This window comes from Coregonus lavaretus (assembly GCF_964263955.1).
Source record: "Coregonus lavaretus genome assembly, chromosome: 10".
Classification (NCBI taxonomy): Eukaryota; Metazoa; Chordata; class Actinopteri; order Salmoniformes; family Salmonidae; genus Coregonus; species Coregonus lavaretus.
The window spans coordinates 8,196,948-8,337,069 of NC_139997.1; the positions used below are offsets into that span (position 1 = coordinate 8,196,948).

The 140,122-nt window shown below is 43.7% G+C and overlaps 3 protein-coding genes and 1 pseudogene across 5 annotated transcripts; 2 read left to right on the top strand and 2 right to left on the bottom strand.

Annotated features, from left to right (window-relative positions):
* Window positions 1-16,661: 16,661 nt before the first annotated feature.
* LOC311135677 (programmed cell death 1 ligand 1-like) lies at window positions 16,662-21,293 on the bottom strand. Its single transcript, XM_084169700.1, has 6 exons — window positions 21,220-21,293; window positions 20,121-20,180; window positions 19,529-19,879; window positions 18,959-19,237; window positions 18,200-18,313; window positions 16,662-17,061 (listed from the first exon to the last, which is right to left on the bottom strand). The coding sequence occupies exons 2-6, from the start codon at window positions 20,173-20,175 to the stop codon at window positions 17,027-17,029; spliced, it is 834 nt and encodes a 277-aa protein (XP_084025826.1). The 5' UTR covers window positions 20,176-20,180; window positions 21,220-21,293; the 3' UTR covers window positions 16,662-17,026.
* Window positions 20,653-42,674, top strand: LOC311135813 (plasminogen receptor (KT)-like; annotated as a pseudogene). Its single transcript has 5 exons — window positions 20,653-20,673; window positions 28,706-28,753; window positions 38,674-38,804; window positions 40,538-40,631; window positions 42,547-42,674. The product of its transcript is annotated as a plasminogen receptor (KT)-like (transcript).
* A 2,708-nt stretch (window positions 42,675-45,382) lies between these two features.
* LOC311136096 (relaxin-3-like) lies at window positions 45,383-46,686 on the top strand (the record flags this gene model as incomplete). The annotated part of the gene is made up of 2 exons (XM_084170179.1): window positions 45,383-45,560; window positions 46,319-46,686. The coding sequence occupies 2 exons, from the start codon at window positions 45,383-45,385 to the stop codon at window positions 46,684-46,686; spliced, it is 546 nt and encodes a 181-aa protein (XP_084026305.1).
* Window positions 46,687-48,215: 1,529 nt separating this feature from the next.
* Window positions 48,216-108,220, bottom strand: LOC311136200 (tyrosine-protein kinase JAK2-like). Of its 2 annotated transcripts, none has more exons than XM_084170300.1 (24): window positions 108,015-108,220; window positions 95,280-95,507; window positions 79,656-79,779; window positions 79,315-79,426; window positions 74,588-74,733; window positions 68,432-68,723; window positions 67,975-68,094; window positions 67,554-67,711; window positions 65,826-65,937; window positions 65,538-65,724; window positions 64,713-64,837; window positions 64,111-64,245; window positions 63,781-63,868; window positions 61,391-61,518; window positions 60,398-60,536; window positions 59,731-59,882; window positions 59,359-59,509; window positions 59,009-59,142; window positions 58,368-58,557; window positions 56,758-56,882; window positions 56,247-56,419; window positions 52,445-52,562; window positions 51,816-51,929; window positions 48,216-51,735 (listed from the first exon to the last, which is right to left on the bottom strand). In XM_084170300.1, the coding sequence occupies exons 1-24, from the start codon at window positions 108,073-108,075 to the stop codon at window positions 51,628-51,630; spliced, it is 3,420 nt and encodes a 1,139-aa protein (XP_084026426.1). In that variant the 5' UTR covers window positions 108,076-108,220; the 3' UTR covers window positions 48,216-51,627. The 2 variants fall into 2 exon arrangements, with proteins under 2 accessions (XP_084026426.1, XP_084026427.1); XM_084170301.1 differs by lacking the exon at window positions 108,015-108,220 and adding an exon at window positions 101,016-101,087.
* Window positions 108,221-140,122: the final 31,902 nt, after the last annotated feature.

The following is a 140,122-nucleotide window of genomic DNA, read 5'->3' on the forward strand; positions in this document are numbered from 1 at the left end:
TTTGAGATTCTTCAAACTAGCCACCCTTTGACTTGATGACAGCTTTGCACACTCTTGTCAACGCAAAGGGTGGCTACTTTGAAGAATCTAAAATATATTTTGATTTGTTTAACACTTTTTTGGTTACTACATGATTCCATATGTGTTATTTCATAGTTTTGATGTCTTCACTATTATTCTACAATCTTCCTGTGTATCAAATCTGTAGGCGATTGTGGGCTAAATCAATGACAAACACCTGAAATGTTCAGACTTCATGATCTGTGATCAAAACAGGCTGGGGTGTTTTCGGTTCCATTTAGGCTAATGTTATGCGTAAGAACGCAACTGCACTGAAATGAATAGCCTGATTCAATGTGATTCTCCTGAATAAAAAAGTGTTTACAGTTGAAGTCGGAAGTTTACATACACCTTAGCCAAATACATTTAAACTCAGTTTTTCACAATTCCTGACATTTAATTCTAGTAACAATTCCCTGTCTTAGGTCAGTTAGGATCACCACTTTATTTTAAGAATATGAAATGTCAGAATAATAGTAGAGAGAATGATTTATTTAAGCTTTTATTTCTTTCATCACATTCCCAGTGGGTCAGAAGTTTACATACACCCAACTACTTCATCCCCATATTGTTATTTATTTTTCTCATTTGCACCCCAGTATCTCTATTTGCACATCATCTTCTGCACATCTATCATTCCAGTGTTAATACTAAATTGTAATTATTTTGCACTATGGCCTATTTATTGCCTTACCTCTGTAACTTACTACATTTGCACACACTGTATATATATTTTATATTGTGTTATTGACTGTACGTTTTGTTTATTCCATATGTAACTCTGTGTTGTTGTTTTTAATCGCACTGCTTTGCTTTATCTTGGCCAGGTCGCAGTTGTAAATGAGAACTTGTTCTCAACTGGCTCACCTGGTTAAATAAAGGTGAAATAAAGAAAATACAAATAAATTAGTATTTGGTAGCATTGCCTTTAAATTGTTTAACTTGGGTCAAACGTTTCGGGTAGCCTTCCACAAGCTTCCCACAATAAGTTGGGTGGCCCATTCCTCCTGACAGAGCTGGTGTAACTGAGTCAGGTTTGTAGGCCACCTTGCTCGCACACACTCTTTCAGTTCTGCCCACACATTTTCTATAGGATTGAGGTCAGGGCTTTGTGATGGCCACTCCAATACCTTGATTTTGTTGTCCTTAAGCCATTTTGCAACAATTTTGGAAGTATGCTTGGGGTCATTGTCCATTTGAAAGACCCATTTGCGACCAAGCTTTAACTTCCTGACTGATGTCTTGAGATGTTGCTTTAATATATCCACATAATTTTCCTTCCTCATGATGCCATCTATTTTGTGAAGTGCACCAGTCCCTCCTGCAGCAAAGCACCCCCACAGCATGATGCTGCCACCCCCGTGCTTCACGGTTGGGATGGTGTTCTTCGGCTTGCAAGCGTCCCCTTTTTTTCCTCCAAACATAACGATGGTCATTATGGCCAAACAGTTCTATTTTTGTTTCATCAGACCAGGGGACATTTCTCCAAAAAGTCCCCATGTGCAGTTGCAAACCGTAGTCTGGCTTTTTTATGGCGGTTTTGGAGCAGTGTCTTCTTCCTTGCTGAGCGGCCTTTCAGGTTATGTCGATATAGGACTCGTTTTACTGTGGATATAGATACTTTTGTACCTGTTTCCTCCAGCATCTTCACAAGGTCCTTTGCTGTTGTTCTGGGATTAATTTGCACTTTTCGCACCAAAGTACATTCATCTCCTGAGCGGTATGACAGCTGCGTGGTTCCATGGTGTTTTATACTTGCGTACTATTGTTTGTACAGATGAACGTGGTACCTTCAGGCGTTTGGAAATTGCTCCCAAGGATGAACCAGACTTGCGGAGGTCTTGGCTGATTTCTTTTGATTTTCCCATGATGTCAAGCAAAGAGGGACTGAGTTTGAAGGTAGGCCTTGAAATACATCCACAGGTACACCTCCAATTGACTCAAATGATGTCAATTAGCCTATCAGAAGGTTCTAAAGCCATGACATCATTTTCTGGAATTTTCCAAGCTGTTTAAAGGCACAGTCAACCTAATGTATGTAAACTTCTGACCCACTGGAATTGTGATACAGTGAATTATAAGTGAAATAATCTGTCTGTAAACAGTTGTTGGAAAAATTACTTGTGTCATGCACAAAGTAGATGTCCTAACCGACTTGCCAAAACTATAGTTTGTTAACAAGAAATGTGTGGAGTGGTTGAAAAACAAGTTTTAATGACTCCAACCTAAGTGTATGTAAACTTCCGACTTCAACTGTATCTGTTAAGCTGTTTGGTCTATGGATAGACTTTACCGATTCTATATTTTTGGTGTTTTGTGGTAGGCATAGATCTTTAATAATAAACTAAACAGACACTTAAACTAACACGTGATGCATATGTGTCACGTGTACACGACGTGAAAGCATGATGTACACGTAGATGTCATGTAGACGTTTTTAAGGCGTTCATGGTGAGATCTTTCATAGTAAACTTAGAAGCAAACTGACATGTGACGTGTCAGTGTTACGCGACGTGAACACTACGTCTACATGATGTGTATGTGTCACGTGACATGAACGTGATGTGAACGCATCGGCAGTTTGACCGTTCAAATTTTTTTTGTCTACATTGCAGTGGCGACCCGTCATTCAGGGCAGAGCCCCACCTGTTTTAAGGCCCACATTTTTAGATAAAAATAAACCCATTTTGCATGTTATTTTGGCATTAATACGTGTCACGTATCAGTTTGCAAACAATGAAAAAAAATATGTATATATATCATAGTCAATAAAGCTGCATACAAACATGGGCTCTTTTTTGCTTTCTTAAGGCAGCTCCAAAATGCAGGTGTTTCAGCCTAGCTCAGTGCTTTCTGTGGTGGTGGGGTAGCCAGCAGAAAATATGGAGCAAAGGGGTTGGTAATGTTCTCTAGTTGCGCCGTGATTGGCTCAGTGTTCTGTCACTCATGGGGACACTATGTCACCGCCAAATCTAAGGGTAGAGCTCGAAAATTCAAGCCCCTTGGGTGCTGCCGTAGAGTTACATTAGAAGTGCCCATCCAAGAAAGCTCAAGGTCATTGGCCACAGATAAAATGATGTCAAATCACGTTATATCTACAGTAGCTTTGATTGGACTGATCATGTCAACATCATACTTTCAAATTCTTAACTAGCAGTCATCATCATGAATCAAGTCGAGAATCTATTGGCAAATCCTTTTCAATCCTTGTCTTATGAAGATAAATAAGAAATTATAGATAAAACGTATCGGTGCTCATCGGCCATTGGACATAAACATTACACAACAAACTGGAAATTGCAAATTCAAAATTGAGTGGTTTGGAAGGAATCAGTGACAGTGGCTAACTGAAAGCAATGCAAAGCAATCACTAGCCTGCTATTCAGTGGAGTGGCTGTGTGGTCCCAAGTCTGAGTTTAAGGGTCTCTTTTACAAGCATAAAATGATAAACATTCAACATTGACCATGCTGTCAATCCGGCATGATTTCTGCCGTGGTTAAAACAACTGTTAACTCGGAACTGGGAAATCTGACTTCAACTGGGAACTGGGGGAAAAAACAAGCTCCGACTGGGAAAATACGTTTTGAACGGTCATCCAACTCGGAATTGTAAGTCGGGAACTCAGCCTCTTTCTAGAGCTACGACCTGAAGATCACTGACGTCATCATGATTCGACCTTGTTTTTGTCAGAGTTCCCAGTTGCCTTGAAAGCATCATAAATCCAGAGAATGACAGACTTTGATGACAAAGTTTGATGACAAAATTTGCCCTTGAAGGACCGTCGCGCCACCTTCCTGTTCAAGTGAGCACAGCACAACAAGGTGAGCCCAAAAATGTATTGTATGCTGCTGTATACATGATGTAATATGCTAGGGAAATATGTATACTGTAGCTAAGAAAGTAATACTAAGTGTATGTTGTGTAGTAAGCTGTTAGTAGCCCATGTGCCTCAAGTTAATAATTAATTTTGCCTACTGTTCTGACTTGGTGGTGCACATGTAGCCTATAACCTGTTTTAGAAAAATGTAATCATCGAATATTGTAAGAGCTTTCATTGTCTGCTTATATGCCCCCTTTTATTTATCCAACGGTTCTGACTTGGTGTACAGGGAGAACACTGTAAGAACGGCCCATGTTCTGAATTCTGTCGCTGTACATTTCAAAAGTGCTGAACAAATAGTTACAGTGGGGAAAAAAAGTATTTAGTCAGCCACCAATTGTGCAAGTTCTCCCACTTAGAAAGATGAGAGAGGCCTGTAATTTTCATCATAGGTACACGTCAACTATGACAGACAAATTGAGAGAAAAAAATCCAAAAAATCACATTGTAGGATTTTTAATGAATTTATTTGCAAATTATGGTGGAAAATAAGTATTTGGTCACCTACAAACAAGCAAGATTTCTGGCTCTCACAGACCTGTAACTTCTTCTTTAAGAGGCTCCTCTGTCCTCCACTCGTTACCTGTATTAATGGCACCTGTTTGAACTTGTTATCAGTATAAAAGACACCTGTCCACCACCTCAAACAGTCACACTCCAAACTCCACTATGGCCAAGACCAAAGAGCTGTCAAAGGACACCAGAAACAAAATTGTAGACCTGCACCAGGCTGGGAAGACTGAATCTGCAATAGGTAAGCAGCTTGGTTTGAAGAAATCAACTGTGGGAGCAATTATTAGGAAATGGAAGACATACAAGACCACTGATAATCTCCCTCGATCTGGGGCTCCACGCAAGATCTCACCCCGTGGGGTCAAAATGATCACAAGAACGGTGAGCAAAAATCCCAGAACCACACGGGGGGACCTAGTGAATGACCTGCAGAGAGCTGGGACCAAAGTAACAAAGCCTACCATCAGTAACACACTACGCCGCCAGGGACTCAAATCCTGCAGTGCAAGACGTGTCCCCCTGCTTCAGCCAGTACATGTCCAGGCCCGTCTGAAGTTTGCGAGAGTGCATTTGGATGATCCAGAAGAGGATTGGGAGAATGTCATATGGTCAGATGAAACCAAAATATAACTTTTTGGTAAAAACTCAACTCGTCGTGTTTGGAGGACAAAGAATGCTGAGTTGCATCCAAAGAACACCATACCTACTGTGAAGCATGGGGGTGGAAACATCATGCTTTGGGGCTGTTTTTCTGCAAAGGGACCAGGACGACTGATCCGTGTAAAGGAAAGAATGAATGGGGCCATGTATCGTGAAATTTTGAGTGAAAACCTCCTTCCATCAGCAAGGGCATTGAAGATGAAACGTGGCTGGGTCTTTCAGCATGACAATGATCCCAAACACACCGCCCGGGCAACGAAGGAGTGGCTTCGTAAGAAGCATTTCAAGGTCCTGGAGTGGCCTAGCCAGTCTCCAGATCTCAACCCCATAGAAAATCTTTGGAGGGAGTTGAAAGTCTGTGTTGCCCAGCGACAGCCCCAAAACATCACTGCTCTAGAGGATATCTGCATGGAGGAATGGGCCAAAATACCAGCAACAGTGTGTGAAAACCTTGTGAAGACTTACAGAAAACGTTTGACCTGTGTCATTGCCAACAAAGGGTATATAACAAAGTATTGAGAAACTTTTGTTATTGACCAAATACTTATTTTCCACCATAATTTGCAAATAAATTCATAAAAAATGCTACAATGTGATTTTCCGGATTTTTTTCCCTCATTTTGTCTGTCATAGTTGACGTGTACCTATGATGAAAATTACAGGCCTCTCTCATCTTTTTAAGTGGGGGAACTTGCACAATTGGTGGCTGACTAAATACTTTTTTCCCCCACTGTATATTGACTACGTCCATCCTAGCTCGCTCATTAATGTCTAAATCGTAATTACGGATTGCATCTTATCCGCTTGTCATCCCCTTATGCCATAGTTTGTACATCTCAATTGTCAGTAGAAACCACATTTGTTTAAGCAAGTCCGCCATATCAGCTATGTTTTTTAAAAAGGCAGTAAATGAGGCTGAATGAACTCTTTCGCTGCCAGACAAGGCTCCCCTGATAGCCAGGTGTAGCAGTGGTAAGGTGTTGGCCCAAACAGTTTGTGGGCACCGTTTGCAATTAATGTATTGTTTAGTGTTGTATGCATCCCCCCCAATTATTTTTTTTGCCCAACAAGATTTACATGCTAAAATCGCCACTGCTCCATTGACAGTCCATGTTAATTCATGGCGGTATTTTATGGTGCTAGAAAGACATTAGGTGACCTGGTGAGAGGTATCAGTAGCTTCACGAGGCTTAATTCTGGCACGAATCACCCCCCATAGGTGCGGCTGGCTTCCGGGTTAAGCGGGCGGGTGTTAAGAAGCGCGGTTTGGCGAGCCCGTTGGAGAGTTGTAGCGATGAGACAAGATCGAAATTACAGAGAAAAATTGGGTAAAATACAAAAATATATATTGTTGCCATAACACAGTAACAGGCACTAACCCTCTAGATAACATGGAAACACTCTAACCAGCTCTGCTAGGGCGAGTAAAATGTTGAGTGAGGTGTTCTCTCATTTGTGTCTGGAAGTAGCTAGCAAGCTAGCCAACTTTAGCCAGTTAGTTTGGGTGCTTGACTGCCATTGTGAGGTCATAACGCTCGGATCATCCCTACTCTTCGTCCAAATTAACGAAACGACAATCTGACAACGCTCTGAATTTACGAACGGACAATCTGACGACGTTGAGCGCACTTTGGCACTCCAGAGTGAATTTACGAACGCAACGGAATGGTTTGTTGCTGCGCTCTGGTGGTGATAAGGGAGGTTTGCACGAGAGACTGGATAAACTACTGTGCTGTAATTAAATGCAATCTTTGGTTGCACTTATAATGAGTGTTTCTGGTTATATTTTATCTCACATTTATATACTTTGTATTAAATGAAGTACCACCTGACAAGCTCGCTACACCATCTAACATGGTGCCAAATAAATTCTAACTCTGAAGTGCGTCATTCTACTACACTTTTCAACAGCAATAACAACAACAATAATTTGAGATAGGCCTAATAAGGGTTGTGCATTAAAATTTGTCTCAATGTAAGTTTCTGATATTTGGCTGCACAGCAGTAAAGAGCTGATGTGGCTTTGTGTTGATATGGCAACGAGTTGGTCATGGTAAATGTTTACACACCTTAACAACAAACTTCCTTCTCAACCTAGACACACAATAACTAAACAGAAATGTAGGAATTCAACATCAGGGACAAAGCATCAAAGAGTTCAAACAGATGACTTAGATCTGATGACTTAAGGAACCATGTGTTTTATAAATTGCAGTACGATTGAGTTTAGCATTGTAATAATAACAACTAGTGTGTGCTCTCTACTTCCCAAAATAAAAGTTTAAAGGTTAGTGTTTTGACGCACTGGAAACCCCCAGACTTTTCAGTGGGAGAACCAAAATAGGCATTCTTTGGTTTCCAGTTAATGGTGCTTTCAAGACAACTGAGAACTCGGATAAATACGAGCCAAATTATGACGTCAGTGATCTTCAGGTCGGAAAGTCGGAACTCTACAAAGAGTTGGATGACGATTTTTCCCAGTCTGAGCTCGTCCACATCAGAGATGTCCGTGTTCCCAGTTTTGTACACAACATAAATTGCATTGTGGTGATTCACAGTTTCATTTGTTTGAAATGCAGAGGTGAGTAGTGCTGTGCAATTAACCGAAATGTCAGTTATTTTCGGTTTTTAAACAACTAATTGACCATCATCGTTCAATTATTTGAATTCCATTTCGTTTTTTTTTTTTTTTTTTTTTTGCTCAATGTACACATTGCTGTGCAGTTTCTCTAGAGATAAATCAGATCATGCCCGAACTGTTCGATGTAGTAGGGAGGCCAATGTTCTAAATAGTTTAGGGCAAAAAACGTGATAACTAACTACAATGACCATAATTGTCGGGTCTGTGGTTATTTTATGCCTGCTACACAAGAGACAGAAGAATGCTCGATCCAGAGGGGATACACAGAGACCAGTTTCTTCACAAGTTATCTCTACCTGAAAATACATGATCTAAGTCAACCCTGATCTAAGTGGTTGGTAGTTGGTATTCAGCAGGCATAGAAGTATGCCTTATTTACTTTGAAGAACTACTAAAATAGTGCTTTTGTCAGACAATATAGGCAGCAGCTCTATATAGATGAGATGATGACTTGGAATTAAATAATGAAGTCATAAAATGTAAATATACAACAACTGAAATATGTGATTGCCCCACCCCTGTTTTGGTAAGAAGCTCAAGGCTGTGGAAATGTAACCAGAGCTATAGATGCAAGGACTGACCATCCATGATATAAAAATGATAGTTTTAACCATGTTTTAAACCTATTTAGTGTTTGTTTATATTTACTTTGTTTACAAACGTTGGAGTAAAACAAGCTTATATTTTGATTTCTGATGGGGTACGACAGTTGAACTAAGCTCATGGGGCATTTACAAGTTATATTCTTCAATGGGTTGAAGGCTTGAAATGACTTATATGCTTTCTAAATATAGTATAATCAAATTATAAAACCACTGACTATAAGATTTCACCTTCCTTATAACTGTAAAATCCATATTTGTATGTTTAGTGTTAGAGAAAATATTTGTGTTGCATATTTTCTAAAGGTCTCTCTTGATCAAAACATCTGCCCACACCGCTGTGAACGTTGCACAGAGCTCTAGCTTCGCTTCCTGAACTCGATAGGAACTTGCTTGTTATGTATGGTACGACGTGCTGTACGTCGTACTGTACGTTGTTATGGTTTACGACAGTGTGCTGCGTTACGGATGAATGGGTTGTCAGAATGTGTGGCACATGTCATTAAACGACAGAGTGATGTACAATGTGAAACTGTGCAGATGTCCGTTCTTCTACAGCTAGGCTAGATATAACATTGGCGACGAAGATGGCTGAATTCAGTTTACCACCGCCAGCACCATTCCTCGCCGTGCCTGGCGAACCTCCAGTCCCGTGGAATAACTGGCTTGATAGTTTTAACACTTATCTAGAAGCTATGGACTTTTCTACAATCTCCGACAAGCGGAGGACAGCACTGCTCCGTCACTGCCTTGGTACAGAGGGACAGAGGATTTTCAGAGCGCTTGGATCGGCTCCTACATTCACTGCTGCAGTCAGCCTCTTACGGAACCACTTCGCCGGGAAAGAGCGAGTGCTCCTCCGACGCTACCGGCTACGGAAGAGACACCAACGGCCGGGTGAGTCCATTCAAAGCTACGTGGCTAATCTGAGGGATTTGGCTAGCTCTTGTAACTACGGGACACTTCAGGACGAGATCATCAGGGATCAGTTGATAGAGGGGACGTTATGTGAAAAGACAAGGGAGAAACTGCTTTTGGAATCGGATAATTTACAACTAGATGGAGCTATTAAAATAGCACTCCAGGTTGAAGCGGCGTTGGAATGCTCTTCAATGCTAACAGACAGCTCTGCAGCATACACTTGGCCCCCAGCCATTCTCACATAGCAGCTTCAGCCCGAGCAGGCGCACTACAACGATCACGCGCTGCGCACGCCCTCCCACGTCGATAGCTACATGGACACAGAAACCGGCATGCCCGTGCAGCAGGCACACAGACAAACAAACAGAAGTAGCTGTGGCAACTGTGGGGCTAGCTCTCACAATTCAAGGGCTTCAAACTGCCCAGCCCGTGGGAAAATATGCAAGAACTGTTCAAAATACAATCACTTTGCGAAAGTGTGTCGTTCTGCCCCTGCTACTAGCTCCACCCAGAACAGGCCCTTAGTTTCATCTCACTCTCAACATGAACACACGGAAATCCGAACCGTCTCCACCAACCATGTGTCATTCAGGACATGCACTGTGCAGCTGGGTGAGGTGGGTTTGCCTTTGCTGCTGGATACTGGCGCTGTGGTGTCGTTGCTCAACCTTGCCACTTACTACAAGTTTTTCAGTCACCTACCACTCCAACAGCCCTCCACTGCCCTGTGTGGGTACGGTAGATCCAAGATAGACATTGTAGGCACCCTCCAGGTCCCAGTACACTACGGCACCAAACATCTGCCATCATTCACATTTGATGTTGCAAAGCGGGGTGCCAGCCTCCTGGGCCTCGACCTCTTCACAGGCTTGGGATTCACAAGCTAACTACCAGGTTACCTGCACATGGCAACAGAACTGGCCGACTCTGTTTGATGGACTGGGCTGCCTCACAGCCTTTACTCACAGGCCCCTAGTGAATCCGGAAGTGACCCCAGTCATGCAGCCCCAGCGACGCATTCCCTTTGCACTGCGTGATGATGTCACAAAAGATCTCCAGTCACAGTTGGATGCAGGCATCATTGAGCCAGTCAACGCTGCCCCCTGGATTTCAAACTTGGTCATTGCAACCAAAAAGTCCGGTGGAATCCGGACCTGTGTGGATCTCCGTGCTGTGAACAAGGCCGTTGTCCCGGATAAGTACCCCTTGCCTACAGCTGAGGAGCTGACCGCACAATTCCATGGCTCCACGATCTTCACGAAGCTTGACCTTCGTCAGGGTTATCTTCAGGTACCCCTCCATGCAGCTAGCAGAGACCTCACGGCCTTTGTCACACATGCTGGCGTGTTCAGATATACACGCATGCCTTTTGGACTTAGCTCCGCCCCCAGCTGCTTCCAGAAGGTGATGAGCACCATCCTCGCTGGAATACCTGGGGTGGCGGTCTATCTGGATGACATCGTGGTCCACGGCCCTGACCTCCACATCCATGATTATCGACTCCACAGAGTATTCAGTGCTCTACTGCGGAACAACCTGACCCTTAACGGTGGAAAGTGCACCTTTGCAGCTCCAGCCGTCGAGTTTGTGGGCTTCCGCCTGTCGGCCAAAGGCATTGCCCCACTCATGTCGAACATTGAAGCCGTCCACTGGATCCCGGAACCGACCTCAGCCTCTCAGGTGGCCTCATTCTTGGGCATGACAGCTTACTACCTCCGGTTTCTGCCCCACTACTCTCAGACCACAGCGCCCCTTCGCCAGCTCCTCAAGAAGGATGAGCCATGGGCCTGGACGGCAGCCTGCTCAGACGCGGTCCGCTCACTGAAGAGCCAGCTCACCACAGCCCCAGTCTTGGCTCACTTTGACCCCGTCTGCCACACCATTGTCACATGTGACGCCTCAGCTGGAGCACTAGGAGCTGTCCTCTCACAGCTGCAGAATGGCATTGAGAGGCCCGTCGCCTTCGCCTCAAGGGCCCTGAGCCCCACAGAACAACGGTACTCTGTGGGCGAACGAGAAGCACTGGCCTGTGTCTGGGCGTGCGAAAGGTGGCACCTCTACCTATATGGCCGTCTGTTCACACTCCGAACCGACCACCAGTCCCTCACAACGCTACTGTCAGCATCAGGAACTGGCCACAAGCCACTTCGGCTGCACAGATGGGCCGACCGCCTCAGACAGTATGACTATCAGCTGAAGTTCACTCCGGGGAGGGATAACGTGGTGGCAGACCTCCTCTCACGCTCCTTTGACGCTCCTACTCCGACCGTCTTGCCAGACGACAACGAAACAGAGCTTGTACAAATGCTCTACGCTCCTCTTCAGTCAGTCGTCTCACTGGAGGAGCTGAAGCAAGCATCGGAACAGGATCCCACACTGTCTACCCTGCGCACCTACATACGCACTGGATGGCCAGCACATGTGCCGGAAGAGCTGGCGACTTTCGCCAGAGTGAAGCACGAACTTTCTTGCTGGGAAGAAGTCTGTGTCTCTCGAGGGTTTTGCACTGTGGTCCCGAGTGGCCTGCGTGCGCGTGTTCTATCCATGGCGCACGAGGGTCACTTGGGCATAGTGAAGGTCAAACAGCGATGTCGAGACCTTGTGTGGTGGCCAGGCATCGACCACGACATTGAAGCCCTGGTCAGGGATTGTGCTGCATGCCTCCTCAGTGGGAAAACAGGACAGTCCGCCCCACCCCCCCTGCAGCCTCTCGCATGGCCGTCCCACCCCTGGGAGCACATCCAACTGGACATCTGTGGCGAGATCCATGGACACGCAGTCCCTCACCATCAGCGCTTCCTGGTGGTGGTGTATGACCTCCACTCTAAGTGGCCAGAAGTGGTTCCTGTCGGAACTGTCACAGCACAGGCCATCGTGGACATCCTAGACAGCCTGTTCACAAGGTGGGGCCTACCCCTCACCCTTACCATGGACAATGGGCCCCAGCTAACCTCTGCCGAGTTCTCCTCATATCTCAGCAACAAGGGAATCAAACACATCCGCACGGCCTACTACAACCCACAAGCTAACGGAGGGGTGGAACGCTTCAACCAAACGCTGAAGAACGGCATCAGAGCGCACCTGGTCCAGGGGTGTACGTTCCAAACTGCTTTGAATCAAACGCTAATGCACTACAGAGCAAGCAAACACACAACAACACAGGTCTCCCCGGCATCCCTCATGCTAGGTCGTGAGATGGAACTGCCACTGGACAGACTCAGAACACAGAGAGTAGCAGAACCGGCGACTAGGCGCACCCAAGAACAGCAGGCAGTGACCAGGCACCAAAGAGCAATGAAACAGCGTTTTGACAAGGCACACAGGGTGAAGAAGTCGATCATCCAAGTGTCAGACTGGGTCCGAGCCCGACGGCCTCAGCGGTGCAACAAAATGGCCTCATTCTGGTCGGACCCCTTGCAGGTCAGTCGACAACTGGGGCCCGCCACATTCATGATGAGCAATGGATCACGCTGGCACGCCAGCCGCCTCAGAAAAGTCCCTGCCCCTCAAGGAACACGAAGGCACACAAAACAGACATGCAGGCCAGAGACGCCACCGGATGGACCTCCTCCACCACTACCACCTGAGCCCCAGCCTCTGTGGGTTCCCCAAGGGCCAGAGCCACAAGCGGTGGCGGTTGAAGAAAGGCCTATGCGGGCACGAACTCGCCCTGCTTATCTGGGGGACTACTTAACCTCTTTTCATTCTTAGGCTCCGTTAGGTGTCTTAGTCAACCTCCAGGTTAATGGACTGAACTGGCTAGTTTGGAGAGTCCATCCGTTTAAGGGTTAATGTTTATTTCTTACAGGTATCACTCTAGGTTCTTGCCCTATGGACATTTTATATATGGTACCAGTCCCTGGTTTTGGAAAGGGGGGGGAAATGTTATGTATGGTACGACGTGCTGTACGTCGTACTGTACGTTGTTATGGTTTACGACAGTGTGCTGCGTTACGGATGAATGGGTTGTCAGAATGTGTGGCACATGTCATTAAACGACAGAGTGATGTACAATGTGAAACTGTGCAGATGTCCGTTCTTCTACAGCTAGGCTAGATATAACATTGCTTTCATCTCATAGTAACATAAAGTGTTTTTTGTTAAAAAATCTATGAATTGTTTTAGATTAATGGCTATAAATCGATCTCTGAATGTGCTATATTGATGAAACCACTCTCTCCTGCTGCACTACGATGTAAGGATTGCAGGCATGTGCTTTGTCAGTGGATGTGACACAGGGTTCAACCAGGAGTTGATGGACAGTTGGAAGAGCGAATGAAATGGTAGGAGGGACATCCCAACTTCAAGTGGTTTCAGATTTCACATTCTAAGTTTACACAGGCACAAAATATATATATTACTGAGTCCGTGGGAACCAGGGCTATTGCTCAATGCAAGCCATTTCAATCTACGGTTTCCACAGATCGATTTATGGGCGAAAATGACGGTCGGAACCGGTACCAGAACCACGCAGGTCCTTTACATCTAAGAGGGTTTAAAGTAAAGTAATGTGAATAACTGATGCTTAATTAATAAGTGATAAGCAGTAATGGACAGTCACTACCCTCATTGGTACTTGTATTAATTGTTGTATTCTGTGTTGTTACAGTATTCAACCCACATAATGCATAGTGCGTTTAATGTCGAAAACAATAATCGCAATCAAAATCCAAAATCATTATTATTTTTTAAATAATCGAACTGAAACCGAAACGACCTCAAAAAGGTAAATATGTTTTATTGATTTATTAATTATTATTATATATATGTCAATTTTTTGTAACACTAATCGCACAGCACTATTCAGCACAGACCCAATCTCAGCACTAGAGGTGAGAGAACATTTGAATTGTGATCAACATTATTATGCCCAGAGGAAAAATAGCCTCCTTCCGAACTAATGTCAGATGTTATTTAACACCATGGTTGAACATATACATTAGGGACAACAGAAGGAAGAAACTGATATTGGAGGTAAGACACACCAAGATCCTCGCATGGTGGAGGCACTGGGAAACCCTTGTCTGTTTCCTTGTGTAACAAAGTATAGACCAGGAGTATTCAAATCCTACTGTGGAGGTCCGGAGTACTGCTGTTTTTCTGTTCTACATGATAATGAATTGCACCCACCTGGTGTCCCAGGACTAAAACAGAGAGGAAGAGGAAGAGACCAGCTCAACTCGGAAGAAAATCTGTCTCTCTCCAGCAGGTGGCGTTTGTTCGTTGTTTCGCCCACCAAGCAAGGAGTTTTTGTATGGAGGTCAATGAGAGTGTCGAATTTGGTCCCCCTAAAAAATGATTATTGTTAAAAAAAGTATTATTGTTAGTGTACTGATATAAGTAGGACACGTGACATCATGGCAACTTTGAGAAAAAACACTTTATATCGGAGTTGTCTAGAGATGACTATGCATATCCATGGCATGAGGCTAGTAGCATAGCATCTCTCTCCATTGATTACAGGCGGATGACAACAACCCTCATCGAATATTCAAAAAAGGACGACAATAATGAGATGTATCCACCAATCCAAAGAAAGGATAGGGCAGAGAGACATGTATCTTGTCAGTATATCCATCATCTTTGTCTAAATCAATCCCTGATTAGAGGGGAATAATGAAAAGAAGCTGTGGAATTGGCCAGATTTGATTTTGAGGGGTATAGACTGTCACGAATAGCAAACAATCATCATGGCACATGTTTTACAATGTATTAGTGAGCATATCTTATATTATGTGAATTAGAAAAAAGACCAGAGTTGATGACTGAGTTTCAATTTGATGACTGAGATATTTCTTTAACATCATCAGCATTTCCCATCAGCATCGCTGTTTTTTCTATCTACATACAGTTTTGTTTTCTAGGAAATTGTGCAATGGTCTCACTGTAGAGTTCCATGTGACTGAGACAGAAAGTGAAACTGTGGGGTCACAAGGTCTTAGTCATCAAATGGTTCGACTCATAATGAGTATCAACCAGTATCACATTTCTGAAGTACAGTAAAGAACTGCGTTAATATGAGCGATACTTCAACTGTGGCTGGAATAACTCATTTGCCTTCTGGGGTTTCATGGTAAGCATGGAAGGGAACTGGTTTTTCAATAACAACCCCCAAAGTCGGACAGCTCTGTATAAACATGTTATTATCTCTGTATTACATAATTACATAATATTACATAATATAAGTAAACGCAATGGCGAACCGTGACTACAGTATAGGACTCAGGCCTTCAGAGGGACCAAAAGTCTTCCGATAAGTTGTATGAAACAAAGACATCAAGTAAATAACATAAAACAGAGTATCACTTAAAGCTACAATATGTAGAAATGGGAGTTATAGAGCTTTCATTCCCGTTGAAAGCAAGTCTGAGAAGTGGTAGATCTATTCTAAGTGTGCTATTTCTATGCTTACCGTTCTGAAGTTTTGTTTTTGAGTCTTTTACTTTTGGTTTTGTACACCGGCTTCGTACAGCTGAATATACAATATTTTTGGTTATGGAAAATATATTTCACAGCTGTTTAGATGGTACAATGATTATCTATACAGTGAGTGCTTCTTTTGTCACATAATCTGAAATTAGGCGAACTATTAGAATTTTTGCAACCAGGAATGGCAGAGCGATTTCTGCATAGTGCATCTTTAATGCACCTGACATAATAACTTCTGTAGTTGGACCATTCTAGTTCTAGTGAAGGAGGAGCAATGCTTTTTGGTGACATTATGAGTGGTCTAAGGCACTGCATCGCAGTGCTAGCTGTGCCACTAGAGATCCTGGTTCGAATCCAGGCTCTGTCGTAGCCGGCCGTGACCGGGAGACCCATGGGGCGGCACACAATTTGCCCAGCGTTGTCTAGGGTAGGGGAGGAAATGGCCGGCAGGGATGTAACTCAGTTGGTAGAGCATGGCATTTGCAACGCCAGGGTTGTGGGTTCGATTCCCACGGGGGTATGAAAAATAGTATAAAAAATTTTTTTACAAAAAATGTATGCACTCACTAACTGTAAGTCGCTCTGGATAAGAGCGTCTGCTAAATGACTAAAATGTAAATTTTTAAAAATTATGAGAATGCCTAGACAAAGATGTTTATAACTAACCCAAGATCGACCACAGCCTGTCGTTTCCAATGGGAGCAAATTAATCATAGTGGGCAGAACAAGCAAGGAGGTGGGCAGTGCCAAGAGCGAGCTAGTGAGATCCTATTGGCGCATTCTAGCATGTATTTGCATATTTTCATTAGGGAACGCCTACTCTGTGAAGTGCTCAATTCGCCCTTGCACTCCTAAACAACGCCATTTTTTGAAACTTTGGCAAAGGGTAAAGTCTACTAAACGCAGTCCACTCTGTTTGTTACAGATTATGGTTTTGGAAACAGCAAACTGTCTGGAGATCAAATGTTTTATTAATGAGAAAATTAGCAGAATGTCGGCCAAAATCCATCTCATTCCATCTTCTCCCACTGCCGGCCACTGGGCTCCCTCTCATTACCATATTTGGTAGTGAGTGGAAACGCCAACCGGATGCATCACATTTAGTTAACAGAAAATGTAGCATGATTAAACTTTTTGTTGACAGAGTCAATGTGAGTGTCCTTGTGTGCATGAGCCTTTTGTGTTTTCAGTCCTCTCCTGGCAAGAGTTTACAGTCTCCATCTCAGTGACAGTCACAGACAGTCTATCACCAGGACCAGTTGGCGCTGCCGAAAGGGGTCCAGGTCAGAGGACACGTCTCTGCTGAGCCCAGGAGGGTGTTAGTACTTGGGGGTCCTGGAAACCCTGGGCCTCCCTGTGAACAGAACATAAAAGCAGGTTACAGTTTACAGTCAGAATGTTCCATGAGATGTTCTGCTGAACCTATTAATGTTATTGTTAGAAAATAGTAACATCATTTGAAACTGTCTAACACTTACTGTCAAATGTATTTTGGGACTTTCCTTTTTCTAGCACTTTTGTTTTTAACACAATGACTTCTCAAAATGCTATTGCAGTAATACTGTAAGTATAAACCATAGGAGGCTGCTGAGGGAAAGGATGGCTCATAATAATAGTAACCATGTATTTGATACCATACTATTCCATTCCAGCCATTACAACGAGGATTAGTGTTATCTGGGATCCTAATTTAATCAGGTGTGTCAGTTTAGGGTTAAAACAAAAATGTGAAAAGTCTGGGGGGGCCCAAGGAGAGGGTTGGGTAACCCTGCCTTAACCCTTACCTTAACCATTTAAAATGTAAACTTAAATGTGGTGACGTCAGAGTTGGGACGTCCCAAGGATCCCATTTTGATTGTTCCTTACCACAAGCCCGTCCTCCACAATAAAGGTACCACCAACCTCCTGTGATGGGGGGACTTTTCTAAAAATAAGAAATGACTAGGTCTATAACAGACTGTCGGGACTTTTAAAGCAGGCCTTAAGACTCAACTCTATCGGCTGGCTGCCATTACACCTAGACTTTGATTGTTGCTTTCATGATATGGTTAGATATATTTGTTTAGTTTTATAAACATTTTTTATTTTTTTACTTTATTTTATGCACTTTGAGATTATTCCTGTTTAATGAAAAGTGCTTTACCAATGTAATTTATTATTATGATTTACAACATGTGAAATCCCCCTGACACAAAAACAAACTTGGTGTCTGTGGGGGTGTTTCCACACGTGGCAGTTTAGAAAGCGCACACTCATGCTCACATGCACACTCATGCTCACATGCAGAGTCATTGTCATGAGATTCCCCAAATAAAATCCTGTCTCATACTAACTTTGTATGAGATCATTCTGGCTTCAACATCAGCTACACCTTTAGAGGATAAAGTACATACTTCCTCTCTAGGCTGTCTATCACCGGCAACATGAAACAGTGGAAACTAAACATTTGTGAAAATCAATTAAGAACTGAAGAACAGTTAAGTGTGTGTTACCTTTATGTCTGCGATACACGAAGATGGTAACTGCAATGATCATAGCCACCATCAATGTTGTGCCCAATGCAATTGAAAGGGTGTTAGGTTTACTCTCAATCACAGGTATTTCATCTGTGAGTAAAAAAGATAGGGAGAGTGAAACCATTTTATTTTGCATCATAAACTGTATATAATACTGCCTATGTTCTTAGTTAACATTTCAAAACTTAAAAAACATTTAGGAAAGAAAACAATATTCCACCAGATAAAAGGGTGTGAAGAGAATTTCCTCAAAGTCGTAAAGCTAAAAACACCACCACCACCAAGCAACAGTGATTGGTAGAAGTTCTGACAAACATTTGATCTTCATGTAAAGACTTATGCACTTTCTTGTAGCCATCTTCAAAGGCCATGTTTTTCCCACATTGAATTATGACTCCTACATGTTTTTTCCACATTAAATTATGACTCCTACAATGTGATTCATTGAATGGAAGGGAAAACATCACCCCGGCACCTACGCTTTAGCACCATGCTCATTGAGGAAAGCACCCGTTTTAAAGCACCTTTTATCAACAACACATCTACGCACTCCAACCCACACTTTCCATTCAGAGATTAAATAGACCTTGTGTTATAATGTCACACAGTCTCATTTGTAGGGTATCAGTATTTCTTATAAATGTGTTATGTATGAGTTATGAATGTGTTATGAAGCCCTTATGTAGATGCCCTTCAAATGGTGTAAACAAACAGGGAAATTCATCCACTTCATACCTGGGATGTCAAACCTGGCTGATGGACCCTTTGGAACTTCACCTTTCTCCACAAAGGCACATGTATAGTTGTTTTTCTCAGAGTATTTGACCGTTATCTTGCTGGTGACATGGAAAAGCTGGTCTGGAGTTTCAACAGCAATGTCGTTGGATTTGATCTTCCTGAGACTCCTGTCTCTCCAGTTGATAGTGGCAAGAGGATAGCCCTCAGACTCACAGGCCAGCTCCACCTCATCTCCCCCACGTCTCTTCATGCTTTTAATGATACTCTTATAGGTTGCTAAAGGACACATGAAAGTAAAAACATTAAACTCTATTACATTTACAATTTAGTCATTTAGCAGACGCTCTTATCCAGAGCAACTTACAGTTAGTGAGTGCATTCAATGCAGTAATTATAATGTGGTTAAAGTACATATGTAACAACATGTTAATACAGTGTAATTACAGTGTCGTATAAGAGAAACTTAAAGTAAAATGTTACCACCATTTTTTCTGACAAGTTCATTACCTAATATTGATTGACTGTTTATAACAACTACAGTAATGCAATGACAGAGCTTTAACTCACCTCTGACAGTCAAAGTGGTCTGTTTGTAGTCAGCTCCCCCCATTTCCACAAGACATTGGTAAATCCCAGAGTCGTTGATCCTCAGCCTGGACACATGTAGCTTGGCCCAGCCGTTGGTCAGCTCCTCCGACACCAACCATGCCCTGCCGTGGTACTGGAGATCCTGAGAAGTAAGGTCCTCCCGTCCATTCTCCAGCTTGTACACGTCTACAACTGGAAGAGGCAAGACCCGTTGCCATATCACTGACAGGTTCGGGTCCCGGCCCCCAGGTCGGAACCTGCAGCCCATGGTGACATCACCGTGGAACTCTGCCACATGTGAGAGACTGTCCACCTCCACTGTGAACATGGCTGTGTAGAGAGAGAGAGAGAGAGAGAGAGAGAGGGGAGTAAGAGGAGAGAGATCAGAGATACATTAGCAACATTGGCAATATCATCCATATTAAAATCAGATATCCAAATTGTAATTACAGTCAGTCAGAAGTTTAAATAACCAGGCTAAAGTGTGCTCTAAACAATGGATAAAAAATATGAATGTGGCTTTGAGTCTATTGTATTATCGTGAATGTTCTTTCAAAAATCAATAACATACCTGCAAGAGTTGGCCATAAGACTACGTGTAAAACCAAAATAAAGGCCTGCTCCATTTGACCTAGAGAAGGAATGACATTTTTGAAATTTTGCAACCAATAGCTTTTGTAAGTGGAGTCATGAGTAAATTTTTATTTTTATGAGTCAGTCCATTGAAATAGAACAGAAATTGCCACACTAAAACTACTGTATAAGTCTGGTTTGAGCTGGTTACCGGGTGCTTCCGCAACTGATGCAACGGAGAAAATTAATGAAGGAATATGTATTAATTTGTTGCTGTGTAGTCTAACTTTATCTCGTGATTAGACCATAATGGTAGGAGTCAGCAGCATTGGCACAAATAGAGCATTTTACTTTCCTATAGGGCAGCAGGTAGCCTAGTGGTTAAGAGCGTTGGGCCAGTTGCTGGTTCGAATCCCCGAGCCGACTAAATAAAAAATCTGTGGATGTGCCATTGAGCAAGGCACTTAACCCTAATTGCTCTGGATAATCTGTTAATGACAAAAAATAAAATAAAAATACCAACACTGATCATGGGTACCATTCTGCATCATGTACACACAGGCTCTCTCTTACACACCTGGTCAACAATAGTGGTTGTACATAAATGGAGTAATAACACCAGGTTCAGTGCAGCTCTGATTTCATATCTGATTTCATATCTGATTTCATATCTGATTTCATATCTGATTTCATATCTGATTTCATAGATTCAACTTTAAATCAATAAGAATAATAAATCGAAAGCAGGGAAATCAATCACCCATCTGAGGGTTTTATCACCGCAGCATAGTAAACCATGGTGAATGCATTTGAGTTATTTAACCCAAGTAGTGGATTGGGGAAAGGCTTTCTAAGTAAAAGTCAACTCACAATGTCCTGGCAGAGACAAATCTATTTATTGGATAAAAAAAAGAAGGAATTTCTTAAAGTAAATTCAACATAACGTTATTAGTCTCCACAATATATAATCAAGTTTAAGTTTCTGATAAGCAAATACAAGCTTTAAAATAATAGAAATTGATTAAAACAAATACATAAAACGTTGGCACATAAACTAAACGAAGTTAAAGCACTCAGTAAATGCAGTCTTCTACTACCTTTGCTGAAGTCTTCCTTGTTCTTTCACAGTCCCTCTCACATCGCATCAGTCACATATTCTGTTATGTAGTGTGGTACTTCCTCTCGATCTGTAATTCTCGACATCTTCCCCTCAAAGCCTAGCAGTTTCCTGATAGTGAGATGCGCTCATTTACTTACCTGGGAACAAAGACGGTGAATAACCTAATACAACTAAATGGTCCAATGCAAAATTATCACTATAAACATAAACACTATTATCATTTAGGGACAGGAGAATTCCCGATAAAAAAAAGGGGGATTGAGATTGAGTACGGTTGTAGAATCTGGATAAAGGATCTCTGTCTATACAGATCTCTTAATTTGTTGTTGTTGATTTCTTTGTCAGAAATAGTCCTGGCCATAATGATAACATTAATCAAAGAGTCATTTATGGTTACAATCCCCCTTTCATCTTGCACAATAGTTGTAGGGGTTTAGTAATATCGAATGTAGGCTAAAGGAGGAAATCATCGAATCCTCCCAAAATTACACAATTTTTACTGGCAGGGTAGAAGAAAGTTGTTTAACCCTTAATTTACTCTACCAGAAAGGACTAGGAAGTTACAGTAAAGGGGCAAGCCTAGCAGTCTATTATGATAGTCTCAGGCAATGAGCCAAAAGATCCATTACAGTAAAGGAACACCACAGCTCAGACTACTTCCTTGTTCATTGCCATATGTTACTTATTAAAGGCCCAGTGCAGTCAAAAACGTGATTTTGCTGTGTTTTATATATAGGTTGGAATAATACTGTGAAATTGTGAAAATTATGATAATGCCCTTTTAGTGTAAGAGCCGTTTGAAAAGACTTGACATTTCAGCCTGTTTTGGTGGGATAGAGTTTTGGCCTGCCTTGTGACAACACCAGGCGACAAATTAGTTAACAGACCAATAAGAAAGAAAGTTCCAAACCTCTCTGTCAAACACACCCCCCCACACACACCCACCCCCACCCCCAATTCTTTACCAGTTGTGGGTAGGCTATTTAGATTGTCATTATTGAGACACCCTTTTTCCATAAAACATATTAATGCACTACAACTGATATAACGGCGACAAAGCATTGGAAAACGACTTTAGATAAATTCGCTCAGGGGTGATTTAAAGTCAACTGCATTCTAATGTCGACTGTTCTAATGGATAACCGTATAATTCTCAGTTATAGGGTCTGGAGCGCTACGCGAGTGGACATTTGAAATGGAAGTTATGGAACTCCCTTGCATGCTTCTGTCACTGGAAAAAGTCCACAATGAAAATGACATTAAATATGAGGAATGATAGGCAATGTTCCCTCTAAGCTGCGTGCAGAAATATCAGCCCACATAGAGAAGCTATTTGCAAATCGTATATAGCCATGATATTATATCTGAAATGTATATTCCTTTGGAACTTTTGTGAGTGTAATGTTTACTGTTAATTTTGTATTGTTTATTTCAATTTTGTTTATTATGTATTTCGCTTGCTTTGGCAATGTAAACATGTTTCCCATGCCAATGAAGCCCTTTGAATTGAGAAGCACGAGATTGAACTTTCTAGAGCAGTGGTCACCAACCGGTCGATAGCCAAGGCATTCCTAGTCGATCGCCAAACATTTCTGTAAAAACCCCAATGATAAAGCCTTGTCACAGATAGAACAATGAGACAGATATTTCAACGGAAGTATAAATGTGAAGCATCCGCTTGGCGTTTCCACTCACTGGTAGTGAGAGGAAGCCCAGTGGCCGGCAGTGGGAGAAGATGGAACGAGATGGATTTTGGCCGAGATTCTGATAATTTTCTCATTGATGAAACATTTAATCTCAATACAGTTTTTTCCCCCCAAAACTAAAATTTGTTACGAAGAGAGTGGAATAAGTTTTGTAGACTTTACCCTTTGCCAAAGTTTTAAAAAATTGCTTTGTTTAGAAGGAGTGCAAAGGCGAATTCAAATTAAATCAAATTTTATTCGTCACATACACCTGTTTAGCAGATGTTATTGCGGGTGTAGCTAAATGCTTGTGCTTCTAGCTCCCACAGTGCAGTAATATCTAACAATTTCACAACATATACCCCAATAGACACAAATCTAAGTAAGGAATGAATTAAGAATATTGAAAAATATGGGTTGTTTATGAATTCGAAGTACCAATAAAAAGGGATAAAAAACGTAGGTGCTGGATTTTAGGTCGGTAGCAACCACCACAGGGTCACCGTTAATAACATGAGGAAGCAGTAGTTCCAGTTCAAGGTTTAATGAAGATCCACACACACACACATACAATACCACTCTCTCTGATACTAATTGTGGTTCTGTAAAGAAAAGAGGAGAACTTAGGCTATAGCACAGTATGGGAAAAATATGCCTATTTGCATGTAAACAACTAAACAGGCTATGTGGACCCAAACACATGATAGATGCACAAAGAACAATAGAGCAACTTGTCTGGAACATGTGACGAGCTTCTCACTCTTGTACGGATCCAACTGCCATGGCTGAAGAGCTCTGCAGACGGAGAGACAAGGGATGTATGAAGGCACTGTTGTGGAGCAAGACTTTGCTGCAGGAACTTTGAAGGACCTTGAAGGGTCCATCCGAGCTGAGTCTTGACGGCGGCAGGTCCGCCAGGGGGACCCAAAGGCAATGGCTCCGTCGGGGTGATTAGATGGGGATAGTCTGATCTGATGAGCAGTAACGGCTGCGCCTCATCCAGCGTTTGAAGGGGTAGGCCTTTGAGGTGCCGATATATTTTCTTAAGGGCTTCGGCCGGGTAGGTGTGCGGTGCAAGGCCCAACTCTTCAGCTGTGAAGGCTCTGTGGATTTCAAAGGACCTGTTTGGTTGAGTAACAGGGGCCACAGAGAATGACACAGAAGCTCCATGGACAACTGATTTCTTGACGCACCGTACGAAGTGCCAAGTCCTCAGGATTTCCTTGGAGGCCTAGCTGCTCTGCTGCGTCATGTAGAAGTATAGTGCGCTCCGACCCGTCGTACAACAGGGCGTACGTGTCAAGTGACTTGTTGCCGCTCCGCAAGATGACTCGACTCATCTTCAGCAGCACCTTGCTGCTGCCGGAAGGTCGATCAACATAGAGGGTCTCTGCGGTGGAGCTCACCAGGCAAATGCTCTCTGTTGACGCCTTTGTGCAGGCGGTCTTCAGAGTTCATGCTAGTGTTCTTTGTAGCAGTCGGGCTAGAGAATCTCAAGATGCTTCTTCTCGCACTTCTTGCACTTAGCCTTGAGAGTACACTGAGCTGTTTGGTGTTTCGTGTCCATGGAGGATGGTGATGGTCTTGTGGAAGGATATTTTCTTTACACTGATCTCGGCGTGAGCTAGGGTGGTCCCTACTTTGGTCGCTACTGAACTGCGTGCCATCTACTTGCACTCTCATCTCGTACTCGAGCCACTCTGCCAGGTGAAGGAGGGTTGGAATGGGTGTCTTGTGATGGGGTTCACACATCTCTTGAAGCTGGCTCTTAGGTTGTGTGGTAACTTAGCTAAGAGGCGGGAGACGTGTGGCTCACATGGGAGACGTGTTGAAACATCAAAACGAACTCTGAATCAACTATATTAATTTGGGGACAGGTTGAAACATGAAACATTCATGGACATTTAGCTAGCTAGCAGCGAAAGCTTTAGGGCCTAACTCAGCGTTTCCCAAACTCGGTGCACGTTTTGGTTTTTGCCCGTAACACTACACAGCTGATTCAACTGATCAAATATTGATTATTAGTTGATTACTTGAATCAGCTGTGTAGTTCTTGGGCAAAAACCAAAACGTTTTGGGGTCTCGAAGACCGAGTTTGAGTCTTATCTTGATTATTGTCCAGTCGTGTGGTCGAGTGCTGCAAGGAAAGACCTAGCTGGCCCAGAATAGAGCGGCACGTCTTGCTCTTCGTTGTAATCAGAGGGCTGATATAAATACTATGCATGCCAGTCTCTCTTGGCTAAGAGATGAGGAAAGACGGACTACATCACTTCTTCTTTTTATAAGAAACATTGTGTTGAAAATTCCAAATTGTTTGCGTAGTCAACTTACACACAGCTCTGACACACTTACCCCACCAGACATGCCACCAGGGGTCTTTTCACAGCTCTGACACACACACACTTACCCCACCAGACATGCCACCAGGGGTCTTTTCACAGTCCCCAAATCCAGAACAAATTCAAGAAAGCGTACAGTATTATGTAGAGGGATTATTGCATGGAACTTCGTTCCATCTCATATTGCTCAAATGAACAGTTAACCTGGTTTCAAAAAACTGATAAAGCAACATCTCACGGCACAACACCTCTCCCCTATTTGATCTAGATCAGGGTTCTTCAATTCCGGCCCTGGAGGGCCGAAACACTTCTGTTTTTTATTTATACCTGGTAGTTAATTGCACTCACCTGGTGTCCCAGGTCTGAATTAGCCCCTGATTAGAAGGAGAGGATGAAAACCAGAGGTGTTTATATGATTTATTTATTTCAGCATCTTGAGAGAATAAGAATTTGCAGTTAGTTAGATACCGTCTGTAGAGGCGCTATCTTTATCAGCATCATAAAAGCTGATAGTATTTCAACCACATAAAATATGCATTCAAGACAAACTGAAATCTTATCAGCAACATGCTGGGTCATTTTCACAGTTTTCTATTTCCTTACAACCGGTCAAACTGATGTCATTTGGAAATTTTGCACAGAAAGTATTTTCAGTTTTTTTTATAGTTATAGCATTTTCTCACTGGTCCCTAAATGTCTTTGCTCCGCGAAAGAAGCAGAGACCTTAGAGAACTTTACCGATGTCAACTAGGTCATTTCACAGTCCCCAAGTCTAGAACAGACTATGGAAGGCGCACAGTACTACATAAAGCCATGACCACATGGAACTCTATTCCACATCAAGTAACTGATGCAAGAAGTAAAATGTGATTAAAAAAACAGATACAAATACACCTTATGGAATAGCAGAGACTGTGAAGCAACACAAACATAGGCAAAGACACATGCATACACACACGATAACATACGCACTATACACACACGTACGCATGGATTTTGTACTGTAGATATGTGGTAGTGGTGGAGTAGGGGCCTGAGGGCACACAGTGTGTTGTGAAATCTGTGAATGTATTGTAATGTTTTTAAAATAGTATAAACTGCCTTAATTTTGCTGGAACCCAGCGAGAGTAGCTAATGGGGATCCATAATCCATACAAATACAGATTGAAGCATTCATTCTATCGATTTACAGTATTCACTTTTTCCACATTTTGTTACGTTACAGCCTTATTCTAAAATGGATTAAATAATTACAAAATCCTCAGTAATCTACACACAATACCCCATAACAATAAAGCGAAAACAGGTTTTTAGATTTTTTTTCACATTTATTAAAGTTAACAGAAATACCTTATTTACATAAGTATTCAGACCCCTTGCTATGAGACTCAAAATTGAGCTCAGGTGCATCCTGTTTCCATTGATCATCCTTGGGTTATTTCTACAACTTGATTGGAGTCCACCTGTGGTAATGATTTGGAAATGCACACACCTGTCTATATAAGGTCCCACAGTTGACAGTGCATGTCAGAGTAAAAACCAAGCCATGAGGTCGAAGGAATTGTCCGTAGAGCTCCGAGATAGGATTGTGTCGAGGCACAGATCTGGGGAAGGGTACCAAAACATTTCTGCAGCATTGAAGGTCCCCAAGAACACAGTGGCCTCCATCATTCTTAAATGGAAGAAGTTTGGAAGCACCAAGACTCTTCCTAGAGCTGGCAGCCCGGCCAAACTGAGCAATCGAGGAAGAAGGGCCTTGGTCAGGGAGGTGACCAAGAACCCGATGTTAACTCTGACAGAGCTCTAGAGTTCCTCTGTTGAGATGGGAGAACCTTCCAGAAGGACAACCATCTCTGCAGCATTTCACCAATCAGGCCTTTATGATAGAGTGGCCAGACGGAAGCCACTCCTCAGTAAAAGGCACATGACAGCCCGCTTGGAGTTTGCCAAAAGGCACCTAAAGACTCTCAGACCATGAGAAACAAGATTCTCTGGTCTGATGAAACCAAGATTAAACTATTTGGCCTGAATGCCAAGCGTCACGTCTGGAGGAAACCTGGCACCATCCCTACGGTGAAGCATTGTGGTGGCAGCATCAGGGACTGGGAGACTAGTCAGGATCGAGGCACAGATGAACGGAGCAAAGTACAGAGAGATCCTTGATGAAAACCTGCTCCAGAGCACTCAGGACCTCAGACTGGGGTGAAGGTTCACCTTCCAACAGGACAATGACCATAAGCACACAGGCAAGACAACGCAGGAGTGGCTTCGTGACAAGTCTCTGAATGTCCTTGAGTGGCCCAGCCAGAGCCTGGACTTGAACCCGATCGAACATCTCTGGAGACACCTGAAAATAGCTGTGCAGCAATGCTCCCCATCCAACATGATCGAACTTGAGAGGATCTGCAGAGAAGAATGGGAGAAATTCCCCAAATACAGGCGTGCCAAGCTTGTAGCATCATACCCAAGAAGACTCGAGGCTGTAATCACTGCCAAAGGTGCTTCAACAAAGTACTGAGTAAAGGGTCTGAATACTTACGTAAATGTGATATTTCAGTTTTTTATTTTTAATAAATTAGTAAACATTTCTAAAAACCTGTTTTTGCTTTGTCATTATGGGGTATTGTGTGTAGATTGATGAGGGAAAAAACGGTTTAATCAATTTTAGAATAAGGTTGTAACATAACAAAAGGTGGAAAAGGTCAAGGGGTGTGAATACTTTCCGAATGCACTGTATGACATTATTCTGGTGAGCAAGGGTTTATTTAGTCTTCTAGGACAACATATATAATGACAGAAGAGAAGCTACATGTATCTAATTATATACAAGTTGACTAAGAAATAGTCTACCAAAATGTCGGAGATTATAAGCAGAAACATCTAAATCAGGCAAAAAAAATCCTGCACCCCTTGTAAAAAAATAGTTCTGCCGTCTCTGACTGTAGCCTACAGGCATTTTCTATATTAGCGGGTTAGGGCCGGGTGTAAGCCTCATATTTTCACTTTATCACATATAGTCGGCGGATGGGTTATTAGCAATTGCAGGCGGGTGAACAAACAGCTGACCCGCGCACCACTAGTATACACGTCATACATTGTGGCTTTAATAGGGACCTGAGTTTTTCCTGACCAGGATAAACTCAAGGCCCTAATGGATGCTCCTTGAACTGATTATATCATAATATCTAATCATACTGTATCTAGTCTAACATATAGCTTCTGTCCTTATCTAAACCAGCACTATGGGGTTCATGCTGTCTAAATAATTTATTCTTAACTTTTTTCTTAGGAAGAAACATAGGAAAAAAATTAAGAACATTTCCAATAACTTTGAGGAATAGCAACTTTGCTTACCTTTCATCATAAGTCTATAGTTAAGGAAAAAATGGCAGTTAAGAATATATTTATTCTTAAGAAGGTTTTGTGAATCTGGGCACAGAACTTCAAGAAGCAGCAGGAGTTTATGCTGCACAACGCACAGCTCCAGGTGAGAGGTATCTATTTTACTGGGAGTTACAGGTTAGGTACAGTTTTGTGTAGCACAGAGAATTGGCGATACTGTCTTCGTCCTCGATTTTGTGATGCGTGATTTGAAGGAGTCAGGCGCTGGAGGGTAAATCACGGTATACAGATTTTATTCCGTAATCCAGTGTAACCAGTCCAGTGCGCAAAACAGGCGCACTGGAACAAACATGCACACAGGGAAAATACCCCGGCAATACAAAATACAGAGCTCAACCGAGCTACTACTCCTCACAATGAACAAGGGGGCAGAGGGAACACTTAAACATGTACTAATGAGGGGAATATGAACCAGGTGTGTGTAATTGACAAGACAAATGAAATGATGAGATGAGGAGCGGCAGTGGCTAGAAGGCCGGTGATGACGAACGCCGAAGCCTGCCGGAACCAGGAGGGGAGGCAGCTTCGGAGGAAGTCGTGACAGATTTGTGGAAACAGGAGTCTCATAAAACTTCCGTTGAATTTAGAAAATGCTTCGTTATTGAAATAAGTAAATGTTTTGCTCCATGAAGTAATCCAACGTGTAAATTGCCATCTTGTCTTTTTTAAATCTTCTCATTGATTGAGAGATGATTGAAGTTACCATTATGTAGGCTTATGAATTGAAAAACACTTAGCTTGATATGCAGGCCTATTATAACTGTGGTTCCAGTGTCAGGGTCATAGATAGAACATTGGGTGGGCTTTGGTATAGCCTAGCACAATATTGGACTAAAGGAACCTGACATTACTCCTTAGTCCAAGAACCTTACATGTTCTTGTCACACCCTGATCTGTGTCACCCATCTTCCCCATTATCCCCTGTGCATTTATACCTGTGTTCTCTGTTTGTCTGTTGCCAGTTCGTCTCGTCAAGCCTACCAGCGTGTTTTTCGTACTCCTGTTTTCTTGAGCCCTCTTTTCTAGTTTTCCTGGTTTTGATCATTCTGCCTACCCGACCCTGACTGCCGTTCTGTACCTTACGGACTCTGCCCTGGACTACTGACCTCTGCCTGCCCTTGACCTGTCCTTTGCCTGCCCCCTGTTCATATAATAAAAGTCAGTTATTCGAACTGTCTGCATCTGAGCCGTGATAGTTCTGTTTAAAGGGAGAAGTGGCTCTGGAAGACAAAACAGACAAATACTCCATCTAAACGTCAATAAATTCTCAACTGCAATACGGTTCTAGAAACATTAACCCCTCTACTTTCATATCACCTCAAAATAATTTCACAAATGGAAAATACACAGTTACTGTACGCTGTTTTAACGGGCTTTAACAGGTGCTGCCAAAAGTATTTTTTAGTGACAACACGTTTGTGGTGAATGTCTTCCATTTACACACGGTGTTCGGAGACGCAGATAGCAAATTAGCACAGGTTTAATGGGGGCTCATCCGGGATACCATTAAACCCACTGGACCCTGCTGCACTGAGCTCTCTGAGTTGTGATTGAGGTGTGATGGTAGGTTGTGGTTTGTGTATTTTCATGTAGGTATTTCAGGAAATGGGTTCCTGAAATTCCCCAACAAGCAGCTGATTGATTGGATGAACATTGATGATTGGAGAGCTGACCCCGCGCCCTCGTCAGGATGCAGCTGTCTCCAATTACATTTTTGTCATTTAGCAGACGCTCTTATCCAGAGCGACTTACAGTTAGTGAATACATATTTTTTGTAATTATTTTTTTATACTGCCCCCCCCGTGGGAATCAAACCCACAACCCTGGCGTTGCAAACGCCATGCTCTATCAACTGAGCTACATCCCTGCCGGCCATTCCCTCCCCTACCCTGGACGACGCTGGGCCAATTGTGCGCCGCCCATGAGTCTCCCGGTCGTGGCCGGCTGCGACAGAGCCTGGATTCAAACCAGGATCTCTAGTGGCACAGTTAGCACTGCGATGCAGTGCCTTAGACCACTGCGCCACTCAGGAGTATTACCAACTCCTCCTGAAGCTATATAAGCCCCAGTTGCTCAGAAAAGGGGGGGGGGGGGACCAAAATGGCTGAGAGTTACAGCATGTTGGTTGTATGCTAAGATTTTGGTATGTACTGTGTAGTTGTTGCTGTGATGGTTTGTGTTAATTTGTGGCTCAGAGAGTTTCTTTAATGTCCTGAGTTAATTTTTTTCTCAGGTTTTGTTGTGAACCAGTTTGTGCAATTTTGTTTCATTTGTTCCCAAGGGGGGAAGGGGAAGGCACCTAGGGAGTGCTTAGGCAAGACGCCCGCGGGCATACATTACCCGTAGAAGTTGACTGTCTATGCACACTAGGAAAGACCTGGGCGGACCATCCCTTGTATTTTGGTTAGTGCACCAGGTGGTGCTAGTTAAGTAGTGGGTAGGCAGGTAAGGTAGGAGAGGGGGCTTTGATATTTACTTTCTTTGCTTTGGTTCCGTCCAGCCCCTTTTCTCCAAACTTACCGTGCGAAGGAATAAATTCCCTGTTAACGGTATTCTCTGCCTTTTGTCATCCTTACTCACACCTACAGTCCCGTACCTCTTTCACACCACGGAGAGTTGAGTTGTAGCAGGGTGTTGCGTTCCCTCTTCCACCCCACGGAGAGTTGGGTTGTCGCAGGGTGTTGCGTTCCCTCTTCCACCCCACGGAGAGTTGGGTTTCACCCCACGGAGAGTTGGGTTTCACCCCACGGAGAGTTGGGTTGTCGCAGGGTGTTGCGTTCCCTCTTCCACCCCACGGAGAGTTGGGTTTCACCCCACGGAGAGTTGGGTTTCACCCCACGGAGAGTTGGGTTGTCGCAGGGTGTTGCGTTCCCTCTTCCACCCCACGGAGAGTTGGGTTTCACCCCACGGAGAGTTGGGTTTCACCCCACGGAGAGTTGGGTTGTCGCAGGGTGTTGCGTTCCCTCTTCCACCCCACGGAGAGTTGGGTTGTCGCAGGGTGTTGCGTTCCCTCTTCCACCCCACGGAGAGTTGGGTTTCACCCCACGGAGAGTTGAGTTGTAGCAGGGTGTTGCGTTCCCTCTTTCACCCCACGGAGAGTTGGGTTTCACCCCACGGAGAGTTGGGTTTCACCCCACGGAGAGTTGGGTTTCACCCCACGGAGAGTTGGGTTTCACCCCACGGAGAGTTGGGTTGTAGCAGGGTGTTGCGTTCCCTCTTCCACCCCACGGAGAGTTGGGTTGTCGCGGGGTGTTGCGTTCCCTCTTCCACCCCACGGAGAGTTGGGTTTCACCCCACGGAGAGTTGGGTTTCACCCCACGGAGAGTTGAGTTGTAGCAGGGTGTTGCGTTCCCTCTTCCACCCCACGGAGAGTTGGGTTTCACCCCACGGAGAGTTGGGTTGTAGCAGGGTGTTGCGTTCCCTCTTCCACCCCACGGAGAGTTGGGTTTCACCCCACGGAGAGTTGGGTTGTCGCAGGGTGTTGCGTTCCCTCTTCAGTCTGTTTCCGTAAACAAGCACTGTAACATGGAAATATGGCCGCATGGGAACCCTAACCCTATAAAAGGTGTGTATCAATTTAACCTTTAGTTTTTTTATTTCTTGCCGATATGAAAGATAAGGTCCATATTCTTCCAAAACCGTACCGCAAGCGATGCATGTCAATATTCAGACAGAGCGTTGCGGCTCTTAACAAAACTCCCACCTACAAAATACTCCTTTGTCCAATGACTCTTATGTGTAATGGAACTGAGAGTCATGATCAAGGGCTAGATATAGCCTAACCAGCGTCAGAAGAAGGCAGTTTTATAAAATGACTGATTACATTCCAATCGGCTCAACATGAGTCTTCCCTAAAATAGGAATTATGGCTATTTTATGATCAGTTTTATAAATTGTGTTAATTAGGTAAAGGATTTGACGTACTCAACCAGTTTTACCGCTGATTGTCCCCTCTGGACATTAGAAAAGTGTTTAAGGCCCAAAGCGGTGACACCCCTGGTCTGTTATTATACCTGTCTGCATGAATGCAAAAGCCATAACAAAGATTCCTATATAAACCTATACAATGTTTGGCCATTATCTCTGTTTCTTGGAAGAGGAAGAGGATAGAAGTTTCAGGTATAAAACTGGGCAAAACTTGTTGAAATTACAGCATTATAACATCATTACAACGGTTGAAATGACCAATGACGTCTTCAAAACCAGTTTTGCCCGGTTTCTGGTTGTAAAGACGTCATTTGAACGATTCTTGCCCACTGGGTAACACACATTTTATTGATGCTCAGTAGTTTCCCCTAGATTCTAAAATATCTCAGTAACACAGTAACACCGTCTTGAAGATGGAGTGAGGTGCTTCCGTCCGCTCGGGGCGATTCGAAGCATGGTGTAAAACAGATTTAGTTGGAATCGTTAAAAAGGGGTGGCTTTTTGCAACAAGCTTTATCCAAAAGCTTTTTTTTTTCTCCATTTTGTGGCCCAATACGTTTTTGATTTATTTTTGCCTGTGAGGCAATCAGCATCTGTGTTCTGTGGTTGTGGCAGACCAATGTCATTATCAGACAAGAGCCCATAGGGGGTGACAGACTTATTAACGCACACTGTAAAATATTGTTCTGTTTTCCCCCACTTTCTCCCCACTTTTACCTCCGCAAATGTAATAAATAATGACTAATGATGATTGGTTGATTGATCCCACAGCTTTCCAGATTGAGTTTGGGGCTTTAGCATCATCCTCTGGTTAAGGTCATTTGGATTACTCAGACTGAGCCAAATATGTGTATATATATTTTTCCTGCAGGTTTTTGAGGGAATTCAGGTATTCTATGACGTTGTTTACCACACGAATGGCATCTTTAACCATGTCATTACATATAGCGTCCCATATCCCAAATAGAATCACATGCAGTAATTCTGTATGTCTTTGTGACTTTATGACAGCTGAGACTACATGTTCTGTATAAGTTTGTCATGTGTAATGCACAATTTGCTCAGACTCTGAGGTAAATGCATGTACTTTAAGATTATTTTTGTATCTCAGATACAGACTGAGCCAAATATGTGTATATATATTTTTCTTGCAGGTTTTTGTGAGAATTTAGGTATTCTATGGCATTTGTTGACCACCAGTATGGCACCTCTTAACTGTCCTTGTGAGATGTGACAGCAGGGTACATCAACAGAGCACATGTTCTTCAGAAGCTTGTCATGTGTAATGCACAATTTACCATATGCCACACATCATCATCATCATCATCATCATTGTAAAATGTGGTGGGTACATCTCTAACCGACACCATTGTGTTATCATGCGTCTAACACTGTGGTAACATTAATACGACTGTAGATTATTACTATTTTTTTATTACTATTAAACATTCTATCTAAAGGTATTTATTACTATTAAACATTCTATCTAAAGGTATTTTGAGGACAAAATGGATCGCCTAGAAACAGAACGACATTACTTTACTGTTACCGTCTTCTTCTCTATGTAAATGAATATCTGACACTTGGGATGTTAACAGATGGATTCGACCAGGTCATTTAAAAGGATAGCTGGTGTATCAAGCCTATGATTTCTCCCTCTCTCCTGCATTAAGATTTCAAACAGATTGCACGTCAGGCGGAGGAGGAGTCTCTTTTCAAGTCATATCAATCAAAGTAAATGACTGTTTGCTCGCTGCTCGCCTGAATTGGACTGCATGCTCACCGACGTCACTGCTCATTGTAGTGGAATCTTTAAACGTTTCACGTTATTGTCTATGACTTGATGATTAAATGGAGATGGTCAGTTTGTATGGGTACATCGTGCGTGATTGAAAGTTATGACATTTTTAATTCATTCACTTTCAAAATATGAAGAAAATATAGCCTACAAATTATAGGGGTGTGGATCCTGATGTTCTCAGGAAGGTGAAATAGAATAGATGAGTATTGATTAGGCTATGGCATTTAAAATAAGTCATTGACGCCCCCCACAGTCTTTTTCACAAAGCTCAAATTGTTTCCCTGCGTATGACAATATGTGAGATTATAAAACCTTATAGCAATCAAAAGTTAGATCTCATAACTAGACTCAACACACTCTTAAAATAAAAGTTGTCTCATTAGTTGAGGCCGGTTTTGACTATTTGAGAGGCTCCTGTATTGTCAGTTTTCCATTTGATTTACTGCTCAGTCAAGGACATTCTTCCACACGGCCTTTAGGAAATGTCAGTGAACTTCCTCCATGCATTCAGCGCACATTACACTTTATCACCTTTGTCACCTCCATACTCCTCCTCCGTCATCCCTCGACTCTCCTCAGCCCACCTCTCTCCCCCCTGTCACCCCTTCCTGAGGAGTCAGAGCAGACTTTAAGAACTGTGTCTCTCGGTGACGTCCGACTCCATTTGAGCATGACTTTGGGGTTAAGGCCTGAGTTGGCAAAGGCCAAGGGTCTTGATATGCCTTAGCTGCAGAGATTCAGACGTTGGCCTAATGCCTTAGTCAGAGACACCAATGTTATCCAATGTGGTATACACTGGAAGGAATCTTTCCTATCTGCCAGAATGCTCTTGTGACCTCCTATGCACTCTATGAGGTAGATAAACGGTTAAGTGGAGCCACTACCTTACGAGGACTTAATGAAAATACATGACACACTCCGCTGGATGTCTAAGCCTTTAAAAGACACTATACTTTATATCCTAACTGCACACATTTTCTCCAACGGATCTGTGATGTTTTCTATTTTTTTCTGTGAACAGAATTCTGCTTCCTGATGACACGGCGACGTTGGTGGCAAAGGCTGAAATCGATGTCTGGTGGTCATACAGTCTAAAGTGTCAGACCCATTGAAATTACTGCAGATGAGAATTCCCTAGCTGTCTGATGGTTATCAGAGAAATAGCAGCGTAGGTGGGAGTCCTGCCGTCCTCTATGCCTCAACCCGACCAAAGACACTGGATGCGTCCCAAATGGAACACTATTCCCTAACGAGTGCACTACTTTTGACCAGAGCCCTATGGACCCTGATTAAAAGTAGTGCACTATATAGGGAATAAGATGACATTTGGGACACTACCACTGGATTACTCTTCACCTCCCCCAGTGTGACCTGGCCCAGTGAGAGGCCTCCTGAATGGACGGGGGAGGTGATGTATTTGGGACAGATCCACCAATGAGCTCTCTCCCTCCCTCCCTCCTTCCCTCCCTCCCTCTCATGTCACAACACCATCACCTCCATGCTCCATTCATGTTAACATCTTTAAAAATATATATGGAGCAGCAACTCTCTGAGTTAACAGCACTCAGTTAATGGAGTTAATGGCACTCAGGGAAGACATGATGCTTATCCCAGCTCCCTGAGGACACAATGGCTTTCACGGTTGATTGGTCATGTGCCTTCATCACCCTTGAGAATGTGGATAATATAGAACCCCCATGGCCCCACCAACCTCCTCAGTATCTTGAAGAGCAGTATATCAGACCTGGTCTCAAATAATACTTTATCTGTGCTTAATTGAGCTTGCTTGGTGCAATGGAACCAGTAGAATAGTCCCAAAAGTGCAAACCCCGCCCATCTGGCACTACAGGTAGGCTAAAGCAAACGATCACAAGTATTTGAACGATTACAAATAGTAGTCCTATTTAAACCCAATCTGCAGGATATACACTCCAGGGTTCTCCCCAAAGAAGGAAAGAGGGCGCTGCGACACCTTGTGGACTGACTGTGCCACTATAAAAAAAATCAAGTTAAGTTTAAAATATATATATATATATATATATATAAATATATATATTACCATTTGTTATCATTTAAGGTAATTTTGCTCTAGATTGCAGGAAATGGCTGTTACATATGTTTAATAAAGCAAAAATATCTGGGTCAAACCTCCTCCCGCCGTACTCAGCACCACCTTGTTAAAAAACCTTTAGGAGAACTCTGCACTCACTAATACAGAACAATAGCTCTTGATTTTTAAGTTTTCCCAGTGATTTCTTTCAGCTCACTAATACAGAACAATAGCTCTTGATTTTTAAGTTTTCCCAGTGATTTATTTAAGCTAATGTTAAGGCGTCACTGAATAGCCACACGCCAAGACAGTGCCTGATGCTTTAATACCAAAGAGGTTGTAGTACTCCAAGAAAAGCCAAGTGATCTTCTCTAATCACCACATTTTAGCACTTCTCCTTAAGCTCCCAACAATGCACCAGGTGTGGTGAAAGGTATTTATTGGTTTAAAGTTTTTGTGACATGATGGCTTGTGTAATCAATTGACTAATGATGACTAACAGGTCACAAAACGAGCCAATCATTCTGGCTCCACCCCTTGTCTTTCAGAAACACCAGACACTTCCTTCAGCGTGTTTATTTTAGTTGTTTGAAGAGTTGCACAAATTATAGTTGTAGGTACATTGACATTTACGTTTTTTTTTATGTGACTTCAAATGAAAGCTTTTCATGTTTTTATTGAATGCCATTTACATTCAATTGTCTGGAGTCAAGACATGACATTGTACTTTGTACTCTTGGTAGAGCATGGCGCTTGCAATGCCAATATAGTGTGTTCGATTCCCGGGACCACTGTACGTAAAATGTATGCATGCATGACTCTGTCACTTTGGATAAAAGTGTCTGCTAAATGGCATATATTATTTATATACAGTATATTCATTATATAGTCTTGATGTTGTATCCCACTCCTTCTGTTTTCGGCCACTTACTGTTAGAATAGTTAATGTATTGCCACAAATGACCTAAGATAATTGTCACGAAAATCATCCTCACATGACACACTATAATTTATGTCCCTTTTATATTTCCATATTTGAATGTCATTTGAATCTTATTTTTCCCAACCCAATCAACCGCTAGCCTTACGATCTATCTACATATTTCATAAAGCAAATGTCATCTTTTGACATGACTTTTAGGAAATAAAGAGCTGTCATACAAAACGGCATTCATTCTTTCTTCTCTTCTCCTAATGATAATAGCAGCCGTGGTGGACGGTGAACGTCTTTGCAGTAAATGGGAAACAGCGTAGAAAAAAGCCTACTTGACCAGCCAAAGAGTTCACCTAGGAATAAGAGTGTGACGGCGCTAGGTCAGTCATCAGTGCGTATGTCTCAGCACTGAATCAAAGGGGTCTGACTGCCTTCAAAGGATGCATTTATAGGCTGGCTCTGTAAGATTTACAGACGTTTTTAGAGAATGTATTTAATCTGTTTTAATATTCACTGAGGTGACAGATGCTGAAATAGCAACCTTTTCTCATCCACTGTGAAGGTCTGAGGCTTTGTCATAACTTGAAGGACAGATGCACTTAGTCTTATTGTCCCATCTCACAGTCTCATCATTTAATTGTCATGACCATGATAATTACTACAGTGAGCGACTCACAGTTCAATCCAAGCCAGGGTGTGATGGCCACAGGCTCCGCGCTCCACTCTCCCAGTCCTGCGTCACTAGAGTATCAATATGTCTCCTCCCGCTCTCTGAACCCAACCAATACCTCGCCTCTCTCTCTACACCCCCCACCCCCCCCTCTCTCTCTCTCTGACCCCCACCTAACACCCTCTTCTTACTTCTATTGTCAGGGAGGCACGATGTCCCACGATACCCCAGTCGCACCAGTAGAGACACAGTGTTCATACACATTTCTCCACCTCTCTTTGTTCCTTTTGTTCATTTCACACTCATCTCTCTTGAAACAACAGTTTTCAAATACATTCTGGGAATTGTGTCGAAGAGATGTACATTAGCTATAGTCTATTCATTTATAGGGTATGTGCCTTGAGATCAAAGTTTTGCAGCAGATAACCAGATTACAACCAAACATACGTATTTTTCTGGTTGCTAAAAAAACATCAACAAAACGTCCTTTTACAACCTTTTACTAAGTATAACGTCATAAAAGATGTCATAATAACATCATCGCAACCGGTTTTGCATATTGGGATGTGTTCTCTGAGCTCTGACTGAGTATGTTTCTGTCCTTCCTGCCCTGCCCTGCCCAGATGGAGAGACAGACCCTAATGCAGAACCAGATGAGAGAGAGGCAGATGGCCATGCAGATAGCCTGGTCCAGGGAGTTCCTCAAATACTACAGCACCTTCTTCAGCCTGGCCGCACTAGGCCTCACCATCTGGTGGGTTCTCCATAGAGTTAACTAGGCCTCAACATCTGGTGGGTTCTCCATAGAGTTAACTAGGCCTCAACATCGGGTGGGTTCTCTATAGAGTTAACAAGGCCTCACCATCTGGTGGGTTCTCCATAGAGTTAACTAGGCCTCAACATCGGGTGGGTTCTCTATAGAGTTAACTAGGCCTCACCATCTGGTGGGTTCTCCATAGAGTTAACTAGGCCTCAACATCGGGTGGGTTCTCCATAGAGTTAACTAGGCCTCAACATCGGGTGGGTTCTCTATAGAGTTAACAAGGCCTCACCATCTGGTGGGTTCTCCATAGAGTTAACTAGGCCTCACCATCTGGTGGGTTCTCCATAGAGTTAACTAGGCCTCAACATCGGGTGGGTTCTCTATAGAGTTAACTAGGCCTCACCATCTGGTGGGTTCTCCATAGAGTTAACTAGGCCTCACCATCGGGTGGGTTCTCCATAGAGTTAACTAGGCCCACCATCGGGTGGGTTCTCCATAGAATTAACTAGGCCTCAACATCGGGTGGGTTCTCCATAGAGTTAACTAGGCCTCAACATCGGGTGGGTTCTCCAGAGAGTTAACTAGGCCTCACCATCGGGTGGGTTCTCCATAGAGTTAACTAGGCCTCACCATCGGGTTGGTTCTCCATAGAGTTAACTAGGCCTCACCATCGGGTGGGTTCTCCATAGAGTTAACTAGGCCTCACCATCGGGTGGGTTCTCCAGAGAGTTAATTAGGCCTCACCATCGGGTGGGTTCTCCATAGAGTTAACTAGGCCTCACCATCGGGTGGGTTCTCCATAGTAAGCTATGCCTACATCATTTTAGTTCACATTAAGCCTGGGTTCTTCAATAGTTAGAGATAGATGATTGATAATGTTTTAATAAAATTATAACATTGCAAAATGAATGTTTAGTTAATAAAGAGACTAATGAAAATGAGATGGACCAAAAAGATGAGGCAACACTTTGTTTGAACTGTATGTCACAATACTGTCATAAACATGTCATAAACATAACATAACATGACATATATAATTACATTGATATTGTTGATGACAATATGATGCCACTATTATGCTGTAATGACTTCAGCGTTAACAGATGGTTTGATGTTCTGAAACGCCATCGCTTGCCCAGCTGAGTGACTGTATTTCCTACCTGTTATGTGCGAGAGAGGCTCAGGGATCTAAAGCGTCAGAGGTGAACTGATTCATGTGAAGTGCGGTGGCCTTTCAAGCCAAATCACTGTTTTACTTACAGTGGTGTGATGTGTGCATGCAGTTCATGACCTGTTATTCACATGCAGGTTATGATTCAGTAGTTCCAGATTCATAGTGTTTAATAGTCACATGTGCAGGGTTGCAGGTGTAGTTTCTGGTCACAGGATGACATCTTCATCAAAACAAAAAAACACACCATAGAGATAAATACAATGTCGCCCTCGTTCATAATGTTATCAGTGAAGCTAGTTAGTGTGATTTAATTATAAATAAATAATATAAATTGTTTTTAAGCATATCATGATTGCTATAAGTGTTTGTTGATCTCTGTCTTTGGATGCCAACATAAGCCTTGACCATGTTGATAATATAGGCTAAATGTGTGCCCCACCCCTGCAAAAATGTATTTATTGGTTTAGTTTCAAACATTTGAATGATTGTTTTAGGCGTTAGTTGATCTCTGTGACTCTGTATAATGTACCTCTATCCCCCACACTTGCAGTGCCATTAAGAAGAGGAAGCCAGCTCTTTGTCCCTGTCGTACCTCTCATCTTTGATGGACATGGCGTATGGAACGCTTATCTACCGCATGAGGGGTATGTACTTCTCTCTTTACCAAGTGTACTGACAGCTGACAGCTGACCTGAAACGTACTGTGTACACTCTGATATTAGATTTTCACATTGTCCTTTCCAGCACGGTTCCAGAAACTATGCTGGATGCATAACCAGACCAACGCAGTACTGCTAGGCTTGGCTCAGTAGTGTGAAAGGGGTATTAGTCCCTTCTATTTGAGCGCACAATCACGTCTAATAGTGATGTCACCAAAAGATTAGAACAAATGGGGATTAAAATGTCCCCAATTTGAAGACTAAAACCATCTCAAGCAGAAAGAGACAAGAGAGGAATCAATCATGCTTTTATTTGTTTCTCTCTGTCAAACGTCAAACCTCAAACATGCTTTGACATTACAGGCTGTGCCTGGGAAGTGCTTGGGTTCCATGGTCATTAGGTATGGCGAAAGATATTTGTATTCCCTGACCAATCTCCAATCTGGCTGCTTTTGAAGTCACTGCCTGAAGTGTCACCTCTCGCAAAACGACTTAGTTAGATTTTCGTTCAGACAACTAGAAACCTTGCTAGGCATACCCGCCATCAAACGTATTTGAACGTATACATTTAACAGAGTGGCTGCGTTCTCAATTCTCTAGAAGCCTGTTCCCGAGAGCTAAAAATCCTTAACTTCTGCGCATTTTCGGGATTCTCTACTTTACGCACAGTCTCTGCTCAATTCGTTCGGCTGCCCAGAGAACAGGTTACTCTGGCGAATGGTGCTTGTTTAATAAAGTTAGATCAAAGCTGAATCAATGTCTGCAAGATCACATAATGATTGTATTCTACATAACTGAACCGAATATAATAGCATAGTACAACGTAACTGTAAGACAAAAAAAACACCTAATTTCTTATGACATTTGAGGATGATTGTGCGAATGCTCGCATTTTTCTCTCATGCGGGCAGAACTCAACAGCGCGCGACTCTAGGCAAAACATGTGCTTTGATTGAAACAAAACAGAGGTATGGTACAGTTTGTTAACACCATCTGCTCTAAAATTCGCTCACTGTACATAATGCAAAACAACACTGTACTTAACTAAATGCATATTCCCATGAAACTGATTGAGATCAAATGGTTGGCATGCAGATGCTGCATGGACGTTTCACCGGTAAAAGTTGAAGAATTGTCATTCACGCTTTACAGTGAGAAATGTGAAGGGAGGGTGACCACAACAATGTGTGCGTAAAGTAGAGGTAAAGAAACATCATGCAGAACGTGATCCAGATGTTTTGCTCTGAGTGGCGCAGTGGTCTAAGGCACTGCATCACAGTGCTAGCTGTGCCACTAGAGATCCTGGTTCAAATCCAGGCTCTGTCGTAGCCGGCTGTGACCGGGAGACCCATGGGGCGGCGCACAATTGGCCCAGTGTCGTCCAGGGTAGGGGAGGGAATGGCCAGCAGGGATGTAGCTCAGTTGGTAGAGCATGGCGTTTGCAACGCCAGGGTTGTGGGTTCGTTTCCCACGGGGGTCCAGTAAAATAAAATAAAAAATAAAAAAATATATGCACTCACTAACTGTAAGTCACTCTGGATAAGAGCGTCTGCTAAATGACTAAAAAATAATAAAAGACAATAAAAGAAAAGAAAAGAAAAGGGTTCCAGGGGGGCGGAACTGGCGGTTACCGTCGGAAACGCAGCCTCCGCCTAAATATAACATGAGAAAACAATATTCTTGTACTCAGTTACTACAATATAAGGCAGCTGTAATTTCAACAATACTCGGGCCAGACCACCACATATGAAGTTTAATATCAGTATCTTGGTTGAAAGCAAAATACAACATTTTCGTGATCTTAAAAGAAAAATGGAAAATAAAGTATTATTTTTCTTTGCCTGCTTGTTTTCTTTGCTCTCTGATTGATGTCACTTCCCGTCTGTGTGTGTCCCCCCAGATGAGGCAGAGAGCATAATGGTCTCAGAGCACGACCGATTGGACCTTCCACACGGTGTGGCCAACTTCCCGAGCATTGAGAAGGCAAGAAGAGCCAAGAGCTCCCTGAGCTCCCACTTTGAGAAATGACACCGACACTGTCCTGCCATGGGTGGGTGTTGTTCAGGGTTGTTCACACCTCTGACAGTGAGTGACGCTCCTCCATCCCTAAGATCAATGTTCATCAAGTCTTGGCCTAAGTTATGCTGTGTTTATGTGCTATCTGAATCAGTGGCGGTCGGTGCCATTTATGATGAGGGAGGACGATTTTTTTTTCTTCATGAGCATGTCCTTATTTCTATTACAGCATATTGTATGACTATCATTCATATTCCATTCCCCCAGTTCAATGTAACAGCAATAGGTTTAGGCTACTACATGATACTCAAATTTTCCCTATAGCCTACCAATCATGAGGTTGCTACAACCTAGCCTATGAATGAACGTTTACAACGTAGGTGCACACAGGTCGAGATACAAATTTGACATGACTGACAGTGACACATGGACAGACAGTGACACATTCAATACCGCCTTGCACACTCTTGCCTGCATCTAGCTGATCTAGGGTGTAATCATTAGCTCAACAGTTACAAACAAGAGTTTCTATTGGACAAATTCAGGTATGTTTATCCCTGTTTCGTTCCGTTTGCTTCCGTTTAAGAAACGTTTTTCAACAGAATCGGCAGAATGAATACACCCCTGATCACGCGTAAACACAGTTCACTTCCATAGCAGCCACGTTGTATTCCTTCTCGCATCTATGCGCTCTCCTCCTCTCACCTTTTCCCTTCGTTTGTGGACTTCAATGCACAACACATCAGCTGTATGTGACCAGGAGTATGTGACCTTTCCATGCCAAACAATATCATAACCGCTATACACAGCCTACATCGTTGTCACCATATTAGCTAAAGTAAGGTCATAGTCAACATAGCTAATAGAACTAACGTGTTAGTAAACCCGCTATATTCATGCAGTAACGTTACAGTGTAAGCAGTTTAGCAGTTACACCGGCAGGCCCTGGTGGCAATAAATGAGTAAAACCAAAAGCTTACCTTGTCTTTGAAGAGTTCCAGTATTGTGTTGGATAGTAATAGCCAGCTAGCTAACATAGCATCCCTCTGTTTGAGCAGGGTGTTTGAGTAGGCTAAACTAGCTAGCTGCATTTGCTCGTTAAGTGAAACTGAAAGTGAAAAAAATGACGAATTCTGTCTCTCTATCTCTTGCTTCTCCTTCATTTTTAAAGAAATTAATTTGTTCAAAACTGTTCAACTATTGTCTTTCTCTCTCTTTGAGTCAACTACTCACCACAGTTTATGCACAGCAGCGCTAGCTAGCTGTAGCTTATGCTTTCAGTACTAGATTCATTCTCTGATCCTTTGATTGGGTGGACATCACGTCAGTTCATGCTGCAAGAGCTCTGATAGGTTGGAGGATGTCCTCCGGATGTTGTCATAATTACTGTGTATGTCAATGGAAGGGGGTGAGAACCATGAGCCTCCTAGGTTTTGTATTGAAGTCAGTGTACCCAGAGGAGGATGGAAGCTAGCTGTCCTCCGGCTACACCATGGTGCTACCCTACAGAGTGCTGTTGAGGCTACTGTAGACCTTTTAATAAATTATTTGGTGACGTGAATATATTTAGTGTTGTTTTATCTAAAAATGAGAACTTTTTAAATGTTCCTCTGAGGAGCCTCCACTGATCGGAATGATTGGAAACTCTGTCCCGTAAAACTCCAGACAGACATCTAAAACTGTTCATAATGATCTTCTAAGTGTTATATACGTGTGGGAAACTTGGGTAGCATCATAGCCAGATATATATTTTTGAGTTTTCGATTATCCCAAATGCAAAATATTACAGCCAGCCATGCATAGAGGACACTTATTGTGGTGAACTAGGAATGATTGTTGAACATAGCTGTACATTGAACATAGCAGTACATTGAACATAGCAGTACATGGAACATAGCAGTACATTGAACATAGCAGTACATTGAACATGGCAGTACATTGAACATAGTATGTAACCTATTCATGGAACATTTGTTTTTCAATACTGATGTCAGACGATATGTACATCATACGATTGTCTGTCCAATGGATCAGGTGGATATTTCTCTTGACAAAGTTTACTTTCTCAAATAGACAAAATCATATCCATCCATTTCCACATAAATTATTCATTTTCTGCTGTCATAGTACCTTCTCCACACACACACACACATGGGGTCAGTTTTTAGCCTGTCATCATTTACAAACACAGATTGATTATTGTAGATTAAGATTTGATTGGAGCCAGTCTCAGGTGTGTAGCTCTGAGCTGTTTCTCTAGAACCACACCAAACCCAAACACTGATCTTTCACTGTAATTCTGCCATATGAAAGAAATTATACTCGGAATACGTGAAGAAAAAAATTATAATATATGAGGTCATTAATTATTACGCATCTAAGTGTGTGTGCGTGCGTGAGAGCGAGCATGTTGGGGAGGGAGGGGGGTTGGCATCAGGTGGATGTGTATGGAGAGTAGGGTATCATGACTGGCACACAAGATGGTGAGGGGCTAGAGACTATAAAAGCTGGACCAGTAGCAAACAGATCACAAGAAGCACCAAATGGTAGCGAGAGAGTCACTTCATGATATCCTACTGAAGTCTACATTGACAGAGAACGTTGACTGATAGAGCAGTAACAGCATCTAAAGAAACTCTTCACACTCGCACCAGGACCGCACAGTAGGGCAACTTCAGTTAATCTCTACAAGGAAACCAGCTCTACTTCTTTAACTGAAAATGCCTCTAAAGCTTACTACTGTGATCCTTGTGTGTGTTGGTAGTTTGTTCTTGTGTGCGAGCGCTCAAAGCCTATCGAGAGACTACGGGGTGAAACTGTGCGGAAGAGAGTTTATAAGAGCCGTTATCTTCACGTGCGGCGGGTCGCGTTGGAAACGGTCCTTAGATGAAGACTTGGGTACGTAGGCTGAAACATAATTTACGGTCTTATAAATGCAAACACTCGTCAGTCATGTTGAACTGGTCAAATTGATTTTTATTCACAGCTGCTGTAAGAGTTAAGTTATAATATTGTTACTTTCATGCTAACGTTTTTGAAAGCTGCATTTTTTTGTTTTACTTTAACATGAGCTACATTGATAATTTCCATTGTGTAAAAGTTAAAACAGTAGCTATATTCTCAAATCAAAGTTTATTTTTTTACGTTTCGAAGATGGTCGCATTTTTGGAAATAGTATTTTGCCTGAGAGAACGCCTGAGAAACCTCTCTGCTTGATAATGCCACTTCAGCACCACAGACAGCTCCTTGATTAGAAAACGAGACAACAGGGAGCTCTGCTTTTTACTGAGAAGTAGCCTAATTGAAATGCAATCATAGGCTAATTTGTAATTTCCTATTCAAAAGGTGGTTCAGAGCGCTTTTTTTATTTAGCCAGGTGGGTCTGCAAGGCACTCCGCATGGTTTCTGAGAGAGATCGCTATCCATGCAGAAACAGTCTAGGACCTCTGATTTTCACTTAAATTAATTGTTGGGGTGTCTTGACACAGGGTGGGAAAAGTTAAAAAATAACCCAACTCATTTTGTATTTTGGAGGGATTTTCAGTCATTTTATGTATTCACTTTACAGTCTATACAGTGGAGATAAAACAAAAAAAAATGTGTCTCCCCACTGACTGTCCCACTCCCTCCCCCTGTTCTGTTCGGACTCCTTCCAGATCCCTTCCAGCCCGGTTCCTACAGTGATGTCACAGAGGGCGAGAACAACAGAATTAACTGGCCTCACGGACATGGTCTGGATCAAGCAGCAGCAGCAGCAGACCACCCTCTCCAGCTCTCCTCCTCCACCTCCCTGGCAGACCTCCTCTCACTCTTGGGCGGAGTGGGGGACCATAGGGGATCAATGGTTGATGTCGACCCCAGCGAGGGGCTTCAGAACCAGGCTTCAGTGCTGGGAGGAGTGGCCAGGAACCCAAGCATCAACTGGCCACGCCGCGAAAGACAAAAGAGGAACTTTTCCCTGGGCTTAGCTGGCATGTGCTGCAACCAGGGCTGCACTAAGAATGACATTGGGCGTCTGTGCTGAGTGAGACTGGGGCAGGACAGAGGAGGTGGACACAGGCTGAGGGAGCTTGCCCTTTACAGAACGGAGAACGTTGCTCAAATTCTCCTTTCTATACAGGGCGAGGAGAGCTCCACCTTCTCTCTGTGTTGTTGGACTGGGTGTGAGGGAGACAGCAGTTTTACGTTTTCATTTCAGTGTTCCAAGAGAATCACGATCATAAGGTTTGGGTTGTTGATGGGGGAAATTTCAACACAGGCTAGCAAATGGCTTTGTACACTTTTCTGTATAATGTGAAAGGAAAATATTTTGCATTTAATTTTCATTATTTCTCAAATTTTGTCTCATCATTAAATGAATTACTTCGTTACTGAAGCAAGAGCATCATTGTACTTCCCTGAGGAATACAATTGTTTGAATGACATGAAAAATGTTTCCCCCCTAACAACCCACCACAAATACCCCATTAAAACACTGAGAAAATATGTTGTGTATGTAAATGTTAAACTAATCAAATATCAATATAAAGTATCTTTTGGAAATCGAATCTTGTCCAAGTCAAAATGTCTCATCCACTCAATGGAAAATCTACAAATGTGCTAGCTATATAATGATATTGCATGGAAAGAACATATTGGTATTTATTATTCTAATAAAAAATAACAAAAATAATGTGTGCATTCTACCAGAGGTAAAACCACATTATTGGCCATTAATCGCCTCACCTTCCTCAGACCAAGCTAACTGTAACTGACGACATGGAAACAGTGCAGGCAATAAGGAAATTCCCTTGTTATGGATTATCAGCATTTTTTTAGCTCCTTTCTCCCTCCACTACACTCCTGGTTCACCATGGAAACGATAACACAGTTAGCTAGTGGGCCGGACTCTGACATGCAGCCAGCTGTATTTAGTCAGCCGTGAGGGCAGGCGGATCCATCAGTCACAATCATGGTTATTTCAATGACTACCACGCTTCTACGGAACATTGGTTACACTTACTACTACCACCACCAGGGGCACAACTTTCACTGGAATGCGATACAAAACGAGGCAAAGGTGTGCTTTAGGACCACGCGGACCCCTCCGAGCGGTGTGGTAGGCTGTTTATAGTGTTTATCCAACTGAAAAAATAAAAATGATGTCCCCTTCCACTTCTAAAACCAAAGTTGCGCCCCTGACCACCACCACTACTAAGGCGTACCTGTGACAGATCTCAAAGCTGGTTTACTCATGACGATTCAACCCCATTTAGCCTCAAAGCGATCATGAAAGACCATTGCCTATATTTTACCTGTAATTGACAACAGACCAGTCAAGGCATTGAGGAGACAAGTCTCTCTCAGGAGGAGCTGCGAGCATCTTCACCATGTCTCTCACAGGAGGAGCTGCGACCATCTTCACCATGTCGCGCTCATGTGGAGCTCCGAGCATCTTTACCATGTGTAAAGGATCTTTGAGAGCTGACTAGTGTGGATGGAGACGTTAACAGAGACGAGCCACTGTTCAAGCTAATGTTTGATGTGAGGCAAGACAGGATGACTACAACCAAATAACATGGCAGTTCAACTTTTATAGTGGCTCTCTTATAAACAAATAAAACAAGGTCACCCAAACCAACAAAAGCCATTTCTGACCAGTTCTGCAACAACATCCCCTTTAATATTATATATACAATATTGTGTGACTGCTTTGATATAAAATAGCAGATATTTTACAATCAATTTAGCCTAAGCATTATTATTAATATTCAACAACAGCACATTTACGTTCAACACGCAAACACAGGTAAATACTGGCTTGCATAAATACGAAGAAAAAATATATATTTTTAAATTCACTTTCCACTTCTTCATGATCATGTGTTATAATTTTTTTATGAAAAAAAAACAAATCTTCACACAAAACACTAACCTTGACATGACGGCATCATGTATGACTGTCAGCACGGCTGCCATAAGAACAACAACATTAAATAAAAGGAAGACAGAAACAAACAAGCAGACAGATTAAACCAGGGTTCCCCAACAGGCGGCCCGTGGGCAGAATTTGGCCCACGGGTGGTTTTATTTGGCCCCCCAAGTTTTGAGCAAAATTGTATTTGTATTTTTTGGGGGTGGGGAATTTTTATTGTTGGCCATGAAAGACTGTACAAAAACACCAGAAAATCAGCTCCAAGTGATTTTTATGTAAGAAATCTGTTCCCAACTATTCCCACGCATAATAGAGAGACACGACGGGATCGTATACAAATGTAAGCAAGGTTTGAAATTATTATGTTTTAGTCAAACATATCTGTTTGGGCGTCTTGCGGTCAATTTGCAGTTTACAAATGATTTGTAATTATGTTTCAGCACCCCGACTATCCGCTCAAGAAAAAGGAATCGGCCCGTGGCTGTGTCTAGTTGATGATCCCTGGATTAAACTCCATTATTACAATAGAGTAGTGGGTCAAACAAAGCCTGTCACCCCACATTGCTTTACAGCTACAGACCATAGAGTCACGCTGACAGAATTAAAGAGAGCATTATATTGCATCTTTTTGGTCTTGTTCTTCACGGTGACAGTATGGACAAGTCACAGGACAACAAGTCTATTTTTTGACGGGGGGTACTTTATGTTGTGTCACACCAGATAGGTGCAGTGAAATGTGCTGTTTTAAAAAGGGTCAACCACAGTAGTACAGTGCCCCTGGAGCAAATTAGGGTTAAGTACCTTGCTCAAGGGCACATCGACAGATTTTTCACCTTGTCGGCTCGGATATTCGAACCAGAGACCTTTCACTCTAACCACTAGGCTACTTGCCGCCCTACTTGCATACGCGCTTAAATGTCCTTGAAGTGAAATTCCACCTCGTCTCTGCACTTCTCTTCTGTTGATGCTTTCATATACACCCTTTAGTCAGTCTCATTCCAGATATTGCTATGTAGCAGGCTCTTTGACAACACTATAATGAAGACTACACTCCTGAGTGGCGCAGTGGTCTAAGGCACTGCATCGCAGTGCTAACTGTGCCACTAGAGATCCTGGTTCGAATCCAGGCTCTGTCGCAGCCGGCCGCGACCGGGAGACTCATGGGCGGCGCACAATTGGCCCAGCGTCGTCCAGGGTAGGGGAGGGAATGGCCGGCAGGGATGTAGCTCAGTTGATAGAGCATGGCGTTTGCAACGCCAGGGTTGTGGGTTCGATTCCCACGGGGGGCCAGTATAAAAAAATAATAATTGTATTCACTAACTGTAAGTCGCTCTGGATAAGAGCGTCTGCTAAATGACTAAAATGTAAATGTAAGACATTATTTTACAACTGGCTGTGCACAGCACACTAGACTCTTCAAGTTATAGAATTTTCTAAAAGGGGAAGAACATAAGTCAACAATTCCTTCTGCATGTTACTTTGCAATAGCCCAAGCTTTCATCCTTTGTGAAACATCTCCCTTCATAGTTTTTTTCATCACCATTTTGTCCACATCTTTGTGTCTCTAAAAGCAGTATTACTTTATTAGTCCTTCCCTTGGGTGAAAAAGATAAATCCACTTCAGTTAAGGAGGGAGGCAGTTGAACACTTTTTACTAACTGTACAGTACATCTTCTGTATTGCTTTCCCTCACGTGCATTCTGTGCTGCCGTTAACACATCATCAACAGCTGGGTGTTCTGTGCTGCCGTTAACACATCATCAACAGCTGGGTGTTCTGTGCTGCCGTTAACACATCATCATCAACAGCTGGTTGTTCTGTGCTGCCGTTAACACATCATCATCAACAGCTGGGTGTTCTGTGCTGCCGTTAACACATCATCATCAACAGCTGGGTGTTCTGTGCTGCCGTTAACACATCATCATCAACAGCTGGGTGTTCTGTGCTGCCGTTAACACATCATCATCAACAGCTGGGTGTTCTGTGCTGCCGTTAACACATCATCAACAGCTCGTTGTTCTGTGCTGCCGTTAACACATCATCATCAACAGCTGGGTGTTCTGTGCTGCCGTTAACACATCATCAACAGCTGGGTGTTCTGTGCTGCCGTTAACACATCATCATCAACAGCTGGGTGTTCTGTGCTGCCGTTAACACATCATCATCAACAGCTGGGTGTTCTGTGCTGCCGTTAACACATCATCAACAGCTGGGTGTTCTGTGCTGCCGTTAACACATCATCATCAACAGCTGGGTGTTCTGTGCTGCCGTTAACACATCATCATCAACAGCTGGGTGTTCTGTGCTGCCGTTAACACATCATCATCAACAGCTGGTTGTTCTGTGCTGCCGTTAACACATCATCATCAACAGCTGGTTGTTCTGTGCTGCCGTTAACACATCATCATCAACAGCTGGTTGTTCTGTGCTGCCGTTAACACATCATCATCAACAGCTGGTTGTTCTGTGCTGCCGTTAACACATCATCATCAACAGCTGGTTGTTCTGTGCTGCAGTTAACACATCATCAACAGCTGGTTGTTCTGTGCTGCCGTTAACACATCATCATCAACAGCTGGGTGTTTGTTCTGTGCTGGAGTGAGTCTGAGACCAGAGCATGACAGAAGTAAAACAGTGAAAACATCTCAAAATTGAGAAAAGACGGCAACAAAGTAACAGCATGCGGTCATTTCAGAGATTCCTCGAATCCCTGAAAAGGTGGGTAGGTATGCACACAAAGTAGACCGTTCTTGAGACTTTCTCCCAGAATGCCTTTGGTAATACTCCCCGTTTGCTGCTCCTCTCTGCTCCAGAAGACCATTGGGTCTGGTGACTTCATTGTTGTCTTTAGAGTTGAGGCGTTGTCAGGGATGTACTCATTAGGGCACACCGTAGCAAAAGGCTTTGCAACGGAAAAGGAAAACAAGTGTTTCTTATTGGACAAGTTCAGGTAATCCCTTTCAGTCCGTTTGGTGCCTAATGAACACGACCCAGGTGATCGATGTGGGCTGGGGCAGGTTCCCTCCAGCAGAGACCTCCAGGAAGGGATCCTCAACCCTCCTTACTGTCCCGGAATATGTCCACACTCTGGGCTAACTTCTTGAAGGTGGGCCGCAGGGCTGGGTCAACGTTCCAGCACTCCATCATCATGTGGTTAATCTGAAGGGTACAGAGGGAGGCTCAAGGTTACATTGCAATCAGAGGTACACTAAAACAGACAGACAGACAGACAGACTCACCTCCTCCGGGCAGCCCTTGGGAGCAGGCAGTCTGTATCCTCTCTTCAGGAGATCTATGAGATGATACACTATCATCTGGCCCTGCTTGTCACTGCCCATCTTATCCATGAACACCTGGAAAGGAGGAGGAAGGGGAGGATGAGAAAGAGGGGGAGGAAGAGGATGAGGGGGAAGAGGGGAGGAGGAGGAAGAGGAGGAGAAGGAGGAAGAGGAGGAGAAGGAGGAAGAGGAGGGGGCAGGAGGAGGGAGAGGAGGGGGCAGGAGGAGGGAGAAGAGGGGGCAGGAGGAGGGAGAAGAGGGGGAGGAGGAGGGGGTAAGAACTGAGTTAATTACAGCATCAAATACAGTTTAAGGATGGCAAGTAAACTAGTCAAATTTGCAAAGGGAAATGCTTCAGTGTAATTTCCGATTAACTGGAAATTACACATACAGAGACCACATGGGACAAGAAAGAGTCTGGAATAGCCATAATTATGACTATAAAAAGTCTTATTCAAGCTCTTTCCACAGTAAGCAGCATCAAAGAGAGAAAGGTTGATGGAGACAGAGGAGGGATCAAAGCAACAGAGATGAAAAGTGATAGTGTGAGGTTGAAGAAGAGGAACAACAGTATAGACTGAGAGACGTACTGCTGGAGGACTGCAGTTCTTGTCACTGTGAGTGAACAGCTCATAGAGGACCACTCCAAAGCTCCACACATCAGAGCCCACTGAAAACTTGCTCTCTGTCAGAGACTCCGGGGCATACCTTCAACACAACAAAGGTCAAATAAGCTCACACATCAAATAAATCTAAATACATACACTACAGGTCAAAAGTTTTAGAACACCTACTCATTCAAGGGTTTTTCTTTATTTTTACTATTTTCTACATTGTAGAATAATAGTGAAGACATCAAAACGTTGAAATAACACATGGAATCATGTAGTAACCAAAAAACTGTTAAACAAATAAAAATATATTTCAAATAGCCACCCTTTGTCTTGATGACAGCTTTGCACACTCTTGGCATTCTCTCAACCAGCTTCATGAGGTAGTCACCTGGAATGCATTTCCAATTAACAGGTGTGCCTTCTTAAAAGTTCATTTGTGGAATGTCTTTCCTTCTTAATGCGTTTGAGCCAATCAGTTGTGTTGTGACAAGGTAGGGGGGGTATACAGAAGATAGCCCTATTTGGTAAAAGACCAAGTCATATTATGGCAAGAACAGCTCAAATAAGCAAAGAGAAATGACAGTCCATCATTACTTTAAGACATGAAGGTCAGTCAATATGGAACATTTCAAGAATTTTGAAAGTTTCTTCAAGTGCAGTCGCAAAAACCATCAAGCGCTATGATGAAACTGGCTCTCATGAGGACCGCCACAGGAATGGAAGACCCAGAGTTACCTCTGCTGCAGAGGATACGTTCATTCGAGTTACCAGCCTCAGAAATCGCTGTCCAAATAACAGACACATCTCAACATCAACTGTTCAGAGGAGAATGTGTGAATCAGTCCTTCATGGTAGAATTGCTGCAAAGAAATCACTACTAAAGGACACCAATAATAATAAGAGACTTGCTTGGGCCAAGAAACACGAGCAATGGACATTAGACCAGTGGAAATCTGTCCTTTGGTCTGGAGTCCAAATTGGAGATTTTTGGTTCCAACCGCCGTGTCTTAGTGAGACGCGTTGTGGGTGAACAGATGATCTCTGCATGTGTATTTCCCACCGTAAAGCATGGAGGAGGAGGAGGTGTTATGGTGTGGTGGTGCTTTGCTGGTAACACTGTCTGTGATTTATTTAGAATTCAAGGCACACTTAACCAGCATGGATACCACAGCATTCTGCAGCATTACGCCATCCCATCTGGTTTGCGCTTAGTGGGAATATTATTCGTTTTTCAACAGGACAATGACCCAACACACATCCAGGCTGTGTAATGGCTATTTTACCAAGGAGAGTGATTGAGTGCTGCGTCAGATGACCTGGCCTCCACAATCCCCTGACCTCAACCAAATTGAGATGGTTTGGGATGAGCCGGACAGCAGAGTGAAGGAAAAGCAGCCAACAAGTGCTCAGCATATGTGGGAACTCCTTCAAGACTGTTGGAAAAGCATTCCAGGTGAAGCTGGTTGAGAGAATGCCAAGAGTGTGCAAAGCTGTCATCAAGGCAAAGGGTGGCTATTTGAAGAATCTCAAATATAAAATATATTTTGATATGTTTAACACTTTTTTTGGTTACTACATGATCCCATATGTGTTATTTAATAGTTTTGATGTCTTCACTATTATTCTACAATGTAGAAAATAGTAAAAAATAAAGAAAAATCCTTGAATGAGCAAGGGTTCTAAAACTTGAAAGTTCTAAAACTTTTGACCGGTAGTGTAGATAGAGGATTGTGTCAGAAAAACCCAGATTATTTTAAAATCAGGAAGAAATATATCCCTGATTCATTCAAAAGGCTTTGAATTGTATTTGTATTTATTAGGGATCCCCATTAGTTCCTGCTAAGGCAGCAGCTACTCTTCCTGGGGTCCAAACACATTAAGGCACTTACATTACATATAAAACAGTACATCATATAACATTATTACACCACTACATATCTACAATACAACATGTATAATACCACCATACAACAATACTACAATGTACGTGTGTTTGTAGAGTGCGTGCGCTAACGTTTGTGTGCGTATGCGTGTCTGTACCTTTGTGTGTGTCTCTTCACAGTCCCCACTGGTTCATAAGGTGTATTTTTATATGTTTATACTGCTTGCATCAGAAAAAAAAAACCCTTGGGCAGAAAAGAAGAATTCCCCAGGGCAGCTGTCTAGGCCCCGTACTTTTTTCAATCTTTACTAAAGACGTGCCACTGGCTTTGAGTAAAGCCAGTGTGTCTATGTATGCGGATGACTCAACACTATACACGTCAGCTACTTCAGCGACTGAAATGACTGCAACACTTAACAAAGAGCTGCAGTTAGTTTCAGAATGGGTGGCAAGAAATAAATTAGTCCTAATAATTTCAAAAACTAAAAGCATTGTATTTAGGACAAATCATTCACTAAACCCTAAACCTCAACTAAATCTTGTAATGAATAATGTGGAAATTGAGCAATTTGAGGTGACTAAACTGCTTGGAGTAACCCTGGATTGTAAACTGTCATGGTCAAAACATATTGATACAACAGTAGCGAAGATGGGGAGAAGTCTGTCCATAATAAAGCGCTGTTCTACCTTCTTAACAGCACTATCAACAAGGCAGGTCCTACAGGCCCTAGTTTTGTCGCACCTGGACTACTCTTTAGTCGTGTGGTCAGGTGCCACAAAGAGGGACTTAGGAAAATTACAATTGGCTCAGAACAGGGCAGCACGGCTGGCCCTTAAAAGTACACGGGGAGCTAACAATGATATGCATGTCAATCTCTCATGGCTCAAAGTGGAAGAGAGATTGACTTCATCACTACTTGTTTTTGTAAGAAGTGTTGACAAGCTGAATGTACCGAGCTGTCTGTTTAAACTACTAGCACACAGCTCGGACACCCATGCATACCCCACAAGACATGCCACCAGAGGTCTCTTCACAATCCCCAAGTCCAGAACAGACTATGGGAGGCGCACAGTACTACATAGAGCCATTACACTACATGGAACTCTATTCCACATCAGGTAACTGATGCAAGCAGTAGAATCAGATTGAAAAAAATACACTTTATGGAACAGCGGGGACTGTGAAGAGACACACACAAAGGTACAGACACACGCACTCTACACACACGTACATTGTAGTATTGTTGTATGGTGGTATTATACATTTTGTATTGTAGATATGTAGTGGTGTAATAATGTTATATGATGTACTGTTTTATATGTAATGTAAGTGCCTTAATGTGTTTGGACTCCAGGAAGAGTAGCTGCTGCCTTGGCAGGAACTAATGGGGATCCCTAATAAATACAAATACACCCTCTGTGTTCTGTTAGACAGGTAACTATTTATCCACAATATAGCAGGGGGTGTAAAGCCATAACGCATACGTTTTTTCCAGCAGCAGACTATGATCGATAATGTCAAAAGCCGCACTGAAGTCTAACAAAACAGCCCCCACAATCTTTTCATCATCAATTTCTCTCAGTCAATCATCAGTCATTTGTGTAAGTGCTATGCTTGTTGAATGTCTTTCCCTATAAGCATGCTGAAAGTATGTTGTCAATTTGTTTACTGTATCTGGTCAAACTGGTCAATTTTTTCCAAAAGTTTACTAAGGATTGGTAACAGGCTGATTACTGACTCAAATAGCTGACCAAAGGGGGCTTTACTATTCTTAGGTAGCGGAATGACTTTAGCTTCCCTCCAGGCCTGAGTATATAGATATAAGAGATGTTGGAGGGAAACAAACGTATGATTCTCCCCCGCCTACTAAGAGAAGTTGCTGTATCTTTTCTCACCAGAAGATGGGGCTCTCTCCCGGCTCTCTGACAGTGTAGTACTCCTTGTCCTGAGGCAGGACCTTGGTGAGGCCAAAGTCTCCTATCTTCACCCTCAGCTCACTCTCTACCAGGATGTTACGGGTGGCCAGGTCTCTGTGGATGTAGCGCTTGGTCGCCAGGTAGTCCATACCCTACAGACGTGATCACACAGGTAGAGGGTAAGGCTGTTGTTTTACAATGGGAAACACTAAGGATGTTCCACAAACATGATCCACATACCTCAAATAGATATTTATATCTATATACATACCTCTCAAATAGATATTGATAATATAGATATTAACTGATGGTTCAATTCATTGTAAGAGAGATTTATTTCCACCTGTTTCTTTTGACCTCAGTAATGATGAGCAGCAGTGATGACATAACATCAATCAATCACCATCATCATTTGACTGATTGATGGTATAACATACCATCCTCCATCCAGCTGTTTTGACAGTATTACAGAAGTACAGGAGTAGTGTACCTTGCAGATCTGTGAGGCGTAGTGCAGAAGCTTCTTGTAGTCGAAGCAGCCCTTGTTCTTGATGAGGTAGTCCCTCAGACTGCCGTAAGGGAGGTACTCCATGATGAGACGCAGGTTCCTCCGGCCTGGGAATAGGGGAGGGAGAGGGTCAGACAGGCACCCAACAGAGAGAGAGGGGGTCAGACAGGAACCCAACAGAGAGAGAGAGGGGGGGGGGGGGGGGGGGGGGGTCAGACAGGCACCCAACAGAGAGAGAGAGAGAGAGAGAGAGAGGGGGTCAGACAGGAACCCAACAGAGAGAGAGAGAGAGAGAGAGAGGGTCAGACAGGAACCAAACAGAGAGAGAGGGAGAGGGGGGGGGGGGGGGGGGTCAGACAGGAACCCAACAGAGAGAGAGAGGGGGGGGGGGGGGGGGGGTCAGACAGGCACCCAACAGAGAGAGAGAGAGAGAGAGAGAGAGAGAGAGGGTCAGACAGGCACCCAACAGAGAGAGAGGGGGGCAGACAGGAACCCAACAGAGAGAGAGAGGGGGGGGGGGGGTCAGACAGAAACCCAACAGAGAGAGAGGGTCAGACAGGAACCCAACAGAGAGAGAAAGAGAGAGAGGGGGGGTCAGACAGGAACCCAACAGAGAGAGAGAGAGAGAGAGGGGGGGTCAGACAGGAACCCAACAGAGAGAGAGAGAGAGAGAGGGGGGGTCAGACAGGAACCCAACAGAGAGAGAGAGAGAGAGAGAGAGAGAGAGAGAGAGAGAGAGAGAGAGAGAGAGAGAGAGAGAAGAGAGAGAAAGAGAGAGAGGTTCAGACAGGAACACAACAGAGAGAGAGAAAGAGAGAGGGGGGGTCAGACAGGAACCCAACAGAGAGAGAGAGAGAGAGAGAGAGAGAGAGAGAGAGAGAGAGAGAGAGAGAGAGAGAGAAAGAGAGAGAAAGAGAGAGAGGGTCAGACAGGAAGCCAACAGAGAGAGAGGGTCAGACAGGAAGCCAACAGAGAGAGAGGAGATCAGGGTGTTATTCAGTAGGGATAACTGTTGTTAAATGGAGAGCTACTGCCTGAACTTGTCCAATAAGAACAGATTTTGGTTTTACCTTGCAAAATGTTTTGTTACAGTGTACCCTACTGCAAGGGGTTTTCAAGCCTCTCTTCACGGACACCCAGCCGCTCCTGATTGAACTGGTCAACTAGGGCTCCTGAGTGGCACTGCATCTCAGTGCTTGAGGTGTCACTACAGACCCCCTGGTTCGATTCCAGGCTGTATCACAACCGGCCGTGATTGGGAGTCCCATAGGGCGGCGCACAATTGACCCAGCGTCGTCCGGGTTTGGCCGGTGTAGGCCGTCATTGTAAATAAGAATTTGTTCTTAACTGACTTGCCAAGTTAAATAAAGGTAACATTTTTATTTTGTTATCAAGACCCTGATTAGGTAAATCAGTGAGCTAGTTCAGGGCTACAACAAAATTGTGAAATGTCTGGGGGTCCTAGAGGAAAGGTTTGAAAACCGCTGCACTACTCAACACCACCCTAGCCCATTTTTCACTAAATGGACAGGATGCACTGATCCCCCTGCCTTGGTGATTTAAGTTACTCTAGTCATGATGGTCAATCTCACCAGCACTGTAGCACACTCCCTTGTACTTGACGATGTTGTCATGTTGAAGGGACTTGAGGATCTCGATCTCCCGTTCAAAGTCTCGGAGGTGTTCTGCTGTGCTGTGCTGCAGCTTCTTGACTGCCACCACCTCCCCTGTGTTATCCTGCAGAGGGTCATACCTACACATCTCCACACTGCCAAAGTTACCCTGAAAAAGAGAGAGAGAGGGAGGGAGAGATAGAGAGAGAGAGAGAGGGGGAGAGCGGGAGAGATAGAGAGAGAGATAGAGAGAGGGAGGGAGGGAGAGATAGAGAGGGAGAGAGAGGGGGAGAGAGAGAGAGAGAGGGAGAGAGAGAGAGAGAGCGAGAGAGAGAGAGAGAGAGAGAGAGAGGGAGGGAGAGATAGAGAAAGAGAGCAAGGGAGAGATAGAGAGGGAGAGAGAGGGGGAGAGCGGGGGAGAGAGAGAGAGAGATAGAGAGAGAGTAAGTGAGCGAGAGAGACAGAGGGAGATGTAATGATGTAAAAGAGAGAAAAATAAGTGGGGGGGGGGGGGGGCAGTGAACGAAAGAAAGAGGTTGAGAAAAAAAGGAATCAATGACATATTGGGATGACAGTGTGATAGAGACTGAGTGGCGGTGTGTGTGTGTGTGTTGTCTAACCTTGCCCAGCTGCTTGAGGAAGATGAGATGTCTCTCTTCAAACTGAGCAGGGTCTTGGTTCTCAAAAGCCCCTGGGAACCCAAACCCTCTGGTCCTGTTGGGCACCATGTCACTCTCCACCAGCAACTCATAGTCTGGAGCAGGAGACAGGACAGAACACAATTAACACCTTCTGTAAACAAACCCCCCAAAAATATACGCTAATCTGGCAGACATTTTTACCCAAAAAGAGTCATAGAACTGTCAACATTGACAGTGACCCATAGCCTATGTTCTATATTATATATATATGACTAGAGTGACATGTTTGTCGGTCTGCAGAAAAGTAGAAAGAGGAGGAGGCAACCAACCAGGAGTAAAGAGGCTGTTGAGGTCTCTGATGACAGCTCTGAAGGAGGGTCTGTTGGACGGCTCATAGTCCATACAGCTGTTGATCAGGTTGGCCAGCTCTGTCCATTTAGGAGCAGGCAGCTGGTGGTGGTCTTCGTAGAACAGGCGTTTCTACAGAGGACAATAAGACTACATTAACTATGGCCTATAACAGAGGAACATAACTCTTTATTCTTTACTCTTCGTAATACTTTACTATAATACATTATAATGCAGTTAGGCTCCTGCCCTACGGACCGTATTAGAATTATAAAACAATATATAACTATTACCATCATGAATAAAACGGTTCATTGCACAACCACAACAACAGCACCTCCAGCAGTCCCTACCTTGGAGCAGTCCAGCGTGCTGAGCGGTTTGTCACCTCCACTACAGATCTCCCACAGAGTGGTGCCGAAGGCCCACTTATCTGAAGCCAGAGTCAGATGTCTGGGCTCCTCTATACACTCTGGGGGCACCCAGGGGATCCGCTCCACAAGGACTGGAGGGGCGGCGGAGGAGAGGAGAGTGGGATGTGTTGGACACAGACATTAAAAGATACTCCCTTCCTGAGCTACTGTTCTTGTTTGTTTGAGCGCTGTATGCTTTTAGCTGCCAATGTACACAGTGTACAAAACATTAAGAACACCTTCCTAATATTGAACACCCCTTTTGCCCTCAGAACAGCCTCAATTCGTCGGGGCATGGACTCTACAAGGTGTCGAAAGCGTTCCACAGGGATGCTGGCCCATGTTGACTCCAATGCTTCCCACAGTTGTGTCAAGTTGGCTGGATGTCCTTTGGGTGGTGGACTATTCTTGATACACACGGGAAACTGTTGAGCGTGAATAACCCAGCAGCGTTACAGTCCTTGACACAAACCGGTGCGCCTTGCACCTACTACCATACCCCATTCAAAGGCACTTACATATTTTGTCTTGCCCATTCAACATCTGAAGTGCAATTTTCTTAGTACAGTATCTCTTTGTAATAACTGATACAAGGGCTGGTGCTCACCATCTTTGGGCAGCACAGTGATGCTGATTCCAGGGTCACTCAGTTTGATGAAGGGGGGGTTCCCAGTCTTCCTGTCCTCCTCTCGGATCAACAGGACGTTCTTGGCGCACACGTTCCCATGGACCAGGTTCTTATCCTCCTGTTATAGAATTGAATATGACGGACAGATTTGTGGCAGATTGAACACAAAAGTAACACCACTACATGATATATAAGCCAGTTAGCAGACACAGTCGTATTTAATATGTTTTATTGGACAGAGAGGAGAGAGAAAGTGGGAAAGATAGGTTGGGAAAAGTGCATCACATAGGCTGCGTTTACACAGGAAGCCCATTCCGATCTGACCCACTGTCTATGGCTGCGTTTACACAGGCAGCCCAGTCCGATTTGACCCACTGTCTATGGCTGCGTTTACACAGGAAGCCCATTCCGATCTGACCCACTGACTATGGCTGCGTTTACACAGGCAGCCCATTCAGAACTTTTGCCCAATTATTGGCAAAAGAGCTGATCTGATTGGCCAAAAGATAAATTGGTGGGAAAAGATCAGAATTGGGCTGCCTGTGTAAACGCAGCCATATACAGTGGGGTCAGATTTGAAACCGGGCTGCCTGTGTAAACACAGCCATATACAGTAGGGTCAGATTTGAAACCGGGCTGCCTGTGTAAACACAGCCATATACAGTAGGGTCAGATTTGAAACCGGGCTGCCTGTGTAAACTCAGCCATAGACAATAGCTCAGATTTTAACCCATGAAAACACTGGTATTTGTGCTGTAGGCCGCAGCGCTGACCGCTAGACCAACGAGGTCACATAGCAGACGCTTCTAACCAAAGCCATTTACTGTTCAGGGAGTGCATACATTCTGTGAACCGTGTGGGGCCTTATGAATGGAGGTCCTTCCAGAGTATTATGATTAGGGTGTCTTACTAGGTAATTGGTTGATTGGTTAATTGATGGACTGATTTGATTCATTGATTGATTGGCCTTACCAGGTAATGCATAGCCCAGGCCAACTGCTTGGCAACCTCCAGCTTCCAGGTGATATTCACAGAGCTCTTGTTCTTCTTCTGGTATGTATCCAGGGACCCAAACTTCACATACTCCTGCACCATCATGTCTGAAAGGCAAAGGATTAGAACACAACAATCACAGCTGGACCACTGTAGCACATCACATCAAATAAAGGGACATAAAACTGCCATACGGTTTTGATTAGCAATTTCCCAACTTCTATGGTCAATAAGGACTGGAGGGTAAAAGCATCCAATGTCAATCCACATTAATATTCTTATTCATACTGTATCAAATCAATCTTAATTTATCCATTCGAGTGTTGGATCACACACACATCTTTAAAACCAGGCACGACCATGCATAGTGATATATAGAGCGAGGCCTGCTTCATATTTTGAGTCAGCACTTCATACAATAGCTGGCTGCTCCAGTCCTTACATAACATACGATTAACTTAGGGCCTCGGCCAGTTCAGTAATCACAGCAGTCACAGGTCACAGCTACCGTTAAAGAGTATTTTATTCCAGACAGACAGTGTGACCGACGCTGGCCCTGATGTTACCCAGAGAGCACAAGCCACGTGGCCAGGGTCGTGTTCATTAGGCTACAAACTGAAGAAAACTGGACTTGTCCAATAAGAAATGCTAATTTTCGTGTTCCATTGTATGCCCCAATGAACTGCTGTGTTTAATCCAGCCCCAGTCGGACTTAACTAGAAATAGGCCCCTATCCCATTACTAAAAACACCTCCACTGATCCTCAGATAGGACGCCGCTGACTGGGAGACAGAGGACAACCGTTTTGTAGAGAGGGCAGGGAGATAGAGTTCAGGGGGAGAGAGAGAAGGTCAGAACCCTGAGGGGATAGGGTGGTGAGGGGATAGGGTGGTGAGAGGATAGGGTGGTGAGAGGATAGGGTGGTGAGGGGATAGGGTGGTGAGAGGATAGGGTGGTGAGGGGATAGGGTGGTGAGAGGATCGGGTGGTGAGAGGATCGGATGGTGAGAGGATCGGGTGGTGAGGGGATAGGGTGGTGAGAGGATAGGGTGGTGAGAGGATAGGGTGGTGAGGGGATAGGGTGGTGAGAGGATAGGGTGGTGAGAGGATAGGGTGGTGAGGGGATAGGGTGGTGAGAGGATAGGGGGGTGAGAGGATCGGGTGGTGAGAGGATCGGGTGGTGAGAGGATAGGGTGGTGAGAGGATAGGGTGGTGAAAGGATAGGGTGGTGAGAGGATCGGGTGGTGAGGGGATCATGTGGTGAGAGGATCGGGTGGTGAGGGGATCGGGTGGTGAGGGGATCGGGTGGTGAGAGGATAGGGTGGTGAGGGGATAGGGTGGTGAGGGGATAGGGTGGTGAGAGAAGGAGGCTTGGGTTAGCTTAGGCCAGCGTTTCCCAAACTCGGTCCTGGGGGTCCCAAAAGGTGCATGTTTTGGTTTTTGCCCTAACACTACACAGCTGATTCAAATAATCAACTCATCATCAAACTTTGACTATTTGAATCAGCTGGGTAGTGCCAGGAAAAAACAAAAACGTACACCCCTTGGGGTCCCCAGGACCGAGTTTGGGAAATGCTGGCTTAGGCCCATTGCAAAGTTTGGTATGGAGAGCGAGGTAGGCTAACAGAGGAGGTTAGGATGGAGCGAGGTAGGCTAATAGAGGAGGTTAGGATGGAGCGAGATAGGATAACAGAGGAGGTTGGGATGGAGCGAGGTAGGCTAACAGAGGAGGTTGGGATGGAGCGAGGTAGGCTAACAGAGGAGGTTAGGATGGAGCGAGGTAGGCTAATAGAGGAGGTTAGGATGGAGCGAGATAGGATAACAGAGGAGGTTGGGATGGAGCGAGGTAGGCTAACAGAGGAGGTTAGGATGGAGCGAGGTAGGCTAACAGAGGAGGTTAGGATGGAGCGAGGTAGGCTAACAGAGGAGGTTAGGATGGAGCGAGGTAGGCTAACAGAGGAGGTTGGGATGGAGCGAGGTAGGCTAACAGAGGAGGTTAGGATGGAGCGAGGTAGGCTAACAGAGGAGGTTGGGATGGAGCGAGGTAGGCTAACAGAGGAGGTTGGGATGGAGCGAGGTAGGCTAACAGAGGAGGTTGGGATGGAGCGAGGTAGGCTAACAGAGGAGGTTAGGATGGAGCAAGGTAGGCTAACAGAGGAGGTTGGGATGGAGCGAGCGGTAAGCTAACAGAGGAGGTTGGGATGGAGCGAGGTAGGCTAACAGAGGAGGTTAGGATGGAGCAAGGTAGGCTAACAGAGGAGGTTGGGATGGAGCGAGCGGTAAGCTAACAGAGGAGGTTGGGATGGAGCGAGCGGTAAGCTAACAGAGGAAGCGGTGAGAGGTATAATAGAATTGTGTAATGTCACTTACTCTCCTCCCCGCAGACACACACGCCATAGTTGAGGAGCAGGTGCTTATGGGATAGCTGGCTCATCATACTGGCGGCTTCAAAGAACGACTGGAGGGAAGAGGGAGAGAACAGAGGTCAGACAGAGTTAAATACTGTACCTTAGGAAATGTAAGCAAACATAGAAAATGAACAATCAATTGGCAAAACATTGTGCTAAATAAAATGACTTATCAGCAATGGAAGATTCCTGTCCCTTTCAAGAACTAATTCAAAAAGAGTTTCAGACTCCAAGTCCATCTCCTTAACACTACATCTTGTTGACTGGAGGTGGGGAGAGGTTCTCAACCAACCTCGGAGTAGTTGCGGTGAGCCTTATCCAGGATCTTGACAATGACATCCATCTGGTGAATTTCTCCGTAGTCTCCCAGCTCCTTCCTCACGCCACAGAAGATCTTAGTAAACGTTCCCTGACCCAGACTGTCTTTCTGTAACACACAGGGAACACAAGACAAGCATGAAGCAGGGTCTAAGATCCTATCCTTTTCCCTGGTCATCCAAAACATGTTGTGATGATGCAAACACATCCTCACTTGAACATTTGAACGTTGCCCCTTTTTTAAATTGTATTTGTGAGTGTTTATTTCTATGTATATTATATTCCAGGTTCCTGCTTAACTTACATTATTCATATCATGCCATAGTTAGATAGATCTCATTCCACCATTTCACCTGAACCAGTTAAGGAGCGACAATTCAGTCTCTGATTGAAGTCCTCTATCAAGTGTGTGTGTCAATGTGTGCATGCACATGCAGGTGTATGTCTGTGTCACAGGTGAAAGGGTCATAGGTGAAAGAGGTCAATACACCATAATAGGAACTCTAAATGTATCCTAATTGACCTTTAGGTCAAGAGTGAAGGAGAAGGAGTGAGTGAGTGAGTGAGGTATCTTACGATGACGAGGTCCTCCTTGCGTATCTTGTGGAAGACCATCTGGCTGATGTTGTGTCTGTGTAGAGTGGGGGACAGGGGGACCTCAGCCCCCTGGTTACTGCGACACACCAACAGGTTAGACTTGTCTGCAGACACGGGGAACACAGAGACGAGGACGTTAAGTTAATTAGGAGTACATAGTCATCTACTACGCTTACGGGTCGTATTCATTAGGGCACACTGCAGAAAAAAGTTTTTCAACGGTAAACAAAAACAAGTTGGACAAGTTCAGGTAGTCCCTCCCCGTTTCATGTTTAAAAAAAATATTTTTTCGTTTGGTGCCTAATGAATCTGACCATCAGGGTCTGTTAGTTGCACTGGTTGACTGCCTGGCCTGACTGAGCCTGTTGGGTGCAGACATGTGATGTATGTGACACAACATAATGTTATGAACAGTACGTGTGAAGTGGGGTCGATGCGGCTCAGAGGCCTTGTCCAAGTGTTTCTGTTGTGTTTGTGTATAGACAAAGGAATTGGTTATCATGGTGAACATAACGTGACCAAAATAAACCCTCTTGAACGTTATGAACTGTCATGCATGACCTATACATGATGATAGTTTTACAAGAGCAAGAACTACAATACTTGTCCCATGTCTCCTTTTAAATGATAGTGCATTATTTGTTTATCAAACTACTGTGAGAATATAGATCTAGAGTTGAGTGTGGCTGGAGAGCTAACATCAGCCCACATTGCTAACATTGGCCAAAGAAATGAAGTAGGCCTGTTTATGATATTGTTATCATCACAAAACACAGCTATGACCCTTATTCCCTGACCCCTCACCTTTAGCCTTAGGCGGGCAGCACTTGGTGAACTGGAAGATGTGTCCGTCGGAGCGCAGCGCTTCTTTCTGGTAGCGGTGGAGCAGCTCCCTCAGAGAGCCGAAACTCTTCTTGGCCCCAGAGAGGATGTAGTCTCCCTGGTCTGTCTTCACTATCTGGCAGTGCTTATACTCCACTAGGCTGTCACACTGCAGGGAGAGAGACAGGTCTGGAAACATTGAAGGGTCTGGGATAAACACACTTAACACCATGTCTTTCAACAACCTGTATTGTACGGTATGATACTCACGCCCACTACAAAAGACAGGAAGTATTTGTTGTAGTCCTTTGGGCTGCTGCGGAGGATGTACAGACCCTTGTGATTCCCAGACCGCCGCAGCTTACTGATAGCAAAGTCCATCCTGAGGACATAGAGAGACAGGACAGATGAGATATGGTCAGTCATGGTCGTACCATACGTGTGCGTATATATATATATATATATATATGTATGTATGTATGTATGCTTGTATATGTACAAGTTAGTGATGAGGGGGTTGACACATAAACTGAAGTCCCCTAGGTTATATCAGCTGGACGGGCGGGTTTAGGGTCATGACATCTTGTGTGGATGAAGGGCGGGTGCATGACCGGGCGGGTTGAATAAAAAGAGAAAACAACGCATAAAAAAATCCATAACTGTGCCATATATATCTATAGGCTACATTAAAAAATATATTTAATTATTTTAGGTTATCTGGCATTAGTGAGTAAGACTAATAAGCTTTAGGGCCAAACTGTACGAGCGCCAAATAGCCTAAACGCTAATTGCCAAATGCTTTTGGGAATGGTCAGAAAAAGTTAACGTCTATCCATGGAAGGACAATGTGGGAGTTTAATTCAATAAGAGAAAAGCTGTGAAATGTAGAGTTGAAGATAAAGAGAAGGGAGGGCCAGAAAATACATGTTTGGGAAAGATTTGGTGAAGTTGTAAAAGAGGATGATAGCAGTGTCAGCTATGTTATGTGTGATGGTTGTGAGGAGCTATACAAATTCAACAGTCACAAGACAGGGACTTCAAATAGGCCTATGGCAGTGTCAGCTATGTTATGTGTATCGGTTTGCCTCCAGAAAATGTTTGGTGTGCCCGAACAGCCGAAAAAACCCTCACCGAAGTCCAAAACGAACAAAAAAACGTCACAAAATGTCGTCGTAATATATGTACGAACTCTTCCGAACTGTTTCGGCTGGGAAGCATGCGGACGCCTAAAGGGTTTATTTAGACTTACATTTACATTTACATTTTAGTCATTTAGCAGACGCTCTTATTCAGAGCAACTTACAGTTAGTGAGTGCATACATTTTTCATACTACACCATTTAAATAAACATTTATACATAGGCTTAGCGCACAAACACTTACTTCTAGGACAACTTACAGTGCATTCGGGAAAGTATTCATACCACTTCCCTTTTTCCACATTTTGTTATGTTACAGCATTATTCTAAAATGGGTAGAATTATTATTTATTTTTGTATAAATGTGTAAAAAATTCTAAAAACCTGTTTTTGCTTTGTCATTATGGGGTACTGTGTGTAGATTGATGAGGGGGAAAAAACTATAATCCATTTTACAATAAGGCTGTAACGTATACTTTGAATACTTTCCGAATGCACTGTATAATGACAGAAGAGAAGCTGCATGTATCTAATTATTTTACATTTTTGTTTTAGACAAGTTGACTAACAAATAGCCTACCAAAATGTCAGAAACATACCTAAAATCAGGCGGGTGAACAAACAGCTGAGCCGCACACCACTAGTACACCTGTCTATGTGTGTGCGGATGTTCTTGTGTTTGTATATGTGGTCCTCTGTAGCTCAGCTGGTAGAGCACGGCGCTTGTAACGCCAGGGTAGTGGGTTCGATCCCCGGGACCACCCATACGTAAAAATGTATGCCCAAATGACTGTAAGTCGCTTTGGATAAAAGCGTCTGCTAAATGGCATATTATTATTATGTGCCTAGTCTTGACTTACGAGACTGGGCCGTGGCAGTAACTCTGAATGGCCTCCAGCAGCCTAGGGGGCGCCACCTCTTTACACAGGAAGTGGTGAGCGTCTGCTATGAGCCGGTAGTAGCCATCCACCAAAGACACAAAGGACAGAGCCTCCGACAGGGAATGGAACTCCAGCTCCTGTGTAGTAGAGCGAGATGGACAGAGGAAGAGGATGGAGGAGAAAAGAGGGGTGGATCAGTCCTCTGTTACACATAATACAAGGTATACAAGGATATGAGAAATGTTCCTGTTCTGATCTAACATAACACTTGGGCTGAGTCTGAAACGTCACCCTGTTCCCCTACAAAGTGCACTTACTTATGGCCCTATGGCTCTGCTCAAAAGCAGTGCACTATATTGGAAATGGCGTTTCATTTCAGACACAGCTTTTGTCCTCTTACCAGAGTCTGACTGTCCTGTCTGTTGATGGTGACGATGCGACTCTCGATAGAGCCATCCTTGTTGGCTTGCTTGATGCTGATGTCAATAACCTCAGGGAAATCACAGTACGTCTGGAAACCCTATAGAGAGAGAGCGAGAGAGAGAGAAAGAGAGTAGTAGCAGCCATCCTGAATGCACAACCGTTTCAAACATCCTTCCTCTCACGCTCTATGAAATTATTGCAGGAGACAATTTGAACACATGACTAACCCTAGCCCTTTTGTGGTTGTTTCAACATGTCCTTTGCTATTTCCAAGAAGAAAATCATAGAAAAGAGAAAGATAAAAGGAGAAGACGAGAAGGAAAAGTAAGAGAAAGAGGAAGAAAAAGATGAGGGGAACAACAAACTAGAACAAAAAGGAAAAGAGAGCGAAAGAAGAGGAACAGAAAAGAGAAGAGAATGCTACTACTCCCTACCTTGTCTGCCTCCTTATCCTCCCCCTGGGACCACTGGATGCCGTTGTTGCCTGTGACGACGATGGTGACCTCTCCGGCCAAGGGCTCAGTGACCCGGAAGCACTCTGAGTAGAAGGCTGGCTGCAGCGTCTCCAGGTTCACCAGGTATTTGAGCTTGAGGTCACGAGCCGTGGCTTTACACTGGCTGAACTGCTGGATGAACTTCTTGAAGCGATGGCGGATCCTCTTCCGGGTCACAAAGTGGTACTCCTGGATATGGGCACGCATATTCTTGGGCAGGAATGACTTATAGCTAGGGAGGGAAGGTGAAAAAATGGGTTTAGTTACAATTGGGTGCGTTACATACCAGTATCAATAGCAGCAAAGAGCTGAATTATATGATACAACAAACACAATAACATACACATCTTAAGAACATGGGCTGGAGTGGATTGGACTGAGGTTTGGTGGATTGGAGTGAGGTTTGGTGGATTGGAGTGAGGTTTGGTGGATTGGAGTGAGGTTTGGTGTGGTGGATTGGAATGAATTGAATTGGAGTAATGGTGTGATGGATTGGAGTGAGGTGGGGTGGATTGGATTGGATAGGTGTGGTGGATTGGAGTGAGGTGTGGTGGATTGGATTGGATAGGTGTGGTGGATTGGAGTGAGGTGGGGTGGATTGGATTGGATAGGTGTGGTGGATTGGAGTGAGGTGTGGTGGATTGGATTGGATAGGTGTGGTGGATTGGAGTGAGGTGTGGTGGATTGGATTGGATAGGTGTGGTGGATTGGAGTGAGGTGGGGTGGATTGGATTGGATAGGTGTGGTGGATTGGAGTGAGGTGTGGTGGATTGGATTGGATAGGTGTGGTGGATTGGAGTGAGGTGGGGTGGATTGGATTGGATAGGTGTGGTGGATTGGAGTGAGGTGTGGTGGATTGGAGTTACAGTAGGTGTGGTGAGGAGGGGTGGATTGGAGTGAGGTGTGGTGGAGTGAGGTAACGTGAAGTGAGGTGGAGTGAGGTGGGGTGGGTTGAGGTGGAGTGAGGTGAGGTGAGGTGGAGTGGATAGGAGTGAGGTGGGGTGGGTTGAGGTGGAGTGAGGTGTGGTGGATTGGAGTTACAGTAGGTGTGGTGAGGTGGGGTGGAGTGGGGTGAGGGAGTGAGGTGGGGTGGATAGGAGTGAGGTGGGGTGGGTTGAGGTGGAGTGAGGTGTGGTGGATTGGAGTTACAGTAGGTGTGGTGAGGTGGGGTGGAGTGGGGTGAGGGAGTGAGGTGGGGTGGATAGGAGTGAGGTGGGGTGAATTGGAGTGAGGTGTGGTGGATTGGATTGGAGTTACAGTTGGTGTGGTGGATTGGAGTGAGGTGGGGTGAAGTGATGGTTCATTCTTGGGAGCAATTTCCAAACGACTGAAGGTACCACGTTCATCTGTACAAACAATAGTACGCAAGTATAAAACACCATGGGACCACGCAGCCGTCGTACCGCTCAGGAAGGATACACATTCTGTTTCCTAGAGATGAATGTACTTTGGTGCGAAGAGTGCAAATCAATCCCAGAACAACAGCAAAGGACCCTGTGAAGATTCTGGAGGAAACAGGTACAAAAGTATCTATATCCACAGTAAAACAAGTCCTATATCGACATAACCTGTAAGGCCGCTCAGCAAGGAAGAAGCCACTGCTCCAAAACCGCCATAAAACAGCCAGACTACGGTTTGCAACTGCACATGGGGACAAAGATCGTACTTTTTGGAGAAATGTCCTCTGGTCTGATGAAACAAAAATAGAACTGTTTGGCCATAATGACCATCGTTATGTTTGGAGGAAAAAGGGGGTTACTTGCAAGCCGAAGAACACCATCCCAACCATGAAGCATGGGGGTGGCAGCATCATGCTGTGGAGGTGCTTTGCTGCAGGAGGGACTGGTGCACTTCACAAAATAGATGGCATCATGAGGAAGGGAAATTATGTGGATATATTGAAGCAACATCTCAAGACACCCATCAGGAAGTTAAAGCTTGGTCGCAAATGGGTCTTCCAAATGGACAATGACCCCAAGCATACTTCCAAAGTTGTGGCAAAATGGCTTAAGGACAACAAAGTCAAGGTAATGGAGTGGCCATCACAAAGCCCTGACCTCAATCCTATAGAAAATCTGTGCGCAGAACTGAAAAAGCGTGTGCAAGCAAGGAGACCTACAAACCAGCTCTGTCAGGAGGAATGGGCCAAAATTCACCCAACTTATTGTGGGAAGCTTGTGGAAGGCTACCTGAAACGTTTGACCCAAGTTTAACAATTTAAAGGCAATGTTACCAAATACTAATTGAGTGTATGTAAACTTCTGACCCACTGGGAATGTGATGAAAGAAATAAAAGCTGAAATAAATAATTCTCTCTACTATTATTCTGACATTTCACATTCTTAAAATAAAGTGGTGATCCTAACTGACCTAAGACAGGGATTTTTTACTAGGATTAAATGTCAGGAATTGTGAAAAACTGAGTTTAAATGTATTTGGCTAAGGTGTATATAAACTGTATATATACAGTGGGGAGAACAAGTATTTGATACACTGCTGATACACCTGCCGATTTTGCAGGTTTTCCTACTTACAAAGCATGTAGAGGTCTGTAATTTTACAAAGCATGTAGAGGTCAAAAATCCAGAAAATCACATTGTATGATTTTTAAGTAATAATTTGCATTTTATTGCATGACATAAGTATTTGATACATCAGAAAAGCAGAACTTAATATTTGGTACAGAAACCTTTGTTTGCAATTACAGAGATCATACGTTTCCTGTAGGTCTTGACCAGGTTTGCGCACACTGCAGCAGGGATTTTGGCCCACTCCTCCATACAGACTTTCTCCAGATCCTTCAGGTTTCGGGGCTGTTGCTGGGCAATACGGACTTTCAGCTCCCTCCAAAGATTTTCTATTGGGTTCAGGTCTGGAGATTGGCTAGGCCACTCCAGGACCTTGAGATGCTTCTTACGGAGCCACTCTTTAGTTGCCCTGGCTGTGTGTTTCGGGTCGTTGTCATGCTGGAAGACCCAGCCACGACCCATCTTCAATGCTCTTACTGAGGGAAGGAGGTTGTTGGCCAAGATCTGGCGATACATGGCCCCATCCATCCTCCCCTCAATACGGTGCAGTCGTCCTGTCCCCTTTGCAGAAAAACATCCCCAAAGAATGATGTTTCCACCTCCATGCTTCACGGTTGGGATGGTGTTCTTGGGGTTGTACTCATCCTTCTTCTTCCTCCAAACACGGCAAGTGGAGTTTAGACCAAAAAGCTATATTTTTGTCTCATCAGACCACATGACCTTCTCCCATTCCTCCTCTGGATCATCCAGATGGTCATTGGCAAACTTCAGACGGGCCTGGACATGCGCTGGCTTGAGCAGGGGGACCTTGCGTGCGCTGCAGGATTTTAATCCATGACGGTGTAGTGTGTTACTAATGGTTTTCTTTGAGACTGTGGTCCCAGCTCTCTTCAGGTCATTGACCAGGTCCTGCCGTGTAGTTCTGGGCTGATCCCTCACCTTCCTCATGATCATTGATGCCCCACGAAGTGAGATCTTGCATGGAGCCCCAGACCGAGGGTGATTGACCGTCATCTTGAACTTATTCAATTTTCTAATAATTGCGCCAACAGTTGTTGCCTTCTCACCAACTGCTTGCCTATTGTCCCGTAGCCCATCCCAGCCTTGTGCAGGTCTACAATTCGTCAGTGTATCAAATACCTGTTCTCCCCACTGTATATAGTAGAGAGGAACAACTGCTTAATGCCTCACGGTAATAGGCTATAGGCCTAGTGAAATGGATGAACAGAAGAAATGTAAGTTGTAAAAGCCTATTATTGTTATTATATGTCTTATATTATGTAATTCCAGATCCATTTTGATGACGATATCCCTGAGATGAATGTTGTACAATGTTACGGTTATGATAGCGATGTAACTTGCACTTTGTTTTCAGGTTTGAATGAGAATGTATTCCCCTAACCTTATTCTTTCAATAAAGTGTTTTATTAATATTATATCATTTGTTTATGTCTTTCCTTATCATATGTAAGACTAAATGCCATTTGTAATTTGTTTTGGTTCAGAAATGTGCTAAATATACTACCCACATACAGTTGAAGTCGGAAGATTACATACACCTTAGCCAAATATATTTAAACTCAGTTTCTCACAATTCCTGGCATTTAATCCTAGTAAAAATTCCCTGTCTTAGGTCAGTTAGGATCACCACTTTATTTTAAGAATGTGAAATGTCAAAATAATAGTAGAGAGAATGATTTATTTCAGCTTTTATTTATTTCATCACATTCCCAGTGGGTCAGAAGTTTACATACACTCAATTAATATTTAGTAGCATTGCCTTTAAATTGTTTAACTTGGGTCAAACGTTTCAGGTAGCCTTCCACAAGCTTCCCACAATAAGTTGGGTAAATTTTAGCCCATTCCTCCAGACAGAGCTGGTGTAACTGAGTCAGGTTTGTAGGCCTACTTACTCGCACAGGCTTTTTCAGTTCTGCCCACACATTTTCTATAGGATTGAGGTCAGGGCTTTGTGATGGCCACTCCAATACCTTGACTTTGTTGTCCTTCAGCCATTTTGCCACAACTTTGGAAGTATGCCTTGGGTCATTGTCCATTTGGAAGACCCATTTGCGACCAAACTTTAACTTCCTGACTGATGTCTTGAGATGTTGCTTCAATATATCCACATAATTTCCCTTCCTCATGATGCCATCTATTTTGTGAAGTGCACCAGTCCCTCCTGCAGCAAAGCACTCCCACAGCATGATGCTGCCACCCCCGTGCTTCACGTTTGGGATGGTGTTCTTCGGCTTGCAAGCAACCCCCTTTTTCCTCCAAACATAACGATGGTCATTATGGCCAAACAGTTCTATTTTTGTTTTATCAGACCAGAGGACATTTCTCCAAAAAGTACGATCTTTGTCCCCATCTGCAGTTGCAAACCGTAGTCTGGCTTTTTTATGGCGGTTTTGGAGCAGTGGCTTCTTCCTTGCTGAGCGGACTTACAGGTTATGTCGATATAGGACTTGTTTTAACGTGGATATAGATAATTTTGTACCTGTTTCCTCCAGCATCTTCACAAGGTCCTTTGCTGTTGTTCTGGGATTGATTTGCACTCTTCGCACCAAAGTACGTTCATCTCTAGGAGACAGAACGCGTCTCCTTCCTGAGCGGTATGATGGCTGCGTGGTCCCATGGTGTTTATACTTGCGTACTATTGTTTGTACAGATGAACGTGGTACCTTCAGGCGTTTGGAAATTGCTCCCAAGGATGAACCAGACTTGTGGAGGTCTACAATTTCTTTTCTGAGGTCTTGGCTGATTTCTTTTTATTTTCCCATCATGTCAAGCAAAGAGGCACTGAGTTTGAAGGTAGGTCCTGAAATACATCCACAGGTACACCTCCAATTGACACAAATTATGTCAATTAGCCTGTCAGAAGCTTCTAAAGCCGTGACATCATTTTCTGGAATTTTCCAAGCTGTTTAAAGGCACAGTCAACTTAGTGTATGTAAATTTATGATACAGTGAATTATAAGTGAAATAATCTGTCTGTAAACAATTGTTGGAAAAATTACTTGTGTCATGCACAAAGTAGATGTCCTAACCGACTTGCCAAAACTATAGTTTGTTAACAAGAAATTTGTGGAGTGGTTGAAAAACAAGTTTTAATGACTCCAACCTAAGTGTATGTAAACTTCCGACTTCAACTGTATAACACTGTATACTGTATATACACATATCAGATATTACTGCCCACTACAATATCATATGCCAAAACATGATTTGTATTGACCCGACTGTGAAGTGTGTGAACGGTACAACACGACGAGTTGAAGGGGAGAGGGGTGAGGCTGAATGAGCCAATTGGCAGCCTTTGATCTAGGCATGATTAAGTGGCCAGGAAGGTGAAACAAATGGCAAGTTAGGATTTTAGACAGGACACCGACCAGAGTTAACATCCCTTCTTCAGTGACCGCAGGGAAGGCTCTGCATTCCACCTGGTTTGACCGTCGTGTACACATCGTTTTGTGACCAAATGTTTTTCAGCTCTGACAGTTTCTTATACGTTTTTCTTGGCTTTGAATTTCAACATGGTCCATCTTCCTCCAACCAGCCTACTCACCTGTTGTCGTTATAGATGTCCACAGGGGACTGGCAACTCTCCTTAGCCATCCTCATCATGTCCAACACAGCCATGCCAAGACACTCCTCCTGGGCCTCATGGTTCACTGGGATAGTCACCCAGCCATGCACAAAGTCACTACGCCACTGAGAGAGAAAGAGAGGGAGGGAGAGAGGGAGGGAGGGAGGGAGATATAGGGCGTAGTGGCATAAGGTGAAAACAGACAAGGCAAACAAGGGAGAAAGAGAGAAGGGAGGGGGAGAGTGAGAAGGGAGGGGGAGAGTGAGTAGGGAGGGGGAGAGTGAGTAGGGAGGGGGAGAGCGAGTAGGGAGGGGGAGAGAGAGTAGGGAGGGGGAGAGAGAGTAGGGAGGGGGAGAGAGTGTAGGGAGGGGGAGAGAGTAAGGAGGGGGAGAGAGAGTAGAGAGGGGGAGAGTTGATAACGTTAACATATGACAGACAGGCACAGCAGACTGGCAGACACCCCTAACATATGACAGACAGGCACAGCAGACTGGCAGACACCCCTAACATATGACAGACAGGCACAGCAGACTGGCAGACACCCCTAACATATGACAGATCTGATTAGGGATGAAGCAGTTGTTACACAGCCCTATCAGTGGCCTGCCGCGGTCTCTGGGTGCATCCCAAGTGGCACCCTTTTCCCCAAATACAGTGTTGTGTATATATACAGTGAGGGAAAAAAGTATTTGATCCCCTGCTGATTCTGTGCGTTTGCCCACTGACAAAGAAATGATCAGTCTATAATTTTAATGGTAGGTTTATTTGAACAGTGAGAGACAGAATAACAACAACAAAAATCCAGAAAAACGCATGTCAAAAATGTTATAAATTGATTTGCATTTTAATGAGGGAAATAAGTATTTGACCCCTCTGCAAAACATGACTTAGTACTTGGTGGCAAAACCCTTGTTGGCAATCACAGAGTCAGATGTTTATTGTAGTTGGCCACCAGGTTTGCACACATCTCAGGAGGGATTTTGTCCCACTCCTCTTTGCAGATCTTCTCCAAGTCATTAAGGTTTCGAGGCTGACGTTGGCAACTCGAACCTTCAGCTCCCTCCACAGATTTTCTATGGGATTAAGGTCTGGAGACTGGCTAGGCCACTCCAGGACCTTAATGTGCTTCTTCTTGAGCCACTCCTTTGTTGCCTTGGCCGTGTGTTTTGGGTCATTGTCATGCTGGAATACCCATCCACGACCCATTTTCAATGTCCTGGCTGAGGGAAGGAGGTTCTCACCCAAGATTTGACGGTACATGACCCCATCCATCGTCCCTTTGATGCGGTGAAGTTGTCCTGTCCCCTTAGCAGAAAAACACCCCCAAAGCATAATGTTTCCATCTCCATGTTTGACGGTGGGGATGGTGTTCTTGGGGTCATAGGCAGCATTCCTACTCCTCCAAACAAGGCGAGTTGAGTTGATGCCAAAGAGCTCCATTTTGGTCTCATCTGACCACAACACTTTCACTCAGTTCTCCTCTGAATCATTCAGATGTTCATTGGCAAACTTCAGACGGGCCTGTATATGTGCTTTCTTGAGCAGGGGGACCTTGCGGGCGCTGCAGGATTTCAGTCCTTCACGGCGTAGTGTGTTACCAATTGTTTTCTTGGTGACTATGGTCCCAGCTGCCTTGAGATCATTGACAAGATCCTCTCGTGTAGTTCTGGGCTGATTTCTCACTGTTCTCATGATCATTGCAACTCCATGAGATGAGATATTGCATGGAGCCCCAGGCCGAGGGAGATTGACAGTTCTTTTGTGTTTCTTCCATTTGCGAATAGTCGCACCAACTGTTGTCACCTTCTCACCAAGCTGCTTGGCGATGGTCTTGTAGCCCATTCCAGCTTTGTGTAGGTCTACAATCTTGTCCCTGACATCCTTGGAGAGCTCTTTGGTCTTGGCCATGGTGGAGAGTTTGGAATCTGATTGATTGATTGCTTCTGTGGACAGGTGTTTTTTATACAGGTAACAAACTGAGATTAGGAGCACTCCCTTTAAGAGTGTGCTCCTTGTCTCAGCTCGTTACCTGTATAAAAGACACCTGGGAGCCAGAAATCTTTCTGATTGAGAGGGGGTCAAATACTTATTTCCCTCATTAAAATGCAAATCAATTTATAAAATTTTTGACATGCGTTTTTCTGGATTTCTTTATTGTTATTCTGTCTCTCACTGTTCAAATAAACCTACCATTAAAATTATAGACTGATCATGTCTTTGTCAGTGGGCAAACGTACAAAATCAGCAGGGGATCAAATACTTTTTTCCCTCACTGTAGGGTAGTCTAAAAAATCAGACCCTAGGCAACAGTGACTAGGGTCTCGTTTCAATGATGCACTCGTGGCATAGAGGAACTACATCACTAGGTCACTACGTCACGTCAATACCTACGTATAACTGAATCACTACCTTATCCGCTTGAATAAAATACAAAATAGTAGCTAGCAAGATGGAGATCACCAAGGTTATTTTTAATGAGTGCATTTTGCAAGTGGCTAGTTTACATAAATTACCTCAACTAAAACCACTGCAAACGTTTTGACAGACCCTGGTTCGATTCCAGGCTATATCACAATCCGGCAGTGATTGGGAGTCCTATAGGGCGGCGCACAATTGGCCCAGCATCGTCCGGGTTTGGCCGGTGTACAGTCACTGTAAATAAGAATTTGTTCTTAACTGACTTGCCTAGTTAAATAAAGGTTACAAAAAAAAACTTGACTCCAAACATTGGTTTTGAATCACAACGTTCTGGCATGCTTGCCTTGTGATTTGTTGGGAGTCCCCTGATTTTTTCCCCCGTCTTATCGACGTAGGCAGTGACGTCGTTCCTCTATGACAAAAAAAGTCCTCATTGACACTAGACCTTAGTCACCGTGTTGCCTAGGGTTTCCAGACTACTGGCCCTATGGTCCGTGGTCTAAAGTAGTGCACTATATTGGGAATAGGGTGCCATTTGGGATGCGCACTTTGTCTGCACATGCTGGCTAAGGAAGATGTCCCCACAGGCAGGGTTACAAACTAACTGGTGAGAACAGACTGCCTGGGTGTTTGAGGAGATCAATTTAAGCAAGGCAAGACGCAGGCAGAACTGCTTAATGTTTGGTTATGCTATTTAAGATGCAAGGTGATTTGCAGTTCAGTGATTCCGACTGCAATGTTGTCCATCTCAAACACGTACACTCTGCATCCCCCGTCTTCCTGACTGCACCACCACTTATTTTCTAGTTATAGCAAATAACAACCTTACATGGCACGTTGGATATATGCAGCCATGTTTTCACAAGCTACACTTGAAGTATTACACTCTCTCTTCCGTCTTTTTGCTCAACACGTTTCTGTGCTGTTACCAAAGGTGATGGGGATCTTAGAGTGTATGTACGCTCTAGAACTATGGCCAGTCCAGTTGAACTTCTCTCTGTGGATAACATCAACTAAAACCACAAGAGACATCGCCCTCGGCTATACGAACAACACATCGGCAGACAGAACATGTTGAGGAACATAACCCAACTTTCCAAGAATAGAAAATAAAGAAAAAAACTGTCACGCAAGTTTTATTTTTTGTTGTTGTTTTTTTTTTTTTTTTTTTTATACGTGGAAAAGAGGTACCTCAGTTCTCAGAACTATGTACCAAAGTCAACACCGCTTTCCTCACAGCAACCCAGGGCCTTCATTGTCCTAAACTACAGACTTAAAGGGGCCAGCCACCGTTGAAACAATAACAAAGGGATCTCACCCCACCTCTGTTTTGGTAAAAAGCTGAGGGATGGGCCTGGAGAAATGTAACCACTCCTAAATTCATAAAACGGAGGTATCGATGCAAGGACTGACCATCCAAAATATTAAAATGATAGTTATACGCAGTTATATACAGCGTTTGTTTACATTTACAATGTTTACAAACATTGTAAATGTTGAACAGTTGAACTAAGCTCATGAGGTATCTATAAGTTATATTCTTCAAGAATCCATGGATGTAGCAATTGCGGATTGCCCCCTTAAAATGACAGCAGGACCTCACATAGTAACTAACGTTTACAGGGTAATCTCTCACACCCAGTGTGTTTTGTGACAATGTGAATGTGAAGATAAAGACAGAAAGGCCACCACAGTCCACACAGACATTCTGAAAGCAAGCAAACACACAAAGAGCCTCAGCTTCCACCACCGCCTCTCACCCTCCCAACACCACTTCCCCTTTTCTTTAGCATACGTGTGGACACACACACACACACACACACACACACACACACACACACACACACACACACACACACACACACACACACACACTAGTACATGGGTGGATTCGGCAGTTATTTACACCAGACAGACTTTACATCTTCACTGATTGGAGATTGACTTATAGAAACCAGTCCCCCAAAATTGATTTTGCTTGTCATTAGTCTTACCATCTGGCTCTCCCTCTGTAGTAATTGAGCCTGGGGACGAGGTTACTTAACACTTTAGGTGACTGAAAGGTATCTGGTGGCTTTACAGGTAGGCCATTTTAGGGTGAGCCTGTCGCATACATGTCAGACTCAGAGCCCATATTTACAAAGCAAAGTGCTGATTCACTATGATCTTTAAGGCAAAGCTGATCCAAGATCAGCACTTTTACACTCGGAATTTACACCCTGGTCTCTTGAATTTCACACTACCAGACTGAGAAAACACTCCTGGAAAAAACATAGCCCAAGACTAACCTGAGCGAAGAGGTAAGACATGACGGTATCGTCTAAAACAGGGCTGTCCAGTCCCTTGTTGACCCCATAGCGGTGGGCACAGGAGCCTCCATACCAGCCAGGGAAGTAGTACCTAGAGAGAGAGAGAGAGAGGAGAGAGAGGGAAGAAACAGGAAGAAAAGAAGAGACAAAGAGGAAGATTATATTGTGTATAATACTACTACAGTACAATGATACTTCATTTAAACCTCATTGCATATTTGACATTTTCATTCCTTAATATTTCTAATAGTCTATCTAATTGTTTCCTTTTCAACAGAAAAATTAAAAAACTAGATCCCTGACCCCACGCCACTTCCTACCGCACTCTGAAGAGGAGACTCTCATTGGCTGATTGGTCCAGTTTGAGGACGTGATTGGGTGGGAACCACATGCGGTCGCTCTCCCTTATCAGGCCAAACAGGCTACAGTACATCGGTGACAGGCCTGGGACACAGGAGAGAATAATAAAAACATCAACTTCAAACACATCCATAGGGATAAGCAGAGCTGTATATATATCCTTGTGGTTAGAGTGTCCACCTTGATATTAGAAGGTTGGGGGTTCGATCCCCGGTTGAGTCACACCAAAGACTCTAAAATTGGGACCTGATGCCTCTCTGCTTGGCACTCAGTATTTAGGAGATGGATTAGGGGTAAGGGCCTGCGCTAGACTAGGGGGTGTACTTGTACATCAAGCTGCCTCACCCTACAGAAATGGGAGATAGCCTTGTCTGAGCCATAGGGCAGGAGCCTACTATTTATTCATTTCTATATTTATGTAACACCTTCCTAATATTGAGTTGCATCCCCTTTTGCCCCCAGAACAGCCTCAATTCGTCAGGGCATGGACTCTACAAGGTGTCGAAAGCGTTCCACAGGGATTCTGGACAATGTTGACTACAATGCTTCCCACAGTTGTGTCAAGTTGGCTGGATGTCCTTTGGGTGGTGGACCATTCTTGATACACACATGAAACGGTTGAGCATGAAAAACCCAGCAGTGTTGCAGTTCTTGACACACTCAAACCGGTGCGCCTGGCACCTACTACCATACCCTGTTCAAAGGCACTTAAAAATTCACCCTCTGAATGGCACACATACACAATCCATTTCTCAATTGTCTCCAGGCTTAACGATCCTTCTTTAACCCGTCTCCTCCCCTTCAGCTTCACTGATTGACGTGGATTTAACAAGTAACATCAATAAGGGGTCATAGCTTTCACCTAGATTCACCTGGTTAGTCTATCTCATGGAAAGAGCAGGTGTTCCTAATGTTTTGTACGCTCAGTGTATAGCCAAGACAAGGTTCTATCTGGACACTTGACCAAACTCGAACTAAAATGGCCCTGGGGATAATGTCAGTTGACACAAGGAATGTTTTTCTGCATAGATAGTTATACCCACAGAACCATGCGATTCAATTTCACAGCTTTACATAGTCATGATGCATTAATGAACAGGCATACCACAACACATAGCAGCAATAGCAAATACAGCTATTTAGCAGCAACCTTATTCTGAACTTTCAAAGTCGACTTATAAACCTAACAACTTCTAAACTTCCATTGAACGCAACGGGACACGTTTATTTAATACTTTAGGTTACTGAACAGTCTCTGGTGGCTTTACAGGAAGGCTATTTTAGGTGAGCCTGTCGCATACATACCCAGACTAGAGCCGATATGGACACAAATCCATTTCATGATAAATTGACAGAATTATCACGATAACGATGAATGGAATGATATGTTTACAACAATGTGTACCGTTACTTTAAAAAATATATTACCCTTAAAACTACTTCTACTACTTTGAATGGTGTGGCTATTATTAGCAGATTGATTTCATTTCAAACTTCACATTCCTCTATTAAAAGGCTAATAATCGTTATTATCGATATCAGTAAAATGTCCTCGATAAATGATCGGAATATATAATTTTCGGTTTATTGTCCCAGCTCTAGGTCAGACTCAGATCCCATATTTACAAAGCAACTCAGAGTAGAAGTGGTGATTCATTAGGATCTTTAAGGAAAAGCTGATCCTAAATCAGCACTCCTACTCATGCACGTACACACAGGCTGCTATGGTCAACTGGTCACTGTAAGATGGTTGGGGTTGTGAGGGTTTACAGTTTAGGCTTTTAAGCTTGAGGCGAGACATTTCAGTGGATAGTATTGGGCCTCAGTCAGCTGTGCGCTAGTCTGGAATCTGGGAGTAAAATCTGATTAACTGGCCAAAAGGCACCCACTGTATGAAATGTCACTCTTCACAGCATGTAAATAGTGTTGTAAAATAGCAGAAAAACTGTTGCAATTTCAGGAGCATTGTAGAATAATAGTGAAGACATCAAAACTATGAAATAACACATATGGAATCATGTAGTAACCAAAAAAGTGTTAAACAAATCAAAATATATTTTATTTTTTGAGATTCTTCAAATAGCCACCCTTTGCCTTGATGACAGCTTTGCAAACTTTTGGCATTCTCTCAACCAGCTTCATGATGTAGTCACCTGGAATGCATTTCAATTAACAGGAGTGCCTTCTTAAAAGTTAATTTGTGGAATTTCTTTCCTTCTTAATGCGTTTGAGCCAATCAGTTGTGTTGTGACAAGGTAGGGGAGTATGCAGAAGATAGCCCTATTTGGTAAAAGACCAAGTCCATATTATGGCAAGAACAGCTCAAATAAGCAAAGAGAAACAACAGTCCATCATTACTTTAAGACATGAAGGTCAGTCAATAGGGAACATTTCAAGAACTTTGAATGTTTCTTCAAGTGCAATCGCAAAAACCATCAAGCGCTACGATGAAACTGGCTCTCATGAGGACCGCCACAGGAATGGAAGACCCAGAGTTACCTCTGCTGCAGAGGATAAGTTAATTAGAGTTACCAGCCTCAGAAATTGCAGCCCAAATAAATGCTTCACAGAGTTCAAGTAACAGACACATCTCAACATCAACTGTTCAGAGGAGACTGTATGAATCAGGCCTTCATGGTAGAATTGCTGCAAAGAAACCACTACTAAAGGACACCAATAAGAAGAAGAGACCTGAAAAATGGCGGCCGGAAGACAGGGTGGTGCGGCAGGCGCCGCTTCTCATTCGAATGCTGTAATTTTATCTAAACCATCAGGTGTACGCCGACCCCAGCTAAGTAACTCATGCAAAGAGTTAAAGCGCAATTATGTGTTTTATCTCCAGTACTCTGCCATGATTGTCAGTTATGTAGCTGCTCTACTGATAATCTCAGTGCGTCCTTGCTGGGATGACACAATCAGTCTACTACCGGAGAATATTAACACCAAACACAAACACATTGGTTCACCGTTCCACGGGAGCGGACAGTACACAGCATACCATAATGTTCTGAATAATGGCCAAGTCTACCTCGCTCCTTATTCTACTGAACCGCTTAGGCGCAACAAACACAAGTCCAACATTTATCGGAAACTGTTAAACTACCTGTTCACTACCCTCCTGCTCTCCGGGGATGTGCAACTCAATCCTGGGCCCAACATCACCGAGCCAGCGATACGCACCGGAGTGGGGGGTGGTGGATGGCCTCGTCCACTGATCGTCGCCGCTGTGGAGGTGGGTGAGTGCTATGGTCCTGTGGTTTCTCTCGACTCACCCGGCTCCAGGATGGATTTTGACTCTTCAAACATACCAAAGTCGCTATATGCGATCCCTGACTCTGCTTCTGGTATGCAAGCTGTTTTAATTAGTTTCCCGCATCCAGTGCAGGCGGGAGGGATTGTTAATTGCGCTACCGAACTGCCCCTAATCAAAACGAAACAAAACGGCCTAAACCCAGCCGTCAGAAAACACAGAAAATTTAACTTTTTTCAATGTGTCAATCACTCTCGAGTCATCTGGGACCCACGAGCTAAGCCCAAGGGACTACTAGGGGGGCACTTGAACATTCGTAGTGTCATTCCAAAAAGTGATCAAATTCAACATCTACTCACAGACTCCAACCTTGACTTTCTCTGCCTCTCAGAGACATGGCTCCATAGAAACTCTCCATCTGCTGCTTTGATTGTGCCTGGCTACAATGTTTTCAGGAGAGACAGGACTGAAGGAAGAGGAGGGGGTGTGATGATTTATATTAAAGAACATATCCGATGTAAACAAATTGAGTGGTCAGGTGATAATGAACTAGAATGTATTGGCCTGAACATTACACTGTCTCCCCAAATGTCTTTTACCCTCATTGGAATGTATAGGCCACCTTCCACCAAAAGTGTGTTTTTTGATCAGTTTAATAACATGCTTAGGGAATGTGATTTTGGGAAAGAGGTCATCTTAATGGGAGATTTTAACATTAATTATGAAGACAAGTGTTGTAGGAAAACCCTCAAACGGATCACTAATACCTTTGACCTTACACAGCTAGTTAAAGGGCCAACCAGGGTGACTTGTTGCTCTAAAACACAGATTGATTTGGTGTTCAGTAATAAACCAGAGAGAGTGACTAAATCATTCAATATGGTTACTGGGCTATCTGATCATAATCTGACACTTATAGCCAGAAAGCTGTCTAAGAGCAGGTTTAACCTCTCTACTGTTAGAAAGCCTGATCAACTAAGAATACCTAAGAGTGAATTAAGCTATTTTGAAAATGCAATTAAGGGAATTAACTGGAATGATCTCTTGTCCTATGCAGACGTGGAAGCTGATAGTCAAGTTTTTCTATCCACAATCCAGACTACATTAAATGGTTTCCTAAAGAAAATCAAATCCAAACCTGGCCAAAAGAACACTCTTCCTTGGCTAAATGGAGAAATCTGGAAATTGATGAAAGAACGAGATTATTATCTAAAAATAGCCCTAAGATCCAAATTAGAGCATGACAGACGTAGGTTTACCATGTTGAGAAATAAGGTGATGAAAGAAATCAGACAGGCTAAGGCAAACTTTTTTATTAACATAATTGGTGAAGCAAAGGGAAATTCTAAACTGATCTGGGAGAATCTAAAAAAGTTAACAGGGAAAGACCATAGTAACACTGCAAAAAGACTAGAAATCATGGTGAATAACAATCTAACACAGGATGCAGTCGAAATAGCAATAGCCTTCAATTCCTACTTTATTGACTCTGTCAGGGTACTGACACAGAACCCCTCCACTGGTTTCTTGGGCTCAGTGCTAGTAAATGATGCTCAACCTGTCTTCATCATAAGGGAGGTTTCTGAGTCAAAGGTAGACAAGGTGATTAGCTCACTAAAGAACTCTAAAGCCAAAGATGTGTTTGGGATGGACTCTACCTTTCTTAAAAACTACAAAGAGTCACTCATTGGCCCCATTACTAAGGTCACCAACACATCTATTGGTCTCGGGGTGTTTCCAAGGGTATGGAAGTCGGCCATAATAACGGCCATCTTTAAATCAGGCGACCCTGCTGACGTGAGTAACTACAGGCCCATTAGTATACTACCTGTGGTGTCAAAGGTTGTTGAAAAGTGTGTAGCAGAACAACTGATTGCCCACCTCAACAACAGCCCCTTCACATTACATTGCATGCAGTTTGGCTTCAGAGCGAAACACTCCACAGAAATGGCCAACTGCTTTTTTCTGGAAAATGTGAAGTCCAAGATGGACAAAGGGGGCGTTGTTGGGGCTGTGTTTCTGGACCTAAGGAAGGCTTTTGATACTGTTAACCATGAGATTATCATCACAAAATTGTCCAAGTTCAACTTTTCCCCCGATGCCTTGAGATGGATGAAATCATACCTTGAAGGCAGAACTCAGTGTGTCAGAGTGAGCAACGAGCTGTCGCCCACTCTTAGCTATGATGTGGGTGTGCCCCAAGGGTCAATACTGGGGCCCCTCCTGTTCAGCCTGTACATTAATGATCTGCCTTCTGTCTGTACTGGGTCTGAAGTTCAAATGTATGCAGATGATACAGTGATATATGTGCATGCAAAGAGCAAACAACAAGCTGCACAAGAACTCACTACTGTAATGGTCCAGGTTACAAAGTGGCTCAGTGACTCGTGTTTGCATCTCAATGTGAAAAAAACTGTTTGCATGTTCTTCACAAAGAGGGCAACAGATGCTACTGAGCCAGAAGTCTATGTGTCAGGGGAGAAGCTCCAGGGGGTATCTGATTTTAAGTACCTTGGCATCATACTTGATTCCAACCTCTCTTTTAAAAAGCATGTGAAAAAGGTAATTCAAATAACCAAATTCAACCTAGCTAATTTCCGATTTATACGAAATTGTTTGACTACAGAGGTAGCAAAACTGTACTTCAAATCTATGATACTCCCCCACTTAACATACTGTTTGGCTAGTTGGGCCCAAGCTTGCTGTACAACAGTAAGACCTATTCAGTCTGTCTACAAACAGGCTCTCAAAGTGCTTGATAGGAAGCCCAATAGCCATCATCACTGTCACATCCTTAGAAAGCATGAGCTCCTGAGTTGGGAAAATCTTGTGCAATACACCGATGCATGTCTTGTATTCAAGATCCTAAATGGCTTGGCTCCCCCTCCACTCAGTATTTTTGTTAAACAGAAAACCCAAACATATGGCAGCAGATCCACAAGGTCTGCCATAAGAGGTGACTGTGTAGTTCCCCTAAGGAAAAGCACCTTTAGTAAATCCGCTTTTTCTGTGAGAGCTTCCCATGTCTGGAATACACTGCCATCAGACACACATAACTGCACCACATATCACACTTTCACAAAATGCTTGAAGACATGGCTAAAGGTCAATCAGATTTGTGAACATGGTCCCTAGCTGTGTGTTGCCGCTTTCCATGTCTGTTGTCTGTAATTTGTGAGGTGTGGAAACACTTTGTTGCTTTTATGAATTTTGTCTTGCTGCTTTTTGTTCTATGTTGCTCTGTCTGTATGCTACGTCTTGCTTGTCCTATGTTGCTATGTCTGTATGCTATGTCTTGTTCTATGTTGTTATTGTCTATATTGTAATTGTTTTTAATAACCTGCCCAGGGACTGCGGTTGAAAATTAGCCGGCTGGCTAAAACCGGCACTTTTACTGAAACGTTGATTAATGTGCACTGTCCCTGTAAAAATAAACTCAAACTCAACTCAACTCAACCTGCTTGGGCCAAGAAACACGAGCAATAAACAATAGACCGGTGGAAATGTGTCCTTTGGTCTGGAGTCCAAATGTGAGATTTTTGGTTCCAACCGCCGTGTCTTTGTGAGACGCGGTGTGGATGAATGGATGATCTCTGCATGTGTATTTCCCACCGTAAAGCATGGAGGAGGAGGTGTTATGGTGGGGGTGATTTGCTGGTGACACTGTCTGTGATTTATTTAGAATTCAAGGCACACTTAACCAGCAAGGCTACCACAGCATCCTGCAGCAATACACCATCCCATCTGGTTTGGGCTTAGCGGGACTATCATTTGTTTTTCAACAGGATAATGACCCAACACACCTCCAGGCTGTGTAAGGGCTATTTGACCAAGAAGGAGAATGATGGAGTGCTGCATCAGATGACCTGGCCTCCACAATCCCCCGACCTCAACCCAATTGAGATGGTTTGGGATGAGTCGGACCGCAGAGTGAAGGAAAAGCAGCCAACAAGTGCTCAGCATATGTGGGAACTCCTTCAAGACTGTTGGAAAAGCATTCCTCGTGAAGCTGGTTGAGAGAATGCCAAGAGTGTGCAAAGCTGTCATCAAGGCAAAGGGTGGCTATTTAACACTTTTTTGGTTACTACATGATTCCATATGTGTTATTTCATAGTTTTGATGTCTTCACTAGTATTATACAATGAAGAAAATAGTAAAAAAATTAAGAAAAACTCTTGAATGAGTAGGTGTTCTATAACTTTTGACCGGTACTGTATGTATGTCGACATCCTTGTGCAGGGGACAAAGTTAAGGGTGAGGCCAGGGGAAATGGGAAGAGGAGACCCGAGTGACAGAGTAAAGACAGAATACAACAAGCCAGAGAATGGATCAAGTTGGAGTGTACAGAGCCCTATACTACGTACCTGCTTTGAGGAAGTTAGCGAGGTAACTTTGGTCAACTCAGATGTTTTCGGATGTTCTGCTAAATTAACAAAACAAGGCTATGCCATTGCACAGCCATAGGCTTCTACAAGCAAGCGCCACTGCTGAGGTTACTGCCTTTTGAAGATTGTGTTTCACAATATGATATTACGGTTTCAATAAATATATCTTAAATGGAACTTTTTTTTTGTTGTTACTGAATATACAGTATATGAGCCAATTTAGCAATTAGGATTCGTTATCTGTCATGGTTATGATAAATTAGGCATAGTTGGCATATAGATAAATGCGCACATATTTTTTTCTCCAATGGGGGCAGGGTTAGGGCCTTGTGGTTTTTAAAATCCTAAACAGTAAAAAAAACTGTCCGTCCCTATTTGCAACTTTTCTTTCATTTTGATTTCGGCAAAAAATGTGCCATTGACTCGCCCATGGATTGATGTTTCAACATTGTCTGAATGAAGAGTTTGGCGTTCGACTAGCCAAGCGCAGTTACAAGCCTGCTAGAGTTAGCGGCAGGTGGACAAGTAATATCCACCGTCATAGTACGCATGAAGCCGGACCTGGAAGCTGGACAGTTTTAGAAAACCCTGAGTAGGTCTAGCGTCAATCGTAGTATACCCCTATGGGCCATTACCTCAAAAACAACAACAACAACGTCTATGAGACAATGGTGTGAGAGACAGTAGGTGAGAGAAACAGGAAGTGATAGTAGAGTGCAGTGTGACAAGAGGAAGAGAAGCCTAGCCGAGTGTATTGCATAGTGGAGGTTAGTAAGTTTGTTTGCTAGCCAGCCCCACTTTCTGCCTGTCGGGGAGACTGTGATAAGGCAGCCAGGGGGAGCAGAGGAAGAATGGAATACAAGTAATCAACATCAGCCATCAGAGGGGTGACTGTCCCCATAGAAATACAAGTGCTAGATTGAGTGTACCCGTCAAATGTCTGTGGTCTGAGGGGCTTTTCCCATTGTAGTAGACCTAATTATATGGTTGTCACCTTCTCCCTTAGGTGCTCAGAATAACCTCACTGTCTCTCTAAAAACTTTGCAACATGTCGGTCGACACTGCAGTGTGGAGTAGTTAATCGTCCAAAGGGTGAGAGAGAGAGAGTAAATTAAAGAGAGAGCGAGAGCGCATGCGAGACAGAGAGTAAATTAAAGAGAGAGCGAGAGAAAGAGTACATTGGAGAGAGAGCGAGAGAGCCGAGAGCGCATGCAAAAGAGAGAGAGAGCGAGAGAGTCGAGAGAGAGTAAATGAAAGAGAGAGCGAATGAAAGCGAGAGAGAGAGTAAATGAAAGAGAGAGCGAGCGTGCTGCAGGGTGCGTATCAGTTGGAGACCTTCTGGGGTGTGTTTGAGAGAGATAGAGCAGTAGAGAACTAACAAGTCAACAAGTCAACAGCCTGCTGAGGTCAGTGTATGCAGTGTATGAACGCCCAGGCCAGGGCTAGGCTATATTCAACATAAATACACTACATGGCTGTGGTTTCAAGCCATATTCAAGCAAAACCGCTATCCAGGCTTTTCCGGATTAGGACTAAGAATATATTCTCATTAAACTGCATGCCCGATGCATATTTACACATAACAGATTAAACTGCCAGATACTGAACAATGTTTACTCATTTAGAATTAAAATAAGTCATTTATTTGAGTACTCTGTAAACCGGGTCAAACAGATATAAGTTTGACCAATTTATCCTTTTGCACAGATGAGCTGGCCTCTGCAAATAGGTTTTAAAGCTAAGAATACACAGACTGTTGCACTTATAGTTAAACAACAACCAAAACTGTATAACTGCTTAAAATAACAGTAAGACTGCCAAGAATGGAGTGTGATCAAGGAGAGATGGGTCTCAAGTAGGCTTGTGCTGCTCTAACCTAAGCACAGACTATGCTTCAACTCAGTTGACTGTACACAACTCGCCACCGCCAGACATTGCACACCACCTTGGCAAGAAGCACAACGCTCAAATACTGCTGCGTCAGTCTTAGTCTAATCAAATAATTAATTTGTCAACTTCATCGGTTTACAGCCTCTCCAGGCCCAGATTGCCCTAGTCACAAGACAGGTCTATCCCAAGGGGATATGAAGCTTGATTTACTGCCATGGTGGCTAGGCTGATTACACACGTGCTGAATCCCAAATCCACCTTTCCATTGCCAGACGTTCTACACGTCGACTTCCTTATTGGACAGGTGTTGCAGTGTCCCATATCCAGTAAGCATCAAACCCATAACCTCCGTTTACATTTACCGCCTGATGATGTACAACGGCTCTGTCTGTGTCATGACAAAATGATAACCCTGTCTGCAGTAAACAATGACTAGAGATGTAGTTACACAAAGCCCTCAAGAGAAGTAAACCAGAGTCAGTCAGACTCTGTGCTAGTGAAAAAGAGGTCAGAGGAGGGCTTTGTGTGGATACACATCCATTTTATTACAAACCTCCTCCTTTTGCTTCTGTCTGTGCTGAAAGGTTGACTGTTATGGGTAAGGGCTTGTTTTGATGTTTGTTGTAGGGGCAATAAGAGCAAACGTGATGTACTTTAGGCCCTGTAGGGCAGGAGACTGTCTCTGTGGGGCATTTTTTAAAGATTCTAGTCATTTAGCTGAGACTTGCAGTTATAGTGCATTCATCTTAAAGAGATTCTCCGGTACTTCTGCATACTTTTTAGCCAGTAGTTCTGAAAGTAGCGCTCACGAGCTAAAAGTGGTCCCCAAAAGTTGTGTACTTTGTCTTCACGCCATTGTTCTCGAGCCTCTGTAGCGTGCACAAAGAGAATTTAAAAAAACTGCTGTGCACATGCTTGGCATCACCTCACAACCTCATTGGACAATGCTGTGCCGATCTGATCCCGCCTCCCACTTTGACCTTGCAACCTCATTGGACATCATTCCACATGCCAAACAACATTGTCCCTCACGCTTGGCTGCAGCTAATTCCCATTGTTGTACAGACTAATATGGCAAGCAAGCGATTGTGATCACGTAATTTATACAAAGCAAAAGTTATAACATACTTACACTATGTTTGCATCATTAGTCGCCTAATGATTATATATATAGGCCTAGCATTTGTCTACATGATGAATGATGATCGCTGGCAATCAACTGCAGTTTTGGATTTTATCCCATATCATGGAATACCTGCTCTGTGAACGTATTACGACAAAAGGTGGACGGACACAGAAATGATTTGATTGGATGGATGGTTGAAACAACAAAAAGGTAGGGCAATATTTTCTTATCTAAAAATTAAGTGGGTGAAAGTTTGCAGTACACATTTATCTAGCGCATCAACTACGTGTGTTGAGTCCGTGATTCGCGCCTGGTAAAAACAGTCTATTCAGCAATATATTCCAAAATTCTAACAAAATCCACCAGTGACACCATTTAGTATATTCAGGTTGTGAGCATAGTGTTTAATCAGTTGACAATTATCTTCTAATGTATTTGTCTGGCTACAACGCCATCTTTACCACACATTATTTTCTGCTTGCTTCCAGAAAAAAGTAAGGTGTTGAAAGAAATTAACCTACAAATGAGGTCTAATAGATCTAACTTCTAATTTTCAAATGTTTTCTAACTTTAGGATGCAGGGATTTGATCAATGTATTCTAAGCATTTTTCGCAGTTATCAAAATAACAAAATAGTAAGGTCACGTAGCCAGGCAATCCCACTCGCTTCACAGCGCGCGCTCAATACATGAGATGAACGAACGTGCATCTCGTGCACTCAATGGTGGCAGGATATAATGTAAGAATTATGTGCCTTTCTCCACTGGGAGAGGACTGCAGATGGTTTATTATCCATGTATGAGATTATATATATATATATATATTGGCACACAGAGTCCAAAACCAAAAATAAGAATAAAAAGAACTAGGTGGTTTTTCAGTCCTCCGGAACACATCTTTAAGATATCTAGGTGAGACAAACCACATATCACAGTCATAGTAAAGTACATTTTTCCTCAATAAAGAAGTTATCAGTAAAGTCAGTGCTAGTAGGAAAATGTCTTATTTAAGATACCCTTTGAAGAGGTAGGGTTTCAGATGTTTTCGGACAATGGGCAGGGACTCTGCTGTCCAAGCAACAGGGGAAGCTGGTTCCACCATTGGGAGACCAGGACAGAGAAGAGCTTTGACTGGGCTGAGCAGGAGCTGACATCCCGTAGGGGTGGGAAGGCCAAGACACCAGAGGTGGCAGAACGGAGTGCTCGGGATTGGATGTATAGTTTGAGCATAGCCTGAAGGTAGGGAAGGGCAGTTCCCCTTGCAGCTCCGTAGGCAAGCACCATGGTCTTGTAGTGGATGTGAGCTTCGACTGGAAGTGTACGGAGGAGCGGGGTGACATGAGAGAACTTGGGAAGGTTAAACACCAGACAGGCTACGGCGTTCTGGATAAGTTGCAGGGGTTTGATGGCACAAGCTGGGAGCGCACCCAACAGCGAGTTGCAGTAGTCCAGACGGGATATGACAAGTGCCTGGATTAGGACCTGCGCCGCTTTCTGTGTGAGGAAAGGTTGTGCTCTACAGGTGTTGTCGAGCATAAACCTGCATGAGAGAGTCACTGCTTTGATGTTTGCAGAGAATGACTGGGTGTTGCCCAGGATCACACCAAGACACTAATGTCAGGCCAGAAACTAGTCTTGTGTTCAGAGCCAATGTACAGTACCGGTCAAAAGTTTTAGAACACCTACTCATTCAAGGGTTTTTCTTTATTTTTACTATTTTCTACATTGTAGAATAATAGTGAAGACATCAAAACTATGAAATAACACATATGGAATCATATAGTAACCAAAAAAGTGTTAAACAAATCAAAATATATTTGAGATATTTTAAAAACTATTTCAATGGCCATGATTAAGAAAAGCTACTAGTTATATTTGGTAATTGAAGCGCCCATTCACCATTTAAGTGCAGGCTACAGTAGACAGGCTATCAGTGCGTCACCCACCACTATTATGCATTTTGAGTTATGCATTTTGAAAACATACTTAATTTGGGCGACCCGACCAAATGTACATAGAAATGTGAGTTATACAGTTGAAGTCGGAAGTTTACATACACCTTAGCCAAATACATTTCACAATTCCTGACATTTAATCCTAGTAAAAATTCCCTGTCTTAGGTCAGTTAGGATCACCACTTTATTTTAAGAATGTGAAATGTCAGAATAATTGTAGAGAGAAGGATTTATTTAAGCTTTTATTTCTTTCATCACATTCCCAGTGGGTCAGAAGCTTACATGCACTCAATTAGTATTTGGTAGCATTTCCTTTTAATTGTTTAACTTGGGTCAAACGTTTTGGGTAGCTTTCCACAAGCTTCCCACAATAAATTGGGTGAATTTTGGCCCATTCCTCCTGACAGAGCTGGTGTAACTGAGTCAGGTTTGTAGGCCTCCTTGCTCGCACACGCTTTTTCAGTTCTGCCAACACATTTTTTATAGGATTGAGGTCAGGGCTTTGTGATGGCCACTCCAATACCTTGACTTTGTTGTCCTTAAGCCATTTTGGCACAAATTTGGAAGTATGCTTGGGGTCATTGCCCATTTGGAAGACCCATTTGCGACCAAGCTTGAACTTCCTGACTGATGTCTTGAGATGTTGCTTCAATATATCCACATCATTTTCCTTCCTCATGATGCCATCTATTTTGTGAAGTGCACCAGTCCCTCCTGCAGCAAAACCCCCCCACAGCATGATGCTGCCACCCCGTGCTTCACGGTTGGGATGGTGTTCTTCGGCTTGCAAGTGCCCCCTTTTTCCTCCAAACATAACGATGGTCATTATGGCCAAACAGTTCTATTTTTGTTTCATCAGACCAGAGGACATTTCTCCAAAACGTACGATCTTTGTCCCCATGTGCAGTTGCAAACCATAGTCTGGCTTTTTTATGGCGGTTTTGGAGCAGTGGCTTCTTCCTTGCTGAGCGGCCTTTTAGGTTGTCGATGTAGGACTCGTTTTACTGTGGATATAGTTTCCTCCAGCATCTTCACAAGGTCCTTTGCTGTTGTTCTGGGATTGATTTGCACTTTTCGCACCAAAGTACGTTCATCTCTAGGAGACAGAACGCGTCTCCTTCCTAAACAGTATGACGGCTGCGTGGTCCCATGGTGTTTATACTTGCGTACTATAGTTTGTACAGATGAACATGGTACCTTCAGGCATTTGGAAATTGCTCCCAAGGATGAACCAGACTTGTGGAGGTCTACAATTTATTTTCTGAGGTCTTGGCTGATTTCTTTTGATTTTCCCATGATGTCAAGCAAAGAGAGTTTGAAGGTAGGCCTTAAATACATCCACAGGTACACCTCCAATTGACTCAAATGATGTCAATTAGCCTATCAGAAGCTTCTAAAGCCATTACATCATTTTCTGGAATTTTCCAAGCTTTTTAAAGGCACAGTCAACTTAGTGTATGTAAACTTCTGACCCAATGGAATTGTGATCCACAGCTCATATTCCATTTCTCTCCTGTTCTATTGGTTTTCATATTAACTTTATTTCGTTGTCCAGAAGCCAAAGGCATAATCCTAGTCATATTAGCAACCCATCCTAGTTGTTGCATCTTTAGAGCTCTTTCTAAGATTCTAACAGAGATTTTCATCTCTGTCACATATGGAACCGCTCGCATGGTGCGCTGTTTAGAATGTTATGTTCCCGGCGAATTGCATTTTGTCAAATGTTTGAAAATGACGTGTTATTTCCTGCTTCATTACAGGAGTTGCATGTTCCGTTAAGATGCATTACCATAATCTAAATGGGATCTGTCATTCTGAGCACCGTGGGTGGACATTCTGAGCTCCGTGGGTGGACATTCTGAGCACCGTGGGTGGACATTCTGAGCACCGTGGGTGGACATTCTGAGCACCGTGGGTGGACATTCTGAGCTCCGTGGGTGGACATTCTGAGCTCCGTGGGTGGACATTCTGAGCACCGTGGGTGGACGCCCTAATGGGTTACACACCCCAATGCATACGAGTCGGACGCCCTAATGGGTTACACACCCCAATGCATACGAGTCCGGTACATTTCTCAAATGGCCGGCATATTAAAATGTTCGGGGTCACGTTATCCGGCGTCACATTTTCCTAACGGAAACCCTGGTGTGTGTGGATCTGGATGGTCTGATCACCAAGCAGACACTCCAGGGCTCTGAAGTCTGCGGGCGGTGGCTTCTGGGCCCTGTTGTGTCAACAGCAGTCACAAACAAGGAAATGGGTGTGGGGAGGGTGTGTGTGTGTGTGTGTGTGCGTGAGACGTGCGTGTCTTTGTTTAGTGGTGTAGCGCTATGCTGTGGCCTAAGCTTTCAGTGAACGAATGAACCCGGCACAAACCTGAACCACTCAGAAACAATCACTAATTGTTTTTAGCCAAATGCTAAAGCTAACGAAACAATTAGGTAAGTGTTCTAGCCAAACGCTAACCAAATACCTAATGTGTTTTATCCGAACGTTAAGGCTAACGAAACAAGCGCTGAAGGGGTTTGGTCAAAGGCCAGAGCTGATGCTTTAGAGTTAAAGTCAGAGACAGGGGAGCACAGTGAACAAACTGGCAAAGTCTCACAAACCTGCCCACACTTCAATAAACCTGCCCACACTTCAATAAACCTGCCCACACTTCAATAAACCTGCCCACACTTCAATAAACCTGCCCACACTTCAATAAACCTGCCCACACTTCAATAAACCTGCCCACACTTCAATAAACCTGCCCACACTTCAATAAACCTGCCCACACTTAAATACCTCAAACAAGCACTAAGAGGGGAAAAAAGCATGTCTATTATCTCGTTCCCAAACTAAGCACTACTAACCTGATGCAGTATGCGTCAGTCCCTGTTTATGGCTGAAGTTCCACTCAACATTTTTCTTTATTAAATATTCACCTTTGGAGCAGAAAAACAGACACACATTCCCTTCTTTATTTGTGTCACTCACCGCATGCCTTGGCCGCGTCGATGCACAGCTCCTCAGCCACATAGTCCCCTGCAGGGTAGGTGAGGTCTTGGCTGTTGGCTCCGCCCTGGCCCAGGTGGTACAGGTGCACCCTCAGACATGGAGGAGGAGCTACTTCCTGTTCCTGTTTGGTCTCGGAGACAGGAAGTGGGTTCAGGTTGCAGCCGTTCTGATTGGACGAGGGACATACTGTAGACTCCATGTCCATCACTGCAATGCATTGAGAGATGGAGAGGGGAAGACAGAGGAGGAAAGGGAGAGAAAGAAGAGGAGAGAGGAAAGAGAGAGGAGAGAGGAGAGAGAGAGGAGGGAGGAGAGAGAGAGGAGGGAGGATAGAGAGAGAAGGGGGAGGGGAGACAGAGAGAGAGAGAGAGAGAGAGAGAGAGAGGTGGGGGGGGGGGGGGGGGGGGGTGAGTCAGTTAGCAGTCAGTTGAGTGTCATGATTATGACTCGTGTCATTAGAGAGCTATAAACAATAACTGCTCTGTATTGTTTACAGTTAGTTATAGCCTTTGCTGAGAATAGAACAATTTATAAACTAGGGGTTTGTCTGGATGAAAAAGGGGTTTAGGTGGTGGGCGTGGCAATTGGCACAGTCACCCCGGCCCGTCGACGTGGCTACATTTTAGAGAAGATTTTAGAGGCCCCCCATCTTGGCGATGTACAGACATTTTTAAGCCAATTTTCTGCAATTCTACACATTTCTCCATGGAGCTGAGATAAATATTTTGGAACAGGTTGAGAGCTTCAAGTTCCTTGGTGTCCAAATCCCCAACAAACTATCATGGTCCAAACACACCAAGACAGTGAAGAGGGCATGACAAAGCCGATTCCCCCTCAGGAGACTGAAAAGATTTGGCATGGGTCCTCAGATCCTCAAAAAGTTATACAGCTGCACCATCGAGAGAATCCTGACTGGTTGCATCACCGCCTGGTATGGCAACTGCTCGGCCTCCGACCGCAAGGCACTACAGAGGGTAGTGCGTACAGCCCAGTACATCACTGGGGCCAAGCTTCCTGCCATCCAGGACCTCTATACCAGGCGGTGTCAGAGGAAGGCCCTAGAAATTGTCAAAGACTCCAGCCACCCTAGTCATGGCATGTTCTCTCTGCTACCGCATGGTAGGCGGTACCGGAGCGCCAAGTCTAGGTCCAAAAGGCTTCTTAACAGCTTCTACCCCCAAGCCATAAGACTCCTGAACAGCTAATCTTGGCTACCCAGACTATTTGCATTGTTCCCCCACCCCACCCCCTCTTTTACGCTGCTGCTACACTCTGTTTATTATCTATGCATAGTCACTTTAACTCTACCCACATGTACATATTACCTCAATTACCTTGACTAACCGGTGCCCCCGCACATTGACTCTGTACTGGTACCCCCTGTATATAGCCTCCCTACTGTTATTTTATTTGACTGCTGCTCTTTAATTCTTTTTTATTTTTTACTTATCTATTTCTTTACTTAACACTTATTTTTCTTTAAATTGCATTGTTGGTTAAGGGCTTGTTAGTAAGCATTTCACTGTAAGGTCTACACCTGTTGTATTGGGTGCATGTGGCAAATAAAATTTGATTTTGATGTTTTTCAGCGGCAGGGATTGGGAGACTAGTCAGGATCAAGGGAAAGATTATCGGAGCAAAGTACAGAGAGATCCTTGATGAAAACCTGCTCCAGAGCACTCAGGACCTCAGACTGGGGTGAAGGTCACCTTCCAAAAGGACAACAACCCCAAGCACACAGCCAAGACAACGCAGGAGTGCCTTCGCGATAAGTCTCTGAATGTCCAGACTTGAACCCAATCGAACATCTCTGGAGAGATCTGAAAATAGCTGTGCAGCGACGCTCCCCATTCAACCTGACAGAGCTTGAGAGGATCTGCAGAGAAGAATGGGGAAACTCCCCAAATACAGGTGTGACAAGCTTGTAGAGTCATACCCAAGAAGACTCGAGGCTGTAATCGCAGCCAAAGGTGCTTCAACAAAGTACTGAGTAAAGGGTCTGAATTCTTATGTAAATGTGATATTTCCGTTTTTTTATTGTGTGTAGATTGCTGAGGATTATTATTATTTCTTTAATCAATTTAGAATATGGCTGTAACGTAACAAAATGTGGAAAACGTTAAGGGGTCTTAATACTTTCCGAATGCTCTGTATCTAGGTCCATTCTCTTTTTTCTACATACTTCCTATCTGGTTTAAGTCTTAAGTTTACACTGGAAAGTGTTTGTCCATCACAAATTATAGAAATTCTCTCACTGTTTGGAATTAGCTGACCCCCCCCCCCCCCCAAAAATGACAGAAAAATCCCTGCAATATCAATATAAACTGCCAAGGGCTGTGAATCACTGTCTAAACAAGGGTTAGGCCTGCAGACTGTTGACATGTGAATCGATAAAGTATGTAAAGAGTTAGATCCTCAATCAGAGTTAGCAGCTAGAGATGGGTGATGTTCTGAAACCAAAAGGTCAAAGCTGACTCGTGTCCAGGGTGTTCTAGTGTGAGAGTCTGACTTCAGCTCCTACATCACTTCTGAAACTGTCTGCAAGCATCAGATTACTATGTCACAAGGCACACTGACCAGGGAAGTAAAATACTAGCATGTATGAGGAACAAGTCATCATACCAACATTCCAGTAAAAATGTGTCATGGTACTTTGGTGTCCGTCTGTGGCATAGGTGGCGTCCGTCTGTGGTATAGGCGGGTGACTGACTGTATCCTAATCAGGATAATCTCTGTATAGGGCCCCATAGGGTCAAAAGTAGTGCACTATATAGTGAATAGGGTGCCATTGGAGATGCACCCTAGATATACTGTAGGGTCAGTAGATTAATACCATACTGGCCCTGTATAACCAAAACAAAAATGAATAAGACACTTAAAATCTTCCAATCAAGACAGTTACTGATTGTACACATCTGTTGCACTTGGTGTATTAAGGCCAATCAAAACCAGAAAGAGGACAAGTTGTCCAGTTGTCTTCCTGAGTTAAATGCAGGGGAGGGTGCAATCGTCACATCTAAGCTGACAGTGCTGCTCTTGGGATGGCAAACCACAATATGTCTGGAGCCAAGGGTCTTGTTTTGGAGTCTTTGTTCAACGACAGGCCTGATTTGAGGGTGGCTAGCTGAGATTCGTACAGAACAGTACAGGGGACAGGCCCATGTGAGCTGGCCTCGCCTGGCAGAGCTCAGACAGTACTGCTGGGATGGCCGGACACGTCCAGTTAGCATCAGCAGCCCTCTGGAATTAGGCCTTATCTGTGATAAATGGCCAGCCAGGCCAGCACATTATGTCTATCACACAACATTGAACTGAGCAAGACCAGACAGCCTCAGGCGGCGATTGCAATTAGGAAAGCATTATGATAGAGATCTGAATAACAAAACCAGGCCAGGGAATGTTCTAGATACTAAAACATAGCCTAATTAGGGTGTACTTTTTGCATTCTTTATTGATTTATTTTAGTGGCATCTCATCGGAATTTGCTCGATGACTTCTAGATGCCATGTAGAGAAGCAAAAAACAATTCTCTGCAGGTAGCGAGATTGCAAAGCTAAGCAGCATCAGAGTCAGCGACAACCCCCTACCTCAGGTTGAAACCTGATCGATAGGGAAGCTGTTGTCAGCCCAAAGCTGAGGGTTAGAAAAGTACTGGGAAATATCTCATTTAACATGAGTAACAGCACCAGAGAGACAGTATAATCATGTAAAACGGTAGGCTTGGCATCGTCACTCTGATATAGTTGGTGGATCATATACTCTCTGCCTCATTTCCGCTCTCTCATGGATTGCTTTTTTATCACTGTTTATCAATACATCTTATTATAATGTATGGTTATTATACATTATGGTTATCATAATTGTTGGCGTAATTACAGGGTCTGAAATTGTATTTTTGTATCATCTTTGCTCCACCATGTGAAACATCTAACTGGTCACTGCAACCGTAAATAAATTAGTGAATTGCAACAACCCCTTAAATCACCTCTAAACAACAGATAGATCTATTCCCATTATAACATGGAAACAAAGGTTAGTACACACACAGTAGGTTATACAGCACCAGTCAAAAGGTTTGGACACACCTACTCATTCAAGGGTTTTTCTTTATTTTTTACTATTTTCTACATTGTAGAAGAATCGTGAAGACATCAAAACTGTGAAATAACACATATGGAATCATGTAGTAACCAAAAAAAAAGTGTTAAATAAATCAAAATATATTTTATATTGGTGTAAAGGAAAGAATTAATGGGACCATGTATCGTGAGATTTTGAGTGAAAACCTCCTTCCATCAGCAAGGGCATTGACAATGATCCCAAACACACCGCCCGGGCAACGAAGGAGTGGCTTCGTAAGAAGCATTTCAAGGTCCTGGAGTGGCCTAGCCAGTCTCCAGATCTCAACCCCATAGAAAATCTTTGGAGGGAGTTGAAAGTCCGTGTTGCCCAGCGACAGCCCCAAAACATCACTGCTCTAGAGGAGATCTGCATGGGTAGGTTCTGTGTGCTACTGAGTAGGTTCTGTGTGCTACTGAGTAGGTTCTGTGTGCTACTGAGTAGGTTCTGTGTGCTACTGAGTAGGTTATGTGTGCTACTGAGTAGGTTATGTGTGCTACTGAGTAGGTTATGTGTGCTACTGAGTAGGTTCTGTGTGCTACTGAGTAGGTTATGTGTGCTACTGAGTAGGTTCTGTGTGCTACTGAGTAGGTTCTGTGTGCTACTGTATGCTGTGTTGTTTAGCTGTGGGTATGCTGTGTTTATATCTAGACACATTTTTATTAAATGTGTATGTTTTCATTGGAACCCAGGACTCCCTGGAAAACAGTGGCAATTGTTACTGAGTGGACTATCCTTGCTAAATAAATCAAATGAAATTAATGAAACCACTCATTGCACTCGGGTGCTTACTGCCATTATGCCTGCTAGCATATTACGTTTCATGAGCAATAAAGATGCCAACCAGATGCAGGCTAAACAAGGTCCATATAAACCAGCAGTGAAAACTAAACATGTTTCAGGCCCTCATTGCATCCCACACTAGTTTGTTATTGTGCTTCAGTTCTTCACTGCAGAATGACGGCAGGAACAAAGGACGTGAACATAACAGTAGGTTGGCCTGTAACATATAGCCTAACCCTGACTGTGACTATTTACGCAGAAGTGCAGCACTTTGCCACTTCCTCCATTAGAACTCTTACCGTTGCTCTTTAACGTTCAGCATGCACAGCTCCCGTCACATAGATAGTAGCCCAGGCAGAGCTGAACATGACCTTCCTCTAAGTGAAGCAAAATTGAAAAGGGAACTGACGCCACATTATGTTGTTGTTCAGTCTCACACATTAACAATTATCATGAGCTTGTCTAAATCTATTTCGACAGCTGTTTGAACTCCTAAAGCTGGGAGAAGTTAGTCAAAGGGTGCGTCCCGAATGGCACCATATTCCCTATATAGGGCACTACTTTTTGACAATAGCCCTATTGGGAATAAGGAGCCAGTTGGGCCACAGCCACAGACTTGTTCAGCTCAGTGTTCCTTCCACAGTCTCTGTTTTGGTGAGACTCTAAAACCATGCTGGCATGGGGTTCTCCCTGAGAATCCCTTAAACCACCCACTTCCCTCGTTTAGATCACACACACAATTATGTACGTACCCCCTGGTTTGTCAGTGGTGTTTCGCTGTCATCGGCCCACAGGCAGAGAGAGTTAACCTACTTGTTCCCAGGCTTATCAGGGATTTGGGGGAAGCTGGGGCCAACCACTATCACTGCAGCCAGACTGTGTCCTGTAGGCTGTCCTGCCCTGTCCACTCTGCCTTGATGTCACAAGGCTTGCTATATCTACTCTACTGGGTCCACAACTCCTACAAATGCTCCCGTCCTCTGTCCTGTCACCGACGTAATGTCAAAAGGAGCCTCACGCACTGCATCCGAGGCATATTCACACAAGAGCTCTACCAACGGACACCGGAATTCATGAGCAGGATGTTGTAAAGACGAAAAGCTTGCGTAAAGATGACAGGCAGCACACGACAATGAGGACGCTGCTGACCCACCTTCCTTCACAGGCTGCTGTAGGGGTGAGGTGAGGTGGTAGCAACTAGCAAGGCCCCCTGCCAACTCCACAATCCGGTCAATCACAACGCATTATGGCAGAGAAACATTGACAGAATGTTCCATGGTTAGGTTGAGGGGGTATTCAGGTCTTACCCTACGACGTCCAGACTACTGCTGGTTCTGTTCTACCTGATAATGAATTGCACCCACCAGTCCATGATTAGAGGGGAAGACTGAAAAAACCCAGTGGAACTGGCTTTGAGGTCAAGATTTGAATTTGTGGGCACTATACTACACACAGGAAGCTATAGGGGCGAGGTGAGGGGAAGCCCCCTAATCATGCTGCATTATGGGAGAGGAACATTGACAGCACGTTCGTTTGCAGACAAGGCTTTTAGTTAACAGGTGGGACGTGGGGTAGGGGGCTGATTAGTCTACTTCTGCCATGCAGGAGAAATAGCAGCTCCAAGTTGACCTGTGGTTATCAGGTCTGCTACCTGGGATAATCCCCTCACACAGCTAATCCAGTTTGTTTCGTTCAACAAATACTGTGGGTCCTCTATGCCAGCTCACGCAATGCAACAAAGCCAATCAGACCACCAGACTTCCTGTGTGAGAGATACGAAGGACTGGCACTCAACTAGTTGTATTATTTGCTGTATAGGGGTGAAGTGAGAATGGTGACCAATGAGTGGACACTTGATCATCATACTTGAATAGAAACTGAAAGCTGCAAATACACTGAACAAAAATATAAACACAACATGTAAAGTGTTGGTCACATGTTTCATGAGCTGAAATAAAAGATCCCAGAAGTTTTCCATACGCACAAAAAGCATATTTCTCTCTGGGGAAAAAAAGTATTTAGTCAGCCACCAATTGTGCAAGTTCTCCCACTTAAAAAGATGAGAGAGGCCTGTAATTTTCATCATAGGTACACGTCAACTATGACAGACAAAATGAGAAAAAAAATCCAGAAAATCACATTGTAGGATTTTTAATGAATTTATTTGCAAATTATGGTGGAAAATAAGTATTTGGTCAATAACAAAAGTGTCTCAATACTTTGTTATATACCCTTTGTTGGCAATGACACAGGTCAAACGTTTTCTGTAAGTCTTCACAAGGTTTTCACACACTGTTGCTGGTATTTTGGCCCATTCCTCCATGCAGATCTCCTCTAGAGCGGTGATGTTTTGGGGCTGTCGCTGGGCAACACGGACTTTCAACTCCCTCCAAAGATTTTCTATGGGGTTGAGATCTGGAGACTGGCTAGGCCACTCCAGGACCTTGAAATGCTTCTTACGAAGCCACTCCTTCGTTGCCCGGGCGGTGTGTTTGGGATCATTGTCATGCTGAAAGACCCAGCCACGTTTCATCTTCAATGCCCTTGCTGATGGAAGGAGGTTTTCACTCAAAATCTCACGATACATGGCCCCATTCATTCTTTCCTTTACACGGATCAGTCGTCCTGGTCCCTTTGCAGAAAAACAGCCCCAAAGCATGATGTTTCCACCTCCATGCTTCACAGTAGGTATGGTGTTCTTTGGATGCAACTCAGCATTCTTTGTCCTCCAAACACGACAAGTTGAGTTTTTACCAAAAAGTTATATTTTGGTTTCATCTGACCATATGACATTCTCCCAATCCTCTTCTGGATCATCCAAATGCACTCTAGCAAACTTCAGACAGGCCTGGACATGTACTGGCTTAAGCAGGAGGACACGTCTGGCACTGCAGGATTTGAGTCCCTGGCGGCGTAGTGTGTTACTGATGATGGTAGGCTTTGTTACTTTGGTCCCAGCTCTCTGCAGGTCATTCACTAGGTCCCCCCGTGTGGTTCTGGGATTTTTGCTCACCGTTCTTGTGATCATTTTGACCCCACGGGGTGAGATCTTGCGTGGAGCCCCAGATAGAGGGAGATTATCAGTGGTCTTGTATGTCTTCCATTTCCTAATAATTGCTCCCACAGTTGATTTCTTCAAACCAAGCTGCTTACCTATTGCAGATTCAGTCTTCCCAGCCTGGTGCAGGTCTACAATTTTGTTTCTGGTGTCCTTTGACAGCTCTTTGGTCTTGGCCATAGTGGAGTTTGGAGTGTGACTGTTTGAGGTTGTGGACAGGTGTCTTTTATACTGATAACAAGTTCAAACAGGTGCCATTAATACAGGTAACGAGTGGAGGACAGAGGAGCCTCTTAAAGAAGAAGTTACAGGTCTGTGAGAGCCAGAAATCTTGCTTGTTTGTCGGTGACCAAATACTTATTTTCCACCATAATTTGCAAATAAATTCATTAAAAATTCTACAATGTGATTTTCTGGAGAAAAAAAAATCTCATTTTGTCTGTCATAGTTGACGTGTACCTATGATGAAAACGACAGGCCTCTCTCATCTTTTTAAGTGGGAGAACTTGCACAATTGGTGGCTGACTAAATACTTTTTTCCCCCCACTGTATTATCATGTATGGCTACAAATATTGAGGCGGGTTATTCTAATGCTTACCCTATAACAATGCACTAAATCAAGTTTGGCACATCACTGCGCACGTTAAACATCATGAAATAGGCTATAGAGGCATAAATGTCAGAGTAGCGTACAAATAGCTAACTAAAACTCAGTTGAATCATTCATATAGGTCTATGTAGTCTTTACTGTATTTATCTTTTAACACAGTAATCTCGGTTTTCATTGGAAGCATCTTTATACCCTTCACTTGTTATGCAAAGAAATGGCCAACTGTATTTGTAGTCACTGTCACATTCATTCTGAAGTTATCAGAAGTCACAGAAAGATAGATAAACATCTTGATTTTGTGCTTAGTGGAGATTGTGTATAAGTGATGCGGAAGGTCAAAAAAGCATCTAATGACGTACTTAGCTGTTCTAGGAGTGGTCCGACTTGGTTGTTAAATAACAAGCGTTTTCAAGAGCAACTTTAGTAACGATGGTTTTGGGAAACAGCTCAGAGATTTAATGATGCTAAAAATGAACATAGCCTTAAAGCTACAATATGTAACTTTTTGGGAGACCCGACCACATTCACATAGAAATGTGTGATATATATATATATATATATATATATATATATATACACATATATACATATCTATATATATATATATATATATATATATATATATATATACATATCTATATATATATATATATATATATATATATATATATATATATATATACATATATACACACACACACACACACACACACACATCTACAGTGGCTTGCGAAAGTATTCACCCCCCTTGGCATTCTTCCTATTTTGTTGCCTTACAACCTGGAATTAAAATGGATTTTTGGGGGGTTTGTATCATTTGATTTACATAACATGCCTACAACTTTGAAGATGCAAAATATTTTCTCTTGTGAAACAAACAAGAAATAAGACAAAAAAACAGAAAACTTGAGTGTGCATAACCCCCCCCAAAGTCAATACTTTGTAGAGCCACCTTTTGCAGCAATTACAGCTGCAAGTATCTTGGGGTATGTCTCTATAAGCTTGGCACATCTAGCCACTGTTCTTCAAGGCAAAACTGCTCCAGCTCCTTCAAGCTGGATGGGCTCCGCTGGTGTACAGCAATCTTTAAGTCATACCACAGATTCTCAATTGGATTGAGGTCTGGGCTTTGACTAGGCCATTCCAAGACATTTAAATGTTTCCCCTTAAACCACTCGAGTGTTGCTTTAGCAGTATGCTTAGGGTCATTGTCCTGCTGGAAGGTGAACCTCCGTCCCAGTCTCAAATCTCTGGAAGACGGAAACAGGTTTCCCTCAAGAATTTCCCTGTATTTAGCGCCATCCATCATCCTTCAATTCTGACCAGTTTCCCAGTCCCTGCCGAAGAAAAACATCCCCCCAGCATGCTGCCACCACCATTATTCACTGTGGGGATGGTGTTCTCGGGGTGATGAGAGGTGTTGAGTTTGCGCCAGACATAGCGTTTTCCTTGATGGCCAAAAAGCTCAATTTTTGTCTCATCTGACCAGAGTACCTTCTTCCATATGTTTGGGGAGTCTCCCACATGCCTTTTGGTGAACACCAAACGTGTTTGCTTATTTTTTTCTTTAAGCAATGTCTTTTTTCTGGCCACTCTTCCATAAAGCCCAGCTCTGTGGAGTGTACGGCTTAAAGTGGTCCTATGGACAGATACTCTAATCTCCGCTGTGGAGCTTTGCAGCTCCTTCAGGGTTATCGTTGGTCTCTTTGTTGCCTCTCTGATTAATGCCCTGTTCAAAGTTTCTGATATTTTTTTATGACCCAACCCTGATCTGTACTTCTCCACAACTTTGTCCCTGACCTGTTTGGAGAGCTCCTTGGTCTTCGTGGTGCCCGCTTGCTTGGTGGTGCCCCTTGCTTAGCGGTGTTGCAGACTCTGGGGCCTTTCAGAATAATAATATAATATAATAATATGCCATTTAGCAGACGCTTTTATCCAAAGCGACTTACAGTCATGCGTGCATACATTTTTGTGTATGGGTGGTCCAGGGGATCGAACCCATTACCCTGGCGTTACAAGCGCCGTGCTCTACCAGCTGAGCTACATAGGACCACTGAACAGGTGTATATATACTGAGATCATGTGACACTTAGATTGCACACAGGTGGACTTCATTTAACTAATTAAGTGACTTCTGAAGGTAATTGGTTGCACCAGATCTTATTTAGGGGCTTCATAGCAAAGGGGGTGAATACATATGCACGCACCACTTTTCCGTTATTTATTTTTTAGAATTTTTTGAAATAAGTTATTTTTGTCATTTCACTTCACCAATTTGGACTATTTTGTGTATGTCTATTACATGAAATCCAAATAAAAATCAATTTAAATTACAGGTTGTAATGCAACAAAATAGGAAAAACGCCAAGGGGAATGAATACAGTTGAAGTCGGAAGTTTACATACACTTAGGTTGGAGTCATTAAAACTTGTTTTTCAACCACTCCACAAATTTCTTGTTAACGAACTATAGTTTTGGCAAGTCGGTTAGGACATCTACTCTGTGCATGACACAAGTAATTTTTCCAACAATTGTTTACAGACAGATTATTTCACTTTTCGCACCAAAGTACGTTCATCTCTAGGAGACAGAACGTGTCTCCTTCCTGAGCGGTATGACGGCTGCGTGGTCCCATGGTGTTTATACTTGCGTACTACTGTTTGTACAGATGAACGTGGTACCTTCAGGCGTTTGGAAATTGCTCCCAAGGATGAACCAGACTCGTGGAGGTCTACAATTTGTTTTCTGAGGTCTTGGCTTATATCTTTTGATTTTCTCATGATGTCAAGCAAAGAGGCACTGAGTTTGAAGGTAGGCCTTGAAATACATCCACAAGTACACCTCCAATTGACTCAAATGATGTCAATAAGCCTATCAGAAGCTTCTAAAGCCATGACATCATTTTCTGGAATTTTCTGGTTTAAAGGCACCAATAAGAAGAACAGAATTTGTTTAACACTTTTTTGGTTACTACATGATTCCAAATGTGTTATTTCATAGTTTTGATGTCTTCACTATTATTCTACAATGTAAAAAATTGTAAAAACAAAGAAAAACCCTTGAATGAGTAGGTGTGTCCAAACTTTTGACTGGTACTGTATGTATATATATATATATATATATATATATATATATATATATATATACGTAATTCTCATTGAACACAAGTCTTAGAAGCGGTAGATCTGTTCTATGCTTCCTGTTCTCTGTTTATTATCTATGCATAGTCAACTTTACACCTACCTACATGTACAAATTACCTCGACCAACCTGTACCCCCGCAAATTGACTCTGTACTGATACCCCCTGTATATAGCCTCGTTATTGTTATTTTATTATATACTTTAGTTTATTTAGTAAATATTTTCTTAACTCTACTTCATGAACTGCATTGTTGTTTAAGGGCTCAGAAGTAAGCATTTCACGGTAAGGTCTACACCTGTTGTATTCAGTGCATATGACAAATACATCTGCATGGCGCATATTTAAGATGCTTTTGGGAAACCAAGCTCAGGGCTTTTGGCACCTCTAGGTTGCTACTCAGTAGCCAGACAGCAGAGCTCTTGACTTCATGTAAACGTGAGTAGATTACCTTGAAAATAATGGTTGGACATATTATCCTGTTCTTATTATACCTCCTCAGTGAGGTGACTCCCCGTTTCGTTCCGTTTGGTTCTTAAACGTTAACGGTTTCAGTAATGAATACACCCCTGGGCTGGGTTTCCCAAAAGCATCGTAGTACTAAGATCATCTTTAGTCCATTTAGTTTCAATGGATGATCTTAGGTGTTACGATGCTTTTGGGAAACCCAGCCAAGGTCTGTCAGCTTCGCGACGCGTTTCTCCAGAAGTATCGGGACTGCGCCTCTGTGTTTGAAAACTCTGTGACAAGTGTGTAGGAGGCACTATTTCTGCACGTATGCAGTTCATGCTCTCCGAGACTATGTGTCACAGTGAATCACTAAAGGAAATAGAAAATAAAATCCCCTTTTATTACTTGAAATTCCTTAATTAATCATTTACTGAAAACAGCCTGGTGTACAGTTCTCTTTGTAGCAAGTGAAGAGGACTAAGCTAGCTAGCTTGTCAGCTAATTTAGCTAGCTAACAGATAAGCGATGGACAGCAGCTGTACAGTTACTTACATGAATGTTGCCCAACAGCTCCCGTTTTGAATGTCGTGGTTGTCGCTGTTCCCAATGACATGAGTTTTGCAGAAATCAAGACCGCTAACGTTACAGTCCGCGTGCTTCAAACTTCATTTCGGCTCCTTCGTGTCACATTCCTTACAAGCCAGTAAGGCGTTATACGTGTCTATACCTCGATTGTAAAATGTAATATTCAACAAACAACTGATAAGGTAATGCCGCAACGAGAACCGGAAGTGACGAATGCTAAGGGGAGGAGAGTGGACGATTTTAAGTGGAAATGTCAGTGCAGACTTCAGTTCAAACTTCTTTGGAAAGCTGTTGTGGAGAAGTGGAGGGAGGGAGACGGTAGGGGGAAATACGTGTAGCTACAGCTCAGACTGCTGGAATGTTGAGTGGAAACTTATGTTTTAGATGCTGACTTTGCTTTTCTAGCTAACCTAGGCAGCTAGCTAGCTATATAGCAAACAAAGGGCTAATGTTAATCCACTAAGCTTTTTTACGTGGAAGCCATCTGTGTGTGTGTGAATGAGTAAATGGAGTAGCTAGCTAGCTAGGATGAGAGGGAAAGAAAGAATGCATCTGGTGAATACCAGCCTCGCATGGAATCTGATTATCACAATACTGTAATTTATGCATGGCAACACGTCATGACACATTCTTGTGTGCCAAGTTATCAGTTGTGTGTCTGTCTCTGAGTTATATCTTTATAGTGGTAGATATCTGATCTGATTCGAGACCAACTGGACAGGACTATCAGACTCCAAGGGGAACCCATCTTTAGCTTTTGTCAGGTCACACACAAGTTTACACACACAAACTTACAACATGTCTCTGCATCATAAATTACAGTGTCTTCCCCAGCCCAATCTAGTGACCACCGTCCTCTGGACTCAGCCAGCCTAAACAGACAGCTATACACATCACTGGGACATTGTTATTACATCATCATTAACAGATATTGCCACCTTAGGTAATGGTGGATGTGTAATGCACTGTTGAGAAGAGACCATGAGTAAGCATTTCACTGCAATGTTTAGCCTACATCCTGTATCTTGCGCATGTAACCAATAAACTTTGATTTGATCACATCTGATCTTATTGTGTGCAAACCTTGATTTCCATCTTTCCATTTCAAATCAAGACTGATTGTATTGTCTGTATCTGTGTTGTGTAGCACCAGGTTAGTATGCTATGATCTGATGTGAGGACGACACCCTAAGAAAAGGTGGGAAACCTAGAGTTCAACATGAGGGCCATTTTCTACAGGAGATACCCAGACACACACATCTGTATTGAGGTTAGAAAAACACACATACACAGTTTACTGGGTTGACACAGAAAGGTTACAGTACTAATTATTTGAGTCACACGTGTGCGTATGTGTGCTTGATTGAAGAGAAGGAAGCTGCCGACAGCTGATGAGCTGCAAGTCATATAACCTGAAAGGTAACTATTAGTGATGTATTATTGTTATGTACTATTAGGTATATATCTTAGGTCTATGTTTTTAAAATACTCTCCTCTCGCTCGCTCTCTGTAGCATAGTGTGGTGAACCGTCGTGAGGACAGTATGTAATCTGTGTACCAGGTAGTCAATAGAAGCTGTCCCTACGGTGAAAAGGACAGGCAGGTACTGGAGAGACCGGAGAACATGCTGCTGAGGCTGCAGACAGGGCTGAGGGACAACCAGACATCACAGGACACACCCTCACAGCCCAGGTGAGCACAATACAACAGGCCAGGGTAACAGCACACACACAGGACAGGCAGGTAACAGCACACACACAGGACAGGCAGGTAACAGCACACACACAGGACAGGCAGGTAACAGCACACACACAGGACAGGCAGGTTTGCATTGACTGGCACACTCTTAGAAAAAAAGGGGAACCCTTTTTGGTGCTAGGTAGAACCCTTTGCAAAGGGTTTTACCTAGAACCCTCTATGTAGGGTTCTTCATAGAAGCCCCTGTATATGGTTTTACCTAGAATCCTCTATGAAGGGTTCTGCCTAGAACCTGCTCTATGAAGGGTTCTACAAAGAACCCTCTCTATGAAGGGTTCTACCAATAACCATTTTGTCTTTGGCGGGTTCATTCTAGAACCGTCTGAACAGTTCCACCAGCCTTTTTAGCCTTTAAAATGAAATTCTTATGACAATAATTACATATCATAAGGCCTTTCTTTGAAGGCCTAGTTATACCCTAACACAGGGGTGTTAGGAAACTCCTGGTTTACAGGCCACATCAGGCCTGCAAGTCACATTATGCAGGCTTGCAAAGTGATGTGTAATTCCTATTGGAATCCAGACAGAGTTAGGATATCCAACAAATTGAATTTTGAATCACCCGCAACCTGCATTCAGAATGACTGCCAGGGTAGGGAAGATTGAATACTGAGACTACCTCAATCATCTAAACTGGAACAACCATCCCAGTAATGAGTGCAATAAGTCCTACTAACTACTAACAGATTGGATTAGTTTAGAAACATTTATATTTATCTTTGTGTAGCATCAAATTAATCAACCAATCAATGTGCATGCAAAAATACAGATATTAAAACAAACAATTCTGAAAATCACCCTGCAATAGAGCATGCTGGGAAATATGATATGGCTCTAAGTAGAACCGTTCTTGCCTTCCAAGGAATCGTTCTGGCCTTCCAAAGAATCATCAAAAAAACCTTTCTTCCAAAAAACGGTTCTTAGAATGTTAAAAGTTCTAGGTAGAACCCTTTGCCTTACAAAGAACCCTTGTCTTCAGATCAAACCGGTTCTTGGTAGAACCCTATCCCTTCACATAGAACCCTTTTTTCTAAGAGTGCAGAGCAATCAACATTTGGCTAGCCTGATCCCAGATCTGTTTATGTTGTTTTGCAAAGTCCTACTGTATGATTGTTGTCATGCCATGTTACCATAGGAGTTGGCTATACATAGGAGTTGGCTATCTGGCACAAATAGATCAAAGACCACGCTTACATTTGACTGATTGTCAGAACAGAAAACTACAGCGATAGAAATAACTGCAACACTTAACAAAGAGCTGCGGTCAGTTTCAGAATGGGTGGCAAGGAATAAGTTAGTCCTAAATATTTCCAAAACTAAAAGCATTGTATGTGGGTCAAATCATTCACTAAACCCTAAACCTCAACTACATCTCGTAATGAATAATGTGGAAATAGAGGAAGTTGAAGTGACTAAACTGCTTGGAGTAACCCTGGATTGTAAACTATCATGGTCAAAGCATATTGATACAACAGTAGCTAAGATGGGGAGAAGTATGTCCATAATTAAGCACTGCTCTGCCTTCTTAACAGCACTATCAACAAGGCAGGTCCTACAGGCCCTAGTTTTGTCACACCTAGACTACTGTTCAGTAGTGTGGTCAGGTGCCACAAAGAGGGACTTGGGAAAATTGCAGTTGGCTCAGAACAGGGCAGCACGGCTGGCCCTTAAAAGTACACGGAGAGCTAACGTTAATGACATGCATGTCAGTCTGTCCTGGCTCAGAGCGGAAGAGAGATTGACTTCATCACTGCTTGTTTTTGTAAGAGGTGTTGACAAGCTGAATGTACCGAGCTGTCTGTTGGAATACTGGCACACAGCTCAGACACCCATGCATACCCCACAATACATGCCACCAGAGGTCTCTTCACAGTCCCCAAGTCCAGAACAGACTATGGGAGGCACACAGTACTACATAGAGCCATGACTACATGAAACTCTATTCCACATCAGGTAACTGATGCAAGCAGTAGAATCAGATTTTTTGAAAAACAGATTAAAAAATGGAACAGTGGGGACTGTGAAGTGACACACACAAAGGTACAGACACATGCATACGCACACATTGTGATGTTGTTGTATGGTGGTGTTGAACATTTTGTATTGTAGATAGGTAGTGGTGTAATAATGTTATATGATGTACTGTTTTATATTTTGTTTTATATGTAATGTAAGTGTTTTAATATGTTTGGACCCCAGGAAGAGTAGCTGCTGCCTTGGCAGCAGCTAATGGGGATCCCTAATAAATACAAATAAATACAAAATCCTGAGGAAGGCATTCCACAAGCAGATGGGTCAGTATGTCCCAACACATGATGCAAATATTAAAGATTGTATATATATGTATGTTTTCCCTTCCTTATCCCATACAGTGAGGGAAAAAAGTATTTGATCCCCTGCTGATTTTGTACGTTTGCCCACTGACAAAGACATGATCAGTCTATAATTTTAATGGTAGGTTTATTTGAACAGTGAGAGACAGAATAACAACAACAAAATCCAGAAAAACGCATGTCAAAAATGTTATAAATTGATTTGCATTTTAATGAGGGAAATAAGTATTTGACCCCTCTGCAAAACATGACTTAGTACTTGGTGGCAAAACCCTTGTTGGCAATCACAGAAGTCAGACTTTTCTTGTAGTTGGCCACCAGGTTTGCACACATCTCAGGAGGGATTTTGTCCCACTCCTCTTTGCAGATCTTCTCCAAGTCATTAAGGTTTCGAGGCTGACGTTGGCAACTCGAACCTTCAGCTCCCTCCACAGATTTTCTATGGGATTAAGGTCTGGAGACTGGCTAGGTCACTACAGGACCTTAATGTGCTTCTTCCTGAGCCACTCCTTTGTTGCCTTGGCCGTGTGTTTTGGGTCATTGTCATGCTGGAATACCCATCCACGACCCATTTTCAATGTCCTGGCTGAGGGAAGGAGGTTCTCACCCAAGATTTGACGGTACATGGCCCCGTCCATCATCCCTTTGATGCGGTGAAGTTGTCCTGTCCCCTTAGCAGAAAAACACCCCCAAAGCATAATGTTTCCACCTACTTGTTTGACGGTGGGGATGATGTTCTTGGGGTCATAGGCAGCATTCCTCCTCCTCCAAACATGGCGAGTTGAGTTGATGCCAAAGAGCTCGATTTTGGTATCATCTGAGCACAACACTATCACCCAGTTCTCCTCTGAATCATTCAGATGTTCATTGGCAAACTTCAGACGGGCCTGTATATGTGCTTTCTTGAGCAGGGGGACCTTGCAGGCGCTGCAGGATTTCAGTCCTTCACGGCGTAGTATGTTACCAATTGTTTTCTTGGTGACTATGGTCCCAGCTGCCTTGAGATCATTGACAAGATCCTCCCGTGTAGTTCTGGGCTGATTCCTCACTGTTCTCATGATCATTGCAACTCCACGAGGTGAGATCTTGCATGGAGCCCCAGACCAAGGGAGATTGATAGTTGATAGTTTGTGTTTCTTCCATTTGCGAATAATCGCACCAACTGTTGTCACCTTCTCACCAAGCTGTTTGGCGATGGTCTTGTAGCCCATTCCAGCCTTGTGTAGGTCTACAATCTTGTCCCTGACATCCTTGGAGAGCTCTTTGGTCTTGGCCATGGTGGAGAGTTTGGAATCTGATTGATTGATTGCTTCTGTGGACAAGTGTCTTTTATACAGGTAACAAGCTGAGATTAGGAGCACTCCCTTTAAGAGCGTGCTCCTAATCTCAGCTCGTTACCTGTATAAAAGACACCTGGGAGCCAGAAATCTTTCTGAATGAGAGGGGGTCAAATACTTATTTCCCTCATTAAAATGCTAATCAATTTATATAAATTTTGACATGCGTTTTTCTGGATTTTTTTTTGTTATTCTGTCTCTCACTGTTGAAATAAACGTACCATATAAATTAAAGACTGATCATTTCTTTGTCAGTGGGCAAACGTACAAAATCAGCAGGGGATCAAATACTTTTTTCCCTCACTGTACATCCTGCGTGCCAGCCTGCCTGCATGTTTGATTCATGACTCATGGCTTTGGAGAGTCCTGTGTAGCTCAGTTGGTAGAGCATGGCGCTTGCAACGCCAGGGTTGTGGGTTTGATTCCCAAGGGAGACCAGTATGAAGATTTATGGACTCAATACTGTAAGTTGCTCTGGATAAGAGTGTCTGCTAAATGACTAAAATGTCAATGTAAAATGTAAAGACTAAAATAATGTTGGGCTTTTAAATTCTTCCCGTTCTGACTCTTCATGTAATAGGCTATAGGCCTAGTGAAATGGATGAACTGAAGAAATGTAAGTTGTAAAAGCCAATGTGTTATTATATATCCAGGCTCTGTCGCAGCCGGCCGCGACCGGGAGACTCATGGGCGGCGCACAATTGGCCCAGCGTCGTCCAGGGTAGGGGAGGGAATGGCCGGCAGGGATGTAGCTCAGTTGATAGAGCATGGCGTTTGCAACGCCAGGGTTGTGGGTTCGATTCCCACGGGGGGCCAGTATAAAAAAAAGATGTATTCACTAACTGTAAGTCGCTCTGGATAAGAGCGTCTGCTAAATGACTAAAATGTAAATGTAAAATGATATGTCTTATATTATGTAATTCCAGATCCATTTTGATGACAATATCGCTGAGATGAATGTTGTTGTCACGGTTTCTGCCTAGGCTGCTCCTTCTCCTTGTTCGGGCAGGCTTCGGTGGTCGTCGTCCCCGGAGTACTAGCTGCCACCGTTCATTGTTTCTGTGTTCGTTTGGTTTGGTCTGTTTTGGTACACCTGTTTCTCATTTTGTCTTGATTATGTGTCCTTTAAGTTCTCGTTGTTTCTGTCTTGTGGTTGTGTGTAGTTGTTCATTTGTCAGCAGGTGTTTCCATGTCTAGTTTGTGCTCTATTGCTGTAGAGAGTCCGCACTATTGTGCGTGTTTAGTGTATTACGCTGAGTGCGTTATTTTTCTTGTGCCTCCGGCTCTGTTTGTAGCCGTTCATTCTGTGGACTTTATTAAAGTATTTTTGGACTACTTCTGCATCCTGCATCTGATTTCCACACCACCCCTACGCCAGCTCTGACAGAACTACACACCACTCATGGAATCAGCAGGAGCAGCAGCAGCGACCGAGTCATGGGAGGAGCGCGTCCGCGGACAGGATGACAGGATAGCTCAAATCACCAACGCTCTGCAGGGAGTAATGAATACCCTGCATCGCCTGGAGACCAGTTGGGCACCCACGCCTCCTCCCACATTACCACCAGCACCGGTCAGTCCCTTTGTCCACGCTCCGGAACCCAGTGGGATTCGGCTCTCGCTCCCGAGGGCGTATGATGGTACCGCTGCCGGGTGTCAAGGTTTCCTCCTACAAGTTGAACTCTACCTCGCCACCGTACACCCGGTGCCCTCGGGACACGAGAGTGTTTCCGCCCTCATCTCCTGTCTCACCGGCAAGGCGTTGGAGTGGGCCAACGCCGAATGGAGGAGAATAGACCCCGCGACGATCACCTATGCGGAGTTCTCCCGTCGCTTCAGGGCTGTATTCGACCATCCACCTGAGGGGAAGGCGGCGGGAGAACGTCTATTCTACCTCCGACAGGGGAAGAGGAGCGCCCAGGAGTTTGCACTGGAGTTCCGGACTCTAGCGGCAGACGCAGGGTGGAATGAGCGGGCCCTCATATACCACTTCCGCTGCAGCCTACGGGAGGACGTCCGTCGTGAGTTGGCCTGCAGGGACACCACCCTCACGTTTGACCAGTTGGTCGACATGGCCATTCGCCTAGACACCCTGCTGGCCACCCGCGGACGTCCTGAGTGGGGGTCGTCCATTCCACCCTCCAGCACCTCCGAGCCTAGTCCTATGGAGCTCGGGGGTGCTGGCGCTAGAGAGGAGAGGAGAAGGAGCCCTAGGGGGACCAACCCCTGTACCAACTGTGGCCGTGGAGGACACACTGCGGCCAGGTGCTGGGGGGGGTCTCCTAGGGGACGAGACGGCAGGCCACGCACTGGGGAGTCCTTCCAGGTGAGTAGGCGCCCCACTTACCCAGAGCTCTCTGTTGTGCACCTAACCATACCTGTTTGCTTCCCACATGTTGCACCTCGTTCCCAGCATAAGGCGCTAGTAGATTCAGGCGCAGCTGGGAATTTTATAGATCGGAGATTTTGTGCAGAGTTAGGGATTCCCCTCCTTCCTGTCAACAAACCTTTCCCTGTACATGCTCTAGATAGCCGTCCGTTGGGATCGGGGTTGATTAGGGAGGTCACAGCTCCACTTAGGATGGGGACGCAGGAGGGTCATGAGGAGACTATACAGCTATATCTTATTGACTCTCCTGCGTATCCGGTGGTGCTGGGGCTTCCCTGGTTGATTACCCATAATCCCTCTATTTCGTGGCAACAGAGGGCTCTTAAGGAGTGGTCTGCCCAGTGTGTAGGGCGATGTCTGGGCGTTTCCGTAGGGGCGACCTCGGTGGAGAGTCCAAACCAAGTGCCCGCATTGCACATTCCCCCCGAGTATGAGGATTTAGCACTTGTGTTTAGTAAGGCGAAGGTGACGCAGTTGCCACCACATAGACAGGGGGATTGTGCGATAGACCTCCAGGTAGGAGCTGCGCTTCCGCGGAGCCATGTGTATCCTTTGTCTCAAGAGGAGAAGAGAGCTATGGAGACTTACATAGCCGAGTCTCTGAGACAGGGATACATACGGCCCTCCACTTCCCCTGCGTCCTCTAGTTTCTTTTTTGTGAAGAAAAAGGATGGAGGTTTGCGCCCGTGTATTGATTACCGCAGTCTCAATCAGATTACTGTGAAATACAGTTATCCACTCCCTCTGATTGCGACTATGATGGAGTCTTTACACGGGGTGCGGTTCTTCACAAAATTGGACCTCAGGAGCGCATACAACTTGGTGCGTATTAGGGAGGGTGACGAATGGAAGACAGCATTTAGTACCACCTCGGGTCATTACGAGTATCTCGTCATGCCATACGGGTTAATGAATGCTCCTTCAGTCTTCCAATCCTTCGTAGATGAGATCTTCCGGGATATGCAGGGGCAAGGAGTGGTCGTGTACATTGACGACATTCTGGTGTATTCTTCTACCCGAGCCGAGCATGTAGCCCTGGTGCGCCGAGTGTTGAGGAGATTGTTGGAGCATGACCTATATGTCAAGGCAGAGAAATGTCTGTTTTTCCAGGAGTCTGTCTCCTTTTTGGGTTATCAGTTGTCTGCGTCAGGGGTAAAGATGGAGGTTGACTGTGTGTCGGCCGTGCGTAATTGGCAAACTCCAACCACTGTTAAAGAGGTGCAGCGGTTCTTGGGCTTTGCGAATTACTACAGGAGGTTTATCCGGGGTTTTGGACAGGTGGCAGCTCCCATAACGTCTCTTCTAAAGGGAGGTCCGGTGCGCTTGCAGTGGTCTGCTGAGGCTGATAGGGCTTTTGGGAGACTGAAGGACCTGTTTACCTCGGCGCCGGTGCTGGCGCATCCGGATTCCACGCTACCATTCCGGGTCGAGGTAGACGCGTCAGAAGCCGGTATAGGGGCCGTGCTCTCGCAACGGTCTGGCACGCCCCTGAAACTCCGCCCCTGTGCCTTTTACTCTAAAAAGCTCAGTCCGGCGGAGCGAAATTATGACGTGGGGGACAGGGAGCTGCTAGCCGTGGTCCAGGCCCTAAAGGTGTGGAGGCATTGGCTTGAGGGGGCTCAACACCCTTTCCTCATTTTGACTGACCACCGAAACCTGGAGTACATCCGGGCAGCTAGGAGACTGAACCCTCGCCAGGCTAGGTGGAACATGTTTCTGGCCCGGTTCGTTTTTAAGATCACGTACATCCCTGGGTCCCAGAACGGTAAGGCAGATGCCCTGTCCCGGCGGTATGACACGGAGGAGAGGTCCGTTGAGCCCACGCCCATACTCCCGCCGTCTTGCCTGGTGGCACCGGTGGTGTGGGAGGTCGATTCCGAAATCGAGCGGGCGTTGCGTACCGATCCTAGCCCTCCACAGTGTCCTGTGGGTCGGACGTACGTTCCGCTCGAGGTTCGGGATCGACTTATATATTGGGCTCACACGTCACCCTCCTCTGGACATCCAGGGATTGGCCGGACGGTGCACTGCCTTAGCACTAAGTACTGGTGGCCAACGTTAGCCAGGGATGTTAGGGTTTATGTTTCCTCCTGCTCGGTGTGTGCCCAGTGTAAGGCACCCAGACACCTGCCCCGGGGTAAGCTACAACCCCTGCCCGTTCCACAACGACCCTGGTCTCACCTCTCGGTTGATTTTGTTACTGACCTTCCCCCCTCCCAGGGAAATACCACCATCCTGGTCGTTGTGGATCGGTTCTCGAAGGCCTGTCGTCTCCTTCCCATGCCGGGTCTCCCCACTGCCCTACAGACCGCTGAGGCACTATTCACTCACGTCTTCCGGCATTACGGGGTACCCGAGGATATAGTGTCTGATCGAGGCCCCCAGTACACCTCTCGAGTCTGGAGAGCGTTCATGGAGCGCTTGGGGGTCTCGGTGAGCCTTACCTCGGGGTACCACCCGGAGAGCAATGGGCAGGTTGAACGGGTAAACCAGGATGTGGGTAGGTTTCTGAGGTCGTATTGCCAGGGCCGGCCGGAGGAGTGGGCGAGGTATGTTCCCTGGGCCGAGATGGCCCAGAACTCCCTTCGCCACTCCTCCACCAGACTCACTCCTTTCCAATGTGTACTAGGGTACCAGCCGGCTCTGGCACCTTGGCATAAGAGCCAGATCGAGGCTCCTGCGGTGGATGAGTGGGTGCGGCGCTCGGAGGAGACATGGAACGCTGCTCACGTACATCTGCAGCGGGCCATCCGTCGACACAAGGCGAGCGCCGATCTCCACCGCAGTGAGGGACCGGTGTACGCACCGGGAGATCGAGTCTGGCTCTCGACCAGAAGCCTGCCCCTCCGCCTGCCCTGCCGGAAGCTGGGTCGGCGGTTTGTGGGGCCTTTTAAAGTCCTGAGGAGGTTGAACGAGGTGTGTTACAGATTACAACTTCCTATTGATTATAAGAATATTAACCCCTCGTTCCATGTGTCTCTCCTCAGGCCGGTGGTAGCTGGTCCACTCCAGGACTGTGAGATAGCAGAGACTCCTCCGCCCCCGCTGGACATCGAGGGGGCTCCGGCGTACACAGTTCGGTCCATCCTGGATTCGAGACGCCGGATGGGGGGTCTCCAAAATCTCGTGGAGTGGGAGGGGTACGGTCCGGAGGAGCGGTGCTGGGTGCCGAGGAGAGATGTCTTAGACCCGTCCCTTCTGACTGAGTTCCATCGTGGTCATCCCACGCGCCCTGCTCCGCGTCCTCCTGGTCGTCCCCGAGGCCGGGGTCGGCGCACGGCTGGAGCCGCGCGTCAAGGGGGGGGTACTGTCACGGTTTCTGCCGAGGCTGCTCCTTCTCCATGTTCGGGCAGGCTTCGGCGGTCGTCGTCCCCGGAGTACTAGCTGCCACCGTTCGTTGTTTCTGTGTTCGTTTGGTTTGGTCTGTTTTGGTACACCTGTTTCTCATTTTGTCTTGATTATGTGTCCTTTAAGTTCTCGTTGTTTCTGTCTTGTGGTTGTGTGTAGTTGTTCATTTGTCAGCAGGTGTTTCCATGTCTAGTTTGTGCTCTATTGCTGTAGAGAGTCCGCACTATTGTGTGTGTTTAGTGTATTACGCTGAGTGCGTTATTTTTCTTGTGCCTCCGGCTCTGTTTGTAGCCGTTCATTCTGTGGACTTTATTAAAGTATTTTTGGACTACTTCTGCATCCTGCATCTGATTTCCACACCACCCCTACGCCAGCTCTGACAGTTGTACAATGTTACGGTCATGATAGCGATGTAACTTGCACTTTGTTTTCAGGTTTGAATGAGAATGTATTCCCCTAACCTTATTCTTTCAATAAAGTTCTTGTTTTATTAATATTATATTATTTGTTTATGTCTTTCCTTATCATATGTAAGACTAAATGCCATTTGTAATTTGTTTTGGTGCAGATATGTGTTAAATATACTACCCACATACAGTTGAAGTCCGAAGATTACATACACCTTAGCCAAATATATTTAAACTCAGTTTTTCACAATTCCTGGCATTTAATCCTATTAAAAATTCCCTGTCTGGGCTGTCCACTCTCCCCCTTGTTGTTTGCTTTGGCAATCGAACCTCTCGCCATTGCATTACGCTCTAATGATGCCATTCAAGGAATAATCCGAACGGGCTCAGAGCAGAAAGTCTCGCTATATGCGGATGACCTCCTTTTGTTTATCTCTAACCCTGATACCTCATTGCCACGCGCCTTATCTGTTCTTAAAAGGTTTGGATCAATCTCAGGGTACAAGCTGAATCTAGGCAAGAGTGAGCTTTTTCCTGTAAACAAGGCTGCTTTAAAGTGCTCTTTTACAAGCTCTCAGTTTAGGATTGTCCGGGATCAATTCACCTACTTGGGAGTTAAAGTGACAAGGAAATATTCAAATCTGTTTCAGGAAAACTTGGTTGCTCTAGCAGACAGTTTGAAACAATCTTTTGCTTTTTGGAATGCGCTACCTCTTTCTCTTATCGGAAGGATTAATGTCATTAAAATGAGTGTGTTGCCCAAATTTCTATATTTATTTCAATGTCTACCCATTTTTATTCCAAAATCTTTTTTTATTTCACTGGATCAAACATTCATGCATTTTATTTGGGATGGCAAGGTACCACGGATTGGTAGAAAACATTTACAGAAGCCTAAGTCATTGGGGGGTTTAGCTCTACCAAATTTTCAGACATACTATTGGGCTGCAAATTTCAGAGCCCTTCTGTACTGGCTGCAGACTGATCCTACTGGCCCTAGACCAATCTGGGTCCAGATGGAGTCTGAATCGTGTAAACCCGCTGCACTTTCTTCTGTGTTGTGCTCGTCTCTCCCAGTGTCCCTATGCAAAAGGTGTGTCAACCCAATTGTAAAGCAGTCTCTTAAAATTTGGAATCAGTTCCGCTTAGCCTTTGGCCTCCGAGGCTTTTCTCTATCAGGTCCAATCAATCAGAACATTTTATTTCCTCCATCTTTGAATGATGGGGCTTTTGACATCTGGCACTCACTAGGCCTCTCCTCACTAGCCCAATTATTCTTTGATGATACATTTGCCTCTTTTGCTCAGCTACAGGAAAGGTTCAACCTCCCCCAATCCCACTTTTTCCGCTATCTCCAGACTAGGAACTTTGTCAGAGCTAACACACCTGAATTTCCCCATAGGCCTGTGAATACAGCTATAGAGAGCATCCTGGAGCTGAACAAGCTTCCTAGGGGCGCAATTTCAGATGTATATGCAATCATTCATGACTTACAGAACCCTTCTTTGGTGCCTTTAAAGACTCGATGGGAAAAGGATTTGGGGGAGGAACTTGGGGAAGACACCTGGGAATCTGTGCTGCGCAGGGTGCATTCGTCCTCTTTTAGCACTAGACACAGCCTCATTCAATTCAAGGTGGTTCACCGTATCCACTGGTCTGGGGCCAGACTTGGAAGAATATTCTCTGATTTTGATCCTACCTGTGTCAGATGTAAAATTGAACCGGCCACACTGTTGCATATGTTCTGGGGCTGTCATAAACTGTCAGGTTTCTGGGAATTAATATTTAAATGTTTCTCTGATATATATAACACTGTTATAGATCCCTCTCCCCTTACAGCCCTTTTTGGAGTACTGCCCATAAGCACCCCCCTGTCAAGAATCCAGTCGGACACTGTTGCTTATACAACTCTTTTAGCTAGACGGCTAATACTACAGAACTGGAAGATGGCAGCTCCCCCATCTTATAAATATTGGGTGAGAGACGTGTTGTGCTCTCTGAAACTAGAAAAAATTAAATTCAATTCACGTGGGAACCCCAAACTGTTTAATGAGGCTTGGGCTCCATTCCGATCTTACTTTAAACAGTCCATCCTCTGATAGCATTCCTATTAAAACCAAAATAAGTCTGTATTTGACCCCCCTGTGACTTAGGGGTTGGATGAGCATTTCTCTGTGTTTTTTTTCTGGGGTGGGGGTGGGGGGCATTAAGGTTGATGTGCTTATTGATTGTGACCTGCGGATGCCTTGTTCATCTCGCCCGGGCAGAGACTAAGGTGTGAGCTTGTTTTTCCCAGTTATTTTTATTTTTTAAATTCTGTTCACGCCTACATAAAATTATCAATATTCATTTTTTATTTTAAAGCATTGTAACTTTTTATTTTTGGTCCAGTAGATGATTGGTCTGTGGCCTTGACTGTCTGTGAGTGGTTGCATTTCTCCACCCCATCCCTTAACTGTTTACAGGAACAATGGTGAGGTGTTTGCTCTGTCCCTATACTATAGATTGCCCTTTAACCTTTTGTAGCCTTCTGCCTGGTGTGTTTAACTTGTCTAAAGTATGGTATCTTTAAAGTTATTTTTTTTATTTTTTTTTATATGTATTATTTGTATTTTTGTCTAGTTGAGTATATTATTTATATTGCTTTGTCTTGTCTGTGTGTGTGTAAAACTTAATAAACAGAGTTCTCAAAAAAAAAAAAAAAAATCCCTGTCTTAGGTCAGTTAGGATCACCACTTTATTTTAAGAATGTGAAATGTCAGAATAATAGTAGAGAGAATGATTTATTTCAGCTTTTATTTCTTTCATCACATTCCCAGTAGGTCAGAAGTTTACATACACTCAATTAGTATTTGGTAGCATTGCCTTTAAATTGTTTAACTTGGGTCAAACGTTTTGGGTATTCTTCCACAAGCTTCCCACAATAAGTTGGGTGAATTTTGGCCCATTCCTCCTGACAGAGCTGGTGTAACTGAGTCAGGTTTGTAGGCCTCCTTGCTCGCACACGCTTTTTCAGTTCTGCCGACAAATGTTCTATAGGATTGAGGTCAGGGCTTTGTGATGGCCACTCCAATACCTTGACTTTGTTGTCCTTAAGCCATTTTGTCACAACTTTGGAAGTATGCTTGGGGTCATTGTCCATTTGGAAGACCCATTTGCGACCAAGCTTTAACTTCCTGACTGATGTCTTGAGATGTTACTTCAATATATCCACATAATTTTCCTTCCTCATGATGCCATCTATTTTGTGAAGTGCACTAGTCCCTCCTACAGCAAAGTACCCCCACAGCATGATGCTGCCACCCCCGTGCTTCACGGTTGGGATGGTGTTCTTCGGCTAGCAATCAACCCCCTTTTTCCTCCAAACAACAGTTCTATTTTTGTTTCATCAGACCAGAGGACATTTCTCCAAAAAGTGCGATCTTTGTCCACATGTGCAGTTGCAAACCGTCGTCTGGCTTTTTTTGGCGGTTTTGGAGCAGTGGCTTCTTCCTTGCTGAGTGGCCTTTCAGGTTATGTCGATATAGGACTCGTTTTACTGTGGATATAGATACTTTTGTACCTGTTTCCTCCAGCATCTTGACAAGGTCCTTTGCTGTTGTTCTGGGATTGATTTGCACTTTTCACAGCAAAGTACGTTCATCTCTAGGAGACAGAACACGTCTCCTTCCTGAGCGGTATGACGGCTGCGTGGTCCCATGGTGTTTATACTTGCGTACTATTGTTTGTACAGATGAACGTGGTACCTTCAGGTGTTTGGAAATTGATCCCAAGGATTAACCAGACTTGTGGAGGTCAACAAAAAATGTCTGAGGTCTTGGCTGATTTCTTTTGATTTTCCCATGATGTCAAGCAACGAGGCACTGAGTTTGAAGGTAGGCCTTGAAATACATCCACAGGTACACCTCCAATTGACTCAAATGATGTCAATTAGCCTATCAGAAGCTTCTAAAGCTATGACATCATTTTCTGGAATTTTCCAAGCTGTTTAAAGGCACAGTCAACTTAGTGTATGTAAACTTCTGACTTACTGGAATTGTAATACAGTGAATTATAAGTGAAATAATCTGTCTGTAAACAATTGTTTGAAAAATGACTTGTGTCATGCACAAAGTAGATGTCCTAACTGACTTGCCAAAATTATAGTTTGTTAACAAGAAATTTGTGGAGTGGTTGAAAAACTAGTTTTAATGACTCCAACCTACGTGTATGTAAACTTCTGACTTCAACTGTAAGTGTCTGTTCACAGAACAATACCGTGGCCCACTTAAACAGCTGTAACTTATTCACAGTAAAAAGTATTTCTATTCTGATTTCAGATTTTCAAGCCTAACAGAATAAGGAAGACTCAATATGCTCTAAGTTTTTCTCTATCTATGTTTTGTAAATTGCAGTTGTTTGGGGGAAAAGCAGCGGTTTTCGTATAAGATACACATTTTCACAGGTGTTTTTTCTTGACTGATTACAATTTGATTGATGGGGTGCTATTGTAACCGGTGTGAAATGACTAGCTAGTTAGTGGTGCGCGCTAGTAGCATTTCAATCGGTGACATCACTCGCTCTGAGACCTTGAAGTAGTTGTTTCCCTTGCTCTGCAAATTCCGCGGCTTTTGTGGAGCGACGGGTAACGGTGCTTTGAGGATGACTGTTGTCGATGTGTGCAGAGGGTCCCTGGTTCAAGCCCAGGTAGGGGCGAGGAGAGGGACGGAAGCAAGACTGTTACATTGGTGCCGTGACCCGGATCACTGGTTGCTGCGGAAAAGGAGGAGGTCAAAAGGGGGGTGAGTGTAACCAGTGTGAAATGGCTAGCTAGTTAGCGGTGCGCGCTAGTAGCATTTCGCTCTGAGACCTTGAAGTAGTTGTTTCCCTTGCTCTGCAAGGGCCGCGGCTTTTGTGGAGCGACGGGTAACGGTGCTTCAAGGGTGACTGTTGTCGATGTGTGCAGAGGGTCCCTGGTTCAAGCCCAGGTAGGGGCGAGGAGAGGGACGGAAGCAAGACTGTTACACTATTGTATGTCATATTCGAAATAGCTCTTTCTCAACTTTCAAAATATGTATCATGTTTTCATATATAGTTTGACACCAACAAATTATACTCAGTAATGCACGCAGAGGTCATGATCCAGCAAAAAATTTAACATTCTGCTCAGGCAGAAAAGGGTTGGAGACTACATTTTACAGGGTGCAAGAACCATTGGTAGGAATTGTACTTTTAATTTGGTCACACACCAATCAAATGCAATTGACCAGTCATATGTGTACAGCAATTTACCCGGCCAATCAGATCTCAACACCAATGTACCTCTTCAACCCATGTCCAGCAAGAACCTTTGGAGCAAGAAGCATAGCCTTAATTTCTGCCATTGAACATGTCTACAGTTAGTCTGGGTTCCAGTCTTTTTAGCTAACATTTCACTCCTTGCCACTCCTGTCATTTGCCAAAGATGACAAAAAAGAAACGACAGGAGTGGAATGTAATAGCTGAACAGAGACAGCAACCAGGCTAGCCTACAGTTGTGACCTTCACAAAATAATTGCAACACCAATTAGGGTCTTAACCCAACCATAGTCTTGATTTTTAGATTTGTTGAAATGCAGTTGTGGAAATAAAGGAATAAACAAATGTTTATGAAGGAATGGTCAATCTGACCCTTCGCTATGCCCCGCCCTGGAATTTTGGCCAACCAATCTCAGTGCTCCAATGGATAGAAACTGTCATTAAGTCCGAGACCTCAGACAAGCTCATGACATGTGTGAAACACATGAAGGCCAGTGAGGAAAAATTGTATATGGCTAAATAATTGAACAATGCACCAATGGTATTTGCTACTGTGATTCCTGAAATGCAGAGCCTGTTGGAGTATTGTTAGAATCCGAAATTATAGTTTTGGTTACATTGTTTGCTGGCTCAGCTGGTTAGCTAGCTCAGTTGCATTGACCATCAAACGTTGCTAACGCTAGCTAGCCACTAATATAACTTGTTTTCTTGAAATGTACGTTAGCTAAGTTATCCATGTTATTAATACAACTCCCATCTGCTGTCGGCATCAGGATATGATTTGAGAGTACTAGTTTGCTCCAAAAGTGGTTATAGCTTTGACTGCATGCTGAGTGTGAATTCGGAGCCATTCAGTGTCTAGCCACACTGCAAACATAATTTTACCAGGTCCCCATGAAGCAATTGTAATGACAGTCCACCACAACATACCCGAGAGTTTCCTGATTAGCAAGGGGTAGACTTTGCTTAATTTCATTGTATATTAAAAACACACTTTGAGATCATTGTGAGGGGATTTCGCCAGTGGTTGAATGCCTGGGGAATTGGGCTTCCATGTGTTATGATACAGATGGTTTGTTTACATTTCTAGCATTGTGGCTAATGGGAGGCCTAGCTCCATCTAGTGGTCGTGTCTAGTTGTTCATAACTGTAGCGTTGTACCTAACCCTTTTCCTAACCTTAACCTTTTTCTCCTAATCTGCTGCGTTAGTTCTCCTAACTTGCCACACTAATTCACCTAACCTGACACATTAATTATCCTAACCTGCTATGTAATCAAACCATCTGTGGTGACAAATCATCAGTATCACCACACATGTAAGATTTTGTCCGAGGTTGCAACAGTAACCAAGGGGGGCGGGGCTTAGCGAAGGGTCAAATTGACCAGTCCTTTATCAACATTTGGTTGTTCTTGTATTTCCACAACTGCATTTCTTTAATAAATAACATAACAATGGTTGAGTTATGACCCAACCTGTAAATTGGTGTTGCCATTATTTTGTGAAGGTCACAACTGTAGGCATGTTCAATGGTAGAAATGAAGGCTATTCTTCTTGCTCCAATGGTTCTTGCTGGACATGTGGTTGAAGAGGTAAATTGGTGTTGAGATCTGATTGGCCCGGTAAATTACTGTACACATATGATTGGTCATTTGCATTTGATTGGTGTGTGACCAAATGAAAAGTTCCTACCAATGATATGACATACAATAACACCACATCAATGAAATTGTAATCAGTCGAGAAAAAACACCTGTGAAAATGTGTATCTTATACAAAAATCGCTGCTTTTCCCCCAAACAACTGCCATTTACACAGCTATTTAATGAAGATAGAGAAACACTTACAGCATATTGAGTCTTCCTTATTCTGTTAGGCTTGAAAATCTGAAATCAGAATAAAAAATATATTTTACTGTGAACAATTTACAGCTGTTTTAGTGGCCGACGATATTGTTCTGTGAAGAGACACTTACTTATGTGGGTAGTATATTTAACACATATCTAATTACGAATGGTATTTAGTCTTAAATATGATAAGTAAAGACATAAACAAGTAATATAAATGTATTGAAAGAATAAGGTTAGGGGAATACATTCTTATTCAAACCTGAAAACAAAGTGCAGGTTACATTGCTATCATAATTACATAATATAAGAATATGGCATATAATAACAATAATTGGCTTTTACAACTTACATTTCTTCTGTTCATCCATTTCACTAGGCCTATAGCCTATTACATGAAGAGTCAGAACAGGAATAATGCAAAAGCCCAACATTATTTTAGACTTTACATCTCTAAGGCCATGAGAGTCATGAATCAAACATGTAGGCAGGCTGGCATGCAGGACGTATAGCAGGGGTGTCAAACGTCCGGCCCGCGGGCCGGATCAGGCCCGCAAACGGGTTTAATCCGGCCCGCGAGATGATTTTGGAAAAAATAAATAAATAAATAATAATAATAATAATAATAATTTTGTAAAGTATAAAAATGCGCTGCAATTTTTCAATAAAATAAACTGCTGTTCCAATTGCGTCCACTGGATGGCGCAATAGCAATTGTGTTAAGCAAGCAAACTGTTTATACCGGGGCAGAGCAAGTAGGTCAAGCACTGCAGCCAATGAGCTACTTTGTTTTGCCCGCGATATTTATTACGGCTTCTACTTTTAACATTATGTGCTTTGGCACCCTCATTGCCCCAATATGTCTCTGTCAAAAAAGAGAAAAGTGGACGCAGAGTGCAGAGTGTTCCAAGAAAAATGGTCATCCTATTTATTCACTGAATTGAATGGGAAAGCTGTATGTTTGGTGTGTTCAGAGCATGTTGCAGTGCTGAAAGAATATAACCTTCGTTGCCACTATGTGAGTCTTCATGCCGAAAAATATGACAACTTTCAAGGACAGCGGAGATGAGAGAAGGTGAATGAACTGTTGGCGGGTCTGAAGAAACAGCAGTCTGTGTTTACTCACAGCTGAGACATCAGTGACGCTGCAGTGAAAGCTAGCTACCTCATTGCTAATGAAATCGCAGTGGCTTCAAAACCATTTAGTGAGGGTGAATTTGTAAAAACATGCATGATGAAGGCAGCGGAGATTGTGTGCCCTGAAAAGCGGCAGGCTTTTGCAAATATCAGCCTGACAAGAAACACAGTTGCAGACAGGATTTCCGATCTTTCAGTGGATTTGGACAGCCAGTTGAAGCAAAAAGTAAAGTCATTTATTGCGTTTTCGGTTGCAATTGATGAAAGCACGGACATTACAGATGTTGCACAACTGGCCATTTTCATCCGCGGAGTTGATGACACATTGACCGTCACCGAGGAGTTCGTGGAGTTGGTGCCGATGACAGATACAACGACAGCAGCTGATATTTTTACCGCACTCGTCGGCGCGCTGGACAGGGTCGGAGTGGACTGGTCCCGCGCTGTCAGCCTGGCTACAGATGGTGCGCCCTCAATGATCGGGAAAAAAAGCAGGCGTTGTGACAAAGTTCAGAGAGAAAGTGCAATCTGCAAATGGAGGACGTGATTTTTTGACTTTTCACTGTATTTTGCACCAGGAGGCTTTGTGTTGCAAGTCATTAAAGATGGATAACTTCATGAAGGTGGTCATCCAAACTGTTAATTTCATCCGATCCAGAAGCCTGAATCACCGTCAGTTTGACAGCTTTCTCAGAGAGAAAGACTACATCTATGGCCTGCCATACCACACTGAGGTAAGATGGTTAAGCCGAGGTGCTGTGCTGAGGCGTTTCTTTGATTTATGAGAAGAAATTGAACAGTTCATGGAAGAAAAGGGCAAACCAGTGTTAGAATTTCATTCCGCAGAATGGATGCAGGACCTTGCATTTATGATGGATGTTACAGAGCACCTGAATAACTTGAACAAACAGCTGCAAGGGCGCAACAAAGTTGTCACGCAGTATTATGACAGCATACGTTCTTTCAAGTTGAAGCTGTCATTGTGGGAGACGCAACTTGCCGGTGGTGATGCAGCTCACTTCCCCTGTCTGAAAAATGTGTGCGCGACCCAACATGTGGCAGACATGAAGCGGTTCAAAGATAAAATAACGGGACTGTTACGGGAGTTTGAGCAACGCTTTCAGATTTATGTTTATATGTTTTTATGTTGATGTGCTATTGTTTTTAATTGATTTTATTTTATTTGTATATTTAACCTATTATTGACTCTGTGGTTCTTGCACTTGTTTGGGGAACAGGATTTCATTATTTTTATCTACATTTCTGCCTGAGAAATGACACCCTGATATAGTTCTGTGATCTGTGATATACTTCTGTGAATCACTGAGGCATTGTGTGTTTGTGTGTTCTTTGTCCTCAGAACTTTCAAATAACTTGAGGTGTTTTATGATTAATAGTGATGTTGTGCTTTTGGACACTGTCCTCAGGCTCCAGCTTTATGTTTATATGTTTTTATGTTGATGTGCTATTGTTTTTAATTGATTTTATTTTATTTGTATATTTAACCTATTCTTGACTCTGTGGTTCTTGCACTTGTTTGGGGAACAGGATTTCATTATTTTTATCTACATTTCTGCCTGAGAAATGACACCCTGATATAGTTATGTGATCTGTGAAACAGTTCTGTTAATCACTGAGGCATTGTGTGTTTGTGTGTTCTTTTTCTTTAGAATTTTCAAATAAACTTGACGTGTTTTATGATTAATAGTGATGTTGTGCTTGTACTATTTTGGACACACTGTCCTCAGGCTCCAGCTTTATGTTGTATGTTGATCGTATTAAAACAAAGAAAACAATCTGAAGTTGTTGTTGTTTTTAAGTTATATATACCATGATTTTTCCGGTCCGGCCCACTTGGGAATAGATTTTCCTCCATGTGGCCCCTGAGCTAAAATGAGTTTGACACCCCTGACGTATAGGATAAGGAAGATACAATATACATATATATATACAATCTTTAATATTTGCCTCAGGTGTTGGGACATATTGACCCATCTGCTTGTGGAATGCCTTCCTCAGGATCTCAGTGTGTTTGACAGCCAGACCTCTCACACAACCCTGATCCACTGTCAACTCAGTGTAGGCCAACTCCAGGTTCACCATGCAGAGGAGGGACAATAGTTCATAATTTTTCCATACTAGGGCTGCTTTCCAAATTACACCCTATTCCTCAGTGTAGACATCATTGATAGCTACCTTTACTGGTGCATATTTCCGCAATTATTCAAACTCACTGGAGTGACACAACCTAAAACAATTTCGGTCCCTTACGATGCATAACCATTTGCCCTTGCATTTAGGTGCTACACAAACAATCCTCCTATTTTTCCTTTAACAAAGCCAACAATTTCTAGAGTAGTCATCCAGTACATCAAAGTTTCACTTTTTCTGTTCCGACAATCAGCCAAATGTAAGCGTGGTCTTTGATCTATTTGTGCCAGATAGCCAACTCCTATGTATAGCCAACTCCTATGGTAACATGGCATGACAACAATCATACAGTAGGACTTGGCAAAACAGCATAAACAGATCTGGGATCAGGCTAGCCAAATGTAGATTCTTAGAAAAAAGGGTTCCAAAAGGGTTCTATGTGGAGGGATAGGGTTCTACCAAGAACCGGTTTGATCTGAAGACAAGGGTTCTTTGTAAGGCAAAGGGTTCTACCTAGAACTTTTAACATCCTAAGAACCGTTTTTTGGAAGAAATCGTTTTTTTATGATTCTTTGGAAGGCAAGAATGATTTTTTGGAAGGCAAGAAGGATTCTTTGGAAGGCAAGAACGGTTCTACTTAGAGCCATATCATATTTCCTATCATGCTCTATTGCAGGGTGATTTTCAGAATTGTTTGTTTTAATATCTGTATTTTTGCATGCACATTGATTGGTTGATTAATTTGATGCTACACAAAGATAAATAACATACATTTTTCTAAACAGCACCCTCCACTGTTTGAAAGGCTGGTCATGACACACATCAACATCATCATGCCAGACACCCTGGACCCACTCCAATTCGCATACCGCCCCAGCAGATCCACAGATGACACAATCTCAATTGCACTTCACACTGCCCTTTCCCACCTGGACAAAGAGGAGAAGTAACTATGTGAGAATGCTGTTCATAGACTGCAGCTCAGCGTTCAACACCATAGTCCCCTCCAAGCTCATCACCAAGCTAGAGACCCTGGGACTAAACACCTCCCTCTGCAACTGGATCTTGGACTTCCTGACGGGCCAGCCCTAGGTGGTGAGGGTAGGCAACAACACCTCCGCCATGCTGATCCTCAACATGGTGGCCCCACAAGTGTGCGTGATCAGTACCCTCCTGTACTCCCTGTTCACCCATGACTGCATGGCCACGCACAACTCCAACACCATCATCAAGTTCTCTGTCGATACGATGGTGGAAGGCCTGATCACCGGCGACGATGAGACAGCCTACAGGGAGGAGGTCAGAGATTTGGCAGCGTGGTGCCAGGACAACAACCTCTCCCTCAACATCAGTAAGACCAAGGAGCTGATCGTGGACTATAGGAGAAAGAGGGGAGAGCACGCACCCATTCACATCGATGGGGCTGTAGTGGAGCGGGTCGAGAGCTTCAAGTTCCTTGGTGTCCACATCACTAAGTACTTTACATGGTCCACACACACCCGCACAATCGTGAAGAGGGCACGGCAGTGCCTCTTCCCTCTCAGGAGGCTGAAAAGATTTGACATGGGCTCTCGGATCCTCAAAACGTTCTGAAGCTGCACCATCGAGAGCATCTTGACTCGTTGCATCACTGCTTGGTATGGCAAATGCACCACCCTCGACCCAGAGGCGCTACAGAGGGTGGTGCGGGCAGCCCAGTACATCACTGGGGCTGAGCTCCCTACCATCCAGGACCTATATATCAGGCAGTGTAAGAGGAAGGCCCCAAAAATTGCCAAAGACTCCAGCCACCCAAGCCATAGACTGTTCTCTTTGCTACCATCCGGCAAACGGTATCGGAGCATCGGCTCTCGGACCAACAGGCTCCAAGACAGCTTCTACACCCAAGCCATAAGACTGCTAAATAGCCATAATACTGCTAAATAGTCAATTAAGGGTTACCCGAACTATCTGCACTGACCCTATCTTGCACTGACCCTACGCACACTCACTAGACTATACATTGAGTGTACAAAACATTAGGAACACCTGCTCTTCCCATGACAGACTGATCAGGTGAATCCAGGTGAAAGCTATGATCCCTTATTGATGTCACTTGTTAAATCCACGTCAATCAGTGTAGATGAAGGGAAGGAGATGGGTTAAAGAAGGCTTTTAAAGCCTTGAGACAACTGAGACATGGATTGTGTATGTCATTCAGAGGGTGAATGGGCAAGACAAAAGCTTTAAGTGCCTTTGAACGGGGTATGGTAGTAGGTGCCAGGCGCACCGGTTTGAGTGTGTCAAGAACTGCAACGCTGCTGGGTTTTTCACGCTCAACAGTTTCCCGTGTGTATCAAGAATGGTCCACCACCCAAAGAACATCCAGCCAACTTGACACAACTGTGGGAAGCATTGGAGTCAACATGGGCCAGCATCCCTGTGGAATCGAAGAAAGCACCGGAACCACAGTGAAATCAGTGGGATCTCTTATTTACAACACACGGTTTTGAAAAAGCACGTGAACAAACGAAGCTGCGGACATCATTGATGACGTACTTTGATAAAGTGATACATGCATCAGCTGGACCGTGGTCGACATGGATGATAGTTCTGATGGTATGGGTGGGGGTGATGAAAGTCATGGACCTGGATGGTCTGTGGTAAACTTTTTTTTTCTGTACTTTTGATGTTACCAGTCTATATACTAACATCCCCCATCAGGGTGTCCTAGAGACCCTCAAGTTCTACCTCAATGAACGTCCCCCTAATGCTCTTCACAGCACCAATTGGATTGTGGACTTGGCTGAACTGGTACTAACCTCCAACTATTTTCTCTTCAGAGGAGACTTTTTCCTCCAGACCAAAGGGACAGCGATGGGGAGCACTATGGCTTCTAATTATGCTAACCTATATCTAGGAATGTTTGAAGAATAGGTGGTGCTGAATCCAGACCACAAAGGTTTAAGGAAAGGGGGTACAAAGAAAATTGGGTAAAACATGCCAATGATCGTTTTGAACAATTAATCAAATGGCCACACAGACTATTTACATTGACCCCCCCCCCTCCTCGCTGCTCCTCGCTGTTTATTATCTATGCATAGTTACTTTACCCCTACCTACATGTACAAATTACTTCGACTAACCTGTACCCCTGCACATTGACTCAGTACCGGTACCCCCTGTATATAGCCTCGTTATTGTTATTTTATTGTGTTACTTTTTATTTTATTTTTTACTTTAGTTTATTTAGTAAATATTTTCTTAACTCTATTTCTTGAACTGCATTGTTGGTTAAGGGCTTGTAAGTAAGCATTTCACGGTAAGGTCTACACCTGTTGTATTCGGCGCATGTGACAAATGAAATTTGATTTGATTTGAAGGGTTAACACAGTTAAAGAAAAGCAGAACATGTCCCCTCACCATTGGGGAAGGCATTTGAGGACATTATCAGGAAGCACTGGTACATTATTGATACTGACCCAGAATTGAAACCCATCTTTAAAATATCCCCCACGTATGGTCTTTAAAAGACCCCCAAATGTGAGAGACATCGTGGTTAAATCGGATTATCCACCAGAGAAAAATGACATTTTATTGGACAAGGTTCCAGGAGGTAATTACAAATATGGCCAATGTGCTCAATGCAGTTTCACGTACAAATGTGACTGATTTACCCACCCCCGCACAGGACAAAGATTTAAGATCAAAGGCCTGATTACCTGCATGCCCACCAATGTTATTAACACGTTGAAATGTCCTTGTGGTCTGTCTTACATAGGGAAAACCTGTAGAAGCCTTAATACCCGGATCAGTGAGCACCGCAGCAATATATGGACAGGTGAGACAGAAAATCAGCTTGCTGTTCATTTTGTACAAGCTGGACATCCTATTAGTTCTCTGAGATACATTGGAATAGAACTGGTCAAGATGTCACGCAGGGGAGGGGACATTGAGAGGAAACTTCTTCAAAGGGAATCTTTCTGGATCCACAGGCTCAACACACTGTCTCCTCTTGGCCTTAACAAGGAGTTCATATTGAAACCGTTTTTATAGTTTCAAAATGTCCAAATTATTGTGTTTTATCCTAATTGAATATTGTATATATATATATATATATTACTGTAAATATTGATCACATTCCATGTGTATGATCATATATTTTGATACATTGAATGTTAATATTGTGAACCTATGTTATATATACAGTACCAGTCAAAGGTTTGGACACAGCTACTCATTCCAGGGTTTTTCTTTATTTTTACTATTTTCTACATTGTAGAATAATAGTGAAGACATCAAAGCTATGAAATAACACATATGTAATCATGTAGTAACCAAAAAATTTGTTAAACAAATCAAAATATATTTTATATTTGAGATTCTTCAAATAGCCACCCTTTGCCTTGATGACAGCTTTGCACACTCTTGGCATTCTCTCAACCAGCTTCATGAGGTAGTCACCTGGAATGCATTTCAATTAACAGGTGTGCCTTCTTAAAAGTTAAATTTGTGGAATATCTTTCCTTCTTAATGCGTTTGAGCCAATCAGTTGTGTTGTGACAAGGTGGGGGGGGGGGGGGGGGGTATACAGAAGATAGCCCTATTTGGTAAAAGACCAAGTCATATTATGGCAAGAACAGCTCAAATAAGCAAAGAGAAATTACAGTCTATCATTACGTTAACACATGAAGGTCAGTCAATATGGAATATTTCAAGAACTTTGAAAGTTTCATCAAGTGTAGTCACAAAAACCATCAAGCGCTGTAGTTTTTCCTGTAGTCCACAATCATCTCCTTTGTCTTGATCACGTTGAGGGAGAGGTTGTTATCCTGGCACCACACGGCCAGGTCTCTGACCTCCTCCCTATAGGCTGTCTCATCATTGTCGGTGATCAGGCCTACCACTGTTGTGTCGTCGGCAAACTTAATGATGGTGTTGGAGTCGTGCCTGGCCATGCAGTCATGGGTGAACAGGGAGTATAGGAGGGGACTGAGCACACACCCCTGAGGATCAGCGTGGCAGATGTGTTGTTACCTACCCTTACCACCTGGGGGCGACCCATCAGGATGTCCAGGATCCAGTTGCAGAGGGAGGTGTTTAGTCCCAGGGTCCTTAGCTTAGTGATGAGCTTTGAGGGCACTATGGTGTTGAACGCTGAGCTGTAGTCAATGAATAGCATTCTCACGTAGGTGTTCCTCTTGTCCAGCTGGGAAAGGGCAGTGTGGAGTGCAATAGAGATTGCATCATTTGTGGATTTGTTGGGGCGGTATGCAAATTGAAGTGGGTCTAGGGTTTCTGGGATAATGATGTTGATGTGAGCCATGACGATCCTTTCAAAGCACTTCATGGCTACAGACGTGAGTGCTACAGGTCGGTAGTCATTTAGGCAGGTTATCTTAGTGTTCTTGGGCACAGGGACTATGGTGGTCTGCTTGAAACATGTTGGTATTACAGACTCAGTCAGGGACATGTAAAAAATATCAGCGAAGACACTTGCCAGTTGGTCAGCGCATGCTCGGAGTACACGTCCTGGTAATCCGTCTGGCCCTGCGGCCTTGTGAATATTGACCTGCTTAAAAGTCTTACTCACCTCAGCTACGGAGAGCGTGATCACATAGTCATCCGGAACAGCTGATGCTCTCATGCATGCTTTAGTGTTACTTGCCTCGAAGCGAGCATATAAGTGATTTAGCTCGTCTGGTAGGCTTGTATCACTGGGCAGCTCGCGGCTGTGCTTCCCTTTGTAGTCTGTAATCGTTTTCAAGCCATGCCACATCCGACCAGCGTCAGAGCTGGTGTAGTACGATTTAATCTTAGTCCTGTATCGACTCTTTGCCTGTTTGATGGTTCGTCGGAGGGCATAGCGGGATTTCTTATAAGCGTCCAGGTTAGAGTCCCGCTCCTTGAAAGTGGCAGCTCTACCCTTTAGCTCAGTGCGGATGTTGCCTGTAATCCATGGCTTCTTGTTGGGGTATGTACGTACGGTCACTGTGGGGACGACGTCATCGATGCACTTATTGATGAAGCTAGTGACTGATGTGGTGTACTTCTCAATGCTATCGGAGGAATCCCGGAACATATTCCAGTCTGTGCTAACAAAACAGTCCTGTAGCTTAGCATCTGCGTCATCTGACCACTTCCTTATTAACCGAGTCACTGGTGCTTCCTGCTTTAATTTTTGTCAGATTTGCCAAATGGAGGGCGAGGCAGAGCTTTGTACGCGTCTCTGTGTGTGGAGTAAAGGTGGTCTAGAGTTTTTTTTCCCTCTGGTTGCACATTTAACATGCTGGTAGAAATTAGGTAGATTTAATTTAAGTTTCCCTGCATTACAGTCCCCGGCCATTAGGAGCACTGCCTCTGGATGAGCGTTTTCCTGTTTACTTATGGCCTTATACAGCTCATTGAGCGCAGTCTTAGTACCAGCATCGGTTTGTGGTGGTAAATAGACAGCTACGAAAAATATAGATGAAAACTCTCTTGGTAAATAGTGTGGTCTACAGCTTATCATGAGATACTCTACCTCAGGCGAGCAAAACCTCGAGACTTCCTTAGTATTAGATTGTTGTTAACAAATATACACAGACCGCCACCCCTTGTCTTACCGGAGTCAGCCGTTCTATCCTGCCGATGTAGCGTATATCCCGCCAGCTGTATGTTATCCATGTCGTCGTTCAGCCACGACTCTGTGAAACATAAGATATTACAGTTTTTAATGTCCCGTTGGTAGGATAACCTTAATCTTAGGTCGTCCAATTTATTTTCAAATGATTGAACATTGGCTAATAGGATTGATGGAAGAGGCAGTTTACTTGCTCGCCGTCGGATCCTTACAAGGCACCCCGACCTACGTCCACGATATCTGTCTCTTTCTCATGCGAATGAGGGGGATTTGGGCCTTGTCTGGTGTCTGTAGGATATCCTTCGCGTCCGACTCATTGAAGAAAAAATATTAGTCCAATACGTGGTGAGCAATTGCTGTCCTGATATCCAGAAGCTCTTTTTGGTCATAAGAGATGGTGGCAGAAACATTATGTACAGAATAAATTACAAATAACGCGAAAAAACACACATAACAATACAATTGGTTAGAGGGCTTTAAAACGGCAGCCATTTTCTCCGGTGCCATTGACTGATCTGTAGTGACGCCTCAAGCACTGCAGTGCCTTAGTCCGCTGCGCCACTCGGGAGGCCCCATATATTTTTACCTCCTGTTTCAGGAAGTGATGTCACTGAGTACTGCCCCTATATATAGGACCTTCCACCCCCACCTGGGATATAGATGCCTGATGAAGACCTAAGGGTCGGAACGTTGTTGTAAATAAAATCACCTGGGAGCATGAGCAGCAGTATGCAGCGTTTTCCTTTCTGTTTTCCAAGTGTGGAGGGGAACATGATTATAGTGACTGTGGGAAATAATGTCAAGGCTAACTGTTGTAATTGTAGGGGAACATAGTACAGCATTTGGTGGATGCCATGTGCAGAAAGAGGCTAGAGAGTTCCAAAGCTATACAATCACTCATAATGTCTGTTATGCAGAGGCTGCGAGGCAGATTGGTGGAACTATCAGGCAGAATGATGGAGATAATAGGGTTACTCCTGGAATAAAGTGGGCCTACTGTAGGAAATGTTGCTTATGCTGGTATCTGACACTGTTACGAGACCCGTTCAGAAACCTTGCTCTCACAAACGTGTCGTGTCAAAGGACACCTTGACAATTAATTAGATGGAAGCAGCAACAGAGTTTTTAGCAGTAACATATGTTACTGTCGCCATGATAGTTGATCTGTTGACTCCTAATAATACTAATGATGGAATGTCTCAGTGTGATGAAAATTAGAGTTATGTTTTTTGTCATCCTTCAGTGGAATGCCAGAAGCCTTATTGAAAAACGGTCAGGAGTTTAAGAAATATGTAATTGATTTAGAGATCAAACCTGATGTGATATGTGTTCAAGAAACATTACTTAGAACACATCTTGATTTTATTATTCCTGGTTATTGTTCAATCAGATCTGATCGATCAACTGGACTGGGTGGTGGTTGTGCTACGTTCATAAGGTAAGGTCTTGTATATCGTAATATATCTATCACGTTTCATTAGAAGACACAGATGCAGACAGTGTCGAAGTAACAAAAGTTTATTATAAAACGGGGCAGGCAAACAACAGGTCAAGGGCAGGCAGAAGTCAGTAATCCAGATCAGAGTCCAAAAGCTACAGAATGGCAGGCAGTCTCAGGGTGAGGGCAGGCAGAGGTCAATAATCCAGGGAGGTGTGACAAGGTACAGAACGGCAGGCAGGCTCAAGGGCAGGCAGGATGGTCAAAACCCGGAAAACTAGAAAACAGGAACTTGAGAAAGACAGGAGCAAGGGGAAAAACGCTGGTATGCTTGACGAAACAAAACGAACTGGCAACAGACAAACAGAGAACACAGGTATAAATACACTGGGGATAATGGGGAAGATGGGCAACACCTGGAGGGGGGTGGAGACAATCACAAAGACAGGTGAAACAGATCAGGGTGTGACAATACCTGTCCCATCTGAAAATGAATGTGTGATGGTGGAAATCTACAGTGCAGGTAGCAATATTGAGTAGCAACATTTTTACCACCCTATCTGTAGCGATGTTTGATGAAATATCAGGAGAATTGGGCTCTAGAGAGATATTGTGCGGCCACTTGAATGCCCATAATAGTTTATGGGGAAGCACACATACAGATGCTAATGGTACTATTGTGGAAGATATGATGGAAACGAGAGCATTAGTATGTCTTAACAATGGGATGTGGTACACGAGTTGATGTTGTTAGAGGGGTTACATCCTGCCTAGACCTCACACTGGCTTCTAACACTATTGAATCTATGTGTGAATGGAATTCAATGGATGGTTCTACTGTTGGCAGTGATAATTTCCGATTTAGTGTACCATGAACTTTGATGTTACTATTCCAGATAGGTTACCGTTCAGAAGATGGCTCTTTCATAAAGCAGACTGGGAAAAGTTTGGTGATCATTGCTTAAAGTCTGTTGGAGAGTTGTCTTTAGAGAGGTCGGTTGATGTATGTGCTGCCTCTGTGAGATCACTGATTTTGAGTGCTGCGAATGTATTTGTACCAGAGAGTGAAGTGGGTAAGAAAAGGAAGGTGGTTCCTTGGTGGACTGAAGAGTGCACTGCGGCTTTTCGAGAGAAAAAATACGGCTTACAGAGTGTTGCATAGGAATATGACTCCTGAGAATCTACTTGATTTCCAAAGGAAGAGCGCTTTAGTACGTAGGGTCATTAAGTATGTCAAGAGAAATGCATTAAGACTGTTCTGCTCTACAATAGGCAGGGGTACTGAGCTGGTGGATGTATAGTCTATGTTGAAGAAGATGGCTGGAAGAAGCAAGTCCACTCGAATTCCAGTTTTGGTTGTGTGTAAAAAAATAAAAATCTGTAACTGATAAAGAAAAAGCTGACTTGTTGGGGAAGACATTTGCTATAGTACATAGTGGGGTTACTTTAGATGAAGTATATAAGCAATGCAGGTGTGAGATTTTAAATGCTCCTATTAATGTGTATAAGAAAAGGGATACTGTTGACTCTTCTTTGGATGCTGTGTTTACCATACATGAGATGCGTTCAGCCTTAACAGGCTGTGGATATAGAGCCCCAGGTCATGATCAGTTGTGCTATGTAATGTTTAAGCATCTACCTGATGAGGTCATACATGTTTTTCTGGGATTATTTAATAATATTTGGAGTGAGGGGGTTGTACCTTATGGATGGAAATGTGCAGTAATATTACATTTTGTAAAGCCTGGTAAAGATCCTTCATATGCTGATAGTTACAGACCAATAGCACTGACCTCTGACTTGTGTAAACTGACGGAAAAGATGATAGTCAGCAGACTGTCCTATTTCTTGGAACATAGAGGTTTTATTGAGTCAATGTCAAAGTGGCTTCTGTAAAGGTAGCTCTACCTTGAATGCATTAGTTAAGGTGAGCAATGAAGTTGAAAAAAACTCTGGTCATGAAAGAAGTAATGGCTATTGTCTTTTTTGGCATTGAAAAGGCATACGACACTATGTGGAGAGAAGGCCTACTGATTAAGATGGAAAGACTTGG

What these genes read in the sequence shown, in the direction of transcription:
- LOC311135677 (XM_084169700.1), bottom strand. Translation starts at nt 20,175, where the DNA reads ATGGAGCAGGCCTTTATTTTGGTTTTACACGTAGTCTTATGGCCAACT. An exon ending in GACCACTTTGACTGTCAGAG is followed by an intron (nt 19,238 to 19,528) that starts GTGAGTTAAAGC and finishes TGTGTCCTTTAG; the next exon opens with CAACCTATAAGAGTATCATT. An exon ending in CGTGTATCGCAGACATAAAG is followed by an intron (nt 17,062 to 18,199) that starts GTAACACACACT and finishes TTCTGTTCACAG; the next exon opens with GGAGGCCCAGGGTTTCCAGG.
- LOC311136200 (XM_084170300.1), bottom strand. Translation starts at nt 108,075, where the DNA reads ATGTCATTGGGAACAGCGACAACCACGACATTCAAAACGGGAGCTGTT. An exon ending in GACATCTATAACGACAACAG is followed by an intron (nt 68,724 to 74,587) that starts GTGAGTAGGCTG and finishes TTCCCTCCCTAG; the next exon opens with CTATAAGTCATTCCTGCCCA. An exon ending in GGAGAGAGCCCCATCTTCTG is followed by an intron (nt 52,563 to 56,246) that starts GTGAGAAAAGAT and finishes GTTGTGTTGAAG; the next exon opens with GTATGCCCCGGAGTCTCTGA.